This window comes from Macaca nemestrina, chromosome X, assembly GCF_043159975.1.
Source record: "Macaca nemestrina isolate mMacNem1 chromosome X, mMacNem.hap1, whole genome shotgun sequence".
Lineage (NCBI taxonomy): Eukaryota > Metazoa > Chordata > Mammalia > Primates > Cercopithecidae > Macaca > Macaca nemestrina.
This window is the reverse complement of record NC_092145.1, coordinates 37,227,905-37,372,083: the sequence shown is the minus strand read 5'-3', so window position 1 is coordinate 37,372,083 and position 144,179 is coordinate 37,227,905. Positions and strand designations below refer to the sequence as shown.

Here is a 144,179-nt window from a genome sequence, read left to right as displayed (position 1 = left end):
CAAAACATGTATTTGACAATGTACAATTTAGTATATACATTTGATTGGGACCTCTTTTATGAGTAATCCAGATTACTTTTGTCAAAGTAGCCTATGGGTAATATGGGATCACAATCATAATGACAAAATTATATATCTCTGACTCTTCTCTGATCTGCTCTGCAGAAGTTATAAATAACCATTCTTATGTTTTTCCCAACTATTTATAGAAATAAGTTATTAGAGGCTATCTTACATGTGTTCTATAAATGAGTCAGTTTGGCTGCCATGTGGTGCCTGCCATTTTCCTCCAATAATGATGTCTCCTGTTCTTGTCATCACCAAGAGCAGCTAGTATGTCAACAATGCCCACAAAGGTTTCATGGGCTCATGTCTGAGCTAAAGGCGCCAATGCTGTTTGTCAAAGTTACTGAGGATACTATTGCCATCAGAGCTACTCCCCTCAACAATGCCACTACAATACTGCTGCCACCATCACCATCATCTTGGTACCTCTTTTCCCTTACCCCCACATCCAATTTATCTAAAAGTCCTATGGATTCGACCTCCAAAATATACCTCAAATATGCCAACTTCTTTCCAAGTCCACTATTACCTCCTTGGCTCAAGCCACCACCATATCTTATTTGAGCTACTGCAATTATTCTATTAATTGATCTCCTTGTTTCTACTATTGCAGTAATCCAATACATTTTCCACAATAGTCGTATGAACGATCCTTTAAAATATAAATTAGGGCCTGGTGCGGTGCCTCACACCGGTAGTCCCATCACTTTGGGAGACCGAGGTGGGCAGGTTTCTCAAGCTCGGGAGTTCAAGACCAGACTGGGCAACATGGTCTCTACAAAAAATACAAAAATTAGCTGAGCATGGTGGTACATGTCTATAGTCTCAGCTAATTGGGAGGCTGAGGTGGGAGGATTGCTTGAGCCTGGGAGGTCAAGGCTGCAGTGAGCCATGGTTGCACCACTGCACTTCAGACCAGGTGACAGAGTGAGACCCTATCTCTCTCTATATATACACATATATATATATTGAGCAGGGAAATTATAAGACCTAGACATATATATATATACACACAAACACACACACATATATATACACACACACCCGTGTCTAGGTAACACACACATATATATGTCATATAGGTTTTATACATATATATGTGTTACCTAGACACATAGATATGTGTGTGTGTGTGTGTGTGTGTATGTGTGTATGTATATGTCTAGGTCTTATATATATAGGTTATGTATATATGTTAAATATATGTTATATTTTTATATATATATATGGTCTTAACATTTCCCTACTCAAAACAATTCAGTGGCTCTCCATCATACTTATATTAAAATTTAGACTCCTTATCATGATTTCCTTGGTTGTATATGATCTGCCCTGACTACATCTAGAATCTCATCTTGTGCCATTCTCTCCTCAATCAATTTGGTCCAGCCACACTGGCCTCCTTTCTATTCCTCAGACATGCCAAGCTTTCTTCTGTCTTGGGGTTGTTGTATTTGATGTTTCTTTGCCTAGAAATTTCCTCGCCCTATTCTTCATATGGTTGACTCCTTCTTGTCATTCATATCTTAACTCAAATGTTACCTCTGCAGAGAGTAACTTTCCCTGACTTACCAATCCACATAGGCACCCACTCATTCTACTACATCATTCTATTTCAAGTTCTGCACAGCACTTAGCACTGGCTGACCTTGTTTTTGTTTATTTGTCCATGTCTATCAACAGAATCACTAGAATCTATGATCCAAGAAAGCAAGAATCTTGTTTATCCTGTTTTCCCTCTATCCTCAGCACCTATGTGCCTGGTGGATAGCATAGGTTCTCAATAAAATTTTGCTAGATGAAGGGGTCATCATCACTGTGATGGTTAATACTGAGTGTCAACTTAAGTGGATTGAAGGATGCAAAGTGTTGTTCCTGGGTGTGTCTGTGATGGTGTTGCCAAAGGAGATTAACATTTGAGTCGGTGGACTAGGAGAGGCAGACCCACCCTCAATCTGGATGGCCACAATCTAATCAGCTTCCAGCGCAGCTAGAACAAAAGCAGGCAGAAGAACATGGAAGGACCAGACTAGCTGAGTCTTCCAGTCTTCATCTTTCTCCTGTGCTAGATGATTCCTACCCTAGAATATCAGACTCCAAGTTCTTCAGCTTTTGGACTCTTAGACTTACACCAGTGATTTCCAGAGGCTCTCGGGCCTTCAACCACAGACCAAGGGCTGCCACACTGTCGAAAACTTGTGAGGTTTTGGGAGTCGGACTGGCTTCCTTGCTCTTCAGCTTGCGGACAGCCTATTGTGGGACTTCACCTTGTGATGGTGTGAGTCAATACTCCTTAATAAACTCCCTTTCATATAAACATCTATCCTATTAGTCCTGTCCCTCTAGAGAACCCTGACTAATACAATCAATCACCAATACTGCCAGTGTTTTGTCAATGTCAAGCTTGGCTGCACATAGAATTACCTGAGGAAATTTAATAAATATTAATGCCTTACCTAGTCCCACCCTAAGAGGTTCTCATTAATTGCTATGGGATGCATCCTGGGCGTCAGGATTCTTTAAAGTTCTCCAGGTGATTCTGATGTGTAGCCAAGGTTGACAACCACTGGTTAAGAATAAAATCTGTCACAGGGGACTCTGATTCCTCATATAAATAGATTCCTGGTAGAGCAATGTTAAGTCCTCTTGACTCTTCTTGAATTACAACGAATAATAACTCTAGGCTCAAGCTGGAACCCTTGGTGCATAGATGTACCACCACTCGCTAATACTGAAATTATTAATACATTAATATTTTTACCAAATCCAGGGTCTTGAATATCCATTTCATGATGACATTAACTGAGACAGGGCACTTTTAAGAAATGTAGTGTGTACTTGTTATCACTAGAGGGCTGTCAGGTAAGGTAAGCAAAAGTGCAAGAAAAGAAAGTTTTCAAATTTGCTAAGAATTCATTTCCCCCCCCTCAGTTCCTATCACTTTGATGAGTATAAATCTAAATTTCCCCTATCCAGCTCTGTCCCTCATTTAAATCTATAGTGCTGTATATTCAAGTGCATCCTAGTGATGTCTTCCTGATTGTCCATCACTCGCATTTAACCAAACACAAAAATCAAACACAAGCCTCCCAAAACTGACTTCCCTTTCTGAGTTCTATTTCTGTCCATGTTTTTATTCTTCCAGTCACTTAAATGACAAACTCCACATTCCCGTGCCTCTTTTCCCCATGTGCTTCCTCCCTCCATGCTTCAAGCTGATTTTACTTCCCAAGTATTTCTCACATCCATTTCTTCCCCTTTATCCCTATTGCCATGGCCTCAGTCCAGACCCCCAGCACTTTTCACCTGGATTATTGTAATAACCTCCTGAGTCTGTCTGACTCAATTTGGGGTCATCTACTCCTTCCTTAATACTGCCACCAGAGTGAGATTTTAAAACCAAAAAGTTGGCCATGCATAATGACTCACACCTGTAATCCCAGCACTTTGGGAGGCTGAGGCGGGTGGATCACCCGAGGTCAGGAGTTCGAGACCAGCCTTGCCAACATGGTGAAACCCCATCTCTACTAAAATACAAAAATTAGCCAGGAATGGTGGTGTGTGCCTGTAATCCAAGCTACTCCAGAGGCTGAGGCAGGAGAATCACTTGAACCCGGGAGACAGAGGTTGCAGTGAGCCAACATAGTGACACTGCACTCCAGCCTTGGCGACAGAGTGAGACTCTGTCTCAAATAAACAAATAAACAAATAAAACCAAAAAGTTGATCATGCCATGAAACTAAAGATAAAATTAAATTAAACTAAATTTAAAATCTGATCATGATTATGGCAGTTCACTGCTTAAAACCCTTCACTGGCTCCATAAAAAATATAAAAAGTACAAATGTCTCTTCAGGGCCTTTTAAGATCTGGCTCCTGCCTACTTCTCCAAACACATCTTTCACAGCCCCTTCTCTCGCATGCCAAGATCTGACACTTCTGAAATTCCAGTTCCTCCATCTATGCATTCGCAAGTGCTATTTCCTCTGCCTATAATGCCCTTCCTCCTCTTTTTAGTCTGGTGAGCTACTCAGCATTCAAGATTCAGCTAAGAGGTTTCCTTCTCTTTCCAAGCAAAAATAGTCACTTTGAAGGCCGGGCGCCGTGGCTCACGTCTGTAATCCCAGCACTTCGGGAGGCCGAAGCAGGCAGATCACAAGGTCAGGAGATCGAGACCATCCTGGCTAACACAGTGAAACCCTGTCTCTATTAAAAATGCAAAAAAAAAAAAAAAAATTAGCCGGGCGTGGTGGCGGGAGCCTGTAGTCCCAGCTACTTGGGAGGCTGAGGCAGGAGAATGGTGTGAACCCGGGAGGCAGAGCTTGTAGTGAGCCGAGATGGTGCCACTGTACTCCAGCCTGGGCGACCGAGCCAGACTCTGTCTCAAAAAAAAAAAAAGTCACTTCGGTGCTGCCTGGGCATCAATATTTTTAAAAGCCCTCTGGGTGATTCTGATGTGCATCCCAAGTTGAGAACCACAGTCACCATATATCGTTAACACTATACTGCATTTCAGCTAGTTTTTAGCCTATCTGTGCTCCCTTCTAGACTATAAGGTGTTTGAGGGAAACCATGTCATATTCAATTTTGCAATCCCAGTTCCTGTTGAATGAGTGCATAAATTCTACCAGTAATATAAAAGCACAAATTTCCACTAATATTCTTGTTGTATCATAAACATATATAATTCGCTTTTGTAAAATATAATGTAGCATTACCTTATAAGAGTATAAGAACTGTCTTGCTGGCTGGGCGCGGTGGCCCACGCCTGTAATCCCAGCACTTTGGGAGGCCGAGGCGGGCGGATCACAAGGTCAGGAGATCGAGACCACGGTGAAACCCCGTCTCTACTAAAAATACAAAAAATTAGCCGGGCGCGGTTGTGGGCGCCTGTAGTCCCAGCTACTCGGGAGGCTGAGGCAGGAGAATGGCGTGAACCCGGGAGGCGGAGCTTGCAGTGAGCCGAGATCGCGCCACTGCACTCCAGCCTGGGCTGGGCGACAGAGCGAGACTCCGTCTCAAAAAAAAAAAAAAAAAAAAAAAAAAGAACTGTCTTGCTGATTTAGACTAAATATTGTTATCAATAGTGTAAAAGAACATGGTTTTTCTCACTGACATCAACCTCAACCTGCTCAGAAATATACCCATAATAATTCTAACTTCCTGTAATAATTTATTATAAAACCATTATAAGTGAATTAATATATCTATTCAGAAGCTATTTATAATTTCAGTTAGTCCTACTTCCCGGGGATAAATTTACTATTGGCATGCAGCAACATTCCAGGGCCTGGTAACAGACTCAGAGTGCAATGAAGCCGCCTAAAATTTTCTTTTTTAGATAGAACTCAATCCTGGCACCAAGGACAATTTATCCCAAGAGCAGTTTCCCTAGATGGCTTCATTACACCATCACATTCTTATCAACAGCTGCTTAGCTAAAAAGTCCTGGGGACAGTTCAGCCAGCCCAGCTCAAAAAACTTGAAGATATTTCTGGAATTACAAGACAGATAGGAGGCCATGGAAATAGAGGACACCTGTTGTTGTCATTTTACAACAAAAAAAAGACACTAGAAAACTCGAGCCTTTATCCTAGGTAGGAGTGCCTAACCATAGTTTGGAGGTCTTTGACAATGGGGAAATGTGAAGACCTAACCTGAGTTGGGTCTAGGACATGTATTCTTCAAACCTGCACCCTGCTTTGGCAGGGGTGTCCTGTTAAAGGGCCCTCTCAACTCCTTTCAACTCACTTACCTAGACGCATATAGTGTATATGTGGGCCAGGACCATTACCTCTTTCCAAAAGAACAGGGACCTGAATATTTTCTAGGGCCATGAGCTGGCAGCAAGACAGTGCTTTGTTCACCTGTATTCAGTTCAAGAAGGCCAGGGTTCAAAAGCCGGGTGCGGTGGCTCATGCCTGTAATCCCAGCATTTTGGGTGGCTGAGGCGGGTGGACCACCTGAGGTCAGGAGTTCAAGACCAGTCTAGCCAACATGGTGAACCCCGTCTCTACTAAAAATACAAAAAAAAGTAGCCAGGCGTGGTGGCACACGCCTGTAGTCCCAGCTACTTGGGAGGCTGAGGCAGGAGAATTGCTTGAGCCTGGGAAGCAGAGGTTGCAGTGAGCCGAAATCGCGCCACTGCATTCCAGCCTGGGCAACAGAGTGAGACTCCGTCTCAAAAAAAAAAAAAAAATGTAGTTGAAATACATATCAACAAACTTTTATGTAGCAACATAGTCTTAAGGTACAGACACAAGGTAGCTAGATGTTGCCTCAACCATAGTCTGAGGAGGACTCTTTGGGATAAAAATGACAAATATTCTTCCTATTTTCAATACTTAAGGGGTGAACATCTTTGTTCCTAAACTGAAAGCTTGATTAGGGTTGCAGATGCAGTGAAATGGACCTGGACACCCTATAGCTGACTCCAACTGGCTCCCTCAGTCTATTCCAGAACGCAACCAAACTGAAAGCCATGAAAGGAGAATTTGGGGAAGGGCTACTTGTACTTGTAGTGATGGCAAATGATTGCTTAACTTTGCACAGGTGAGACTACTAACAAAGTCCTTCCAATATTCACTGTTAACACTCCCTCTATATAGTCACTCGCCCCTGAATTTGAAGTCTTAGTTTTTCAAATTAATCTTCCCTACTTCCAATTTTCAGTTCCAGATTACAATACAGGCTTTTACTTCCTTTTTGGTCTCTCAAGAGGCAAAGTCCTTTGTTATCCGGTCTTCAACAGACACAGTTTTTTTGGCTTCTGATTGAAAGAGCACTAACTTCCTGACTACCTCTCATCACCCACTTGACTAGTTTCCCTCTGGGTTCTCCTAGGATGTCCTGTTTCTCCCTATCTCCTCCTCCCTGCTTGTGACAGAGGCTCTGCTTCCAGACTATTCCTGATCGCTGTCCACAGGGTTATAACATACTGAATAGTCTGCAACTGTCCCTGGATCCTGCACTTTGCAGCCACCATCATATATTCTGTACCCAGCTCTCATAAGCTTCTTCCTGACCCTGACACTGATCATCTCACGTTTTTTTGTCTCTTTTTCCCAAAAACACTCTTGAATTTGGGGTTTGATTTTTTTTTTTTTTTTTTTTGACAGAGTCTCAGTCTGTCACCCAGGCTGGAGTGCAGTGGCGTGATCTCAGCTCACTGCAACATCTGCCTCCCAGGTTCAAGCAATTCTCTTGCCTCAGCCTCCCAAGTAGCTGGGATCACAGGCTTGTGCCACCACGACCGCCTATTTTTAGTAGAGATGAGGTTTCACCATGTTGGCCAGGTTGGTCTCGAACTCCTAACCTCAGGCGATCCACCTGCCACAGTCTCCCAAAGTGCTGGGATTACAGGCATGAGCCACAGCGCCCGGCCTTGGATTTGCTTTTTACAAGTCTACACCTACAAATCACTCACCTACCATGTTGGGCTGCATGTGCTTACCTTCTTCCAGTTTATACTTTCCTCCCATTCAAAAATTAACAATACACATCTTCAAAAGCATGCCCACCACCACTAATTGCCACAAGCATTTACAGATACTTAAGATTCTTACGTTTATATTTTAACACTCCCATTTTCTGAACTCTCCTCTCCAAATTTCACAGTCACTTGGAGGAAGGCAGGCATTTGTCCATAGACGTCTCCGAGTATTTATGGCTGGAATCCTCAACCTGACAATGAAATGACAAGTCTTCACAACACGAAAATATAATGCATTGCTCCCTCAGATAAACATTGTTTAAAGGGTTACCTAAGGACTACCTGCATCAGTCATTTTGGGGAAGCTTCTTAAAATGCTGATTTTGGCCGGGCGCAGTGGCTCACACCTGTAATCCCAGCACTTTGGGAGGCCGAGGCAGGTGGATCACAAGGTCAGGAGATCGAGACCATCCTGGCTAACATGGTGAAACCCCGTCTCCACTAAAAATACAAAAAATTATCCAGGTGTGGTGGCAGGCGCCTGTAGTCCCAGCTACTCAGGAGGCCGAGGCAGGAGAATGGCATAAACCCAGGAGGCAGAGCTTGCAGTGAGCCAAGATCGTGCCACTGCACTCCAGCCTGGGCGACAGAGCAAGACTCCATCTCTAAATAAATAAATAAATAAATAAATGCTGATTTTGGGGATCTCCCAGAGATCAGAATTCAACAGATCTGGAGTGAAGTCCCAGAATGTGTATTCTAACAGGCTCTCCAGTTGAGTGTATAGTTTGAAAACCACTGCAATAAGAGATGCTGCTTAGGTAGCTTTGTTCACTTTAGGCATCAGGATCTTGACTGTGGTCAGCAGGCAATGCACCCATAACAGTGTGTGATGTATGGAAAATTCTTTAACTTGAGACTTTATGAAGTCAGCAGAGATATCTGTTAAAAGTAGCTGAAACTGGCTGGGCATGGTGGCACGCGACTGTAGTCCCAGCTACCAGGGAGGCTGAGGCAGGATAATTGCTTCAATCCAGGACGCAGTGGTTGCAGTGAGCCGAGATTGTGCCACAGTGCTCCAGGCTGGGCGACAGAGCAAGACTTCGTCTCAGAGAGAGAGAGAGAGAGTAACGGAAAGTGAACTCTAACAACAAGAACTATATACTTGTTCATGCACACACACAGATACACATTACTTGTTTACTTACTACATGTATTTTAATAAAGCAAACTATAAGGGTCTGTGGTGGGTTTTGATATCAATCTCCAGATCCTCTTTTCTCAGGAGCAGACTCTGCATACATTTTCCTCTCAGATTCTGGGAATCATTCCCTATGTCTCCCAAGTAGTCATCCCAATGCTGACTGATGTAGGGGAACCAATTCTTGCTTCAGGGTGCTTACTAGGAATCCCATGCACTTGCTCTAAGTATCAAAAATTAATTTATTCCTATGTTAACCTTTATTTTCTTCTGATGTGCTCTGCAAATGGCTGGCTACCTGTTGTACTAGTTAATAGGAATTTGCAATACTTTCAGGCAATGTCTAACCCAACAGTTCCAAAAGTGGGGGTTGGCTGGAAGGGAAGGGGATATATGAAAATTATCTGAGGAACTTTTTCAAGTGACATGTGCTTTCTGCTCAGGATACATGAGATTTTGTCAAGACCCAAGTTTGTGGATGGGGGATGGGGGTCGAGAATCCCTGGTCTAGCCAGCAATCTGTGTTCTCTGAAGCTGTTGTATTCTATCATTTTTAACATCAGCATTCTTCAAGGTGAGACAATGGGAGGTGCATTTTAAATCCCTTCTGCTTTTTTTTTTTTTTTTTTTTAAAGCCACTCCTGGTTTGGAGTCTAAGCTGAAAACAAATTTTCCCATTTCCTTCACTACACAGGTCCATAACAAAACACTTCCTGAATAAAACCATGAACATTCCTCCACTACCATCCCAACCCTTACTCCTGGGGGAGCACCGGCTCAGGGTATTACTAGTTAATCACTTCTTGCCTTCAACCCCCTAATATACAGAATGACTTTTGGATTCACAATGGGCATCCTCAGAGATTGATAGAGTCGAAAGTCTTTCCCAGGGCTGATATGATACATGGTCTAGACTTCAGGTTTCCTACCTATGATATATGACAAGGGGAAACTGGTTTCTGTTACTGGCCTCATTGACTTTCATCCCTCATTGAATGGCTGTCCACTAACAAATGTAGACTCAAAGGAAGAAAACTTAGATTTCAATCAAAGAAATCAATGACCCCTTTTAAAAATGTATTTATTTATTTATTTAAGACAACATAATTCATAGGTTCAGACTCCTTTTTAGACAAAAGTTGTGGATCCTCAATCATAAAGTAGCTCAGTTCAAATGGATTGAAACTCTATCCTTCCTGGGCAGACTAGATAGCCTCACACTCTCTTGGAAAAAAATGAACTCTCGCCTTTTACCCAAACAGTGTTTGATCCACTTTCTGCAGTTATCCAGCCCAGAAAGTAACTGGCCTCTTCAAGGACTTGCTGCTAGTAGAAGTAGCTATGGCACACTATCTGATCCAGGACTTCAAATACCATTATTTTCAAAGATACTTGATATAGTTTGGATCTGTGTCCCCACTCAAATCTCATGTTGAAATGTTATCCTCAGTCCTGGAAGTGTTGCCTGGTGGGAGGTGATTGGATCATGGGGGTGGTTTCTCATGAATGGTTTAGCACTGTCCTCCTAGTGCTATTCTCGTGATAGAGTTCTCAAGAGATCTGGTTATTTAAAAGTGTGTAGCATCTCCCCCCACTCTCACTCTTCCTCTTGCTCCAGCCATGTGAAGTGCTGGCTGTCCCTTCACCTTCCACCATCATGGTAAGTTTCCTGAAGCCTCCCCAGAAGCTGCTGGCCAGCATGTTTCCTGTACAGCCCGTGGAATTGTGAGCCAATTAAACTTCTTTTCTTTATAAATTACCCAGTCTCGGATATTTCTTTATAGCAGTGTGAGAACGGACTAATACAACACTATAACAACATATCCACTGCAACAACTATGTAATAGCCTAATCAATACAGCCCCAAAAGCAGAACTTGTATACAGTTTTACTTTCTGCCTAAAAGACTGCCTCCACGACAACTCCATCAGAGCTTAATCCAACCTATCCAAATCCCCATCTTTCTGTGGAATAGAATTTAACTGAGGTTATATGGCAGAAGAGATAGCCAAAGAAATATCACCCAGTATAGCACATCTTAAAATGATGATAAATTATAGATGGTAGATAGATGGATAGACAGAATATATCCTTTTAAATGCATGACTGATAATTGAGATGGCGAGAATAAGAGCCAGTAAAGATATGTTAGGATTAATCCAGAAGGAAAAGGAAGCTATGAATCTGGCATTTCCCTTTGGATAGCTACTGGTTCCTAGCAACCCTAGAGAGCAGGGTTTTTTTGTATGTTTGTTCTTTGTTTTTTGTTTTTTTTGGTTTTTTTTTTTTTTTGAGATGGAGTCTCACTCACTCTGTCACCCAGGCTGGAGTGCAGTGGCGTGATCTCAGCTCACTGCAACCTCCACCTCCCAGGTTCAAGCAATTCTCTTGTCTCTGCCTCCCGAGTAGCTGGAATTATAGGCACGCCCCACCACGCCTGGCTAATTTTTGTATTTTTAGTAGAGACGAGGTTTCACGATGTTGGCCAGGCTGGTCTCGAACTCCTGATCTCAGGTGATCCACCTGCCTCGGCCTCCCAAAGTGCTGGGATTACGGGCATGAGCCACCATGCCTGGCCCCTAGAAAGTAGTTTTAATGGATCACTTAAGTGCATGGGGCAAAGGAGACAACTCCCAGGGCCCAAGCAAGATTATAAATTGGATCAGACACACACCATCCCCTTTCTTCTCTGGTTAAAGTCAGACCCCCAAATGGTAATGGATGAACAGGGGGTAAAACTACCACTCAGAGGCAGATGGTAGAGGTATGGGCCTGCCTCAGTTTTAGCTCTGTGAAGTATAGGAAAAAAAATGGGGGAAAAAAAAAAGTCCTTGAAAGCTTCATAACCCCAAACTTGTACTCAGGTAGGTCTAGGTTCAACTTCCACATTATCTGTATGATCAATACATTTCACACTGGAAATTAGGCCTAAAATCATTCTGGATTGATAGTATTCACCAGTTACTAGCAGGGTTAAGTGCAACTATTCTCTGGAAGAATACACTTTAAACCTAGGCCTCAAAGAATTTCCAAAGAGAAAGTTCCAATGAATATATGTTCACAAATGAAGATCATAGCACACATTTTAAAAATACAAAACAGCCGGGCCCGGTGGCTCATGCCTGTAATCCCAGCACTTTGGGAGGCCAAGGCGGGTGGATCACGAGGTCAGATCGAGACCATCCTGGCTAACACGTTGAAACCCCGTCTCCACTAAAAATACAAAAAAAAATAGCCAGGCGTGGTGGCAGGCGCCTGTAGTCCCAGCTGCTGGGGAGGCTGAGGCAGGAGAATGGCGTGAACCTGGGAGGCGGAGCTTGCAGTGAGCCGAGTTCATGCCACTGCACTCCAGCCTGGGAGACAGAGCAAGACTCCGTCTCTAAATAAATAAATAAATAAATACATACATACATACATACAAAAGACAGGTTAAAGCATATGGGGGCTATAAGAAGAAGGAGCACTGTGCATCTAATGTGAGCTCTAGAAGAAAATATTAAGCAGAATAGGAGAAAGGCAATATTGAACAGTTAATGGCTGACAGTTCTCCAAAATTAGCGAAATATACAAATCTTCAGATTCAGGCCACATTTAATTATCATCTTCACTCTGTCTACTGAATTAATTAGGCTAATGCCAACCCTTCATTAGCTCACACGAGAATCCTGGACTGACCACAGTCAAGGTACCCAGTCATGATGTCAGCCTTTAAAAGAGCAAGGGATAATGAGTTAATTGCTTGAATAAGCCTCATGGGTTGTTTCAGAATACTAGAACTGAAATTATGTATGGTCAATGCAGACTTTTTTTCAGAATCGGAAGCAGCATCCAGTAGGTGAGCTCTGTTAATTCTAACTCCTAGCTCAGCCATTCTGCAATTTCCAAAAGGAAAAATAGAGATAAAGGTGTGCATTTGGTGTGGAATACCAGGAAAAGCATGCACTTAAGGCTCAGGACTCACGTAAGTCAAATTTTGACCCTGCCACTGTGCTTTAGATTCCTACCTACACAATGAAAATAAAAATACAGTGGAGAAAGGTTTGAGAATTAAATTGAGAGGCGACAATGTGCTAGCAGCCCTCGTTCTCCACGCCTCCTCAGCCTTGGGGTCCACTCTGGCTGCGCTTGAGGAGTGCTTCGGCTCACCGCTGCACTGTGGGAACCCCTCTCTGGGCTGGCCAAGGCTGGAGCTGGCTCCCTCTGCTTGCAGGGAGGTGTGGAGGGAGAGGCGCTGGCGGGAACCAGGGCTTGGCAGGGGGCTCACAGGCCAGCGTGAGTTCCAGCAGGCGCGGGCGTGGGCTCAGTGGGCCCAGCACTCAGAGCAGCAGGCCGGCACCACTGGCCCTGGGCAGTGCCGGGCTTAGCACCTGGGCCAGCAGCTGCAGAGGGTGAGTGTGCTGGGTTCCCCGGCAGTGCCGGCCTGCCAGCACTGCCCTCCAGTTCTTGCCAGGCCTCAGCCGCCTCCCCATGGGGCAGGGCTCAGGACCTGCAGTCTGCCATGCCCCAACCCCACCCCCCCACCCCCCCACCCCCCCACCCCCCCACCCCCCCCACCCCCCCACGCCCCCACCCCCCCCACCCCCCCACCCCCCCCACGCCCCCACGCGGCCTGAGCCTCCCTGACGAGTGCTGCTCCCTGCTCTGCCACACCCGGTCTGGTCAACTGCCCGCGGGCTGAGGAGTGCGGGTGCATGGCATGGGACTGGCAGGCAGTTCCACCCAGGGCCCTGGCACGGAATCCACTAGGTGAAGCCAGCTGGGCTCCTGAGTCTAGTGGGGACTTGGAGAACATTTATGTCTAGCTAAGGGATTGCAAATGCACCAATCAGTACTCTGTGTCTAGCTCTGGGTTTGTAAATACACCAATCAGTACTCCCTATCTAGCTAACCTAGTGGGGACTTGGAGAACTTTTGTCTAGCTAGAGGATTGTAAATACACCAATCAGCACTCTGTGTCTAGCTCAGGGATTGTAAATGCACCAATCAGCACTCTGTCAAAACGGACCAATCAGCTCTCTGTAAACTGGACCAATCAGCTCTCCGTAAAATGAACCAATCAGCAGGATGTGGGTGGGGTCAGATAAGGGAACAAAAGCACGCTGTGGGAACCAGTCAGTGGTAACTGGCTTGGGTCCCCTTCCAGCTTTGTTCTTTTGCTCTTTGCAATAAATCTTGCTGCTGCTCACTCTTTGGGTCCACCCTGTAACATTCACTGCGAAGGTCTGCAGCTTCAGTCCTGAAGCCAGCAAGACCATGAACCTACTGGGAAGAACCAACAATCTCCAGCCACGCTGCCTTTAAGAGCTGTAACACTCACCGGTAAGGTCTGCAGCTTCACTCCTGAGGCCAGCAAGACCACGAATCCACCGGGAGGAATGAACAACTCCAGACGTGTGGCCCTAAGAGTTGTAACACTCACCGCGAAGGTCTGCAGCTTCACTCCTGAAGCCAGTGAGACTATGAACCCACCAGAAGGAAGAAACTCCAAACACCTCCGAACATCAAAAGGGAACAAACTCTGGACACACCATCTTTAAGAACTGTAACACTCACCGGGAGGGTCCGCGGCTTCATTCTTGAAGTCAGTGAGACCAAGAACCTGCCAATTCTGGACACAAAATGACTGAGATAACTTGTAAAATACAAGGTAGATCATAGGTACAGACTAAATTATTATTCCCCTTTTACTCCTATCCCTCTTCTTAGGTCATGACTTTCAGACTTTTGCCCAAGACTGAGGCCAGATCCATGGTTCATTTTTAAACAAGTTGTCTGCTCTTTTGTTGTGTTGTGTTGTGTTTTGAAATGGAGTCTTGCTCTGTTGCCCAGGCTGGAGTACAGTGGTGCGATCTCAGCTCACTGCAACCATTACCTCCCGAGTTCAAGTGATTCTCCTGCGTCAGCCTCCCAAGTAGCTAGAAGCTGGAACTAGAGGTGTGTGCCACCATGCCTGGTTATTTTTTGTATTTTTAGTAGAGACAGGGTTTCAGCATATTGGCCAGGCTGGTCTCGAACTCAAGTGATCTGCCTGCCTTGGCCTCCCAAAGTACTGGGATTACTGGCATGAATCACCGCACCTGGCCACAAGTTGTTTACTCTTCAAAAAAATGATCATTTTAGGTATAAAACTTTGTCAGAAAATCTGAAAAACTAAAATTATGTCTACTATTTCCCAACTTGAAGAGGTATATGGCAGGTCTAAAGGAATAGATATTCCCAACCATACCAGCCAGCCACTGTGACTTAGGTGGGCAGTGTGTAAAGGTGGACAGGATGACAGAAGAAGGCAAAAAGTCCAGCAGGGCAAGCTAGGTTTCAAGTCCAGACTCAGTACTGGCCAGGAAACGAGGAAGACTATAGTCACAGCAGGCTGATATGCTGGAGATTTGGCTTCAAAGGTGAGGAACATAGGCAAAAAACCATAAGTGAAAAGTTAGGGATTTCGTTTTTCAGGGACTGGCCAATGACTAATGGGAGCCCCATCCCCAGATGATATGGATCATGTGTCAGATTCCAGGCTTAGACAATGGAGATGAAAAGCTCAGTCAAGGACTGGGCCATACCACTGTTAACCCAATATGTAGTACAATACCTGGCATGTAGTAAGCCCTTAATCTGTTGTTAATTCTGTTGAAGTGATTAATGATCATGCAACCATAGTGACACCAGACAATGACACTGGAAGATCAGTAGTAAGATTAACACTGAGGAATACTATTCAGCCTTTAAAAAGAAGGAAATACAGTCATTTGTGACAACACAGATGAACCTGGAGTACATTATGCTAAGTTAAATAAGTCAGGCACAGAAAGCAACTACTGCATGATATCACTTACATGTGAAATCTAAAATGTCAAACTCATAGAGACAGAGAGTAGAGTGGCGGTTGCCAGGGCCTAGGGGAAGTAAGGGGCCACAGCCAGGAAATGGGAAGATATTGGTCAAAAGATAAAAAGTTTTAGTTAGACAGGAGAAATAAGTTCTGGAAATCTATTGCACAGCATGGAGACTATGGTTAATAATAATGTATTATATACTTGAAAATTGCTTGCAGCCATAAAAAATTAATGAGATCATGTCCTTTGCAGGGACACAGATGGAGTTGGAGGCCATTATCCTTAGCAAACTAAGGAACAGAAAACCAAATACCACATGTTCTCACCTATAAGTGGGAGCTAAATGATGAGGACACATGGACACAAAGGTGAACAACACACACTGGGACCTATTGGAGGGAGAAGGTTTGGAGGAAGGAGAGGATCAGAAAAAACAACTAGTGGGTACTAGGCTTAATACCTGGATGATGAAAAAATCTGTACAACAAACCCCTATGACACAAGTTTACCTATGTAACAAACCCACACTTGTACCCCTGAGCTTAAAGTTAAAAAAAGAAAAAGTGAAAATAAACATGGAAAATGAGACCCATGCCTAATATAAGTTACAGAAAAGAGAACAGAGAAAAAATAGGAAGCAGGAAATTAGCAAACAAATGATGGAGAATTTGCCTGATTTGAAAGGTGTGAGTTTTCAGTCTGAAAGAGTTCAGCAAGTGTTCGGCATAATAACACACACACACACACGAATACATCATTTGAAAGTCTAAGGTATGAAAAAAGAAAATTGCTAAAAGTAGATTTTAAATGTTCTCACCACAAAATAGTGATACATATGTGAGGTAATGGATGTGTTAATTACCTTGATTTAATCATTTCACAATGTGTGTATATATATTTAAAACATCAGATTGTATACCATAAATATATACAATTTTTATTTGGCAATTATACCTTAAAATCTAAAAGTATTTGGAATGAAAAAAATAAAGATTGACATTGGAACTGAGCGCAAGTTCTAAAGGCAAGCAGATTCACCCAATGGGAAAGACCACAGAAGCAGGGATCAGGCAGTCCCTAACATCACATGTGTAGGAGGATTGCTGGGGTTCTGGGGAACATTTTGTAAATGGGGTTGGATTTGGGGTACAGTGTATGTGTAGTGTATATGATGCTAAACATTTCTTTCATATCTTAAATGCATGTTAGGTTATTTTTTTGGAATTTGATGTTTTTCTCTTAAGAGAAACACACTGTAATGTTCACTCCAGTGTTACATTTATTCCTAAGGGCACTCAAGGACTTCAGAAAGCAAACAGTCCATGTTGATGTATTTACATGTGCTTTTATCATGACCTACCTAGATCTGTGGTTCTTAACCAGGAGAGAGGATAAAGATATTTATCCCTGTAGTAGTTTTCTATTGCTTCATAACAAATTACCACAAGGTTAGTGGCTTAAAACAATGCCAGTTTATTAGCTCACAGTTCTGTAAGCCAGAAATCTGAGGACAGTGTGACTGGGCTCTCTGCTCAGGGTCTCACAAGGCTGAAACCAAGGTGTCAGCCAGGCTGCATTCACATCTGGATCTTGGGGTCCTCTCCCAAGCTCCTGCTGGCTGTTGGCAGACTTCAGTTCCCTGCAGCCACAGGACTGAGGTTCCCATTTCCTTGCTGACTATTAGCTGTAGATTCACTCTCAGCTCTTAGAGGCCACCCACAATCCACACCGCATGGCCCTCAGAGGCAGTGCACAGTATAGATGTTTGTTTTCATCTAGGCCACCCAGAGTGCATTTTTCTGACTTCCTCTTCCCCATCAGCCAGAAAAAAAAATCTCTCTGCTTCTAAAGAACTCATGTAATTAGGCCAGATCCACCTATATAATCTGCCTAATCTTTTTTTCTTTCTTTCTTTTTTTGAGACAGAGTCTCACTCTGTCACCCAGGTTGGAGTGCGATCTCGGCTCACTGCAACCTCTGCCTCCCATGTTCAAGCGATTCTCCTGCCTCAGCCTCCTGAGTAGCTGGGATTACAGGCATGCGCCATGATGCCCGGCTAATTTTTGTATTTTTAGTAGAGACAGGGTTTCACCATGTTGGTCAGGCTGGTCTCGAACTCCTGACCTCGTGATCCGCCTGCCTCAGCCTCCCAAAGTGCTGGGATTACAGGCGTGAGCCACCATGCCCAGCCTAATCTACCTAATCTTAAAGTCAACTGATTTGGAACTTGAATCACATCTGACAAATCTCTTCACAACAGCATCTAGATTAGTTTGGGACTGAATAACTGGGAGATGTGTGTACACCAGGGGCTGAGAATCCTGGGGGCCATCCTAGAATAATGCCTACCACAACCCCCCAATGTTGAGATGTACCCAGTTAGATAAAGCATACCATAAAAAATGAAAAAAAAATCAAACAATTGCTTTTTTACTTGTTGCAATATTATTATTTTAGATACTTCACTCATTAACATGCTTCATTTGTTGCAGGCTAATAAAACTCCAAACTCTGGAAAAGTAATGAAAAAATAAAATAATCAAATCAAATCAAAGTGTAACCTGAGGCATGTCACCACTTTCAACATCTCAGTTTTCACGTTTGTAAAGTAAAGGTGATAATATGATCTTTCCTACCCTTAAAGTGCTTAAGAGTTCAGGCTCTGAATTCAGCAGGCCTTGGGCTCAAATCCTAACCACTAAAAACTAGCTGTGAAACACAGGGCAAATTACTTAACTCTTCTAAACCTGAATTTCCCTACCCGTAAAATGAGGATAATAGTAGCATCTTCTTCATATAGTGTATGAATTAAGTGAAATAATATATGCAGAGTACTTAATGTGGTTCCTGTTACCTAGTAAGCACTAATTTAATGATAGTGATTATATTATCATTAAATAATAGATGAAAGTGTCTTAGAAAGTATGAAGAACTATTGTTATGTAACATATAATTGGCCGGGCATGGTGGCTCACGCCTGTAATCCCAGCACTTTGGGAGGCTGAGGTGGGCAGATCACGAGGTCAGGAGTTCGAGACCAGCCTGGCCAACATGGTGAAACCCCCTCTCTACTAATAATACAAAAATTAGGCAGGCATGGTGGCGCATGCCTGTAATCCCAGCTACTCGGGAGGCTGACGCAGGAGAATCGCTTGAACCTGGGCAGTGAAGGTTGCGGTGAGCCAAGATCGCACCATTGCACTCCAGCCTGGGCAACAAGAGCGAAACTCCATCTTAAAAAACAACAACAACAAAAGAAACAAACAAACAAAAATTATTACTAGCTACACATAGAGAAGATACCATTAAACAGAAACTGTACACATATGGTGGACATGTATAGTATCTACACATATTATTGCATATTTATTTAATGCACCACCTTAATTGTGTAGTCAAAATTCCCATTTATCTGTCTCTGAACACATTCAGGTAAACGTATCAGTATATATTCCCAAGATAAACATACTACAGAGAATTGATAACCATGTTTGAAAAGATGAAAGGTTTTTGTATGGACTTAGTAACCAGAATCATAACCAGTGGATGAAAATTATAGAAATGTAGATTTGGGCCAAAGGAAATGAAGAAATCTGCTAACATTAGAGGTTACCAAAAAATTGATTGGATAAATACTAAACTCCATGTCCTTGAATGACCATTTATTGGTGAAGTTTGTAGAAGGAATTCATCTATGAGATATGAGGCTTGAACTAATGACCTTTAAAGTTCCTTCCCACTTCCAGATACCATCACATTGGGGATTAGATTTCAACATATGAATGAATTTTGAGATAACACAAACTGTCTATAGCACCAGAAAATTCTAGTTGTTACTGTTGAGTGTGTGTGTGTATGTGTATATTAGCCTGGTGATTGATATTTCTATATAAATATTTGCTGTTAGATTGAGTTTCAAACATTTAAAAAAAATAAAGATGCCATGGGTGGTGGACAAAAGACATCTTCTCAAGTTTGTGACCCAGAATAATTTTTTGAAGGATAAAGTTCATTATGTCCTTATTTATTTCTCTTTAGATCATGCCATATATACTTAATGTTTTGAAAAATAAAATTATGCTTAGTCCATATTGTTAGAAGTATACCTCCAACCTTGCTCCAAAAACTCCACATCTGTTTCACAGATTCCCCATTTCTAGTTGCTTTAGAAATTGCCATTACTTATTCTCTTTATGTGTCAGGCTTGCAGTGCAGAAAATATGACTTTCTACTGGTAGACTAATTGCATTTCAAGATTTGCTTTGTGGGTATTTTTCAAAGTTCAGCTTCTTGGTGGTATTTATTGAAGTGTTCCAGAAACTGTTTTAACTACATTAGGCCCAGGACTCATAGTTATGCACTATGTTGGAAATGAATTTTAGATCTTAATTTTGTATGTAAATCTACCTTGTATATGATAGGTTATATGTTTTCTTTTAATAATTCCCTCTTATTTAAACAAAGTAATACATATTCGTTGTAGAAAATCATTACACAAAGGCACAAATAAGGCACAAACCTCTTATTATTGTTATTATTTTAGTCAGCAACAAAAGATGCTCGCTGTAAATCCTTTGTGAATATTTTTCCAGAATTCTCCATACACAGAGGTATACACATGTGCATAGATAAATGATTGACATGAATGGGATTATTCTATACACAGTATTCTGTAACATCTGTTTTCATTTAACACTTTATGAGCTCTTTTCATGTCAATGTATATAGACTTACCCCTTAATAACTTATATAAACATGTTGCTACTGTCTGCTAGTATCCTTTTGCTTGTTTGTTTTGCTAGTATCCTTTCCTTGAAAGCACATCCACTGAATATTCTATGCAGTCCTAGTAAGGAAGATAACCACAGTAGTCTCTCCTGATTTGGCGAGTGGCAAGGAATCAGCTGACCCAGGCCTGAACAAAGGAGAGTTCTGTATGCTCCTAGCTAAATGGGCCTCCTAAGACCAATCAACATCCTCTCTGAGATTTAATATATAAACACTGACAGAGAAAGTCTCACTTCCTTTGGGACTGAGAGTTATTAAGACATTATAAGCTAAAGTTCCTTGCAGCCATCTTCACTAACTACAAGAAGGAAGTTGTTTGCAGTAGGAAAATTGAAGCCAAAGCACAAGAAGAGGCAGATGGACAGAAAGAGAGAGCATATTGATATATCTTGGGCCCTGGATCCAGCCATGCCTGAAGCTACCACATCTGGACTACAGTCAGTTCTGCTATAAAGGGGCATGGGCATTCCTAAAAATCACTCTGCTATGCAAAATTGTTCAATAAAAACCACAAGGCTTATGGGGAAAATGGGGTAGGGGCACAACATTCAAAAATTTCATCAGTGATATATACACAAAAAGATATGAACCTAATAAAAATGGCAGTACAGTTTTACACATGTAAAATGATTAGGAAATACATAAATGCTACAATAAAGATGGCACTTTATTTTGAAAAAGACCTGAAATTTGCTTGTGGAAGTAGGTATCAGAAGGGTTGCAGGTTGTAGACCAGGTACAGTGGCTCATGCCTGTAATCCCAACACTTTGGGAGGCCAAGGCAAGAGGATCACTTGAGGCTAAGAGTTCAAGACCAGCCTGGGCAACATAGTGAGTAATATTAAATCCTTTGCTGTCAACATTATGTCTCATATCACCTAACACTGTAAATAAAAAAATATTTTTCCTGAGTTATCACTTTAGCTCGTTTGTAACAAAAGGCTACATGCATTAGGATGTACTTGGAACACTGATGTTCTGAGTGACTTGTTACCCTTGGGGTTGAGGCAAAATTGGCCTCAAGGATGTTGCCAGTTTGTATTATTCTTGCCAAGAGGAGAGAATGAACATCTCACAGATAAGTTGTTCCATACAGTGGCTGTGACATCTAGTCTTTGGAGAGTAGAGTACTTGCTATGCAGATAAGCAATTTAGTTAAGCATAAAAATTTTCCTTAAACCCACCTTACCCTTAGATCTATGAAATTTTAATAGTCATTGGGAATGAGCTAGGGAGGAAAGGTTTTATTCTTATCTACACACATGATTTTGCAGCATCATATGATCTGCTGAAACCATTTAATTTGAGGGTATTTTTAGTTCTGAGGTATCCTAGAAAATAGTATCTTATGAACCAAGGATCTGCAAATTTTTCTGTAAAAAAGGCCTGATAGTAAATATTTTAGGCTTTGTGGGTCACACAGTCTCTGTCCCAGCTACTCAACTCTGCCATGATAGCGGCCATACGCAATACACAAACAAATAGTCCTGGCTGTGTTCCAACAACATGCTATTTACAAAAACAGAGAGTGGGACAGATTTGTCCAGTGGACCATAATTTGCCAACCTCTGCTTTGGACCAATAGTTTTTCATTTGTTCTTTTTTTTTTTTTTTTAATCGGGCCTTAGGACAGTCTCTGGAGATTCAAGGAAGGTCAAACAGACAGTGACCTCAACTTTGAAACCCTGTTTCAAATACAGCAGTTTTTATTTTGTATACTACATGGACTTTTGCATAAAATTAAGTTCGATTAAGGTTCCATTTCTAATACAGAGAAAAGCTTCAAAACCACTGCCTTGGATGATACTTAAAATCTGCTGCTTTAAAACTCAAGAACTGATATTTCAGGCGAAATAAACACATCTTTTACATTTTTAAAAGTGATGATGGGCAGTATTTATATGTGTTTTAACGTTTCCAGCAATTCATTCTAGCAATTGGCTTTCTCATGCAATTGATAAAAGCATTTAAACAGACAACTTTAAAAGCTCTAAAAATGTTACCAGTTTATCATTCCTATTCGTTTTACCTTTTTCTAAGTATAATGTTTAAGGCAGCTTAAAATGTCCAAGATATGGTATATTGAAAAAAAAAACCAAAAAACAAAAAAAACCACCAAACTAGGACTCCGTATTTGTCTCCACTGCTAGATTATTAGCTCCTTGTAGGTAGAAACTTAAGTTATCTTTTTCTGTTTTGTGTTTGTTACTGTTGCTGTTGTTTTTGAGACAGGGTCTCACTCTGTCGCCCAGACTGGAATGCAGTGGCGCCATCTCAGCTCACTGCAACCTCCGCCTCCCGGGTTCAAGCGATTCTCCTACCTCAGCCTCCCGAGTAGCTGGGACAACAGGCAAGTGCCACCATGTCTGGCTAACTTTTGTATTTTTAGTAGAGACAGGATTTTGCCAGGTTGGCCAGGCTGGTCTCAAACTCCTGACCTCAAGTGATCCACGCATGTCCACGCATCTCGGCCTCCCAAAGTGCTGGGATTACAGGTGTGAGCCACCGCGCCAGATCTAGTTGTCTTTTTAATCTATGAATTGTCCTTAGCATCTAGAACACCGCATGACACCAAATTGTGTATGTTTACTGGACTGAGTGACGGGTTTCCATACACGGATTTTTTTCTTTTCTTTTTTTTTTTTTTTTTTTTTTTGTGAGACAGGGTGTGGCTCTGTTGCCCAGTCTGGAGTGCAGTGGTGTTATCTCAGCTCACTGCAGCCTTAACCTCCTGGGCTCAAGCGATTCTCCCACCTCAGCTTCCACAGTAGTTGGGACCATAGGCACATGCCAGCACACCCAGCTAAATTTTGAAGTTTTTGTAGAGACGGGGTTTCACCATGTTGCCCAGGCTGGTCTGAAACTCTTGGGCTCAAGAAATCCGCCTGCCTTGGCCTCCCAATGTGCAGGGGTTACGGGCGTGAGCCACCGCGCCTGGAACTAACACCTCTATCATATAGAGAAAACTAACTTTTTTTTTGGAAGCCATAAATTCACTATTAGATAACTAGGAAGAGAATACATTCAGGTAGTTACATCTTTCCATAAATATATCTTTCCCTACCTTATATCTTGCATCTTTCCATAATCCAAAAAGAAAACAAAAAAAAACCTATCTTAGCAAAACGTTTTTAAAAGTTAGTACTTTGAGTTACATTTTTATATCTAGAAAGTTAATTAACATGTTTAAGACACATAAAACCTAATAATTTTTAGGTTTGACAAAAGTCATACCCTCACAACGATCCACAAATCCCTTGTCTCCAATTCTGAAGCCCCAAAAGCTCTGGAAACCAAGTTTCTGGGGTTTTATAAGTAATTTATTTGACAGTCAAATAAGTCTGTCCTAAACTTATCTGGCAGAAGCGTCTGACTCAAACTGAATGAGGTTATTTACTTGTATTTATTTATCCTGTACGAACAATCATGTATCTTGCTGCAAAAATATTAATATATTTGATTATGCAGTGTTTTCCCTAAACTCCCTGGGGTATTACAGAATATACAGTATATGACATTTGGTTTTTACCGAAGTCCACCAGACCACAGCAGACCTTGCCCTGATTGCTTGACAAAGTCTAGAGCCCCTTTCCAGCCTCTCTGAGGCCATACCCCTGGCTCCAATCCAGCCTTTTCTTGAGTAGTAACTGAGGCTGCTCGAACAGCTCAAAATGCCTATCATGACGTCAGTTGGAGAAACAAATATGCTGTGTGATCATATTGAAAGTCAATGTTATCACCTTGATGGTCAATGACCCGTGGTTTAAGAACATTTCGGTTTTTTAAAAAGTACCTTTCTATTTTTATCACCGGACGCTGGGCAGTTGAGGATCAGAATTAAGCCATTAGCTCGTAGGCTTGCAATGATATCTGCTCAATAAATATTTACCATTTAGCTGACGCACATCTTGGGCAGTAAGAACTTCTCTCACATCGTGTCGGCAGCGACAGACATGTGCGGAGAAAAAGTAACCGGAGGCCTTATACTGGCTCAGCTCCAGCAATAAATCCATCATTACTCCATGGAATTGGCACACTCCCCGGGTATATCTCAAGGACCCCACCCTCTGGCCGGCAGGATCGTATCTAGGGATCTCAATTAAAGATCTCGTAGTCAATAAGGGCGAGTTGTTCTAGTAACGCCAGAGGTGGTGGACCTGCCGACGCCCTAGGGTGGGACATTCCGGGCTTGGATAGTAAGACATCGTAAATATACGCCAAAATGTCCACACCAACGTTTCCCGAGAGCACTTCTTTACAAGAAAAAGACCGACCCAAAATCATCCCTCTCAAAACGCGTCTCTTTGGAACTGCAGTTACGGAGTAAGGCGTTCTGACTGACCCCACCTACGTCGGGCGCGCGCTCTCAAATCCCGGGCACCACGGTGCTAGACTCCTCCCTTCGGGAGGCTCAACCCCTCCCTTCTCGGCTACTTCCGGTCCTCACCGAACGCCCTCAACGCGCTTGCGCCGTTTTGATGGGCTTACCAGGCAGAAGTAATCAGAGCGCTGCCTCTCTGGAACCGCCCCCGCCACCTCTTCGCCCCGCCCACGTGTTACCGCCCCTCCCGAAATCTCGCGAGGGTAGGTGCGCGTCGGTATTTTGCGGGCAACTAGCTCTTCCAGCTGCTGTAAATTGCTGCTGCGGGAGAAACTGGAGCCGCTGTCGCCGGCGCGCCCTTCCTCCCCCACTGCGAAGAGCCACCGCCTCTTTTGCGCTCCTTATACACCTATCACTGGGAGCGGTGGCAGCAACAGTCCGTGGACCCACCGCCGCCTCTTCAGGCGGGCGCTTTGCCGGTCATTCCCGAAGCCCGGCAACTGAGGGCGGCCACCTTTCCTTAACAGTCTCCTCTCTTCAGATCGTCTGCTCCCTCAGCCTCGCCCGGGACCCACTTCCCCAGTCTCGCCCGGGTGGAGGTCGACGAGGAGGAGACAAGAGTCACCCTTCCTCCAGGCGGCGCCGGCCCCCTCACCCGCGGGTGTGTCCTATAAATGGCGTCGGAAAGCGACACCGAGGAATTCTATGATGCCCCTGAAGATGTGCACTTAGGGGGCGGCTACCCCGTGGGGTAAGTAACTGCAGCTGTGGCCAGGAAGCCGGGCATCCCAGGCCCCCCGCATCTCCTGTGCCTTCCCCCTACACCCCTCCCAGGTCCCGCTGTGTCCGCCACCGCTGTTCCTCTCCGTTTCACTGGAGCACTTCAGAACCCAGACCTGGGGCTTCTTAGGGTGGGGTGACGCGGAGAAGGGGGAGTCGCCCACCTCGGGCCGCCTCCCGGCCGTTTCCCTACTGAACGGTCCCAGGGTCTCTCTCGGAGCCCGTTTCTCTTCTGATCCAGCCTTCTGTGAGGGGGAACAGCTTACGTGCCTGAGAGTCGGAGATTTGTATCTGTGGGGTTCTGAGCTTACCTTTCAAACATCCGTTTTGGCCTCGGAGACCGTAGATTAAAGGAGCAGTAACAGGAGAAATGTAACTTGTAGTTTTTTATCCTCCCGTTTACCGCTAACTTACCTATTCACTTCAGAGGTGGCTGTAACTCTCCCCTATTTGCCGTCGTCTTTTTCTTGCACACAGCGAAAATGAGCGGGGGGGGAAGGTTGGGTATTTGCTTAAGAAAGTCCTCTAGCGAATGTACTCTAGATCAACAGTGTTTTATTAAAATAACACCTTGTCATGAGTTAAAGGAAATCGAATACACGGTCCCTATTAGGAAGAATGCGGTCTAAAAGGATGGCCAGACAGAAGAAATGTGCACAACTGACTGCAGAGGGACAAACAAGTGCTGAGTAATCTGGTGATTGGAAGGAGAGCCCCAGCTTTGTGTTCTTTATCTAATTCTGCACGATGTTTTAGTGGTGATTAATATGGGTGATTCTGAATAGGAAGTACAGTAGTTGGAATGCTCGCTTGACTAGGACTTGTATTTACTTACCCACTTCTCCACTTTTCAAAGTTGGAGTAGTGCTTTAAAGCAATTTCGCCGAACTCCCCTATGAATGTACGTGGAAGTAGAGGCAGTGAAATATATTTTCATGCTGTACGAACTTGATGATTGGTAAAATTTGTATGTTAGTATAAAGGACTAATATGGTTCCAGAAGTTCACTGCCTTCAATTCTCATACTTACTCCGTGGGAGAAATACCCCCTGTGATGCAAGTATAGTTAGCCATGCATGCTAGAAGTCATTCTAAAAACTAATGTGTGTTTATACACAATATACACCAAAAAGTTACAGTAATAAAATCAGAAAGCAATGTACTTTGGTAGATTTCAGATATGTGTCTTTCCAACAACCTTCATGTCACTGTTGTGGGATTTTGGGGTGGCAATGGCCAATCTTGAGATGGCACCGAATCTCCTTCAAGTTCAATATCTGAGACAAGTTTAGAGCTAAGTGCAGAGGATAGGAAATACATTTGGGTTTTGAAATGTATTGGATTTCCGTGAAATTTAATTTTTTGTGTGTGTGGTTTTCCCTTCACAGTAATGAACTGACAATTCAGATTAAATGAGAGACCAAGTCCTTTGGTACTTTTGTGTGTGTGTATTGGGGTGGGGGAGGGAAATCATCAGTTTATGAGATGGTCAGTTTAGAACTACTCTGTGGATATTGTTTCTTTCCATTGAGTAAGTTTAATTTCAAAGGACGCAAGTTATGTCAGGACCTGTGTAAACTGTCTAGTCCAGTACCTGGGCACAGAGAAAGCATTCAAAGTGTTCGTGCTCGTCTCCTTCCTTTCTTGGCATTGGCATATTTGTTAACTTTACACAGAGCTTACTTTGGGAGATATATAGAACTTGGAGCTATTTTACTTATCTAAACCGGATGAGTCATTTTGACAGAATTGATAGAGTCACTTCTTCCCTCATGAGATAATATAGCTTCTCAAGCACTTTGATCCTCTGATATTAGGTGAAGACTAAAAAAGTTTCTCGGAACTCAGCTTTCTAATTTAACTTTAACCTGCCCAATTACTAAGTGTGTTGAGCTCTATGGATAAAACTACAGGGTCAGTTTGTGGATTTCAGGGCTCCTTTCTGTATTAGAGGATTGGAAAGAGAATAGACTAATCTGGAGAATTGCATCTGAAAAGAACTGGCAGCACTGAGAGGGCAGAAAAAGGTTAGCATCATTTACATGTTCCTCTGTCCTTTGTGAAAGGTTGTATCATTTGCATAAGACACTATGAGGAGATCTGGGTGGGCAACTTACAACCTGGAAATGTAGTGAGAAATCTTGATTTGTGGAGACAGATTGCGTAACTAGATACTGGTCATCAGAAATATGTTCTGTTCCTTGATATGATCTGTAGTGGCAAACTATACAATTTCTAAGGTTAATAGACTGAATTTGGGCACTTCAGAAATGTTCCTTGCTGTTGTATGTTTGGGAGTACACAGACTATGTCAACAAATTGTAGTAAACTGAATAGGCAGTGGAGACTTATCTTGTGTTTTGTTAATTAGCACATTCCTAATACACAGGCTGTTTCCTAAAATTAATTTATGTCTTGCATTTTCCTTCCAATGATGTCTTCGGCTTTATTAATCTACTCTTTGAAAGCAAATTTAATAAGAATCAGCCCGGTTTTTTTAGACTTTTAATTCCAATATAGCCTACTTTTCCACAGTGGCAGATCATCTTCACTTGCCCAGCTTTGCAATATATACCATATTTATAATGCTTTTTTATTGATATTTTAGGTCAGGGTTTCTTTATTATTTTCTTTTTTCTTTTTCTTTTTTTTTTTTTTCTTTTTCAAGACAGGGTCTCACTCTGTTGCCCAGGATGGAGAGGTGGCGAGATCATGGCTCACTGCTGCCTCAAACTCCTAAGCTCAAGTTATCTTCCCACAGGTGCATATCACCCTGCTCAGCTAAAGGCTTTTTTAGAGATGGGGTCTTGCTATGTTGCCCAGGCTGGTCTCAAACTCCTGGCTTCAAGCAGTCCTCCCACCTCAGCCTTCCACGGTGCTGGGATTACTATCAGGCATGAGCCTTCTCGCCAGGCCCAGGTTTTCTCATTTTTATCTCCATTTTTACCTTCATTTTTACGTATGAGGAACTTTTTTTTTTTTTTTTTTTGAGATGGAGTCTCGCTCTGTCACCCAGGCTGGAGTGCAGTGGCGTGATCTCTGCTCACTGCAACCTTCACTTCCCAGGTTCCAGAGATTCTCCTGCCTCAGCCTCCTGAGTAGCTGGGATTACAGGTTGTGTGCCACCACGCCCAGCTAATTTTTGGTAGAGACAGGGTTTCACCATGTTGTTCAGGCTGGTCTTGAACTCCTGACTTCGTGATCTGCCCGCCTCAGCCTCCCGGTACTGTGCTGCCCCTGGCCTAGGAACCTTAGACTCAGAGACGGTTAAGTGAATTGTCCTAGGAGAGAGCTTTTAAGTGGCAGAACTGGGATTTGAAACCAGCTCTTCAGACTCCTAGTCCAGTATTTTTTTTTTTGTTTCTGTGGAGGGCAGTGAGAGCAGGGACAGAGAGGTGGAGAGAGATCCTCCCCTGGTAGATTCTGGAGTAAAATGCTTTAGTACCAAGTTGCTGAATTTAACTGATACATCTTTAAAACCAGCAGCCCAAACTTTTTTGTTCTCTTGGCAAGAAATTCCACTTTCTTTCAGCAAAGTGTGTTTTCGTTTTGTCAGATAGGAATTTTGCAAGATCATACTCTGTTGCAGCTAGAAGGGACATCTATCTAGTTAAACTCCTTCGTGTAAAATGTTGTGAAAACTGAAACCTAGAGAGAGAAAGGAACTTGTAAAAGCTGCCACAGCAAATTAATGGTGGAGCTAGGTCTAGAACCTGATCAGTTTGACTGTCTGGCGTTCTTTCTGCTACCGGGCTGTCTTTTGATAGAGCAGGAAAGAGAGGAGGAACTGTGTGGTATACTAGAAAAGAGCGCTGGACTGTGAGTCATTTATTTCCTCGTCTTTAAATTGAGGGGATTACACTCTTGAGAACCCTTCCAACTCTAAATGTCTTTATATTGAGGTTTAATAGTGTGCTTGTATTGATAAGCTTTTATTGTTGCTAAATCTTTCTGTGATTTTTTTTTTTAACCTTTTAGTTTAACTTAATGGTGTTTGGTACATAGTTCAAGACCCATAAATTTGAAATTAAGTATTCACTGGGTAAATTATATATGAGATGAATGCCCCTGCTAGCTCATGTGGTTTATACTTACACATACTAGAGGCTGGCACTGAGAACATGTTGTAAAAATAAATGTAACATTTTCAGCACTCTTTTTTTTTTTAGTGGCAGCCAAAATATTTTTGAGGCCTTGGAAGAAGGATAGAATCATAACATTTTTAGAGTAGGAAGGGACTGGAGATCATTTTAGCCCAGCCTTCCCTTTTAACTGAAAGTGAAATTTAGATCTGAGAGGGGAAGTGACACATTGCTAATAAGGGCAGACTTGGAACTAGCGCCCAGGTCTCTTGATGCCTCACTTATACCATGCTACCATGCCTGTGGACGGAGGGAAAGTATTGCTGGGTATTCCTGCCATCGGTTTCTGGCACTTACCCTATTAGCTGGGCTCTTAAGATGATTTACTTGACTGTTTCTTCATACCTTGCCTATCAGAGGCCTTGAACTGTTGTAGAATCCTAAGTTTTGCCCACTAGTTTTCTCCAAGCCAGGGTGAAAAACAATGGCAAAATAGCTTGTCTAAGAACAGTGATTATTTGTATTATTTTATTCTTAGGCATTTAGTTAGTATTAACTGCAGTCTATCACATTCAGGTTGGAATAATGATAAAATGTTAAGTCATGGGAACTGAGACCAAACTGTCCTGAATAATTGTTAGGTCTGAAAAACAAAAAGGTGTGTAGCTGCCTTTGTTGAAAACTCAGCTTCTCACTTTACTTAGGTGTCAGAAACACTGAATTGAAAATTGATACAAATTTTAATTTTAAAAATATCTGTGCAATATTTATTACTTTAGGAAAATTTCCTTAAAAATGGCTGTTTGTTGATGAGTTGACATTTGATCACAAATTTGATTACTGAAGGTTTTGTGAAGTGATAGAAATATATTTACCAATGCTGTTTTATCACACTCATGTAACATCATATTGAAGTGAGAAAAAAAAAAACCCTCTACATATTAATTAGTAAATTCAAGTTCTAAATTTAGTGACATACGGCCAGGCACCATTTTTCACGCCTGTAATCTCAGCACTTTGGGAGGCTGAGGTAGATGGATCACCTTAGGTTAGGAGTTCGAGACCAGCCTGGCCAACGTGGTCAGACCCCATCTCTACTAAAAATACAAAAATTAGCTGAGCATGGTAGCACACACCCAGCTACTTGGGAGGCTGATTCAGGAGAATCGCTTGAACCCGGGAGGCGGAGGTTGCAGTGAGCCGTGGTTGTGCCGCTGCACTCCAGCCTGGGCAACAGAGCAAGACTCCGTCTCAAAAAAATAAAATAAATAAATAAATAAATAAATAAACAAACAAGTTATATTTAGTGACTTCCAACTGTCAATTGATAACTCATGGGGGTAGGATAGTCCATAGTGGCATGGCAATTTGGGGGCTCAAGTTGAATCTGTATGAACTCCTGTAAATTGAAAATTTTATTCTCTTCTTGTGATAATCTACTTCATAAGATAGGGCAGATAAAATTTGTTTTCTTTTTTTGCTTTTTGAGACGGGTCTCACTCTGTCACCCAGGCTAGAGTGCAATGGTGCAATCTCAGCTTACTGCAGCCTCAACCTCCCCAGGCTCAGGTGATCCTCCCACCTCAACCTCCCAAGTAGCTGGGACCACAGATGTGCACCACCACGCCTGGCTAATTATATATATATATATATATATATATATATTTTTTTTTTTTTTTTTTTTTTTTTGTAGAGATGAGGTTTCACCATGTTGCCCAGGCTAGTCTCAAACTCCTGGGCTCAACTGATTGACCCAGCCTCGACCTCCCAAAGTGCTGAGATTACAGGTATGCACCACCGCGCCTGGCCTTTGATTTTAAAAAATATTAAAAACCTAAATAGTTTTAGGATGTGAAGTACAGTGGTGGTCTTAAACAGAAAATAATTTCTAATTACTGGTATTTTAGACTTACTGTATAACCTTTACATTACCAAAGACATGTGTTTGTACTCTTCAGTTCATTAAGACTTTGACAAAATCAGGTGAATTTGCCAGGGAAGCACCTTTAAGAGGCTGTTTGTTTCTTCCTCATACTCTGCAATTTTGGTAGTTACTTCCTGGGGTAGTATTAGAGGTGAAGGAAGGGAGTATAAAGAGATCATGCAGGTTGTGGTGATGGAGGTGGAGGAGGTAAAGGTAGCCCCAGCAGTAGGTATAGAGACCAAGTTACAGTGCTGCTTCCTGGGGCATGGATAACTGAGGTACGACAAATCCCATCATTTTGATAAACATGTTCACAGCATGAATTAAATAACCCCTTCTCTAAGAGATTAATAACCTATAAGAAATACCTCAAATCAAAGTTAAAGTAACAAAAATTGTAGGTACTTTATGATGTCCTACTGATATTTAGCTTGAATTGATAAATAACCTATGTTTCTCATTTCTATCCATAGTTAGGCTAATATCTACAAACTTTCACAAGGTCTGTTCCCCTCTCACTGTTGGATATTATTCAGCTAACCAGCTACTCTTCAGAGTGAAACTCTTTCTATTCCCTTATTTCAAACTCAGCAGTCTTTGTGTTAGTCTGTCATCTCATGATTCAAAACCGAGGAAAAAGCACCTACGACATAATGTGGGCCTCATACCTGATGGCAACCCCAGTGTTTTTCCTCAGTCAGTATACAAATTTATCTTGGTTACTATAGCAACCACTCTATCAGTTATTCTTCTAGCTCTTTTGCCTTCTCTCAGATACTAGGATTACCATATAATCAGGTTCTGCCAGAGCGCTTCAGGTCTTAGAGTTCTATTACCAGCGGCAACTGTCTGGCAGTTCACAATTTGGCATTCCATCAGAGTCAGTTGTTTTTTAAGTCCACAAAACCTTTTTGTCTCCAAACCTTTTTAAACATTTTCAACATATACAGTTTAACAAAAACATGTTTAGGCAGCAATTTCCTCATACTAATTTTCTCAATCCAGTGTTAGTCATTGCCCTGAAGATTGAATGCATTGCATCACTGCATCCAGTAGCCATCCCTTTATAATAACAGGTAGAATTGATTTCCAGATCGAGGGTGACCATTTACGAAATATATTTGCAAATGTGATTTTAGACTCAGTATCATCACAAACTAGCTAAAATGACTTAAAAGCATCTTGATCATTAGCAGCTACCAAATAACCCAGCTTTTAACAAAAATGATTTCTGTAGGTTGTAGAAAGAATGTTTAGCCTTTAGATTAATTCATTTTAATTTGAGAAAGCTGTTTAGAAAACTAATAGGAAGTGTTATCTTGCTTTTGTAGCCCTTGAATAAACAGGAAGAGAACAGTAAAGACTGAATAGTTGTATGGGTCTTTATTTTTTAAAAGCCATATGTCTTTCATTTTTTAAATATTTATTTGACATACTTTTTTAACTCTTAAAAACCTCAGAATTCATGTAACTAAAATAGTTTTAAATTATAAATATGTTTACCTGTTTTGCTCAAAATAAGGATTGGCCAGGTACAGAAGCTCATGGCTGTAATCCCAGTGCCATGAGAGGCTGAGGTGGAGGGATCACTTGAAGCCAGGAGTTTGAGACCAGCCTGGGCAATGTAGCAAGACCTCATCTCTACAAAGTTTTTAAAAGTTGTAGTAGGGCATGATGGTGCATGGCTGTAGTCCTAGCTGTTTGGGAGATTGAGGCAGGAGGATTGCTTGAGCCCGAGAGGTCAAGGTTGCAGTGAGCTACAATCACGCTACTGTACTCTGGCCTGGGCAACAGAGCCAGACTCTGTCTCTTTAAAATAAAAGCAAAAACAATAAAACTATAAATTATGATAATGCTTCAAGGAAATCTTTAATTGTACAAATAGACTTTAGAGCGGTTTCACTTTCTCCAGAGTCCTGATCTTTAAACTTTTTCAAAGGAGGAGTCAGTTTTTAAAAAACTCTGAGGATGAAATACAAGATTTTTTGAAACTTCTAAGGGAAAACTTGAATGGTTTTTTTTTTATTATTATACTTTAAGTTCTGGGGTACATGTGCAGAACGTGCAGTTTTGCTACATAGGTATACATTGAATGGTATTTTCTAATAGGTATCCTATACAGAACAAGCCATACCTGTAATAAGCTATCTATATCTGTATAAAACCTACTTGGCCGCTACTAATTGTAATAGACTATTCCAGTACAAAACTCATTGAATCGTGGGCATTCTTATGAACCACAAATCAAACTTTCTAGAGAACATATAAACAGTATGCAGTGCTATATGCAAACTCACTGTCTCAGAAGCAAGCATCCTGATTACTAAGCAAGCTCAAGGGAAGAGGTGAGAGTATTCTTTCTGACATTGTTCTTGAACTGGTAAGAATAGCTGTGGATGAACTTAATATCCACAGTCCTCTTAATTCTGTGCCTGAAAGTATTCATCGAAATTGGAAGACTGAGGGAATCATCTTTCTGGTTATTAGCAGTACTGTTAAAAATTGAATTTTTTTTTAAATCTGTCTTTTAAAATATATTACCTATCCATGCCAAACTAAAATGGCAGGTGGATTGAACATTTCACTCAGCCCCAACTCCACCCCTTTCACTGCCAGCTTTTTCTTTCCTAGCTTACTTAACGTCATTAGTACAGAAATTTCCTAGTATAACTACTTCTTGTCCCTTAAAACTGAGAAGGGCAGTGATGGAAGAAATATAAAGGGTGGGAAACTTTTGGAAGGAGTAAGGAAAAAATTGGTTACATTGGATATGGTGGACAAGTTGATAAAGATTGTTTAGTGTTACAGGTGGGGCTTAGTCTTTGGATTAGTTAAAGATAGGTGAGCAAAATGAACAGGTAGCTTGATAAAACTAGTAGCTTTGTGAGTGAAAGCAAGTAGGTTTGTCTGTATTTTGCAATCGGTATTTTATCTTTATTAGCTTGGCTTAAGGGTTAAGGTTAATGATTGAGATCAGTTCTTTTTCCTTTAAGTGCATGTTACTGTGCCTATTATGTCCCAGATCATAGCCCTTAGCTGTTGACTTTTAACCTTTGCCTTATTTCCCAGCATAGTCCACAGTTATGTGTACTAGCGCACACAAGGTTTAGTTGGGGAACAGGGTGGTGAGTAAGCATGCTCTGTGGTATCTACTGCTCTTCACAACTTCTTCTGCTTTTGAACTTCCTGGTTCTCTCCAATCTGCAGTTACCCCTAACCACACACAGGTACCAGTTCCTATAAGAGGAGGTAGGTAAGGAAGCTGAGGCAAGGAGAGTGCTTTGGATGTATAGGATCTTCATAACTTGGGGACATCCTATACCCAGTAAATATTAAATGTTAACAAGTGAAACCTTGGGAGGTGTTGCCAGTTATCCTGCATTCCTATCAGTTCCTTGTTACCAACTTTTTTTCAGGAATTAATGTGTTCACAGTAAGAAAGAAATATTATAGTGCTACATGTTACATGCAAAGAACGATAACGCCATAACGCTAACTAACGGTGGGTGTCTGTTTTCAAAGTTCTTTTAAAAAGTTACTGTTTCAAACAATAAAAAGCAGTATTTTTATGCCCTTCATTTTAAGCTTTGACATAATTGATTACGGTATGGTAGCCAGGTCAGAAAATGACCTTGCTTCTGAAAGAGCTGGAATCCCAGGCACTGTTCACTGCATTTCAAAGGGTTATGTTCTTTGTTCCTAAGGGAAACCCCCTCAGGATGTGAGCCATTGCTGATTTGGGTTTCTTTGCCATGTCAAAAAGTCTTAATCCCAGATTTTTTTTTTTTTTTAACTATAATTGTTTTATAGATTGTTGTCAGTTGCTTAGTTAGGCCACAGTACTGTATTGTGTTTTGTTTTTATTTTAGTGTAACTGATTCATTTTTTGGCCGCAAGCCTCTAACTAGAAACACAAATGTTTCTTTTTCCCTTTCCCTTCAAATGTGTTTTGTAGTAGTCACAAAGAGTGTAGTTATTAACATTTTCTACCTAATCAAACCTCTATTGGCTTTCAAACTAATGGGAAAAATGTATTCCTAATAGCTGGGTAATTACAAAAAAATTAAATGATTAGTAATTACTATTTAAGATATAAATAAGATTGAATAATTTTTAATAATAAATAGTAAAGGGCTTGAACTTGACCTACGTAGTGTGTTCTGTAGGTAAGCATTCTAGATAATTGAAGATTTTTGTAGAATATATATATCAAGTAATTGATATATATTTCTTTCTTTTTTTTTTTTTTTTTTTTTGAGACAGAGTCTCGCTCTGTTGCCAGGCTGGAGTGCAGTGGCATGATCTTGGCTCACTGCAACCTCCGCCTCCCGGGTTCAAGTGATTCTCCTGCCTCAGCCTCCCGAGTAGCTGGTGTGCCACCATGCCCAGCTAATTTTTGTATTTTTAGTAGAGACGGTGTTTCACCATGTTGGCCAGGATGGTCTCGATCTCTTGACCTCGTGATCCTCCCTCCTCGGCCTCCCGAAGTGCTGGGATTACAGGCATGAGCCACTGCACCTGGCCTGATATACATTTCATTAGAAAAAGAATATAGAAGTAGAAATTCAAGTACATAAAGCATAGAAATTAAATTTAGAAAATACTTAATAGCAAATTTTACTGAAATATATTTGAGTTTCTGTTATTCATGGTATTGCAGGAAAACACGAATAATTAAAAGCTACCAGTTACACGACAGTCTCAGTTCTGTCATTAGTTTACAACTTTCCCATCAAAACTTTTATCAAAGATAATAACAGTAAGTTTTCTTTAATTTAAAAAAATAAATAGTTTGGTTTGAGTTTTGTTCCTCTGCTCATTTTTGGTGATGAGCAGTGAACTCAGAAGAAGAAAAACAAGAAATCTTGAAGTCTGTGTAATCAGTTCACTAATAGAATTTATCAATTTAAATTTTTAAAAAGCGGGGCTCGTGATAGGTGCTTTAGAATGCTAATTTTTATTTAGAAGTTACTGGCATTTACTTTTTAAAATAAGTACCCCACCAGGTGTGGTGGCTCATGCGTGTAATCCCAGCTACCCAGGAGGCTGAGGCAGGAAGACTCCTTAAGGCCAGGTACTTGAGACCACGCTGGCCAACATAGTGAGACCCTGTCTCTAACATTTTTTTTTTTTTAACTTAACCAGGCATGGTGGTATTTGCCTGTAGTCCCAGCTAGGTGGGCATAGAGAGGGGTTACTTGAGCCCAAGAATTCAAGGCTATAGTGAGCCATAATCGTGCCACTGCATTCCAGCCTGGGCAACAGAGTGAGACCCTGACTCTTAAAACACACACGGCCAGGCACGGTGGCTCATGCCTGTAATTCCAGCACTTTGGGAGGCCGAGGCGGGCAGATCATGAGGTCAGGAGATCAAGACCATTGTAGCCAACATGGTGAAACCTAAAAATACAAAATTTAGCTGGGCATGGGGGTGAACACCTGTAGTCAGAAACTAGCTAAAATGACTTAAAAGTATCTTAATCATCAGCAGCTACCAAATAAGCAAGCTTTTAACAACAATGATGTCTATAGTTTATAGAAAGAATGGACTTTAGATTAATTCATTTTGAGAAAGCTGTTTAGAAAACTAATAGGAAGTGTTATCTTGCTTTTGTAGCCCTTGAATAAACAGGAAGAGAACAGTAAAGACTGAATAGTTTTATGGGTCTTTATTTTTTAAAAGCCATATGTCTTTCTTTTTTTATATTTATTTGACGTACTTTTTTAACTCTTAAAAACCTCAGAATTCGTATAACTAAAATAGTTTTAAATTATAAATATGTTTACCTGTTTTGCTCAAAATAAGGATTGGCCAGGTACAGAAGCTCATGGCTGTAATCCCAGTGCCATGAGAGGCTGTGGTGGAGGGATCACTTGAAGCCAGGAGTTTGAGACCAGCCTGGGCAATGTAGCAAGACCTCATCTCTACAAAAAGTTTTTTAAAATTAGCTGGACATAATGGTGCATGGCTGTAGTCCTAGCTATTTGGGAAGCTGAGGCAGGGGAATCACTTGAACCCGGGAGGTAGAGATTGCAGTGAGCCTCGATCGCGCCACTGCACTCCAGCCTGGCTACAGAGCAAGACTCCATCTAAAACAAACAAACAAAAAAGGAAAAACCACCACACCACACAGATTAGTACTCCATTTAATGTTTTAGGTAACTTACAAAATCATATTAATATGGCCAGTCATGGTGTATCATGCCTGTAATCCCAGCACTTTGGGAGACCGAGGCAGGTGGATCACTTGAGGTTAGGAATTCCAGATCAGCCTGGCCAACATGGTGAAATTCTGTCTCAACTAAAAATACAAAAAGCCGGGGATGGTGGCACAGAGGAGCTCCTCCAGCTACTCGGTAGACTGAGGCAGGAGAATCCCTTGAACCCGGGAGGCAGAGGTTGCAGTGAGCCAAGATCACACCACTGCACTCCAGCCTGTGCGACAGAGTGAGACTCTGTCTCAAAACAAAACAAAAAAAAATTTTAGCACTTTAACTTGATAAAGCTTCTATAATACAGCCTGTAGCCCAACATCTCGTTTACTTTTTCAAAAGTAACAGTGATCTAGCATGATTGAATTAGATATTGATTTTTCTAGGCAGGCATAAATTTAGTTATCTGTTTCTGTCTCGATTTTACTGGAAATTACTTTAAGTCATTAATAGATTTATTCTAACCTACTTTAACAAATTGGGACATTGTGATATAACTGCCTTACCTTGGTGTTATTGTTTTAATGTAGGTATTTATTGAATGGTTGTGAATGTGCAGAATAGAATGTTTTTATTTTGGAATTCTTGAGTAGGCCCAGGAAAATGGTTTTCTCTTTATGTCAGTAAATACATTATCAAGCTGTTCCTTTAGGAATATGGCATAAATCTGCCCTACATATATCATTTTTGAAAAATCAGGTTGTCATTTTAGATAAGATATAGTTGTGAAAAGGTCCACTTGAAGTTTTGTAATTACCTTGTATGTAAAGAGATGTATATTTCACAACAAAGTTTCCTTTGATTTCATTAAAGATCATTTACAAATATTGCCACAAAACCTTTCAAAAAACATAGGGCCATTGTGCCAAATTTTCTATCTGTTTCTATTAATATCATTGATAAAATAATTATTAGTTAATTTTAGATATATTCTACGCTTTCATAGTATTTAAAATTTAAATGTCCTTTCAAAAGGTAATAAAAGTAACAATTCACATCTTGAAGATTCAGTTAATTTTCTATTAGATAATTGTCATAACTATATTCTCAGCTTTTTGTGAATGTTGTCAATAAACCAGTATTGCTTTGTATCCAAGAAAATTCGAGTGATTTCTATTTTCTACTGCCTAGTTACATGACATTTTGGGATGTACTAGGAAAATCAGACTAATTTATGATTGCCTAGCACTTATTTTTTTACTGCTGTTTTTAGACTTTTCAGGTTTAGTTGGGATTATCACTTTTGGTAATAGTCAACTTAAAATATTAGTCAACTTAAAATAGGACTGTGAGAATGAGAGTGATACTGTTACAAATGATTTGGGTTTGAAAAGCCAGCAGATGATTTTTCTCTTAGATGCCATTTCTTCAGTTTGAGTAGTACTGTCTTTAGGTTGAAGGTGCTTATATACATTTCAACTCCAGCGTACAGTATTACATACCAAAATTTAAAAGCTGTGCACTTAGAGCAAGATTTAAGAACAAAGCAGAACAGTCTCTTGTTCTCTAAACTTGAAGTGTTTTTAATTTTTGGTTCAACCTAGGGTTAGTTTTGTTTGTTTTTATTTTTGTTTTTTGCTTCATTTTTTGTTGTCGTCCTTTTTCTGCCTGGCCTCAGTGGGCCCAAGAAAGAGTTCTTGTTAAATGTTTTCTGAGCACCAGATACCCGATTCCCTGTTCAGACTTAGCACTTCAGTGTTGATCTTAGTTTGCTATCAAATCTTACTGTTTCAACTTGCTGGGCTTTAGAAATCAAAACTCTTTAATTAGTTGCTTACTTTAATGACTGGCTAAGTCCTTATCTATGCTCATACCCTGTTCACCTCAAGGACCTTAGAATCCTAGCACCTTCTTTGTACAGGCAAGCTATTCTTTGCTCTGCTTGATTCAGTTCCTTGGTGCACTGCTTAAGCTCATCTTACTTTTGTGTTTCCCTTATAACAAAGGATAGAGGGGGATAAAAACAAAATCAAGCTGTAGGGTAATTTCCTGGTGAACCTTTTGTAGTCACTTTCATGTAAGAAAAGTGTTTCCCAAGCAACCAGCTTTATTCTAGCTGACTCACTTTATACTCCCTCCTTCCATGTCATTGCTCCTTTTTACCTCTTTAGGAGTCTGTTAGGAATTTTGCAACCTGACAAAAGGCTTCTGCAGAGCCAACCACCTTTTTTTCCTCAGGGCCTGAAGAAAAAGTGAGTCTTCTTACTGACAGGAAAAGAAAAGGAGACCTTGTTAGTCAATTTTTTTCTGTATGTTCAATTGTTCTGGTATATTCTTTTCATTGAGTATAATGAAAAGTCTGAAAATAATGGTAAGTGTGAGATTGCTCTCATATTTCCTTTTTGTACTTTAGGAGGTGGTTCTTTGAGTTCCTAGTTGTTTAGTTGAATATGAAGCAGGTGGCAAATGTAGGTTTAGTCTACACACTGATTCCTTCCTATTCGCAGAATGGTTTGTGTGTTTGTTTTTAGATAATCTTCAGGTAGGGAATAAAAAAACACCAAGCCCAAGAGGCAGAAGAATCTGTCTATAGCTAATGAGTGAGAAACTAACTGTAGGATGGTTTATGGTCTCTGGTTCTTTGAAACCACAGAAATTTAAAGTTATTTTTAAAAAGCCAACTTGGCTGGGCACAATGGCTCATGCATGTAATCCGAGTCAGGCAGGGAGGCCAAGGTAGACAGATTTCTTGAGCCCAAGAGTTCAAGAACAGCCTGGGCACTGTGGCGAAACCCCATCTCTTCAAAAAAAGAAATAATAATAAAAATTAGCCATATGTGGTGGTGCACACCTGTAGTCCCAGCTACTCTGGAGGCTGAGGTGGGAGGATCACTTGAGCCTGAGAGGCGAAGGTTGCAATGACCTGAGATCATGCCACACTGCGCTACAGTCTGGGCAACAGAGACCTTGTCTCAAAAAAAAAAAAAAAAAAAAAAAAAAAAAAAAACTACGCCTAAGCACTTACACCATTATTTTAAGTCCTGATTACCTTAAGGCCATACCACATGAGGGCTGAAGATCTGAGTTTAAAATTGGAAAAGGTGTTCCTATAATTGCCTGGAGAAAAACCAGTAATTGCCCAGAGAAAAACCACTTGCAGAAGCTATGAAAAACCAAGTTAGATTCCTACTATAGTCGGCCATGTCAGTAGCTGATTTCAAAATATGAGTTTTGCAGTAAGCCAGGCAAGACAGTGCAAGTAGCTTCTGTTTGGGGAATCTAATCTATATGGGTTCTTAATACATACTTGTATTGATTGCCATTCAAATCTAGGAGTTATTAGTGCTTCAGTTGTGGGAAAATTGTGAGATTATGCATTGACAGAATTGAGAAGCAAATTCTACTTCGTGTTACAGAAGACTCATCAGATTTTAGATTGATATAGAAATAATATAACTGAAATATTTCTACTACCCTTTTTGTAAAGTGAGGAGACCGTTCTAAAGTGACTTTGTATATGTAATAACAATCCCTTTTTAATGACAAAATAATTTTAATATTTATCTAGAAAGTTGGCTGTTGATGGTTATTTGACATGTACAGGTTGACCTCATTTTGAACATGTTGACTGAGAACAGTTTCAGTGATTATAAGTCAATTCACGTATCTAGAGATTTTGTCAATGTGTTACAGTAGCCATCTTGGTTTTGTGGGGCAATCTAAGCCAAAAATAATGAAGCTGTTTATACACCTTCCTGCTTTTTGCTGAGCATTTTTGATAAATGTACATAATACCATACATACAGTATTTGCATTTAAGCCTATTCAGTGCATGCACAGTCTGGAAGAGCTCTGACTGAATAGACACATGTGCAAATTTTTTCCCCATTCAGTGAACACTATTAAAAAATCAGATGAATATTTATACAATGGCATTGGCCATGCAATTCTTCCTGCTTTGTCCCTTTATCACACACTAACAGAATGTAGGATTAATTATCCACCTAATTCACTTGGGGGTGGGGTAGAGTTGCTGGATAAAAGTACAAGACACTCAGTTCAATTCCAATTTCAGATAAACATACTAAAAATATGTTCATTGTTTATCTGAAATTGGAATTAAACTGGGCATCCTATATTTTTAATTGCTAAATCTGGCAACCCTAGGTGGGGAAGAGGGAGGAGACTAGTAGATATAGGCACAGTTGTGAGATTTAAATACACCATGCGATGACAAGAGTAACCTTTACTGTCACGGGAATACTAAGGTTTTTTTTGGTGCAATGGTGTTTATTTTAGTGTCTAACACTTTTTTTTTTTTTTTTGGAAAATGCGTCAGTGCTCAAAGCTCAAAAATAGTAAAATGTGGCTCGCACCTATAATCCCCGCACTTTCGGAGGCAGAGAGGCAGACAGATCACCTGAAGTCAGGAGTTCAAGACCAGTCTGGTCAGCATGGCGAAACCCCATCTCTACTAAAAAATACAGAAGTTAGCCGGGCGTGGTGGCAGGCACCTGCAATCCCAGCTGCTTGGGAGGCTGAGGCATGAGAATCGCTTGAACCCAGGAGGTGGAGGTTGCAGTGAGCCAAGATCACGCCATTGTACTCCAGCCTGGGCAATAAGAGTGAAACTCCATCTCAAAAAAAAAAGGGAAAAAAGAAAAAAATAGAAAAATGTAACAATATATTGTTTAGGGATACGTGCATGTATGATGAAACTATTTTTGAAAACAAAAAATTAAGGGAACAATAAGTGAAATCTGGGATAGTGGTTACCTCTAAGGGAGCAGCAGGCAGATGGAATAAAGCACATAGTAGCTGCACTGGTATTAATGCTAATTCTCAGTTAATGTGGTGAGTGACAAGATGTATTTTTTTATGCTAAATAATTACATGTACACATTGCACATATCAAATATAGAATAACATTTTAAAAGATAAGTTAAAACAGAGACTTCAATGAGAAAATTAGCCTGTGTGCAACATTTAACTGTATATACTTTCTAAAATAAATCCAAAATCCAAAAAGTAAGGTCAAAAGGCATTCTGAAATTTTACCAGTTGGCTAAAGATTATATCAAGCAATTAATAGATTCTAGAATGATTACTTGTCTGCTGTAATACATCTAACATAATTAAACTCTTTGGTTTGTGAAAATTTCATTTTTATTATTTGATGTCTACAGTGGTGAATCTTCAGTTTTTGTCTTTACTTGGAAAGATTACTGATTGTTCAGATATATTATACACCAAATTAAAGGAAAGAAAAACACCAGCTAGAGCATGCATTAAGTGATTAATTCAAATGAGCTAGGCATAAACTTTAGGATTTCTAGAACAAAAAATCAGAAATCTGGTTTTTTTTAATTTATTTTTAAAAGTTAGATTTCTAACTCCTCCTTTGTAAAAATTATTACAGCAGTCTACAATATCCATCAGTAAGCAGAAAAATTCATCTTTAGCAAGTGCCAGTTGAGAGCAATAAGCTGAAGTTAGTGTTTAGTGTAAATTTATTTAGTGTTTTAAAGAACTTCTATAGTCTTATATAATTTTGTCTTGTAGAAATAGCTGGAGGGTCTATTCCAGAAAGCCTATCCAAATATGTCCTCTTCCCCCACTTACATACACACTTAGGTGCCCCTCCTCTGTATTTCAAGGTTATCATGTGCTTGTGTCTCTCATTGCAATTGTTACCTTATATTGAAATTATCTGTTATATTTTCCTCAGCTTATCAGATTATGACCTTTCTGTGGGCAAGGGCTGGATCTTTCTCACCCTTTATATTTCAATGCCCGAAAGTGCCTGGCACATGGTAGATAACCAATAAGGATTTGTTGACTGAATGAAGGGACCTAAAGGCTCAACTAATACAACTCCTTCATTTTACAGGTGTGGAAACTGAGGTTTAAAGAGATTGTGACTTTAGAAATAGAAACAAGACCACAGAGATTGTCTGTTCCAGCCTTCTGCAATATCCCTATTGAGACATCATTGAGTTTCTGTTTTAATACTTTATCAAGGAGGCAGCTCATTGCTTTTTGTAAACTCAAGTTGGTACTAAGATTGTTAGGTTGAACAAAAGCCTATCTCTTTGTAATTTCTGCCCTTAGTCCTAGTTCTGCTGCATGATGCTTCAAACATTTGAAAACAACTACTTTTCTTCCTTATCTTCTTCTGGTTAGCCATCCTTAGTTCTTTATATCATTCCACTCAGTTTCTAGATAGTTCTTTATATCATTCCACTCAGTTTCTAGAACATTCACCAAATCGATTTCTCTTTTGAATATGTTCTATTTCATCAGTGTTCCTTTTAAAATGAATCTCAAAAAGTATATGATGTTCCTAAGTGTGCTTTTATCAGTAAGAAGTAGAATAGAATTTACCATTCCCCTTGCTCTGGACATGATAGTTCTGATAATTCAGCCTAAAAACATAGTAGTTTTGGCAGCCATATCACAGTCTTTGTCTGAGCAATCAACCAAAATACCCAAGTGTTTTCACATGATTTGCTGTTAAGCCATGTGTCTCCCATCATGCATTTTACATTTATCCCTACTGCATTTCATACTGTTAAGATGTGACCCATTGTTCTAGCCCATTGAAATATTTTGGTTGCTGGTTGCAGTGGCTCATACCTGTAATCCCAGCACTTTGGGAGGCTGAGGCGGAAGGACTACTTGAGCCTGGGAGGTCGAGGCTGCAGTGAACCATGATCGTGCCACTGCACTCCAGCCTGGGCAGCAGAGCAAGACCCTGTCTCCAAAAAAAAAGGAAGTATTTTGGGGTCCTGTCAGCCAGTATATTACCTGTCTCTCTCAACTTTGTGTTATCTGTAAATTTAGTAGATATGCCGTCAGTGTTCTCATCCAAGACATTAGTAAGAACATCAGGTAGGGTAGAAAATTTAGTGCTTAAAACCAGATTTTTGTGTGTATACAATATTCCCTTTTATTCTAGGCTGGTAACCCTATCAAAAAAGGAAATTAGGTTAATCTTGCATGATTGGCTTCCGTGAATGCTTGCTGACTCTTAATGAGTATCTTTTCCCCTTGCATAGGGCTCTTAAACAATTAAACAGTGCTTAAGAAATTTGTTTGGAATTGACATCAAATCAATCTGTCTGTAGTTGGTGGCATCTAGGCATCTACCTGCTTTACAGAGTTGACTGTTAGTGTTTTCTTTACATCATCCCCTTCCATTCCCCTGATTCTTCAAAGATTTTAGATGGAAATTGAGCTCTGTAAATTCTCAGATACACTCGGACATAATTTGGGAGAGTAGAATGGAAGTCACCTATAATATTAATAGTTAGGTACTTTTATTTCCTTGAATGCTTTGGGATTCAGTTTCCTCATTCTACAATTTGTTTTTCCCTTTCTGGTTTGACTATCAGTAATCTTAATAGAATAAAAAAGTGGAGATAGCCTTTTACATTATAATAATGTATACTTATCAATATATAAGTAGACCTGCACTTTATATTTGTTGTGCTTGTTCTGAGTATAAATTAAAGAAAATCTTTGTCTCCAGTATTTTTTTAAATCTTAGCACATTCTGAGTGCCAGCCTTTCTGATAATGTTCTTACAGGTTTTTGCAATTTTTCTTGGATTTCTGCCCATTCCATCCTTCCAATCTCTCATGCATGTTTTAAAAAAATATATTTCTTCTGACATGTCACCATGGAGATGTAATCAACAAAATTCAGACATGAGAAATTCTACAGGATGAACAACCTACTTTCTTTAACACATGAATTGCAAGAAATAAGAGAGATTGAAGGGGAACCTGCTGATTTATTGAAAGAGACATATCAACTGATTGTAATATACGGATCTTATTTGATTGACATAAGCCAAATGTAAAAAAATTTGAGCAGTCTGGGAAGTCTGAATGTTATATAACAGCGTGTTATATATAATATATATAATCTCTTAATATAATATATTGTATATAATAAGGAATTGTTAAATTTTATAATAGTGTTGTGGTTATGTTTTAAAAAGAAATCTTTGTCCTTTTTAGATGCGTACTGAAATATTTATGGTTAAAAATGAAATGGTTTCTGGGATTTGCTTCAAAATAATCTGGCTGAGGGGTGGAAGAGGAGTACTGATATTGATCATTGTTGAACATGATCAACATGTACATTTGGGTTTATAATATTATTCTTTCAATTTTGTATATATTTGAAATAGCCATACGTAAATGTTGGAAAAACTCCCCCTAAATATTTATTGTCACATAGATTTGTACTGGCAGATTTGGGACTAAAACTCAGGTCTCCTGTTTCCGCTCTTTTGTTTTATTGTGTAGCTAAAATTATAGCTCTTGTACTTTCAGATTGATGTCATGTTGTCCTTTCAGTCTCTGGGACCCCCAGGCTTTCCCTGAGAAATTTGTGGTGGTACTTCTAGATAAATTAAGGCCTTACTAAAGGGCCATAGTTTCACTTGACTGGCTACCTACCTATGTGAAACCATAAGGGACATTAGACTTACTAGTGTAGAGAGGCTGCATGGGTTATTAGAAGCAGCAAAGAAACTTGGGTCCTAGTCTTCACTAGGTCTTAGCATAAGTTCTAAGATGGCAGGGACCATGTCTGTTTTGTTCACTACTTTATACCCAATACCTGGGACCATGCCTGGTACATGGAAACAATCAGTAAATGTTGAATTAATGGATTAATTTAACCCATGGCATCATTTCCCTCACATGTAAAATGAGATAGTTGGTCTAAATGATTCTTAAGTTTCCTTCAGATACCAAAAAAAAAAAGTACTCTTGCCTTCTGACTGATTTTTTTAAAATCCTTTTAGGATTTTAAAAAGGATTACTGTGAATTTCTTTAACACTAGGTAACATCAGTAGGTAATGTGCTCACTTTGAATAACTGTGATAGAAAAACCACAGTTGTTATATTGTATCGAAATCTTTTTAAAAATAGACTGCTGTAATATATTTTCTGTCAAATTGGTATTTATTTCTATAAAGTACATGGATACCATTCTCAACATACTAAATTAGAGAGTCAGGTTTAGCAAGTTCCAAAGTGTAGCCATCTAAGAGGGTTACTAAAATGTTCCCTTTGTTTGCATACTTGTACTTTTTGCTTCAGTTGTATTGAATGCAGTACTATTATGTCAGAGTTTATAAAGAATTTGACATTTTGCTTCCCATGGAAAAATCAGTGGGCAACTTTTGGTTAAGTTGTAGTTATTGTCATCTTATCAATGACTAGGCTCCTATCATTGGGAATAATGACCTTATTATGAAATTTTGCTTCACGTATCTGAAGGTTATCACTCAATCAGGTCAGAGTTTATTAAAGAAAACTAATTCCTATACCGTTTTATAAAATCACCAGAACAGTGTTTTGAAGTCATGTACATTTTTTGAAAGAGTGACTTTATATATATATAATATATCTAATTTTTTTTTTTTTTTTGAGATGGAGTCTTGCTCTGTTGCCCAGGCTGGAATGCAGTGGCGTGATCTCAGCTCATTGCAACCTCTGCCTCCCGGTTCAAGTGATTCTTCTGCCTCAACCTCCTGAGTATGCTGGGACTACAGGTGTGCACCACCACGCCTGGCTAATTTTTTTTTTTTTTTTTTTTTTTGGCAGAGATGGAATTTTGCCACATTGCCCAGGCTGGTCTCAAACTCCTGACCTCAGATGATCCGCCCGCCTCGGCCTCCCGAAGTGCTGGGATTACAGGCATGAGCCACCATGCCTGGCCAAAAAAATTTCTATAATTAAAATGCTAAATGAATAGGGACTGGAGAAAGCATGTGATAAACTATTTCATATTCAGACATGAGCTTTGTTAATATAAACTAAATGTTAGCTAGTGTATGAAAATAATTTTCTTTCTTTCTTTTTTTTTTTTTTTTTTGAGACAGAGTCTTGCTCTGTCGCCCAGGCTGGAGTGCAGTGGTGCGATCTCGGCTCACTGCAAGCTCTGCCTCCCAGGTTCACGCCATTCTCCTGCCTCAGCCTCCCGAGTAGCTGGGACTACGTGCACCCACCACCACGCGCGGCTAATTTTTTGTATTTTTAGTGGAGACGGGGTTTCACCATGTTAGCCAGGATGGTCTCGATCTGACCTCGTGATCCGCCCACCTCGGCCTCCCAAAGTGCTGGGATTACAGGCGTGAGCCACTGCGCCCGGCCGAAAATAACTTTCTAATAGAAAACAGGATATAATACATTAAAATGTTCTATTTATATTGAAAGTTGCTGAAGTACTAATCTTAAAATTATCTTTATATTCAAAACCTAAGTGGAAAACACACTAAATTTTAGTATTTGATCTGTAAGCCATGTGGATTTTTTAGTAGAATATCAGTACTTATTTGAATCAGAATTTATTTTGAAGCTGTTTCAGTGCTGCTTTTTATGTTTAAATTCAGTTCCTGCATTGATAGACACTGTCTTCAATTTCAGAAACTATGTTGCAAAATCAAAAATTTGCTGTTTTTGACATTAGACAATGATTTTTTAGATTTAACCCCAAAAGCATAGGCAACAAAAGCAAAAATACACAAATGAGATTGTGTCAGACTAAAATTGGTCTGATAAAATTGCACAGCAAAGGAAACAACAGTGAAAAGACAACCTACAGATTGGGAGAAAATATTTGCAAAGCATATGATATGGTTTAGATGTTTTGTCCCCTCCAATTCTCATGTTGAAATGTGACCTTCAGTATTGGAGGTGGGCCTGGTGGGAGGTGTTTCAGTCATAGGGCAGATCCCTCATGAATGTCTTGGTGCTGTCCTCACAATGAATGACTTCTTGGCCTGAGTTCACGCAAGATCTGGTTGTTTAAAAGTGTGTGGCATCTCCTCCTCCACTTTCTTCCTGTCTTGCTGTGTGATGCACCCCTTTGCATACCACGATTGGAAGCTTCCTGAGGCCCTCACCAGGAGCAGATGCTGGTACCACTCTTCTTGTACAGCCTGCAAAACCATGAGTTAAAATAATAAACCTCTTTTTTTTTTTTTTTTAGACGGAGTCTCGCTCTGTCGCCAGGCTGGAGTGCGGGGGTGCAATCTCGGCTCACTTAAACCTCCAACTTCCTGGTTCAAGGGATTCTCCTGCCTCAGCCTTCCCGAGTAGCTGGGATTACAGGCATGCAGCACCATACCCAGCTAATTTTTGTATTTTTAGTAGAGACGAGTTTTCACCATATTGGCCAGGATGGTCTTGATCTCCTGACCTCGTGATCCACCCGCCCCAGCCTCCCAAAGTGCTGGGATTACAGGCATGAGCCACTGTGCCCGGCCTAAACCTCTTTTTTTTTTTTTTTAATAAATTACTCAGCCTTAGGTATTTATTTATAGCAATGCAAATGGACTAACACACATACATCTGATAAGGGATTAATACCCACAGAATGTAAGGAATTCAGATAACTCAGTAGCCAGAAAACAACCCAATTTAAAAATGGGCAGAGGACCTGAACAGACATTTCTCAAAGGAAGACATACAGACAAATGGCCAACATAAGAACGGAATCGTGTCATATGTGGCAATATGGATAAACCTAGAAGACATTATGTTAAGTGAAATAAACCAGGCATAGGAAGACTGCTACTGTATAATCTCACTTATATATGGAATGTAAAAATGATGAACTCATAGAAGCAGAGAGTAGAATGGTGGTTGCCAGGGGTTGGGGGAGTAGGGAGCAGCTGGGGAATGGGAAAATATTGGTCAAAGGGTACAAAGTTTTAGACAGACAGGAGGAATAAGTTCTGGAGAACTATTGCACAGCATGATGACTATAATAATTATGTTTCAAAATTGCTGAGAGAGTAAAATTTGAATGTTCTCACCACAAAAAAAGATCAGTATGTAAAGTGAAAAATATATTAATTTGCTTGATTTAAAGATTTACCATATTTGTAATTAGTATTAATATGTTGGAAGTTTGAGTTTTGTTTTGTGTCTGCTGTTAGGTGAGCAAGGAAGCCTAGCCCTTGAAAGTTATATTTTTGTTCAACTTTGTAAGAAGCATATTTATTTTTTAAATATTTATTGATCAGATAGTAAATGCATGAGAAATATTTGATTTAAAGGTGCCCTATGATGAAAGCTTTGGAAAGGAAAAGTGAACTTTTGAAGCTCTCATTTTGGTTTGTCAGGTTTTCTTTAAAGTGGTACATACCACCAGTACTCAAATATGTCTACATGTAACTTCAGAGTTTTCTGAAAAATTTTCCATGTATGTGTGGTTTAATAATGTTATTTTATGTAGATATTTGAACTTTCTCTGGGAAAAATTACCGTAATATGTAAAAAGGATAAATCTCATTTACCCCATTTAGTATCTACAGAATATTTTGAAGAAATATTTTTCTATTTCTCTTTTTTTTAGCTCCCTACTATCACTGGAGAAAAAAAATATTTTTCTAGTTAACTAGATGTAGCATTTCTGGGTATGTACATGTATGTCAGATTATATCCATGTTTTATATATTTCAACTTTAAGGGAAATTAGAGGATATAATATTTAGATCATTAATCATGGTACAAATTATATCTTCACTCTCAAACTAATGAAGGGTCTTAAGACAAAATTCCCTGAAATTATAGGAACTCTAAAATCCCTTGCTTAAGATATTTCTGCTAGTTAATGAGAGAGCTAAGAGTAGAACTTAATTTTCTTGACATCTAGTTCCCCATTTCTGCTTCCCATCCCCAAACTTGAACATGAATAGTTGTTTTCTTTAGGCACATAAACACTGAAATAGTCTACTGTTATTGTCTCTACTTTGACATTAGAGACTTATTTACAGAGAATTATTGAGTTGTCTAAGGATACTGAAGATTAATAACACCTCACTTATCTGGTGGCCACCTCTGTGGTAATGACAGTTCTCAAGATACAGCTGAAAACAAGAAGTAAGCATTTTAAAAGCCTCTGAACAGTTCAATTAAAAAACAGTGCCACACAAAATAAGGTTATGTATATAAAGTCTCATGGGGAGACCCTTAGGATCCCTAGATTCTCCCTTCACCATACAATTTCATGTTAAGGAAATCTGATTTCCCAGCTCAATGCAGATTAGAAGCACAAGTGAGAAGGATGTTGGGAAGAAAGCTTTTAAATGCAGGCGCATGGTTGACTGTAATAAGCAACTGTTTATTGGCTGGGTGCGGTGGCTCATGCCTGTAATCCCAGCACTTGGAGAGGCTGAGGAAGGCAGATCGTCTGAGGTCAGGAGTTTGAGACCAGCCTGACCAACATGGAGAAACCCCGTCTCTACTAAAAATACAAAATTAGCCGGGGTGGTGGCGCATGCCTGTAATCCCAGCTACCTGGAAGTCTGAGGCAGGAGAATAGCTTGAACCTGGGAGGTGGGGGTTGCAGTGAGCCTAGATCATGCCGCTGCACTCCAGCCTGGGCAACAAGAGCAAAACTCTGTCTCAAAAAACAAAACAACAACAAAAGAAGTTACCACTTAAAGTGAGGAAGGAAATATAAAACTATAAAACACAGACATTCCGGGCATGGTAACCTAGGGTCCTTGAAGGCAAATAAATCTGCACTTTAGTGTCCCTAAAGTGTATCAAAATATATAGTGTAGTATTTGAGTGTGATAATTAAGAAGGAAAATTGTATATCCTTTGTTTAAGAAGATATTTTCAGGGAAAGAGTACTGAAACTATAAGGTTTAGCCTACTCATGTACTTATTTACAAGCTGCTTTTGAGATTTTAAATTCAAAAATAGTTATATTATCAAAAATTTGGCACTCAAAAGCTTCATCTCTCTGGAAATTTTACATGTGGAACATTTCATTATTTCATTCCCTAACAGTGCCAAGGCAATTAGGTGTTAATTGTAGTTGTTAAAGGCAGGTCAGGATTCAGAGCCTTTGACTTAATCAGTTTAGTTCAATTCAAGAAGCAGCGCTAATTGCCTTTACTTTGGTGCTCATACACAGCTCCAGTTACAGTGTTTTCATAATTATCTTCTTCTAAGTCCTTACCCAGAAAGGAGGCAATATTGTAAAGTGGTTGAGAGAATGGGCTCTGGAGTCAGGCTACCTAGGGTCAAATTCTGGCCCTACTGTTTACTAGCTGTACAATGTAAATGACCTAATCTGACTCAAGCCAGTTTTTTGTTCTGTAAGATAGAGAAAGTAATATAACCACCTAATAGGAGGACTGTGAGGACCAAAGAAGCTAAAACACGTCAAGTGTTACAGTTTTTGGCAAATGCTTAATAAATGATGGCCATTATTTTATTATTATTATTTTTTCATTATACTTTAAGTTCTGGGATACATGTGCAGAACGTGCAGGTTTGTTACGTAGATATACATGTGCCATGGTGGTTTGCTGCATCCATCAATCCATCACCTACATTAGGTATTTCTCCTAATGCTATCCCTCCCCTTGCCCCCCACCCCCCGACAGGCCCCAGTGTGTGATGTTCCCCTCCCTATGCCCATATGTTCTCATTGTTCAGCTCCCACTTATGAGTGAGAATATGCGGTGCTTTATTATTTTTACAAGGCCCCTATTAGGGAAGTTTTGTGTGGTAATACTAATGTTTTTTATTGCTTCTTAGGGTGAAATGAATTGGTTTTTTTTCATCTTGGCACATGATACAAATCATTTTAGCCAACTTTACAAGTTATAAATATGCCTTCACTTTTTACTAGGCATTAATGTTTTATAAATGGATTTAGAAATTTGTCACAAAAGAATTCTACTCTCACAGACTACCCTGTTAAAGACAGTTTTAGGCTTAATAGACTTGAAATTGTAGTAGTTTGAAATGTTCCTACCTACCAAGGTCTTAACAACTTTGTAACATTTTAAATATACCTCAAACATGAGTGTCTTTTGTTACTAGTTTTTTATTTAGTGATGTCACCCAGTTGCAAGCAGGATCCCATTTTAATCACCAGCTCAATATGATATGGCTTTTTCATGTTCCCTGTTGTTAAATGTGCCAGAACTTGACAGGCTGTGGGGGACCTTTGCTGTATTCCAGAAATTGGTTTCAGGCTCCCCACTACTGACAGACTGCCAAAGTGCCTTTGAGAAACTTGGAGCATTTCAGAGCTGCTGAAGAGACTACACTATCATGTGTGCCCCATGTACTCACTCACTTCATCCTCATAGCAGTTCTATGAAATAAATGGTTTTACCCCCTTTTGCAGAGGATGAGATCGAGGCTTGGAGAAATGATTTGATCACACATAGGATAAATAGTAGAAACAATATTGAAGCAAGGTTCATCTGCTCAAAAGTCTATATTTTACTGTCTCCTTGTCTCTCAAAAGGAAATAATAAGTAACTCTGTATAGTTTGTACACAGTTATATGTAAAGCCCTACCAGAACCAATCCAGAGTATTTCCATGTGTGTCAGTAATTAACCAATAACTTTGATCCTTTGAATCAACAGCCAGAGAGTACTGTTTTTGAAACCAGTGACACACAAGAAATAAATGTGGCTTCCTGGTTTTTTTTTTTTTTTTTTTGACAGACAGCTAAAAAACCTGTTCAGATATCTCAAGGTGTGAGGGTTGCTGGAAAGGTCAAGTTTCTTCCCTTCTCTACCTCATATGGGGCTTAATTTTAAAATATCTTACCCTTCTTGCCTTTATGCCTTTGTTGCAGGTGATTGGCATTCTGAATTTGTACCACATGGAAATTTGTGCCCCTTAAAGGTTTTTCAGGCTAGGTGCAGTAGCTCACCCCTGTTATCCCAGCACTTTGGGAGGCTGAGGTGGGAGGATCGCTTGAAGCTAGGAATTCAAGACCAGCCTGGGCAACAAAGTGAGATCCCGTCTTAAAAAAAAAAAAAACGGTTTTTCATTTTTGCTTTTTAATTGTTGTTTTGATTGCACTAGTGTTATTTAAGACATCAATTTGTATGGAATCTTCTTTCTTTTTTTGAGTATGGATTAGCTTCAGTCCTAACTAATCAACTCTAGATAAATAGGATTTTGATACATTGCAGTGTAAGTTTGTCAGGGGACCCAAATAATTAGCAATATATGTTTTCATTTCTGAAAATTGTTCTTTGTTAACACATATTTATATTGACCAGACATTGTAATTAAATGGGTGCTATTTTATGACAACTACTTTTTTTGTTTTCTAAACAAATTTAACCCCCTCCCCCAAACTAGAATTGTATCTCATTTATCTTTGTATCTCTAGTCTTGGTACATAGTAGGTAACTCATAAATGTCAGCTTTGGGTGTCTGGTTTTGTTTTTTGTTTTGAGACAAGGTCTCTCTCTCACCCAGGGTAGAGTGCAGTAGCACAATCATGGCTCATGGCTTCTGGGCTCAAGTGATCCTCCTACATCAGCCTCCCAAGTAGCTAAGAGTACAGGTGTGCAACCCCATGCCTGACTGGTTTATTTTTATTTTGTAGAGATGGGGTGTCACTATATTGAAACTAGGCCTCATAAAACTTAGAAACTAGGCCTCATATTAAAAAAATTAACACCAGGTGGCTCTGGATAGGGTCCCACCCTGCCTCAATAGGGTCCCACCCTGATAGGGTCCCACCCTGCCAATTCCGGGAAACAACCTCATGGGGTCCCACCCTGCCAATTCCGGGGGTCCCACCCTGCCTCGAAGTTCCCGGAATCAACAACTCCAGGGAAAAAAAAAAAAAAAAAAAACCTCATAAGGTCCTGCTCTAACCAATTAGCATAAGACACCTTGCTCAGGCCATAGACAGACCCAATTACCACGCGCCTAAAGCTTTGTTTGAATTTCGCGCCCTAAGCTGTGTTTGAACTTGTATTTGCCTATATAAACAGCCTGTAACAAGCAGTCGGGGTCCCAGGGCCAACTTAGAGCTTGGGACCCTAGCGCGCTAGTAATAAATAACTCTCTGCTGTGAATCTCGTGTCGGTGATCCTTCGCGGCGACCCCTGCCCAGGAGGGAATCGACAGTTCGGTTCCAACATTTGGTGCGTTGGCCGGGAAGTGGGGTCGTCCGAGGACCCCCGACCCATCCGGCGGAGACCCATCTGGCCCGGGCCACGGACTGCTGACTGAACGGACCTACCAGGTACTTTCGTTTTGTTCTGTCTGTCTTGCCGGCTAACTCTGAACTCTGGGGAGTACTCCTTCTGAATTAAGTGGGGAAGGGGGACAGACGTGTCCGGCACCTTCCCACTCACGCCCTGGGGGACGCCCTGGCGGTAGTCTGGGAGAAGGCTGATGACTCGGTCAGCCTCCTCAAATCTGTAGGCAGGTCGCCCCTGCCGTCTGAATATTTTGTAATCTTGTGGCGCTACTCTCTGGCCGCGTGGCTTCTCCTTACTTGTCTGGTCTTTGTTTTTGTTTCTTTTGTTTTGTCCTTGTTATACGTGGACGAAATAAGACAGACGTTGACGACTCCTTTGTCTCTGACCCTGACTCACTTCCCTGACGTTCGGGCTCGAGCCCACAACCTCTCCATAGAAGTCCGTAAGGGACGATGGCGAAAATTCTGCTCGTCCAAGTGGCCTACCCTCCATGTTGGGTGGCCCCGGGACGGAACATTTGACCTCCCAATTATCTTACAGGTTAAAGCAACAGTGATGGATCCTGGGCCACTCGGACACCCGGACCAGGTGGCCTACATAATTATTTGGGAGGATCTGGTCCGAAATCCTCCCTCTTGGGTGAAACCCTTCCTCCATTCCCCTTCCCCATCCCAATCTACCCTCCTTGCCTTAGAAGCCCCAAAGAATCGGAATCCGGACCCGCATAAGCCAGTCCTCCCAGATGAACCCCAGAGGGACCTCCTCCTTCTCGACCCCCTGCCTCCTCCACCTCAAAACCCCCTTCGGGGACCTCCACCTTACGCTTCACCCTTGCCCCCTGTCTTGTCCCCAGCTCTTTCCTCTACCGCCTGGACCCCTACCCTTTCTCCAACTTCTCCCTCGGCCCCTCCCTCCACCCCGTCTCCTCCTCCAGCCCCGCCCAAACTCACCCCTCGGACGCTGCCGCCGACACCTCCTCGTCTCCGCTTGCGGCGGACTGAGGACCCAGAAGGCCCTTCCACTTAGCAATCCTCCCTTTTTCCGCTCCGTACTGTCAGTCACACAGTCCAGTACTGGCCCTTCTCTGCCTCTGACCTCTATAACTGGAAGACCCATAACCCTTCCTTTTCCCAAGACTCTCAGGCCCTAACCTCCTTAATAGAATCCATTCTCCTCACTCACCAGCCCACCTAGGATAATTGCCAGCAACTCCTGCAGGTCCTCTTAACCACTGAAAAAGGCAGCGAGTCCTCTTGGAGGCCCGGAAAAATGTGCCAGGACCAGGAGGCCTCCCAACCCAACTTCCCAATAAAATAGACGAGGGATTTCCCCTCACCCGCCCGGACTAGGACTATGAAACGGCACCAGGTAAGGAGAGTCTCCGAATCTATCGCCAGGCTCTGTTGGCGGGTCTCAAAGGGGCAGGAAAACGCCCCACAAATTTGGCCAAGATAAGAAAGAAACCCCTAAGGAAAAGGAAGCCAGGTTAGTGAAGGAACAGATAGAGCGAGAGGATCGTAAGAACCAAGTAAAGGATAAGCATTTAACAAAAATCCTGGCGGCAGTTGTGAGAAAGGACCAGGGAGAGAGGGAAAGAAGCGGAGGCGGCCAAAAGTGGAAAAAGACCAGTGTGCCTACTGCAAAGAACAGGGGACTCGCGGAGGCGTTAAGGACGAAAGAGGGCGCGGCCAACTCCCGGGGGGACGGCAGGCCGAGAGCGCGGCGCCCGGGCCTGGCGCCAAGCCTGAGCCCGCCAGACAGGAGGCGGCCCCGCCGCGGGCTCGGCTCCGGCCCCAGCCCCGCCAGCATGGCCAGCCGGACCGTACGGGCCGAGACCCGGAGCCGGGCCGAAGATAACATCAAGAAGGTAATGGCGACCATCGAGAAGGTCCGGAAATGGAAGAAGCAATGAGTGACTGTAGGCGACACTTCCCTTCGTATCTTCAAGTGAGTGCCAGTGGTGGACCCCCAGGAGGAGGAGCGAAGGCGGGCAGGTGGCGGGGCAAAGAGATCCCGTGGCCGGGAACGTCGGGGCAGGGGCGCCAGTCCCCGAGGGGGTGGCCCTCTCATCCTGCTGGATCTCAATGATGAGAACAGCAACCAGAGTTTCCATTTGGAAAGTTCCCTGCAAAAAGGCACAGAGCCCAGTCCTGAGGGCAGCCCCCAGCCCAGCCGCCCTGTGTCACCTGCCGGACCCCCAGAAGGGGTCCCTGAAGAGGCTCAGCCCCCACGGCTGGGCCAAGAGAAAAATCCCGGGGGCATAACTGCTGGCAGCACTGACGAACCCCCAATGCTGACCAAGGAGGCCCTGGCAATGATCCAGCAGATGCATGCCTGGACACACTTAAGTAATTGAAAGCTAAAATTACTGATTAAAAAAACTGACTTTCTAATCCCAAAGACAAGTACCCTCGTAGAACAAGTGACATCTGCCTGTAAGGTCTGTCAGCAGGTAAACGCTGGGGCTACCCGAGTGCCAGAAAGGAAACGAACTCATGATAACCGCCCAGGAGTCTATTAGGAAATAGACTTCACTGAAGTAAAACCTCACTATGCTGGATATAAGTACTTACTGGTGTTTGTAGATACCTTTTCAGGATGGGTAGAAGCCTACCCCACCCGGCAAGAAACGGCACACATAGTAGCTAAGAAAATTTTGGAAGAAATCTTTCCTAGATTCGGACTTCCCAAGGTAATTAGGTCAGATAACGGGCCGGCCTTCGTTTCTCAGGTAAGTCAGGGGCTCGCCAGGATATTGGGGATTAATTGGAAATTACATTGTGCCTATAGACCCCAGAGCTCAGGACAGGTAAAAAAAATAAATAGAACAATAAAAGAGACCCTTACTAAATTGACCTTAGAGACTGGTTTAAAAGATTGGAGACGCCTCCTATCCTTAGCTCTGTTAAAGGCCCGGAATACACCTAACCGTTTTGGGCTCACTCCATATGAAATCCTCTACGGAGGACCCCCCGCTTTGTCAACCTTGCTTAATTCCTTCTCCCCCTCCGATCCTAAGACTGACCTACAGGCCCGGCTAAAAGGACTCCAAGCAGTACAGGCCCAAATCTGGGCCCCCTTGGCAGAACTGTACCAACCAGGACATCCACAGACCAGTCACCCCTTCCAGGTGGGAGACTCTGTCTACGTTAGACGGCATCGCACTCAAGGACTAGAGCCTCGGTGGAAAGGACCCTACATTGTTCTCCTGACCACACCCACAGCCATAAAGGTTGACGGAATCTCCACTTGGATCCACGCATCCCACGCCAAGGCTGCCCCAGGGACGCCCGGACCAACACCACCTGAGACATGGAAACTCCGACGCTCCGCGGACCCGCTCAAGATAAGACTCTCTCGTATCTAACTCCTTGCTTATTGTTTGCCCTTCTTCCCTGCGCCGTCTCTAGTATAGTTTTTGACGCTAACCCCCCACTGGCCATTTAGCCTGACCTGACAGATAATTAATTTTAGTAATCAAGAGGTCTTAAATAAGACCTCCGAGAATACTCCTATAAAGACTTAGTTTCCAGACCTCTATTTCAACCTAAAAAAAAAAAAAAAAAATAGCAGGAAAGATAAAAAACACAGGCCCCCGGTTTACTGGTCCCACAGGAGTCCTATTAAGGACTCCTCAGGATAGACAAGAATAAAAAGGACAGGCTAGAAAAATGTCCATCAGCCGGAACAGGTTTTATGCCTGTCCCGGATGCAAGACAGAACCAATAAAAAACTTGTAGAAATCTGACTCACTTGTATTGCAAAAACTGGTCCTGTGTAGCTACTAATAATAAAAAGTAAAAATAAGCCACAAAACCTTAGTATATAACTATGCCCTTTGTCCAGCCCTGTACCACAACCCGATATTCAGAAAATTGCAACCTGGTTCGCATCAAGTTTAAAGATGCGGCAAAATCTGATAACAGATAGATAACAACAAAATTAATATAAGGTCTCTATTTATACCAGCACAACCCGCCTAAAATTCCCCTCCAAATCAGACTATTAGTCAATCCAGACACTGCCCCTGTTGCAGTAAAGCCAAACCAAGTTTTATTAAAAGCTAGAAAGCCCCCGGTTTCCATATCGGAGAAGCCCCAACTAAAAGCTCCTCAAAGCACTTCCCCGCCCTTAATCTCCCTCACCCTCGCCGACATATTAAGAATTAAGGTAGCGGCTAAAGTTAAGACCGGGACAGCAGCCCTAGTGCATAGTAACCATCATCTGCAACAACTTAAAGTAGCCATAGATAAAAACCTTAAAGCCATAGAACAATCTGCCACAAAACTTAAAGAGTCCTTGACTTCTCTGTCTGAAATTATATTACAAAACCGACAAGGACTAAAAATTGTCTTTCTAAAAAAGGCAGGCTCTGTGCAGCCCTAAAAGAGCAATGTTGTTTTTATGCAGATCATTCAAGAATAGTTAAAAATTCTATGGCAAAACTAAAAAAGATTAGACAAGAAAAAAAAAAAAGAGAAAAAATCTCAACAAAGTTAGTTTAAAAATTAGTACAACCAATCCCCTTGGCTGACCCAACAATACCAGACCCTCAGGACTGAAAAAGAGGCTCAAGATTGAGCCTCTGACACAAAAAGAGGAGGGAATGAAACTAGGCCTCATAAAACTTAGAAACTAGGCCTCATATAAAAAAAATTAACACCAGGTGGCTCTGGATAGGGTCCCCTGCCTCAATAGGGTCCCACCCTGATAGGGTCCCACCCTGCCAATTCCGGGAAACAACCTCATGGGGTCCCACCCTGCCAATTCCGGGGGTCCCACCCTGCCTCGAAGTTCCCGGAATCAACAACTCCAGGAAAAAAAAAAAAAACCTCATAAGGTCCTGCTCTGACCAATTAGCATAAGACACCTTGCTCAGGCCATAGACAGACCCAATTACCACGCGCCTAAAGCTTTGTTTGAATTTCGCGCCCTAAGCTGTGTTTGAACTTGTATTTGCCTATATAAACAGCCTGTAACAAGCAGTCGGGGTCCCAGGGCCAACTTAGAGCTTGGGACCCTAGCGCGCTAGTAATAAATAACTCTCTGCTGTGAATCTCGTGTCGGTGATCCTTCGCGGCGACCCCTGCCCAGGAGGGAATCGACAGTTCGGTTCCAACAATATTGCCCAGGCTGGTCTCAAACTCCTGAGATCAAGCGATTCTCCCGCCTTGGCCTCCCAAAGTGCTGGGATTACAGGTATGAGCCACTGCACCTAGCCTGTAAATGTTTGTTGAATAAAGGGATTAATTTTTTGTTACTCAAAAGTAATTTTTTTAACAAACTTAAGTTTTTATTTTTATTTTTTTATTTTATTTTTTTTTTTTTTTGAGACGGAGTCTCACGCTATTGCCCAGGCTGGAGTGCAGTGGCGCGATCTCGGCTCACTGCAAGCTCCGCCTCCCGGGTTCACGCCATTCTCCTGCCTCAGCCTCCTGAGTAGCTGGGACTACAGGCGCCCGCCACCGCGCCCGGCTAATTTTTTGTATTTTTAGTAGAGACGGGGTTTCACTGTGGTCTCGATCTCCTGACCTTGTGATCCGCCCACCTCGGCCTCCCAAAGTGCTGGGATTACAGGCTTGAGCCACCGCGCCCGGCCTACAAACTTAAGTTTTTATTAGAGGTCAAGGATTTCTCTACCAAATGTCATTACCCAATTTGGCATATAAAAACATGTTAGTAGGACTCATTGCTTCTCTTGCTTGTGCTACAAAATATGACTTTCAGGAAAAGTCACTTAATCTCTTGGAATCTCAGTTTCTTGATCTGTAAAAAGAGGCTGTGTGATTAGATCATCTTGAAGGTGCCTTTCAATTCAAATTTGCATCATGTAATCATTAGATTTTACCAAAAAAATTAGGAACGGCATATTAATTATTTAAAACTTTCTTATTGCATAACCCCAAGGTATAACTAAGTAGCCTTATGCTTTGAAGCAGATATCAGACTGTTCCTATTCAAAAAAATAATGTGGGGGAAGGGGTGAAATGGTGAAAAGTTACTTTTAAAAATTATTACATCCAGGCTGGGCATGGTGGCTCCCTCCTGTAATCTCAGCAATTTGGGAGGCTGAGGCGGGTGGATTGCTTGAGCCCAGGAGTTCGAGACCACTCTGAGCAATATGGCAAACCCCGTCTCTATACAAAAGTGGAGAAATCAGCTGGGCATGGTGGCACATGCTTGTAGTCCCAGTACTTGGGAGACTGAGGTGGGAGGATTGCTTGAGCCCAGGAGGTTGAGGCTGCAGTGAGCCGTGATGGTGTCACTGCACTCAAGCCTGAGTAACAGAGTGAGACCCTGTCTCAAAAAAATATACATTACATCCAGAGTAGTCTGTTTAAGAACAGTCTTGCTCCAGTAGAAAAATGAGCAGAGAGCAGTACACAGTGGTTCGTTCCTGTAATCTCAGTACTTGAGAGACTGAAATGAGAGGATTGCTTGAGCCCAGGAGTTCAAGACCAGCCTGGGCAACATAGTGAGACACGTCTCTACAAAAAAAAAAAAATACAAAATATTAGCTGGGTGTGGTGGCACATGCCTGTAGTCCCAGCTACTCAGAAAACTGAGGCTGGAGGATCGCTTGAGACCTGGAGGTCGAGGCTGCAATGAGCCAAGATCACACCACTGCACTCTAGTCTGGGCAACAGCGAGACTCTGTCTTTAAAAAAAAAGAAAAAGTAAAAACTGAGAACAAAAATGGGTATCTGTCTTCAAAAGCGATATAAATGTCTAATACATATGAAAATTTTCATCCACACTGGAAATCAAAGTACACATTAAAACACCAATGAGATATACTTTTGCCTGTCAACTTGGTAAGAAAAAGTTTAAAACAACATTCATTTTTGGCGAGGGTATTAAGAAATAGGCATTCATAGAGCAGTAGGGGTGTAAACAGGTACAACTGTTACAGTTGGCAGTTTGAAAGTTTCTCAAATTTCTGGAAAGTTTGTATACTTCTGACCTCTAATCCCACTGCTAGATAAACTTATTTTAAGGAAATGTATTATGGAGGTGCACAAATTTTCGTTTATAAAGGTATTTGTTGTAGTGTTATGTCATATACAAGTATATATACATATGAAGACAAAAGATACTGAAATCTCTAGGTGATAAGATTATGTATGAATCACGGTAATTTTCTTCTCTTTTTTTTTTTTTTTTTTTTTTTAAAGAGATGGGATCTTGCCCTCTCCCCCAAGCTGGAGTGCAGTGGCACAATCATGGCTCACTGCATTCTTGAACTCCTGGGCTACAGCAATCCTCGTGCCTTAGCCTCCCACGTAGCTGGGTCTACAGGCAGTAGCCACCACACCTGGATAATTTTTAAATTATTTGTAGAGACAGGGTCTCATTCGGTTGACCAGACTGGTCTTCTCCACTTTTTTTTTCTTTTTCTTTTTGAGATGGAGTCTCGCTCTGTCACCAGGACTGGGGTGCAGTGGCATGATCTCGGCTCACTGAAACCTCCACCTCCCGGTTCAAGTGATTCTCCTGCCTCAGCCTCCCAAGTAGCTGGGATTATAGGCACGTACCACCACGCCTGGCTAATTTTTGTATTTTTTGTGGAGGTGGGGTTTTGCCATATTCAGGCTGATCTTGAACTCCTGACCTCAGGTGATCCGCCCGGCTCAGCCTCCCAAAGTGCTGGGATTACAGGCATGAGCCACCGCGCCCAGCCTCTTCTCCACTTTTTGTTTTCCACATTTTCTGTATGCACATAAGACTTTTCAATCACAAAATATATACACACTTTTTAAATGTGGACTTGTCTGTAATAAGTGTGTAGAAGTATTTCTCTTCTCATCTCCTCTATTCAACACCTCCTTACTTTTATTTCTGAACAGGTCTCCAGGAAAAGTTGGGCTTTCAACATTCAAGGTAAGTTGTGCTTTCTGAAAGTTATGTTTTTAGAAATTGTATACTTTTTATTTGTGTTTTTATGTAATTCTTCATTTTCTTGCTTTTGCTTTTTTTTTTACTTATTTTTTGTTCAGTAATATTGTCATTATGTCCTACTTGGTATAAATAGGTACTCTAGAAATACCTAACTAAATATTATGCTGTAAGGAAGGAACTGTGAGTATTTTTTAGATTTCTACTAATTTTTACTTGTTTTATGATGTCTAGAATAAAAGAACGTGTGAGAGAGAGTGTGTGTGTGTGTGTGTGTGTGTGTGTGTGTGTGTGTGTGTGTGTGTGTTGAAAAAGTAATACTCGGCCAGGCATGGTGGTTCACACCTGTAATCTCAACACATTGGGAGGCTTGAGGTGGGCAGATCAGTTGAGGTCAGGAGTTTGACACCAGCCTGGCCAACATGGTGAAACCCCATCTCTACTAAAAAAACAAATGCAAAAATTATCCAGGTGTGGTGGCGCAGACCTGTAGTCCCAGCTACTTGGGAGACTGAGGCAGGAGAATTGCTTGAACCCAGGAGATGGAGGCTGCAGTGAGCTGAGATCATGCCACTGCACTCCAGTCTGGGCGACAGAGCGAGACTCCACCTCACAAAAAAGCAAAACATTAATACTTGCGTGACAAAAAATGTACAGTAACTGAAATACATGTATACTTCTTGTGGGCCCATGCACCATCACTATACATAAAAATCAATCTCAGCTTATATTCAGGCAGAGGAGTTTGGTATTGAGATATTATGCCACTCAGAGCCATTTTAAGTATAAGATATCATGAAACAGAATTATTTATATCAGATAGAGTATATATTTTTTATGTATATGTGTATTTGTATGTATGTGTAATCCCAAACATGCTGTAGTTTTTTCAGTTCCAGTATACCGACCTTCTATTTATACACATTGGATACCAGTCTCTTTGATAAATTATGATATATTTATATGAAATATTCTACAGTAGTAGAAATGAATGAATTAGTTATATACAATGACATGGATGAATTTCAGCACTAGAGTGTTGAGTGGGGGGTAACTACTTATAGAAAAACATATATAGTAACTTTCCATTTATATTAAGTTCAAAAGCATGCCAAACTAAAGAATATATTGTTTAGAGAATAGATTGTTTAGATATAAAAACATGGTAAAACTGTGAAAAATTACCAGGGAATGAGAAATACAGTATTTAGGGTATTGGTCATTCTCTGAGGGGGAGACATTGTAATGGAAATGGAGAAGGATACACAAGAGACTTAAAAACTAATAATAATGTTCTTAAATTGAGTGCTTAAGAAAGGTTATATCATAACGCTTTTCTTATGTTAAATAAAAATTATTTTGTATTTACTTAATATTTAATAAAAACAGTCTTTAAAAGTAATAACATGTGTAGGGTTGAAATTTACTCAGGACAAAAGGTATATGGTTGAAAATGTAGCTTTCCCCACCTCTCAGACTTCATATCCAGAAGCAATTACTGTTTCTGCTTGTAGGTCTTAAAAGCCATTTAGCTCTAAGATATTTTTATATTATAACAAATAGATTTGGAGAATTTACTTTAACCCAGTAATTATAGATTGTCCTTAACTTGAATGAAATTAGATAACAAGTATACATATTTAGTAAATAAATATGAAGTTGGATATTCATTTTTTTAACTTTTTATTTTGAAATAATTATAGATTCACAGGAAGCTTTAAAGATAATGCAGAAAGGTCCTGTATATTCTTCACCATTTTGCCAGTGGTTATAGCTTAATTATAGTACAATTTTAAAATGAGGAATTTAACATTGGTGCAATGTGAGTGTATAGTTCTGCGCCAATTTATGATATGTGTATGTTTGTATAACCAACACAATGAAGATGCAGAACTATTTCATCATCACAAAAATCTCCCTTGTACTACCCCTTTGTAACCACATCCACCACCTTCCCCATATCATCCCTAAATCTGTTTTCCGTCTCTATAATTTTGTCACTTGAGGAATGTTCCATAAATGGAATTGTATACTATGTAACCTTATGGGATTGGTTGAAAGGGTCACGATCCATCCAAGTTGTTGTCTGTATCAATGGTTTGTTTCTTTTTATTGCCGAGTAGTATTGTATGATAAACATGTACTGAGGCTATTGAGTGCATATTATGAATAACAATACATTTATTAATACCATAATATAAAAGAAGGCTTGATATAGTTCTGATTGTTGGTGATTTTACAGTCTGATGGAAGAGACATTTATACAAAAGGGCAATTTATGAGGTCTTGATGTTTGTAAAATAGAATAGATGTGTTAACTGCCACAAGGGGTTTGGAGGAACGAGAGGAAGATAGAATTGACGTGAGAGCACTGTTACCTGGAATAGCAGAGAAAAGTTTCAGGGAGGAAATAGAACTTTCGCTGAGCTTTGAAAATTGGGAGAGGTTTGCATAGGTAGATAGAGAAAAATTGGGAAAGCATTGTAGTTAGGAAATAGTAGGGACTAATTAATATGCAAAAGCATGGGATTTACTAGGAGCATTGAAAGACTAGTGTGACCAGTGTAAAAGTTTTAGCAGTAGAGTATTGGAAAAGTAAATTGAGGCCAGATTGTGATGAGCCTTGAATGTCAGTTTACCTGATTTGATCATAATACTATGTATACATGCATTGAAACATCACATTGTACCCTGTAAATATGTATCATATAATGTGTCAATTAAAAATTAAATTATAATTTAGGAAAGAGGCCGGGCGCAGTGGCTCACACTTGTAATCCCAGCACTTTGGGAGGCTGAGACGGGCAGATCACCTGAGGTCAGGAGTTAGAGACCACCTGGCCAACATGGTGAAACTCCATCTTTACTAAAAATACAAAAATTAGCCACGCGTGGTGCCACACGCCTGTAATCCCAGCTACTTGGGAGACTGAGGCAGGAGAATCACTTGGACCTGAGAGGCTGAGGTTGCAGTGAGTCAAGATTGCGCCACTGTACTCCACCCTGGGTGATAGAGTGAGACTCTGTCTCAAGTTAAAAAAAAATTTAGAAAAGAACTCTGATCTTTACAATTTTGAAGCAGGATATTTTTGGGTTTCTTTCTTTTCTTTCTTTTTTTTTTTTTTTTTTGATGGAGTCTCACTCTGTCACCCAGGCTGGAGTACAGTGATGGAGTCTTGGCTCACTGCAACCTCTGCCTCCTGGGTTCGATCAGTTCTCCTGCCTCAGCTTCCCGAGTAGCTGGGATTATAGGTGCCAGCCACCACGCCCAGCCAATTTTTGTATTTTTGGTAGAGACGGAATTTCGCCATGTTGGCCACACTGGTCTCAAACGACCTCAAGTGATCTGCCCATCTCGACATCCCAAAGTGCTGGGATTACAGGCGTGAGCCACTGGGCCTGACTAGGATATTTTTGGTTTTTGAAGGTCTCACTCTGTCACCCAGGCTAGAATGCAGTGGCACAATCACAGCTCACTATAACCTTGAACTCCTGGTCTCAATGACTCCTCCCACCTGAGATTCCCAAGTAGTTAGGACTACAGACTCAAACCCCACACCCAGCTATTTTATTTTATTTTTATTTTTTAGAGACAGGGTCCTGCTAGGTTGTCCAGACTGGTCTGAAACTCCTGGCCTCAAGCCATCCCCCTCCCTTGGCCTCCCAAAGCATTGGGATTACATGAATGAGTCACTGTGCCAGGCCTGAAGTGGGATATTTAAAAAGTCAATTTTTATATGTCTTACAGCTGTGCTGCCCAAGGTTTTTTGTTGTTGTTGTTTTGTTTGTTTTGTTTTGTTTGGCTGGGGAATTAAGAAAACTGGTGGAAGGGTAGAAGAAAGTTTGGAGGAAAAAGACTTCGGTGCAAAGAAAGCTGTCAAGAGGCAGTTAAAATGTCAAGACATGAGACTCCGACAAAGGAAAGGAATGGATGTATGGATATGACAGTGATTTAAGGGTTACTTTTTAAAACAATTTTCTCAGCAAAAAAAGAGTGGAAGTCACATTTCTAAGTTTTTCTTCTTTAAAACAAATTTCACTTTAGTAGCTTCCCTTCCCTTACTACTAAAAATTACAAGTTACCTGAATTTTTCTATAATTAATGTTTTTAGCTTAATGTTCTTTAGTAGGTAATAAGATTTCTGTGAGTGTAGATCACTTTCATACAAATAGTTTGTTGGGTGTGCTTATTAAAATTAAAAAGCTGAAATCTTATAACCAAATACTGCAGGGGGGTTATAGACAGCTCTATAATATCCAACACAGATGGAGGTAACTGTGATGTGAATTGCTGAAAATTGAATAAGCTACCATACCTTTTAAGGAAGCAAATTTTTGATACTGTGATAGATAGGAGTTAGAGAAATTGCCTAATAGTGGGGAAGCTGGGATTTAGTAAGTACTGCATTTAATAATGGGTCAGAACATCACCAGAAGTAGGTAATGGACTGTCTCAAGTATAGCTAAGTTGGCGTTGGTTGTCTGTGGACACATGCTTGGCTTGCATTCCTTTGTCCCAAAAGCCTGATCAAGGTGTTAGAAGGACCTGGACCTTATACATCACTGAGAGAGAATCATAGTTGACTATATATCCTAAGTCTGATTTTATTAAGAAGTCTTCTCTGGAGATCAGGCCCTCTGGTAGGTGCCATATCACTCCTTTAAACTTGTGACTTAAAACAGCAGAGTACCTTAGGAGTTACTATCTTTTAAAAGTTCAGACTCCAAGAGAGTTTTGTTAAAGCCAAATAAAATAGAAGTCTAATCACTGCTTGGCAGTTTTGGCTAGTGTAGGAATGTTAATCTTTTTAAGTAAATAATTGAAACAAATTAGGCCGAGTGCAGTGACACATAGGCCGAGTGCAGTGACTCACGCCTGTAATCCCAACACTTTGGGATGCTAAGGTGGGAGGATCGCTACATTCTAGCCTGGGCAACTGCGAGACCCTGCCTCTAAAAATCAATCAGTTAATCAAATTGACGTCCAAAGATTATTAATGTGTAATTTTATGTAGCTTAATTTAGGGAAAATATCCACAGAATTATGTCGTACAATGCTTCTGATTTTCCTACTGATAAACAGTTATTAGAAAATAATTGGATAAAAATAGTGGGACAGTTGAAGGTTATTTTGCATCAACTGTTACTTATTTTTTATTTTTTCCTGTGGACCCTGTTCTGCTGAGAGCATCAACTATTCTTAATGGTGATCAGCTTCCAAGTATTTCTTTTTTTTTTTTTTTTTTTTTTTTTTTTTTGAGACAGAGTCTTGCTCTGTCCCAGGCTGGACCAAGTATTCTCTTAATAGTGATCAGCTTCCAAGTATTCTCTCTCCACCTTGTCAAGGTCATCTTACCAGTTGGTCTTGGTTAGATTTTTTTTTTTTTCTTTTTCTTTCTTTTTTTTTTTTGTTTTTTTTTGTTTGTTTGTTTGTTTATTTTTTTAGAGACAGGGTCTCGCTCTCTTGCCCAGGCTGGAATGCAGTGGCATTATCATAGCTCACTGCAGCCTCAGGCTTCTAGGCTCAAGTAATCCTCCCACAACAACCTCCAGAGTAGCTGGGACTGCAGGCACATACCACCATGCTTGGCTAATTATTTTTTTTTTTAAAGGCGAAGTCTCACTAAGTTGCCCAGGCTGGTCTTAAACTCCAGGTCTCAGCCTGTGCCTGGCCTTCTTTCACATAAAACCAGGATCCAATTAAAGCCTATGTAAACTTAAGATGTATGTATTAACTGAAGAAAAAACAGAGCATGCATCATTCAACATTTATGCAGCAAATGATTATTTAGTGTTGGACACTGTTTTAGGTACTGAACAAACTGTAGATAGAACAAACAAGGTCCATGCTCTCATGGAACTTACATTCTAGGGGGACAGGGAAGAGACAGAAAATAAGCAAGTAAATAAGGTCATTTTGAATGAGAAGTGCAGTGAAGGAATATAGGATGATGTTTTCCCAGCACCATTTATTGAATAGGGAAGCCTTTCCCCATTCTTTGTTTTCATCAGGTTTGTCGAAGGTCAGATAGTTGTAGATCTGCAGTCTTATTTCTGTATTCTCTATTCTGTTCTACTGGTCTATGTGTCTGTTTTTGTACCAGTACGATGCTGTTTGGTAACTGTAGCCCTGTAGCATAGTTTGAAGTCGGGTAGCGTGATGCCTCGAGCTTTGTTCTTTTTGCTTAGGATTTGCCTTGGCTATTCAGGCTCTTTTTTGGTTCCCTATGAATTTTAAAATAAAATTTTCTAGTTCTGTGAAGAATCTCAATGGTGGTTTAATAGTAATGGCATTAAATCTATAAATTGCCTCGGGCAGTGTGGCCATTTTAACGATATTGATTCTTCCTGTCCATGAGCATGGAATGTTTTTCCATTTGTTTGTGTCATCTCTAGTTTCTTTGAGCAGTGGTTTGTAGTTCTTTCACCTCCCTAGTTAGCTGTATTCCTAGGTATTTTATTCTTTTTGTGGCAATTGTGAATGGTGGGAGTTTATTCCTGATTTGGCTCTCGGCTTGACTGTTATTAGTGTATAGTAATGCTAGTGATTTTTGCACATTGATTTTGTATCCTGAGACTTTGTTGAAGTTGTTTATCAGCTTAAGAATCTTTTGGGCTGAGACTATAGGTTATCTAGATATAAGATCATGTTGTCTGCCAACAGGGATAGTTTGATATCCTCTCTTCAATCCAATTACTGGGTATATACCCAAAGGAATATACATCATTCTATTATAAAGACACATGCACACAAATGTTCATTGCAGCACTATTCACAATAGCAAAGACATGGAATCAACCTAAATGCCCATCAATGATAGACTGGGTAAAGAAAATGTGGTACATATACACTATGGAATACTATGCAGCCATAAAAAAGAATGAGATCATGTCCTTTGCAGGGACATGGATGGAGCTGGAGGCCATCATCCTTAGCAAACTAATGCAGGAACAGAAAACCAAATACTGCCTGTTCTCACTTATAAGTGGGAGCAAAATGATGTGGACACATGAACACATAGAGGGGAACAACACATGTTGGGGCCTATCAGGGTGAAGGGTGGAAGGAGAGAGGGGATCAGGAAAAATGACCAATGAGTACTAGGCTTAATACCTGGGTGATGAAATAATCTGTACAACAAAACCCCATGACACAAGTTTACCTATGTAACAAATCTGCACATGTACCCCTGAACTTAAAGGTTTTTTTTTTTTTAAAAAAAAAAAAAAAAAAAGGAAAAAATAGGATAATGTGATAGAAAGTTAAGGGGTCAGATAAGGCTATTTTGAGATGGTCAGGAAAGTATTTTCTGATAAAATAGCACTTGAGCTGTGACCCTAATGGCAAGGAACCATCCTATTGGCCAGAGTGTAATTGTGAGGGAGTGGTATGAGAGGGAGATGAGTGTAGAAGATATCAAAAATGTAGGCAGAGGCTATGTCATGTTTAGGCCTTCATGGGCCTTCGTACTGTTTGGATTTTATCTAACACTTAAGAGTCCATGAAACAATTTTTTTCTAGAAGAATCTGTGTAACATTGGTAGTATTCCCCAAATTCTGGGGGAGGAATTCAATGCTCGAAGATATTGCAGGTCCTACAGAAATTTCACTGGCACGTTAAATCTTTAACATTTTAATAATCTCTGGAGTAATTTTATTATTGAGCCTATTGTGATCATATCCTGATACGTGTATAAGTGCCACCTAAATAATTAGTGTGCCTTGAGTCCCTTATCTAAAATGGTTATAGTGACCTTCGTCTAACAAACTCTGTGATGTACACAAATAATTATGATTTTTTTTCTCAGTATCGAGTAGCATTCAAATTGCTGTACTTAAGATTGAGAGGAGTATTGTATTGAGATTTGCAAATATGTGATTGTCTTATTTTACCCTAATTTTTTCCAGCAGAAATGCAGTATCCATTTCTAACCTCCCAAATATATATATATATGTACGTATGTGTATATAAATGTATACGTAGATATATATGTATTTTTGGTGGGTTTAATTTTTTTCATCTTTTTTCATACTTAGGGGCTTCGTTTAACTTCTGGTTAAGTCTTTATTTCTTTTATCTAAAGCATGTAGAATTTTAAGAAAACTATTCCCTGAATGTGGTTTTCTGTGTTATATACTTTTGTATTTGTGCATATTTATGGAGCAATGCTTTGGGAAAAATAACAATTTTTATTCAACCCCTTGCTTAAATCCTTAATCCTTTTTAGCTATAAAAGTACTTAGAAGTTCTTATCTTCCATTACAGTTTTTTAATGTTAAAAAGTTGAGCAAATTTTCACATTTAAAGGTAAATCCTATTGCAGAATAATAGAATATTGCTGATAGGTAACTTTCTTATGCAAATTACATTGTACCATGGCATAAAATTTCTGGGCATCTATCAGTATTCGGAAATCTAAGCCCTTTAGGCTGGGCACAGTGGCTCACACCTGTAATCCCAGCACTTTGGGAGACTGAGGCGGGTAGATCACATGAAGTTAGGAGTTCGAGACCAGCCAGGCCAACAAGGTGAAACTCTGTCTCTACTAAAAATACAAAAATTAGCCAAGTGTGGTGGCACGCGCCTATAATCCCAGCTACTCAGGAGGCTAAGGCAGGAGAATCACTTGAACCTGGGAAGCAGAGGTTGCAGTGAGCCAAGATTGTGCCGCTGCACTCCAGCCTGGGCAACAGAGTGAAGCTCTGTCTCAAAAAAAAAAAAAAAAGAGGAAGAAGAAATCTAAGCCCTTTAAGGACCTTTGAAGCCCTTTAAGGACCTTTGATTTATTAATGCTACATTTTCTCATTTGTATCCCTTTAAAGCATATTTTTAAAAAAAATATCATCATTTGGTCTCTATTTCTTTTCTTTTTCAAACAGGAAACAGAGAACACTGCATGCAAAGTTGGAAATGAGTCCCCTGTACAAGAATTGAAACAAGATGTGTCTAAAAAGGTTGGAAAGATACAATGTCAATATTAGTTTATAACAGACATCATATTTATATGGTATATTTCAAACAGTTTTTATATTCTTTTAGGACAGCGCTCTGTACATGATTGATGTTCAGTAAATGTTTCATGAATCTGTCACATTTGTGGTTGAAGACATTTCAGTCTTTTTAGAAGTCCTTTTCATATTCTAATTGGTAATTTATCCTTGAAACAGTATTTTATAAAATGCTTTTATTTTTTATTCTTGTATTTTTATCAGAATAAGTCCTAACTATTCTTGAGGTTACTACCAGGAGTTACAGGTATTGAAAAGCTCAGTGCAGCAACATTCTGATGTCTTTAGTAATCAGAAGTTATGAGAAGTCCTTACTCTGATAGTACCTTTGATACCTTTTAAAAAACTGATGCTATGAAGCTTCAAAGGTTGGTTTACTAGAAGAGACTGAGCACAAGATCAATCTTTTGAAAATGTGCAGTTCACAGTATCAACATAAAACTCAAAGAGAAAGACAGGATGGTGTGTTTTTATTCATTTATACAAGTTTTAAGTGTTTTCTGTGCCCTAGGCAATCTTCTAGCCAGTGGGTTTCCAGAGGCTAACAAAATGACACATTCTTCACCCCAGAGTTTCTCCAGTAGTGGCACTCGACATTTTGGGCTAATAGAGGGTAGGGGAGGGCCTGTTGTGTGCATTGTAAGATGTTTTAGCAATATCCCTAACTTCTATTTACTAGATGCCAATAGCATCCCCAATTCCCAATTATGACAACCAAATATATCTTCAGATGTCTGGGAGGGGTATGGAACAAAATAACCCCTAATGGAAAACCACTCTTCTATCCTTATGGAATTTAGAAATTTAATGGACTACATTTTTTGGGGTTTTTTTGTTTGTTTGTTTTTTGTTTTGTTTGTTTCTTTTTTTGTTCTGTCGCCCAAGCTAGAGTGCAGTGGCACGATCATGGCTCACTGTAGCCTCCACCTCCCGGGCTCAAGTGATCCTCCCACCTCGGCCTTTCGAGTAGCTGGGACCACAGGTGTGTGCCACCACGCCTGGATAATTTTTGTATATTTTGTAGAGACAAGGTTTTGCCATGTTACCCAGGCTGGTCTCGAAATTCTGAGCTCACGCAATCCACCCACCTCAGCCTCCCAAAGTGCTGGAATTATAGGTGTGCAACACTGTGCCCAGCTGGACCACATATTTTAATATTGATCATACTTTTTTCTTTAAAGGAAAAATGTTCCCTTTTGGGACAAATGGTGGATTGCATAGCAGTGTACATAATAGGAATTGAACCATTTTTTTAAAAAAGGAAATTGCCTACAATTCTATACTATAACACACAGGTGTCTTGATTTTTCAGCATTTCCTTCTGGTTCTCACCCATTAGCGTACATTTTTTCTGCCTAATTGTAGTGTAGGTAGAATTTTATATTCTGTCTTTTACCATTTTTAGATTTTCCTCATACTTCTATATTATTTCTGTACTCAGATGCATCAGTTTCCATCAAGTAAATGGATTACAATGTATCTAGCCATTTTTATTGTTGAAACTTAAAATATTCCTGTTTTTTCCACTATTGCTTTTCTTATCTTTTTAAAGAATGTTTTTCTTAGGATAAATTACAAATGCGTAACTATCTATAGTTAATGGGGAAAAAGATGATTTTAAGGAGAGTTTAGAAGATTAATTCAAGTTGTTTAGCTCTGAACTCAAGCTTATGACCCAAAAACCAGCAGATGCAGGGAGATTAACATTCTTAAACAGACTACACCTAAACTCTACTGTTTGGACTGATGGCAAGATCATGGAAAGAGTTCACCTTGTCTTTTCCCTTCCTTTCTTTCTTTTTCTTTTTTGAAATGGAGTCTCACTCTGTCACCCAGGCTGGAGTGCAGTGGCACGATCTCGGCTCACTGCAACCTCCGCCTCACAGGTTCAAGCAATTCTCCTGCCTCAGCCTCCCTAGAAGCTGAGATTACAGGTGTGTGCCCCATGCTGGGCTAGTTGTTGTATTTTTAGTAGAGACAGGGTTTCACCATGTTGGCCAGGCTGGTCTTGAACTCCTGACCTCATGAGATCCACCCGCCTCGGCCTCCCAATTACAGGCATGAGTCACTGCACCTGGGCCCCTTTCTTTCTTATATGTAGCTTAAAATATAAACAGGCTTTCTATTGTCTTCTACCAACATTTAGAAGAACAGAAAATATATTTTCTCCCCAGTCCTGTCATTACTAACATTAAATCTCCCAGATCAGTTATCCTGCTCCGTCTCAAAAAAAAAACATTTGGACTGGCTAAGATAGGAGAGAAAAGGCATTACTGAAGGCATGGAGGTGGGGAATGTGCAGAACTTTTGAGGATGAGCCTAGAGAGCAAAGTTAGGGCCAGGTTATAGGAATGCCTTATGTCATACTAAACTGCTTTTTATTTTTTTTGAGACTTGAGTCTCGCTCTGTTGCCCAGGTTGGAGTGCAGTGGTGTGATCTCAGCTCACTGCAACCTCCACCTCCTGGATTCAAGCAATTCTTCTGCCTCAGCCTCCCGAGTAGCTGGGATTACAGCCACACACCACCATGCCAGGCTAATTTTTAATTTTTATTTATTTATTTATTTATTTATTTTGTATTTTTAGTAGAGACGGGGTTTCACCATATTGGCCAGGCTGATTTCGAACTCCTGACCTCAGGTGATCCACCCACCTCAGCCTCCCAAAGTGCTGGGTTTACAAGCTTAAACCACTGTGCCTGGACACAGTGAGCTTTTTGAAGCAAACAATGCTTTAGCATAATCATCTCTGTGTATGTCTTGGTTCTCACTGTTCTCTTAGTCTTTCTCTTTTCACTATTTCCTAAAATCCAGAAAAGAAATGCCAGGGCTAGGCACCATAAGAAGGTGTCATGAGGCATATCAAGAGGCAGAAAACACGGACCTTGCTCTCCAGGTACTAATTATCTGGTGTAGAGAAAATAAATAGAGCTAGCCCATATACAGCTCTGTATTTGTATTATAGTTCATACTATACTGAACAGTAAGAATAGTAATAGAAGTGCAGAGGAGGGAGAGATTATTCTCAGATAAGGGATTGGGGAAGACAGGGGTTTCAACCTCATTTTGACCCCTCTTGTGACACAGACATTTCCATTATGCGTAATGATTATTTCAAACCTTTATACTCACCTCATGCTCACTGTACCCACTCACATCCCCCTCATTTTCAGGAGATAACCTTGTTTCCTACTCTACGTAAATATTAGAGGCTAAAAAGCCTGAATCCATTCCTTTGTATCATCTTTCACTTCTTTTACCTACATATTTATTGTCATTTCTTACCTCTTTTTCATGTCATCCATCACTGATGATCTAGTATTCTTGTTTTCTGTCCAAAGTAGTGTGGTATAATACAAAGATCACTGGACGTTTAAGAAAGATCTGGATTTCAGTTTTGGCTTTGTAGCTTACTAATTGTGGGATTGGCAAATTTCTTAAAGCCTTTACCTCAGAGTCCTGCTTTTCTAGGAGGGAGGTAATCCAGCTACCTAACCCAAAGGTCTATATGGCAATTAAATGAGAATTTGTATACTAGGTCTAATACACAGTAGGCCTTCATTCCTTTCTTTTCCAGAACATTGCTCTGTTATCTTCTTTTCCAGTGGTTCCTTCCCTTCAGGTTATAAAAGTGCTGGGACACTTTATTGAAATCTTTTTGCATTTATAGCTAAGCTTTTTGAAAACTCAGACCGTGCTAATGTCTCTATATCTTCACCTCTTATTCATTCTCAAATCCACTGGAATATGACTTCTGTTATCACTGTTATCATTGAGGTTCTCCGCGCTCAGTAACCACCTAATTGACAAATTGGTTGGACTCTGGTTAGTTCTGGTGAAAGCAAGGTAATTTCTAAGGTTAACAATTTGAAGATTGAGAAAAACTAACATATAGAACATGCTAAGAAATCCGGGATGAATATTACTGAGCAGCAGTAATATCCAGTTCAAGTTAGCATGAAATTGTAGTAAACCAGATTAGGATGGTTCTGTGATACATTCCATTAACTTTCTGAAGCCAAGGAATTGAGAAAGCAGAAGTTGTTCATGGTTGGGCATGGTGGTGGGATAACTGATCTGGGAGATTTAATGTTAGTAATGACAGGACTGGGGAGAAAATATATTTTCTTTTCTTCTAAATGTTGGTAGAAGATAATAGAAAGCCTGTTTATATTTTAAGCTACATATAAGAAAGAAAGGGGCCCGGGTGCAGTGACTCATGCCTGTAATCGGGAGGCCGAGGCGGGTGGATCTCATGAGGTCAGGAGTTCAAGACCAGCCTGGCCAACATGGTGAAACCCTGTCTCTACTAAAAGTACAACAACTAGCCCAGCATGGGGCACACACCTGTAATCTCAGCTTCTAGGGAGGCTGAGGCAGGAGAATTGCTTGAACCTGTGAGGCGGAGGTTGCAGTGAGCCGAGATCGTGCCACTGCACTCCAGCCTGGGTGACAGAGTGAGACTCCATTTCAAAAAAGAAAAAGAAAGAAAGGAAGGGAAAAGACAAGGTGAACTCTTTCCATGATCTTGCCATCAGTCCAAATAGTAGAGTTTAGGTGTAGTCTGTTTAAGAATGTTAATCTCCCTGCATCTGCTGGTTTTTGGGTCATAAGCTTGAGTTCAGAGCTAAACAACTTGAATTCTTCTCCTGGGAATTTGGATTATCATGGTTTTGCTAAGTGGGCTCAAACCAGTAGGCTGGTATTACAACAAGTTTGGCATAAATATGTAAATGAATCAGGATATTGAGTCTTAATGTAAGTTTAGGATTGAGCTTTATTAAAATCACCCTTGATTAAAATCAATCACAACTTGATTAAAATAACCCTATAAATAGGGTTATTTGACCTTTTGTACCTAAGTGTTAACACAAATTCCCTATTATGAGGGTTAAGAGTATAGATGCTGGAATCAAACTCCCTGGGTTTATACCTGCTTTATCACTTACTAGCTTTGTGACCTTGGACAAATCATTTGATTAGTTCCCTCATTTATAAAAGGGTGACAGTAGAAGTAGAATCTCTTAAGATTGTCGTAAAGATTAAAATATGTAAAGTATTAAGAACATTGCCTGGCACTTACTAAGTACTGTGTAAATGATTAGCTGTTATTATGTTCTTATAAATAGCTTCATTTTAAAAAACTACTTTTAACCCTTTCATCAGATTATTGAAAGTATTATTGAGGAGAGTCAGAAAGTACTACAGCTTGAAGATGACTCTTTGGATTCCAAAGGAAAAGAACTCTCTGATCAAGCTACTGCCAGTCCTGTTGTGGCTAGAACAGATCTGAGCAATATACCCGGACTGTTAGCCATAGATCAAGTACTGCAGGAAGAATCCCAAAAGGCAGAGAGTCAGAATACATTTGAAGAGACTGAATTAGAATTTAAAAAATGCTTTCCTTCGGATGAAACCTGTGAGAAACCAGTAGATGAAACCACAAAGTTAACTCAAACAAGTTCAACTGAGCAGCTTAATGTGCTTGAAACTGAAGCAGAAGTATTGAACAAGGAAGCAGTGGAAGTCAAAGGAAGTGATGTTCTAGGACCTGTGTCCTCAGACTCCTTATCTACTAAAGATTTTGCTGCTGTGGAAGAAGTGGCCCCTGCCAAACCCCCGAGACACCTTACTCCAGAGCCTGATATAGTGGCTAGTACAAAGAAGCCTGTTCCAGCACGCCCACCTCCTCCAACTAATTTCCCACCTCCTAGACCCCCACCTCCATCTCGACCTGCTCCACCACCAAGAAAAAGGAAAAGCGAATTGGAATTTGAGACTTTGAAAACTCCTGATCTAGATGGCAAGTATTAATTGAGAAATCACCCTGTTGGTTGGGCACAGTGGCTCACGCCTGTAATCCCAGCACTTTGGGAGGCCGAGGCGGGCGGATCACTTGAGCTCAGTTCAAGACCAGCCTGGGCAACATGGCGAAACCCCATCTGAACAACAACAAAAATAATACAAAAATTAGCTGGCCATGGTGGCACGCGCCTGTAATCCCAGCTACTTGGGAGGCTGAGGCAGGAGAATTGCTTGGGCCTGGGAGGCAAAGACTGCAGAGAGCCAGGGTCATGCCATTGCACTGCAGCCTGGGTGATCAGAGTGAAATCTTGTCTCAAAAAAAGAGAGAGAGCAATAACCCTTTGTGGTGAAATTTTGGAGTTGAAACTGTTTACCTTTCTGCTTTTATTTCACTTTATAAAACTCACTGGCAACCAAGTTATTAAAATTATTTCTTTAGTAATAGACAAAATGTAAAAATGTTTACATTGGTGAAAGTTACTTTACTATAATTGAACACTTCAGCAGACTTCAAACTTTCGAATCTGTTGCCATCTGAGAGAGAGTGGCATGTGAAAAAAACATGGGATTTGGAGACCTAAAGTCTGAATTCAAGTCCTGCATCTTTTTTTTTTGTATGAGCTGTATAGTCTTGAGGAAATTAAATAACTTGTTTGAACCATGGTTTCCCTGTATAGGAAATGAGAGTAATCAAACCACTTTCCTCACAGGGTTGTTATAAGAATCAAACAAAAAGGGTTGTTATTGTTATTATTATCATTGCAGTTCCCAAAGAGAATATTACGTCTGATTCTCTCCTAACTACAAGCATGGCTTCAGAGAGTACGGTCAAGGATTCTCAGCCTTCTCTTGATTTGGCAAGTGCTACCAGTGGAGATAAAATAGTTACTGCCCAGGTTGGTGAATTAGTGTTCTATTTCATATAGACTTTATCAGCTGCCTGCAAGTGGCTGGTTTGTTGATTATGGAGCGTTCTATATTCTGCAGGCCAAATATTTCTTTGTCCTCCAAACCTGACCCCCTTACTTCCCTTGATCAGCTCTGCTACACACTAACTGGGTGAGCCTACCAAGCTGTTTGGCATCTGGATCTCAGATGCCCCATCAATAAAATGGAGGAAAAATCCTTCCTTGAGGGTTTGAAATGAGCTAAAATATGCCAAGTATCTAGCAGGTAATAGGTGTTCAAAAAACGACAGATGCTAGCAGGTAATAGGTATTTGAAAAACGACGATGCTACTATTTGTAATATTGTTGGTACTAATAAACACCAACTATAGTCTATATTTGTCCTGTATTGGTCAGAATTGAAGACTTTTTTTTATAATTTCCTTTTCCTAATCATAAAAAAACTTTATATGCTAGGAAGTGGGCTACACAAAAGACTTGATAACGTTAATTTTACCACAGCCAGATTCTGGGACTCAGAGCTACTTACATGGTAGCTATGGTGGGCCGGGCTACCAGACTACAACATATGACACTATAGTCTTGTTGTAGCCTTAGAGCAGGGGTCAGCAGTGGCCTGCTTTGGTAGGATCCCCAAGCTAAGAATGTTCTTTACATTTTTAAAGGTTGTTTAAGAAGAAGAATATGCAACAGAGACTCTATATGAACAAAAATGCCTTAAATATTTATAATATGGCTCTTTATAGAGAGAAGTTTTCTGACCCCTACCTTTGAGGTAGCCACATACAGTCCAGATTAATAGCAGTCTTAGTAGAGAAATGCTTTTTGGCTAGGTTCAAATAGAACATTTATTTGTTTTCAAGAATACTAAGACATTATTTCATGAGCAGCAATAGTTTTGGTTCCTAATGTTTTTCAGCATGCTGGGAAAAATGAAGGACTGAAATGTAATGTTCCATTTAGATTTTCTGCAGACTCCATTATTTGAATTATGAAATTCTTTAGAATTATGTGTGGTAATAATTGAACATTTATAGAAATTGATTCAGTCTAATTTCTGTTTATAAAATTATATTTCCAGGAAAATGGAAAAGCACCTGATGAGCAGACTGTAGCAGGTGAAGTGATGGGCCCTCAGAGACCTAGATCCAACTCTGGGAGAGAGCTTACTGATGAGGTAGAAATAGATTTTTTTGTTCTTGTTCTTAAAACATAAAGTACAAAAAACATAATGGGAAGATGAAAACCTTCTGGAGATGGATGGTAATGATGGGTGCATAACAATGTGAATGTACTTAATGACCCAGAACTGTACATTTAAAAATGGTTAAAATTGTAAATTTTATGTTATGTGTAATTTACCACAATTTATTTTTTTTTAAGTTTATTGCTGTTACACAAAAAAAAAAAAAAAAAAAAGGAAAAACTGAAAATTGAAGATTGTCTTTGTTTTGTTGATATGCTGGATGTTGCATCTCTGATTTAAACTTCCCCTTTCACTCAATTGCATAGTGGAATAAATATATTGAAAGCAAGGTTTATATTTTATAGAAAGTGGGCTTTAAAAGAACTTGATGTTGAGGCCAGGTGTGGTGGCTCACTCCTGTAATCGCAGCACTTTGGGAGGCCAAGGCGGGTGGGTCACTTGAGGTCAGGAGTTCGAGACCCAGCCTGGCCAACATGGCAAAACCCCATCTCTACTAAAAATACAAAAATTAGACAGGCATGGTGGTGCGCATCTGTAATCCCAGTTACCCAGAGGCTGAGGCAGGAGAATCACTTGAACCCAGGAGGCAGAGGTTGCAGTGAGCCGAGATCGCACCACTGCACGCCAGCCTGGGCAACAGAGCAAGACTCGGTCTCAAGAAAAAAAATTTTTAATGATAATAATAATAAAAGAACTTGATATTATAAATACATGTTATACCAACATAAATTTTATTATTTTAATGGTTTCTTACAATTAAAACTTAGTATGCATCTATTAGCCAACTTATTCAGAATTAAATTTTACAGCAAAATCTTAGTTTATGTTTCTTTAAAACAATACATTTTTTAAAATATTGCACTTTGGAAGACAGTTTGGCAGTTCCTCAAAATGTTAAACATAGTGTTACCATGACCCAGCAGTTCCATTCCTTTGTATATACCAATGAGAAACGAAAACATATGTTCACACAAAAAATGTACACAAATATTCACAGCATCCTTATTCATAACAGCCAAAAACTGGAAACAACCCAAATGTTCATCACTGATTGGATGGATAAATAAAATGTGGTATATTCATACCATGTTGTATTTTTTAGCAATTAAAAGGAATGAAGGAATAAAGTACTGATACATGCTACAACATGGATAAACCTTGAAAACATCATGTTTAGTTAAAGAAACCAGATGTAAAAGGCCATATATTACAGGATTTGATTTATATGAAATGTCCAGAATAGGCAAATCTATAGAGACAGAAAGTAGATTAGTATTTGCCAGGGGCTAGGAAGAAAGGGAAATGAGGTGTGACTGCTAATGGGTAGGGAATTTCCTTTTGGGGTGCAGAAAATATTCTGACTTAGTGGCGATAGCTGTACAACTCTGTGAATATACTAAAAACCATTGAATTATATGCTTTAAATGAGTGCATTTTGTGGCATGTGAATTGTATCTCAATAAAAATGTTAGAAATTATTGTGTGCAGTATTGAATGTATCTAAAAAGCCTTTAGCTTAAATTTTAGGGGATTTTGTAGACTCAAAAAGATAATTAAATTGCAGGTCATCTTGGTGTGATTGTTCTTTTTAACCTCAGGAAATTTTAGCCAGTGTAATGATTAAGAACCTGGATACTGGAGAAGAAATACCTTTGAGTCTTGCAGAAGAGAAACTACCAACAGGCATTAATCCTCTCACTCTACACATCATGAGAAGGACAAAAGAATATGTAAGGTGTGGCCTAACGTTGTTATTTGTCATTAATAGTATTTCAGAGTTGTTAAGATTTCTCTGTTAATGAACTATGACAATCCCTAATTTGGTTTCATTCAGTGTTTTTCTTTACTCTGGAGTTAAAATAGAGTTAGATAAGGTAGGTATTCTTTAACTTTGCTCTTCATTATGACTGTACAGTTACTTGGGGGAATAGTATAAATATTAAATCCCATAGCACTTAGTTTCTCTTTTTTAATTATTTAAATTATACTTGGGACAATATAAAAACAGTGAGGGATTACATGCCTGTAATCCCAGCACTTTGGGAGGCTGAGGCAGCACTTGAATTCAGGAGTTAGAGGGGCCTGGGCAACATAGTGAGACCTCATCTCCACAAAAATAAATAAATAAAAATAACAAAAAAAAAATTGAGGCTAAAAAACTATGTAGAATGAACACTTAGTCTTCTGAAACTTTGCTTTAAGGGTCATAAAATGGTTTAAATATTTGTACTGTTTTTGTAGGATCAGAAAATGGCTTTAAAGTGAGATGAGTGACTTTACTGCGAGATGTATGTAGATCTAAGGAATCATTTCTGTAAAAGCAGGAGCTATTTTATTAAATGTAATGCAGGATGTACTTAATGAGTGGGGAGGAAGATACCTACAAGTTACTTTATTATTTCACTACAGCACATTTTGCCAAGCAAAAAGCCTTGTTTGTAGTAGGTTTTTCACAAATTGCTAAATTGTATTCATTTATATGTTATACATTGCACCTTGCTTAAAGATTCTTTTCTTCAATTTCTGAAGCCTGTAAGTTGTCAGGTCCATCATTTAAATTAAATTATATGGGCTGAGCACAGTGGCTCACACCTGTAATTCTAGCACTTTAGGAGGCCAAGGCAGGTGGATTGCCTGAGCTCAGGAGTTCAACACCAGCCTGGGCAACATGGTGAAACCCTGTCTCTACTAAAATACAAAAAATTAACTAGACATGGCAGTGTGCACATATAGTCCCAAGTACTCAGGAGGTTGAGGCAGGCGAATTACTTGAACCGGGGAGGCGGAGGTTGCAGTGAGCCAAGATTGTGCCACTGCACTCCAGCCTGAGCGACAGAGCGAGACTCCCATCTCCTAAATAAATAAAGAAATTTATGTAAAGCTTATTAGCATAGTTTTTCTTATTCTGATTAACTGGTTATATAGTAAGTATAAACAGAGATTTTTAAGAAGAATAGAAGAAATGGTTTATTTTAAAACAACTTCCCCTTCTTACAGTAATGACGCGGCACAGTCAGATGATGAAGAGAAGTTACAGTCTCAGCCAACAGATACTGATGGTGGAAGGTTAAAACAGAAAACGTGAGTTACAGTACATCCCTTTTCTTCATTTCAAGTTTTTATTTAAAAAAATATGAGAACTACCATACTATTTTAAATTGTACTCCATATTGTTTTTATGTCTACCCACCACCACTCCTCCCTGTCCCTCGCTGGTAATAATAATAAAGCATCTGACACACAGAAAATGACCAGTAAGTGTTGCACCATACCTGTGTTTTTCTACTGGTAGGTAGGTACCAAAAGTGTTAGTAGAAGAACATGATTGTCCTTGAAGTTGTCTTTTCCCTTTCTCTTCATCTCTGCAATCCTATTTGTCTTTCTAAACCCAACTATAATGAGATTCTTCCTGACTACTACAGTCTATAGCAATTTTCTTTCTTTTCTCAATTTTGGGAATACCTGTAGTCTATAACTTACTTTTTCCCTTTACAATATATTGTCTTAAACTGTTTTCAGTTAAACTGTTTTCAGACAAATACACGTTAAACAATCAAAGAGTATGTTGCAAAAGGATTCTGATTATGCCATCCTTCTGTTTCCCCTACAAACTTCTAGATCAATGGTGGGCCTATACATTTTGTTTGATTATACACAAGTCTCTAAATTGATGATAATTAACTCTAAGGTCCAAAGGGAATTCTCCACTTGAGTCCTTTTCCTAGTGTGTATCAAAGCATTTTCCTAGTGTGTATCAAATAAAGAATTTTTAGGAAACATGTACCTAAAATGCAGGCATATGGTAGCACCTTAGATATTTGGAACTTGGCCATCTAGTAGTTGCAGTTATCAGGAACCTGAGAATAAGGAATTACTACAATTATTCAGAGACAGATAAACATCCAGAAGAGATGTCACATAGTCCATGCACTAAAGCTCATTATTTTTCTAAGAGAAAAGTTCCTCAGGTTTATTCAAAGCCATTATGCTTATTTCTTACATCATTTTTTAAAAACTCTGGTCAAGTGTCTGAGCTTACTGCAAAATAGAAGCATCGAACTGTGACAACAGGTAAGTTGACACATAAGAATGTCAGATAATCAGAAAAATGATTAAATAACTCATAATATAGGTGGGTGCCGTGGCTCATGCCTGTAATCCCAGCATTTTGGGATACCACAGTAGGAAGATCACTTGAACCCAGGAGTTTGAGAGCAGCCTGAGCAACATTGGTGGACTCACTCTTTACAAAAAAATTTTAAAAATTAGCCGGGCATGGTGGCACACACATGTGGTCTCAGCTACTCAGGAGGCTGAGATGGGAGAATTGCTTGAGCCTGAGGGGTCGAGGCTGCAGTGAGCCGTGATCACACCACTGCACTTCAGCCTGGGTGACAGAGCAAGACCTTGCCCCCCCCAACAAAGAAAGAACTCATAATATAGCACAATCATCATATCACAGTGCTTTTCAACCTTTTATCATGCCATGACACACAAAGAACATAATAGTATTTGCACTGAATGCTGGGGTAAGCTGATAAGGTAGCTGATGGCCAGAGAAGATTGGCCCAGGCTTCCCTCGGCCCTGCCCTGTTGCCTTGAAGGCTGAGTGGGGAACCAATAGTATGGCCCACCTGCAATGCATTAGAAAGGCTCTGAATGTATTAAAGAACCAAAATGATGGTAGCAATGATCTTATCCATCAAGGAATGAAATTTAGGGAACATAAAGTGCCATTTAAGAAGGCATAAAAGTAGATATTTTAGAACTATTCTCATCTGAAAAAATATTAAAATGTCTGTTTTCTTGGCTTTTAAAGTGGTAGTAAACTTATCCAGAAAATACAGCTTCAGAGTTACAGGTAGCAGAGACCTTATAATGGTTTTAAAAATGGTTTATCATCTATGTTTTCTGGTTATCAAAAGAAATACAGAAATATGTAAAATAGAAAATGAAAGTTTCTGATAATCTCAGACCCAGAAATCAGTTTTAATAGCATAGTGTATTCTCCATAGAATTTTTTGTTTCTCATAAAAGCAGGGCTACTACTCTATGTCTATAATTTGTCAACTTGCTGTTTTGTTTTGTTTTGTTAAGAAAATCAGGTATATCATAGACATGTCTTTATATCAGCACTAATAATATATATATTGCAGTCTTTCTGAGAGCCAGATATGAGAGTTAAGTGCTTGGGATATAACAGTTAAGACATTAAGAGGCCGGGCATGGTGGCTCACACCTGTAATCCAGAACTTTGGGAGGCCGAGGTGGGTGGATCACCTGAGGTCAGAAGTTCAAGACTAGCCTGGCCAACGTGGTGAAAGCCAGTCTCTACTAAAAATACAAAAAAATAGCTGGGTGTGGTGGTGGGCACCTGTAATCCTAGCTACTCAGGAGGCCGAGGCAGAAGCATTGCTTAAACCCAGGAGGCAGAGATTGCAGTGAGCTGAGATCATACCATTGCACTCCAGCCTGGGCAACAAGAGTGAAATTCTGTCTCAAAAAAAAAAAAGACATTCAGGATGGGTGCAATGGCTCATGCTTGTTATCCCAGCACTTTGGGAGGCCGAGGCGGGTGGATCATTTGAGTCCAGGAGTTCAAGACCAGCCTGGGCAACACGGCAAGACCCCGTCTCTATAAAAAATACAAAAATTAGCCAGGCATGGTGGTATGCACCTGTAGTCCCAGCAACTCAGGAGGCAGAGGCAGATGGGTCCATTGAACCTGGGAGGTCGAGGCTGCAATGAGCCGAAATCATACCACTGCACTGTAGCCTGGGCAGCAGAGCAAGACTCTGTCTCAATTTAAAAAATTTGAAAGAAAAAGACATTCGTGGTCTCTGCCTTCATAGAACTTCTGTTAAATGGGAGAAATAGGCATTAAACATATAATTGCACAGATAAATCTAGATACATTTGTAGTGACTGCTATAAAAGTAAAGCTCCAGGTCCTGTAGAAGTATTACAGTAGTTCCCTCTTATCCATGGGGTATATGTTCCAAGATCCCCAGTGGATACCTGAAATCACAGATAGTACCAGACTTTGCTACTATGTTTTTTCGATCTGATAACCAGGAAGGCTGCTAAGTAATGAGTGGGTATCGTCTACAGCGTGGAAACACTGGACAGAGGGATGATTCACATCCCAGGTAGGATGGAGCAGGATGGTGTGAGATTTCATCATGCTACTCAGAATAGCACACAATTTAAAACTTACAAATGGTTTTATTTCTGGGATTTTCCATTTAATATTTTTGGACCATGGTTGACTGGGGTAACCGAAACCATGTAAAGTGAAACTTTGGATTAACGGGGACTATATAACAAAAACTCCGTCTAAAGTTAAAAAGACCATTTTGAGAGAGCTGTTTGATCTGAGACCTAAAAAGTGAGTGGGTATTAGCCAAGGGAGAGGTGTTCCAGGCGGAAATAACCACACATGCAAAGCCCCTGAGGTTACTATAAGAGCTTGGCACATTTAAAAAGCTGAGGTTTGCTCATTCATTTTCTTGTATTTCCTACCAGCACTTATTTATCTATTCCTCGATTGACAGAAAATTTAGTTTATTTCCACTTTTTGACTATTCTAAACAGGGTTACATTGAACTTCTCTCTGTATATAACTTAACAACTTTTAAAAATACTGTCCCTCATGTACTGTGCTCTGCTTTTTATAATCTTAATATATGAAACCTGAGACTTAGCTAATTGAAAATGCAATAAATAAATTCTATTTATGGAAGCTTGAGATGCATACTTACATTACCTCATGTTTGGGAATACCTACCAGGAAAGCTCAGCCTAATTTTATTACATACACTTACCCAAACTGAAAGAGACCATCTTCAGCTACCAAAGCATTCTATTTTGTAAGGAAATATCTCTTTACTCTTTACTAGTAAAATGTGTTTTTAAGAACAGCTCGCTAAAACAGTCTTCTCAAAGCAGTTCTCACCTCAGATTCATGGCCTCACCCCCAGACTCTCTAAATTGGATTATCTGGGGATGGAGCCCAGGTACCTACACTTTAAACACTCCCCTCTCCACACTACCTCTGCCAATCAATTTTATTCACCATTGAAAACCAAAGCTCTAGAATATATGAATATGGTAAATTGGGGGAAAGGGTGTATGTTTCCTTTGCCATATTGACTTGAATATGTTTATTCCATAGAATAAGGCATTTGGAACTCAAACACCTATTATTTATGTTTAAAAAAGGTTATTTCAAAGTAGTGTACTTTATCAGTCACAGCTAATACATTTGTCTGCAAATTGTTGAACTTTTACAGTTAACTGAGTTGATACTTTTTTCATTTTTGTTAAGGACTCAACTAAAGAAGTTTCTTGGAAAATCAGTAAAGAGAGCAAAGCACCTTGCTGAGGAATATGGTGAACGTGCTATAAATAAAGTTAAAAGTGTTAGAGATGAAGGTGAGTTAAAACAGAACATTTCAACTGAACATTCAATTAATTTGTAATCGTCTAAATTTAGCCTGTAGTTTATAAGAAGCATTCTATTTAAAATAGTAAACCTTTATAGCTGACATCTTAGTATTTCAATAAATAAGGTACTCTATCACTTAATTTTATGAGTTTGAAGAAAAATGAATTTATACATATTTTGTGACTTTGACAGTCTGAAAGGGTTGAGTGTTAAATAATCAGTTATAAATTAGGGTTTTTTTGGTTTTTTTTTGTTTTTTTTTTTGTTTTTTGAGATGGAGTCTCACTCTTTCGCCCAGGCTGGAGCGCAGTGGCATGATCTCAGCTCACTGCAAGCTCCGCCTCCCAGGTTCACACCATTCTCCTGCCTCAGCCTCCCAAGTAGCTGGGAGTACAGGTGCCCGCCACCATGCCCAGCTAATTTTTTGTGTTTTTAGTAGAGATGGGGTTTCACCGTGTTAGCCAGGATGGTCTCCATCTCATGACCTCGTGATCTGCCCACCTTGGCCTCCCAAAATGTTGGGATTACAGGCGTGAGCCACTGCGCCCAGCCATAAGTTAGTTTTTTAAGGCTATTTGGTTTTGGGTTTTTTTTTTTTTTGAAACAGTCTCGCTCTGTCACCCAGACTGGAGTGGAATGGCATGATCTTGGCTCACTGCAACCTCTGTCTCCTGGGTTTAAGCCATTTTCCTGCCTCAGCTTACCAAGTAGCTGGGATTATAGGCACACACCACCACACCTGGCTGATTTTTGTATTTTTAGCAGAGACAGGGTTTCGCCATGTTGACCAGGCTGGTTTCGAACTCCTGACCTCAGGTGATCCGCCCACTTCTACCTCCCAACGTGCTGGAATTACAGGCATGAGCCACCACGCCCGGCCAATGCTAATTTTTTCTTTTTTTTTTTTTTTGGAGATGGAGTCTCGCTCTGTCACCCAGGCTGGAGTGCAGTGGCATGATCTCGGCTCACTTCAAACTCTGCCTCCTGGGTTCAAGCAATTCTCCTGCCTCAGCCTCTTGAGTAGCTGGGATTACTGGCACCTGCCACCACACCTGGCTAATTTTTGTATTTTTAGTAGAGACAGGGTTTTACCATATTGCCCAAGCTGGTCTTGAACTCATGACCTCAGGTGATCTGCCTGCCTCAGCCTCTCAAAGCTCTGGGATTACAAGCGTGAGCCACCGCAGTTGGCCAACTATTTGGTTTTTACAAATACTGCCAGTTCTTTGTATCCATGGGTTCCACATGGAGGGATTCAAACAACCACAGATAGAAAAATATTAAAAAACATAAAAAATAACAATACAAAATAAATAAATAAATAATAAATAAAAATTTATTAAAATAAAATATAAAAAATATTTAAAATATTTTTATTTTTAAAATAAAAATATATATAAAATAAAAATAAATAAATAAAACATAAAAAATAAAACAATAGAAAAAATAACAACTATTTATATAGCATTTATGTTGCAGTAGATATTATAAGTAATCTAGAGATTAAAGTATACAGTAGGGCGAGGCCTGGTGGCTCATGCCTATAATCCCAGTACTTTGAGAGGCCAAGACAGGAGAACTGCTTGAGGCCAGGAGTTTGAGACTAGCCTGGTCAAACATAGTGAGACCCTGTCTCTACTAAAAAATAAAAATTAGCTTGGTGTAGTGAAGTGTGCCTACAGTCCCAGCTACTCAGAAGGCTGAGGAATAGGATTGCTTGAGCCCAAGAGTTCAGGGCTGTAGTGACCTATGATTGCACCACTGCGCTCCAACGTGAAACCCTGTCTTTAAAAAAGAAAGAAAGTACATGAAAGGATGTGCATAGGTTATATGCAAATACCGTGCCATTTTATGTTAAGGGATTTGAGCATTCGCAGATTTTGATACCCATAGCAGGTCTTGCCATGGATACTGGGGAATAACTGTATTTTCAAAATTAGGTAGGTCTGGGTATGGTGGCTCATATCTGTAATCCCAACACTTTGGAAGGCTAAGGCAGGAGGATCACTTAAGCCCAGGAGTTGGAGACCAGCTTGGGCAACATAGTGAGACCCCCGTCTGTATAAAAATAAATAAATAAATTTTTTTTAATTAGGTAAATTTTCTAAATTTGCAAATATCTTGACCTCCTATGCCTTTGTCATTATTGTACTCATTTGTTTTATTTAATGAAACTTACATAGTACTTATTCAGTGCCTGGGACTGTACTAAGCACTTTTACCTGTATTAATTCATTTAATCCCATAGAAACCCTATGAGGTAAGTACCATCATATCCCCATTTGATAGATGAGAAAACTAAGAGGCATCCAAAGTTGAGTAACTTGCCTGTGGTCACACAGATAATAAATGACAGAGCTGGATTTGAACCTGGCAGTCTGGCATTAGACTCCATGTTTTTAACCAGTATGTTACATAATAAATAAATTTTGCTCTTCCATTTAATGAATTTTCTTGGTATGCAGGAAATATGAAACTATGATAGTAGCAATATCTATATTAGCTAGTAGTGATTTCTATTGCTTTTCTGTTCAGTGTTTCATACTGATCAAGATGATCCTTCATCAAGTGATGATGAAGGAATGCCATACACAAGACCAGTTAAATTCAAAGCAGCACACGGTTTCAAAGGACCTTATGATTTTGATCAGATCAAAGTGGTGCAAGATCTTAGTGGTGAACATATGGTAAGCAACTTTTTCATTTTTTAGGATTGATACTGTTTTTGTTAAGAGAAATACTTTGGCTTCTACAAAACTATCTCTATGTATGTAACTTTGCTAGCCTGACTCAAGAACGGTGAATTTATGTTAACATGATTTAATGAATAGGTAATACAGAGTCTGTCTCTGAAGTATTCCAGAAGTGACTTATCGGCCAGGTGTGGTGGCTCACGCCTGTAATCCCAGCACTTTGGGAGGCCAAGACAGGCGAATCACTTGAGTTCAGGAGTTCGAGACAGCCTGACCAATATGACGAAACCCTGTCTCTATGAAAAATATAAAAATTAGCCGAGCATGGTGGTGGGTGCCTGTAATCCCAGCTACTTGAGAGGCTGAGGCAGGAGAATTGCTTGAATCCGGGAGGCAGAGGTTGTGGTGAGTCGAGATCGTACCACTGCACTGCAGCCTGGGCTACAGAGTAAAAGACTCCGTCTCGAAAAAAAAAGAAAAAAGAAAAGAAAAAGAAAAAAATGAGTTATTGAATAAGTAAACTCTCAGCCTGTATCACTAAGAAACCTATGCAAAGGCACCAAACTTTAAAGCAGTTAAATTAGAGGGTGGTCTGTAACTTTGAAAAATGTTTAAAATGTTCCCAACCATATTTTAAATAATTTACAAAATACATCAGAAGCTCAATATATGTTGTAAAGTGAGATATTCAGCTAAAACAAGGAGAGAGGTAAAAGTTCAAGTGCTCCTTTAGAGTTCAAAAGTACCAATGTAGATGCAATTGCACAAACTGTATTGCAGTTAACCCCTGAAAATGCTAGGAACACAAGGAAGGCAGTGATAAAATTTAGAACTGAATAATGTTGTACCCTTGATTAGGGAATCTGTTTACATTTTAAGTCTAAAAGTTGGCTTAACTGGAAGGAAGCAACCATAAATATATTGGATGGCAACCAAATTCAAATTTAAATTTTGATGCTTACAATCTACAGATAAAATGTTTGAGTTGATTTTAGTATTTTCCTTAAGGAAATTGATAAATTTCCTAGTACTGTATTGACTCGTTGTTTCCTGTTTTAAATAAAATCTCATTGTAGTAGGCTCCAAATGACTCATTTTTAATACACTTGAATTTTGTAGAAGTGAATGGTTATTTCAATAAATGGGCTGTGGCATAATCTTTTTGATACATCTGAATGTGTATATAATAGTATTTCTTGTAATAATATTTGGTCTTTCCAACTTAAGAGGTTCGTGTTCTTTCTCCCTTCTCCTCTACCCCCACCACACACACATACTTTCCTACTGTTTTCAGTGTCTAGAGATTCTGGCCGTATACTTTGAAACCTTGTTTCTAGAGAAAAAAGTAGGATGCACCATTCTAATACTACTACCTTTTTTTTTTCCTTTTTGTGGCAAAGTCTTGCTCTGTCACCCAGCTGGAGTGCAGGGGCGGGATCTCTGCTCACTGCAGCCTCTGCCTCCTGAGCTCAAGCAGTCCTCCCTCCTCAGCCTCCTGAGTAGCTGGGACCACAGGTGCGCACCACCATGCCTGGCTAATTTTTTGTGGTTTTTGTAGAGATGGGGTTTCACCATGTTGCCCAGGCTAGTCTCGAACTCCTGAACTCAAGTGATCCACCCACCTGGACCTCCCAGAGTGCTGGGATTGCAAGCACGTGCCACCATGCCCAGCCCATTCCAAAACTGTAATACTTCTAAGTACCTGGTGCTATGAGGGTCACTGCCAAGGTGGGCTTTAGTCTTCCTCAATCCTGCTCAGTTGTTAGTGCTATGCTGAGGGCTCTGCCACCCGTCTTTACGTTCAGCTAGGGGACTGAGATCCCCAACTAGGATTTGTGCTTTTCCAATGAAGATTTCTGACCACTTTAGAACTCCCATTTCTGTTAATATGTGGACAGGGTTTGAGTTCTTGAAGTTGTTAGTTTGGATTATGGAACACCACAACTATCTTACCCTACCTTTCTTCTGAAAGTCTACTTTTGTGGTATTAAAGCACCATTGAACTTTTGGACTTAAGTAGTGTTAGCAATGTGAGGATTATTTTAGTATACATTATTTGGCATAATTTTAAACTTTGGCTTTAAAGTCTTGTCTCTAAATTTTATTTTATTTATTATTATTTTTAGATGGAGTTGCGCTTTTGTTGCCCAGGCTGGAGTGCAATGGCACGGTCTCAGCTCACTGCACCCTTCACCTCCCAGGTTCAAGTGAGCCTCCTGCCTTAGCCTCCCAAGTGGCTGGGATTATAGGCGCCCACCACATGCCTAGCTAATTTTTGTATTTTTAGTAGAGATGGGGTTTTACCATGTTGGCCAGAATGGTCTCGAACTCCTGACCTTAGGTGATCCACCTGCCTCAGCCTCCCAAAGTGCTGAGATTACAGATGTGAGCCACTGTGCCCGGCCAAAAGTAAAGTCTCTAAAGTTGTAAAGTATTAACTTTGAACCTTCTTTTGTTTTCATAGGGAGCTGTTTGGACCATGAAATTTTCTCACTGTGGCCGGTTACTTGCCTCAGCTGGACAAGACAATGTAGTGAGAATATGGGCTTTAAAAAATGCTTTTGACTATTTCAACAATATGCGAATGAAATACAATACTGAAGGTATTTTTCATGTATTTAAAAATCTACAGAAACCTGAAGTTTTTACATTTTAGGTATACTGATGCCCTACTTTTCTGGCAGTCATTTGCAGCAACCACTATTTATGATAATAGCCAAAAACTTGAAAGTAAGACAGACGTCAGTGGTAAAAAGTCTCTAAACCCAATGAAAAGAGCTGCCACAAAGCTTTTGATTTATCCCTTTCCAGGTGTAGTGTGTAGTTAATTTCATCAACTATTGAGAACATGTTATTTGGTTTCCTCTGGCAACCTTCAGTTCTATCCTAGGTTAAAATAGAATTGCTAATTAACTAGAAAAAGAATGAAAATCATATATATCTCTCTCTCTCCAGTAAGTAAAAAAGATTAAGGAAAGAGTCATGGAAAATGAATGTGAATTGTCAATACATCAAGGGATATATGAAAAAAATGTTGAAAAGAGAAGCCTCAGAACATTATGTTCACACTGATTTCAACTATGTACATGTATGTAGAGTTGATGTAAATTTGGGCTTTTAAGTTTATGGGATTCTTCTCTAATAACTATTTAACTGTGTAATAAGTTTTTTCCACACCCTCCCTGCCATCAAGTAAGGCTGCAAACAAGAAGTAAAGCATAGGAGGAAGGAGAAAAAAGGTGGCCGTGGGTGAGAGTGAATAGTCAAAGCACCAATTTGAGGAACATAGAAGTCTAGGGAGATTCACTAAACTGGCAAGCTAGGCCTCATATACTTGAGTACATCCTGTGAGTATTGCTTGCATTATGTTTCAATACTTAGTTGAAGATGACAATAATTTGACAAGAAATTAAACTGTGTTTACTATATGGTGAGTTTTTCTATTCCTCGCTGTTTGTCATTTCTTTTACTGCCCTGCCTTAAGCGAAAAGACTATTTTCAGTGGCCCTTGAGACTAACTGCAGCCCTGACCCTTTCTGCTCCTTTATTGTTCCTCTTGCTACTTGTCATGATTAATAAGAATGTGTTCTATTTGAATACTGAGGATTTAATGGTATTTTGTTTACTAAAGTAGGGAAATGGTTAAGCCATTTTATGAAGTTTTTATGTAAAAATGATTAAAACAAATATTTTGGCTCTTATGGGGTTATGCCTCAATTGTTAGTGTTTTTCTAGAATACTATATTCTCTAACTATTAGACATTGCTGTGTCATTACTTCTGAATGTTGTATTTTGGTGGGTCTGTGTGTGTACATACATCCCTTTTTTATAATTATTATGTTGTTTTTAGGACGTGTGTCTCCATCACCCTCTCAGGAAAGTCTAAGTTCATCAAAATCGGATACAGATACAGGGGTATGCTTATTGTTTTATGGCTACTATGTGAAATGGTATGATTTAATTTGTTTACCATAAAGTATTTTTATGTATCAGAAATTACAGTTGCATGAAGACACTTAATTAAAATTAAGATGTATCATTACAAACAGGAGTTTCTTCAATTAGAAGCAATTAGCAAATGAAAATTTTTGATGTTTAAATGTTGCCAGACAGTGAATACTATTCCTCAGGGTACTATACCACTAATGTAAACTTAAATAATACAAAAGCCCCTCCCCTCAAATCCATGTTAGATATTTTTTAAATAATGATAGTAGATACCCAAATAAGAGATAATTAAGGAAAGAAAAAAGATATTTAAGTATTTTAATTTTCTAATCTCCTTAGTTTAATAAACACTTTATAACAGTTTCAGATAAGGTATCTTAATGATTTTCATTTGGTTTTAGAGCTGGAAGGTTAAATATAACCAATTTTAAACCTAAAAAAGCAGAATATACAATATTGTACTAAGTTGTCACCTGTGCTTTTTGTGTATTGCATTAGGTAAGGGTGATATAAACAAGAGAACCTAAAATGTCTACCTGCGCAACAGTATTTTCCTGAGATTTCATTGGCTCCAATATTTGACACTACCTTTTCCCCTTCTCCTGGCTTTCCATGGTTCTGTTTTCCCTTATTCTTTTATACTCCCACTGTTTATTCTTCCACCTCCTTACATTTACTGTTTATCAGGGTCTGTTCTTGGCCATTTTCAATAGACATATTTATGCACTTCTAGTTCTGAACTGACTTTAGATCTGTAATTCTTTGTTTACTTTCAGTAACTTTATGATTTTTAAACAAGAACATTATTGTGCTTGCTGCCTTTTCACATAGCAATATATAGGATCTCTCCACCTACATGTAATTCAGCCACATCAACTAATAGGTCCAAAACTAAACTCCTTCGACAAATGTCTTCTGAGTGCCTGCCATATGTGGCAGACACTGCTACATGCTATAAAATCAAATGAGACATATTCTGTCCTCAGGGATCTTGTGGACTAGTGAAATGGGTAAACTCACAATTACAGTATTAGATGGTGATATTCTACAGAAGGTACTACACAAGAATAGGTTAGCCTTATAAATCACAGTATTAGGAATAGTTTCCTGGAAGCTTGTTATTTGAGCTAGGATTTAGCTATATGAGAGAAGAAAGGAAGGAGCATATCAGACACAGGGAATAGCAAGTACAAAGGCATGGAGGCTAGTATGTTAAAGGTACTACAAGGAATTACACATGGCTGGGAAAGGTGCATGTGTGAGATTGGTGGGAGAGGTAGGCAGGAGTGGGATTTTAAATGACTTTCTGTGTTAAACGAAGACATTGGAATTTTATCCTGCAAACTACTGGGAGCAGGGTGGGGTTTGGAAGGATTTCACTTAGAGGCGTAATTACCATGTTCAGATTTTTGTTTTAGAAAGAGTATTCTGGTAGTAATGTGAAGGATAGACTAGGCGGGGGCTTCAGGTTAGAGACAGGGAGACCATGTAAGAGGCTGTTAACCCAGAGAAATGGTTACTTCCAAATATGATGATTATGATAGCAGAAGATCTAGAAACTGTAAAGATAAGCTGAATTGAGAGATGTAAAATAAGTCTAATTTGTAGGACTTGGTGACTGACTAGCTGGGGTAGTAAAAGTGAGTAGCCTAGGATAAATCACAGGTATCTGGCTTGAGTAGTTAGCTAGATGGTAATGGTCATTCATAGAAATATTTTTTTATTTTAATTTTTCCATAAGTTATTGGGATACAGGTGGTATTCAGTTACATAAGTTCTTTAGTGATTTTGGTGCACCCATCACCCAAGCAGTATATGCTGCACCTATTTGTAGTCTTTTATTCCTCGCCCCCCTCCCACTCTTCCTCCCAAGTCCCCAAAGTCCGTTGTATCATTCTTACCTCTTTGCGTCCTCATAGTTTAGCTCCCACATATCAGTGAGAACATACGATGTTTGGTTTTCCATTCCTGAGTTACTTCTCTCAGAATCGTAGTCTCCAGTCTAATCCAGGTTGCTGCAAATTCTGTTAATTCATTCCTTTTTATGCCTGAGTAGTATTCCATCATGTATATATACCAGTTTCTTTATCCGCTCGTTGATTGATGGGCATTTGGGTTGGTTCGATGTTTTTGCAGTTGCGAATTGTACTGCTATAAAGGTGTGTGTGCAAGTATCTTTTTTCCAATAATGACTTATTTTCCTCTGGGTAGATACCCAATAGTGGGATTGATGGATCAAATGGTAGTTCTACTTTTAATTCTTTAAGGAATCTCCACACTGTTTTCCATAGTGGCTGTACTAGTTTACATTCCCACAGGCAGTGTAGAAGTGTTCCCTGACCACTGCATCCGCACCAACATCTGTTTTTGATTTTTTATTATGGTCATTCTTGCAGGAGTAAGGTGGTATCACATTGTGGTTTTGATTTGCATTTCCCTGATTATTAGTGATATTGAGCATTTTTTCATATGTTTGTTGGCCATTTGTATATATTTTTTTTGAGAATTGTCTATTTATGTCCATAGCCCACTTTTTGATGGACTGTTTTTTTCTTACTGATTTGTTTGAGTTTGTTGTTGATTCTGGTTATTAGTTAGTCCTTAGCTGGATGTATAGATTGTGAAGATTTTCTCCCACTCTGTGGGTTGTCTGTTTACTCTGTTGACTGTTCCTTTTGCTGTCCAAAAGCTCTTTAGTTTAATTAAGTCCCAACTATTTATTTTTATTGCATTTCCTTTTGGGTTCTTGGTCATGAAATCCTTGCCTAAGCCAATGTCTAGAAGGATTTTTCCAATGTTATCTTCTAGAATTTTTATGCTTTCAGGTCTTAGATTTGAGTCCTTAATCCCTCTTGAGTTGATTTTTGTATAAGGTGAGAGATGAGGATCCAGTTTCATTATCATACACGTGGCTAGTGGCTAGCCAATTATCCCAGCACCATTTGTTGAAAAGGGTGTCCTTTCCCCACTTTTTATTTTTTTTGTTTGCTTTGTCAAAGATCAGTTGGCTGTAAGTATTTGGGTTTATTTCTGGGTTCTCTATTGTTTTCCATTGGTCTATGTGCCTATGTTTATACCAGTACCATGCTGTCTTGGTGACTATGGCCTTATATTATAGTTTGAAATCAGGAAGTGTGACACCTCCATATTTGTTATTTTGCTTAGTCTTGGTTTGGCTATGTGGGCTCTTTTTTGGTTCCATATGAATTTTAGAATTGTTTTTTCTAATTCTGTGAAGAATGATGTTGGTATTTTGATGGGGATTGCATTGAACTTGTAGATTGCTTTCTGAAGTATGGTCATTTTCACAATATTGACTCTAACCATCCATGAGCATGGGATGTGCTTCCATTTGTTTGTGTCATCTATGATTTCTTTTAGCAGCCTTTTGTAGTTTTCCTTGTAGATGTCTTTCACCTCCTTGGTTAGGTATATTCTTTTTTTTTTTTTTTTTTTTGCAGCTATTGTAAAAGTGATTGAGTTATTGATTTGATTCTTCATTTGGTTGCTGTTGGTGTATACTACTGATTTGTGTACATTAATCTTGTATCTGGAAACTTTGTTGAATTCTTTTATCAGTTCTAGGAGCTTTCTGGAGGAGTCTTTAGGGTTTTCGAGGTAAACTATCATATCGTCAGCAAACAGTGACAGTTTGACTTTCTCTTTACCGATTTGGATGCCCTGTATTTCTTTCTCTTCTCTGATTGCTCTGGCTAGGACTTCCAACACTATGTTGAGGAGGAGTGGTAAGAGTGGGCATCCTTGTCTTGTTCCAGTTCTCAGAGGGAATGCTTTCAATTTTTCCCCATTCAGTATTATGTTGGCTGTGGGTTTGTCATAGATGGCTTTTATTACACTGAGGTATGTCCCCTGTATGCTGATTTTGCTGAGAGTTTTAATCATAAAGGATGCTGGATTTTGTTGAATGCTTTTTCTGCATCTATTGAGATGATAGTGTGATTTTTGTTTTTAATTCTGTTTATGTGGTGTATCACATTTATTGACTTGCATATGTTAAACCATCCCTGCATCCCTGCTGTAAAACCCACTTGATCTTGGTGGACTATCTTTTCAATATGTTGTTGGTTTGGGTTAGCTAGTGTGTTGTTAAGGATTTTAGCATCTTTGTTCATCAGGGATATTGGTCTGTAGTTTTCTTTTTTGGTTGTGTCCTTTCCTGGTTTGGTATTAGTGGGTGATGCTGGCTTCATAGAATAAATTAGGGAGGATTCCCTCTTTTTCTGTCTTGTGGAATAGTGTCAAAATAATTGTTACCAATTCTTCTTTGAATGTCTGGTAGAATTCTGCTGTGAATCCATCTGGTCCTGGACTTTTTTGAGATGGAGTCTCACTCTGTCGCCCAGGCTGGAGTGCAGTGGCGCGATCTCGGCTCACTGCAGCCTGTGCCTCCTGGGTTCCAGCGATTCTCCTGCCTCAGCCTTCCTGGTAGCTGGGATTACAGGCGCACACCCCCATGTCCGGCTAATTTTTGTATTTTTAGTAGAGATGCGGTTTCAACATGTTGGCCATGCTAGTCTTGAATTCCTGGCCTCAGGTGATCTGCCTGCCTTGGCCTCCCAAAGTGCTGGGATTACAGGCGTGATCCACTGCACCCGGCCAGTCCTGGACTTTTTTTTTGTTGATAATTTTTAAATTACCATTTCAGTCTTGCTGCTTGTCATTGGTCTGTTCAGGGTATCTAATTCTTCCTCATTTAAGCTGGGAGGGTTGTGTTTTTCCAGGAATTTATCCATCTCTTCTAGGTTTTCTAGTTTATGTGCATAAAGGTGTTCATAGTAGCCTTGAATGATCTTTTGTATTTCAGTGATGTCAGTTATAATATCTCCTGTTTCTCTTCTTAATGAGGTTATTTGTATTTTCTCTCTTATTTTCTTGGTTAATCTTGCTAACAGTCTGTCAATTTTATTTATTTTTTCAAAGAACCCGCTTTGTGTTTCATTTATCTTTTGTATTTTTTGTTTGTTTGTTTCAATTTCATTTAATTCTGCTCTGATCTTGGTAATTTCCTTTCTTCTGCTGGCTTTGGGTTTGGTTTGTTCTTGTTTCTCTAGTTCCTTGAGGTGTGACCTTAGAATGTCAGTTTGTGCTCTTTGAGTCTTTTTGATGTAAGCATTTATAGGGCTATGAACTTTCCTCTTAGCACCACCTTTGCTGTATCCCAAAGGTTTTGATAGGTTGTTTCATTATTGTCATTCAGTTCAAAGAATTTTTAAATTTCCATCTTGATTTCATTTTTGACCCAGTGGTCATTCAGGAGTAGGTTATTTTATTTCCGTGTATTTGCATGGTTTCGAAGGTTCCTTTCGGAGTTGATTTCCAGTTGTATTCCACTGTAGTCTGAGTGCTTGATATAATTTCAGTTTTCTTAAATTTATTGAGGCTCATTTTATGGCCTGTCATATGGTCTGTCTTGGAGAAAGTTCCATGTGCTGTTGAATAGAATGTGTATTCTGCAGTTGGATGGAATGTTCTGTATATATATCTGTTAAGTCTATTTGTTCCAAGGTATAGTTTAAATTCACTGTTTCTTTGTTGACTTTCTGCCTTGATGACCTGTCTAGTGCTGTCAGTGGAGTATTGAATTCCCCCACTATTATTGTGTTGCTGTCTATCTCATTTCTTGGGTCTGTTAGTAATTGGTTTATAAATTTGGGAGCTCCAGTCTTAGGTGCATAAATGTTTAGGATTGTGATATTTTCCTGTTGGACAAGGCCTTTTACCGTTATATCATGTTCCTCTTTGTCTCTTTTAAATGCTGTTGCTTTAAAGTTTGTTTTGTCTGATATAAGAATAGCTACCCTTGCTCGTTTTTGGTGTCCATTTGCATGAAGCGCCTTTTACCACCCCTTTACTTTAAGTTTATTTGAGTCCTTATGTCTCCTGAAGACAGCAGATGGTTGGTGAGTTCTTATCCATTCTGTGTCTCTGTATCTTTTAAGTGGAGCATTTAGACCACTTACATTCAATGTTAGTATTGAGATGTGAGATACCTCATAGTATTATTTGTTTCCTGTGTACCTTGTTTTTTTGTTTTGTTTTGTTTTTGCTTTTTAACTTACATTTTTGTTTTATAGGTTCTGTGTGATTTACATTTTAAAGAGATTCTGTTTTGATGTGTTTCCAGGATTTGTTTCAAGATTTAGAGCTCCTTTTAGCAGTTCTTTTAGTGGTGGCTTGGTAGTGGCAAATTCTCTCAGCATTTGTTTGTCTGAAAACGACTGTATCTTTCCTTCACATATGATACTTAGTTTTACTGGATACAGAATTCTTAGCTGATAATTGTTTTGTCTGAGGAGGCTGAAGACAGGGCCCCAATCCCTTCTAGATTGTAGGGTTTCTGCTGAGAAATCTGCTGTTAATCTGATAGGTTTTCCTTTATACATTACCTGGTGCTTTTGTCTCACAGCTCTTAAGATTCTTTCCTTTGTCTTAACTTTAGATAACCTGATGACAGTGTGCCTAGGCGATGATCGTTTTGTGATGAATTTCCCAGGTGTTCTTTGTGCTTCTTGTATTTGAATGTCTACGTCTCGAGCAAGGCCGGGGAAATTTCCCTTGATTATTCCCCCAAATATGTTTTTCAAACTTTCAGACATCTCTTCTTCCTCAGAAACATCAATTATTCTTAGGTTTGGTTGTTTAACATAATCCCAGACCTCGTAGAGGCTTTGTTCATATTCTCTTATTCTTTTTTCTGTCTTTGTTGTATTGGGTTAATTTGAAGACCTTGTCTTCGAGCTCTGAATTCCTTTCTTCTACTTGTTCAATTCTATTGCTGAAACTTTCCAGAGCATTTTGCATTTCTATAAGTGTATACAGTGTTTCCTGAAGTTCTTATTGTTTTTTTCTTTATGCTGTCCATTTCTTTGAATACTTCTCCCTTCACTTCTTGTATTGTTTTTTGGATTTCCCTGCATTGGGCTATGCCTTTCTCTGGTGCCTCCCTGATTAACTTAATAACTAACCTCCTGAATTCTTTTTCAGTTAAATCAGGGATTTCTTATTGGTTTGGATCCATTGCTGATGAACTAGTGTGATTTTTTGGGGGGTGTTAAAGAGCCTTGTTTTGTCATATTACCAGAGTTGGTTTTCCGGTTCCTTCTCATTTGGGTAGGCTCTGTCAGAGTCTAGGGCTGAAGGCTGTTGTTCACATTCTTTTGTCCCACAGGGTGTTCCCTTGATGCAGTACTCTCCCCCTTTTCCTATGGATGTGGCTTCCTGTGAGCCGAGCTGCAGTTATTGTTATGTCTCTTCTGGGTCTAACCACCCAGCAAGTCTACACAGCTCTGAGCTGGTACTGGAGGTTGTCTGCAGAGAGTCCTGTGATGTTTACTGTCTATGGGTCTCTCAGCCATGGACACCAGCACCTGTACTGGTGAAAGTGGCAGGGGGGTGAAATGGACTCTGTGAGGGTTCTTAGCTTTGATGGTTTAATGTTCTATTTTTGTGCTGGTTGGCCTCCTGCTGGGAGGTGGCGCTTTCCAAAGAGCATCAAGCTATGGTAGCATGGAGTGGAAATGGCGGGGGGTGGGGCCCTAGAACTCTCAAGAGTATATGCCCTTTGTCTTCAGCTACCAGGGTGGATAAGGAAGGCCCATCAGGTGGGGACAGGGCTAGGTGTGTCTGAGCTCAGAATCTCCTTGGTTGGGTTTTGCTGAGGCTGCTGTGGGGGATGGATGTGATGTTCCCAGGTCAATGAAGTTGCGTACCTAGAAGGATTATGGCCACCTCTGCTGAGTCATGCAGGTTGTCAGGGAAGTGGGGGAAAGCTGGCAGTCACAGGCCTCACCCAGCCCCCATGCAAACCGAAGGGCCAGTCTTACTCCCAGCATGCTTCCTCAACAGCCCCAAGTCTGTTTCCAGGCAGTGTGGGATCCGGCCTGAGAACTTGCCCCAGGCTACCCACTTCCCAGCTGCTAAAGAAAAGGGCTTGGTTCTTCCCCCACCTATGGAGTCTGCACACCGGATTTGTGCCCTCCCCCTTCTGGCCAGGAGGCTTCTTGCCAGTTCAAATTGTTACAGAGTTCAGCTGGAGACTTCCTTCTCCCTATAGTGTTTCCCCTCCCTGCTCCTCTGGTGCCCTCCCGAAGGAACCCTGTGGTGCCAGACAGGAATGGCCTGCTTGAAGACCCGGCGAGCTCCCAGGGCTTTCCTGCTGCTTCCTCTACTTCTATATTTCGCTGGGCTCTCTAAATTGACTCAGCTCCAGGTAAGGTCAAAAACTTCTGCAAACAGCCCTTCAGTTTCCCCAGTGGGGGTGTGTGTTCAGGAGAGGAGGATCTCCCTTTCCTAGTTATGCAGTTTGGGCACTCACAGTATTCGGGGTATCTCCTGGGTCCTGCAGGAGCATTCTGCTTCCTTCAGAGGGTCTGTGGGTTCTCTTGGGATTCCTGGTTCTTTCTTGCAGTCGATCTGCAGCTAAAATTCATGGTGTGAGCCTCCACATGCTGCTCTGTCCATCTGAGTAGGAGCTGCAATCTAGTCCTGCCTCCTGTCTGCCATGATGGCATCCCATTATGTTTAAAATGTTTCTTATAGATAGCATATAGTTAGATCATGTTTTTTTACCCACTCTGCCAGTTTCTGTTTTTTAATTGGTACATTTATACCATTTAAACTTAATATAATTATTGCTACTTTAAACAAATCTGTCATCTTTATGATCATTCATTGAAATATTTTCATCATTCACCCACAAACCTGCTTCTCCTCACTTCTGAACCTTATTTAGTGGCATCAACATCTATCTACAAGTTACCTTTTCAACTCAATCAAAAATACTCCATTACTTTTTCTTCCTTACCCACATATCAGATTAGTAACAAATTCCTAGCCACTCTACCCCCACTCACAAATACCTGTGGAACTTACCCCCTCATACCTAATTGTCACACCTATCATCTAGGACTTTAACGCTCATTTAAATGCTTGCCATAGTCTCCTAATTGTTTTTTCTGCCTCTGGTCTCTACCCAATTCAGTTTCTACACTGCCACCAGCCAGCCAGGTTTTTCGAAACAAATTAACTGTGCCATTTTGTGGTTTAATTTTTTTTTTTCTTTTTTTTGAGACAAAGTCTCGCTCTGTTGCCAAGGCTGGAGTGCAGTGGCATGATCTCGGCTCACTTGCAACCTCTGCCTCCCGGGTTCAAGGGGTTCTCCTGCCTCAGCCTCCCAAGTAACTGGGATTACAGGCACTCACCACCACACCCAGCTAATTTTTGTGTTTTTAGTAGAGATAGGGTTTCACCATGTTGGCCAGGCTGGTCTTAAACTCCTGACCTCAAGTGATCCTCCCACCTCGGCCCCCCAAAGTGCTGGGATTACAGGCGTGAGCCACCACGCCCGGCTTTGTGGTTTAAAATCTTTTGACGGCCCTTTATCGCCTTCACAATAAGATTCTTCCCTATATTGCCTAATCTTAACTTTTGACTCAGTTCCAATTCCCTAGTGCCTGTACATCCTACCAGCCATGCCTGATACAGGTCTGTACACTAAACACTTTCACCTTCATGTCTCTGTCCCTGCTTTTTGCTTTGCCACAGATGCCCTCTGTTTCCTTCACAGGGCAAAGCCCTACTTATCCTTCAAGATTCAGCTCAAATATCTTCTTATTTTCCCTGAATCCAGCAGGTAAAATTGTTCTTCATTTGTATTCTAATAGTACCTCATAGGTACTTTTATACCGATATTACCACATCTTTCTTATTAGTCTCCCTGGGTAGGCTCTGGGCTGATTGAAGGCAAAGAACTGTACTTCACAGATTTTAGTATCCTTGGAATCTAATTCCGTTCCTGACTCTAGTAGGCCTGTAATCATGTTGAATTCCTGCCTGTGGACCTTTATTCCTATTGTTCCCCTTATTTGGATGCCTTGATCGTCTTTCTATTCAAAGCATGCCCATTCTTCATGGCCCACTTCCTCCATAAAGCCTCACTGACTAATGTGGCAGTGATAATTTTAACTGCTTTGCTTTAGGGAAAAAGACTTGCTTTTATTAGTTTAATTTACCATACAGTTTCCAGGCATTGATTACTATTAAAAATAGAGACTATCTGTAGTATCTTTTATTGTGCTTATTTCAGCAATCCTACTTATAGATCCTTAAGTACATCCATCTAACCCCAAACAAACCTTAGTAACTCAAATTTTATTGAATACAAAGCCTTTTTACATGAGAAATAACATTTATATCCATTGTTTTCGGGAAGAGATCATTTGGGGTTTGTTTCCCTTCTGTCATTTTATTTGGGGACAGTTAAAAGAGGCTTCTATTTCACATGCCATTAGAGTTTGACACCAGGAATTATCTTTTAACCTAGTGCTAGCCACAGTGAGGCACAGTAAACACAATGGAATTTATGTTCCTGATGTGTGTATTCTTTTTTTTCTTATGATGGTGATATCTTTTTCATCTCTTTTGAAGTACTTTTTCAGTCTTTTGTCTTAGCATCTGTGTGAAATATAATATATAAAAGTATTGTACAGTTGAACATACAGAGGGATGTACCCAAGATCGCTCACCTATGCATTGGTAATGCCAAGCCTAGAATTCTGGCTATTTTCTGTTTCTGTTGATTTTCAAAATTAGCTCAACAAATGTAAGAAAGTCAGGAAGAGGTAGAGGTACATGTTTAATATACTCCATTATCTTAGAGATTTATAAAGTAGGGATTTTTTTAGTAGTTGGCTTTTGCAGAGACTGTTAGACCTCATGGTTTCTAAGAATTGATAATTGCGTCAGATTGCAAATATGAATATACTGTATCCATTTTAATAAGTATAAAATTTCTTTTTGATACTAGAAGCTGCAAGTATGCTATTTACCTAGAAATTAATGTTTTTCTTGCAAATTTATGTTTAATGTGCATGATTAGGGGAACATTAGCATAGGTGTTATAGCATTTAACTGCTGCTTAAAATTTTTGAGAATAGGCCAGGTGCAGTGGCTCATGCTTATAATCCCAGCACTTTGGGAGGCCCAGGAGGAGGATCGCTTGAGTCCAGGAGTTTGAGACTAGCCTGGGTAACGTAACAAGACTATGTCTCCATTAAAAAAAAAAAAAAAAAAAGCCAAGCGTGGTGGCATGTACCTGTAGTCCCAGCTACTTGGGAGGCTGAGGCAGGAGGATCACCTGAGCTCAGGAGTTTGAGGTTATAGTGAGCTGTGATCACCACTGCAGTCCAGCCTGGGCAACAGAGCAAGACCCTGTCTCAAATAAATTTTTTGGGGCCAGGCACAGTGGCTCATGCCTGTAATCCTAGCACTTTGAGAGGCTGAGGTAGGCGGATCACCTGAGGGCAAGTATTCAAGACCAGCTTGGCCAACATGGTGAAACCCCGTCTCTACTAAAAATGCAAAAATTAGCTGGGCATGGTGGTATGTACCTATAATCCCAGCTACTCAGGAGACTGGGGCAGGAGAATCGCTTGAACCCGGGAGGCGGAGGTTGCAGTGAGCCAAGATCGTGCCATTGCACTCCAGCGTGGGTGACAAGAGCAAAACTCTGTCTCAAAAAAAAAAAAAAATTCTGAGAGTATATCATTAGAATCTAGAACTTGGGTAAAGAAAGTTAACTATAAGGGAGTGAGAGAGAATTTTTGTGAAATGTAGGTACGCAGCATTTGATACAGATTTTTCTTGGTACTATTCATAACCTCACTTTACAAATGAAGGTTTAGAGCTGTTAAGTAACTCAACAATTTCACACAGTCATAGCATCAGAATTAGAACCCTGCTCTGTCTCTAGAGCTTATGTTTTTAACCATTATGCTCCAGTAGTTGACATCTTGAGGTCTGGGACTATGTCTTCATTCAGTCTACAGATGTTTATTAAGTGCCTACTATTTTTATTAATCACTGTTCTAGGAGCTAGAGATATAGTAAGTGAACAAAAGAGACAAAAATATCTGTGAACAAGAGACAAAAATAGAATGGAGCATGCATTCTAGTGAAATAAGACAGAAAATTAAAATAAGTAAATTTTATAAGGTTTTTTTTGTTTGTTTTTTTGAGCAGAGTTTCACTCTTGTTGCCTGGACTGGAATGCAGTGGCACAATCTTGGCTCGCTGCAACCTCTGCCTCCTGGGTTCAAGCGATTCTCCTGTCTCAGCCTCCCAAGTAGCTGGGATTACAGGCACACACCACCACTCCCAGCTAATTTTTTGTATTTAGTAGAGACGGGGTTTCACCATGTTGGCCAGGCTGGTCTCAAACTCCTGACCTCAGGTGATCCATCCACCTTGGCCTCCCGAAGTGTTGGGATTACAGGCATGAGCCACTGCACCAGGCTATAAGTTAATTTTTTAAACCACTTTATTAAGGTATTATTGGTATACGAAAAGCTGTATATATTTATTATATAGAACTTAATGAGTTTGGAGATAAGTATGTAAGCATGAAACCATCACCACAATCTGTGCCATAACCCAAGCATCACCTATAAAAGTTTATTCTCATCCTCTTATTTATTAAGTATACGATACGGTATTGTGAACTGTAGGCACTGTGCTATATAATAGATCTCTCGAACTTATCATTCTGAAAGTGAAACTTTGTACCTTTTGACTAATACCACCTGTTTCCCCAGCCCCAGGGCCTCGCAATCACTGTTCTACTCTGCTTCTATGAGTTTGATGTTTCTAGGTTCATCATATAAGTGGCATTACGTAGTATTTGTCCAAAAAGTATCTGGCTTAATTTCACTTAGCATAATGTCTTCCAGTTTCATTCATGTATCACAAATGCCAGGATTTTCTTTTTATGACTGAATAGTATTCTGTTGTGTGTATATGCCACATTTTCTTTATCCATTCATCTGTCAATGAACATTTAGGTTGTTTCCATGTCTAGGCTATTGTGAATAATGCTGCAGTGAACATGGGAGTTCAGAAACCTCTCTGACATACTGATTTTATTTACTTTAAATATATACCCAGAAGTGGAATTGCAGGATCATATGGTAGTTCTATTTTAAATTTTTTCAGGAACTTTCATACTGGTTTTCATAGTACGTGCACCAATTTACATTCCCGTCAACAGTGTGCAGGGTTCCATTTTATCCACATCTTCACTAGTGCTTGTTATCTTTTTTTATATATATATATAATGGTCATCCTAATAGGTGTGAGGTGATATATCATTGTGGTTTTGATTTGGAAGTCAAATCACCTGATTAATTGGTGATGTTGAGCACCTTTTCATATACTCATTGGCCATTTGTATGTCTTCTTTGGAGAAATGTCTATTTAGGTCCTTTGCCTATTTTAAAAATTGGGTTGTTTGAATTTTGGGGTTTTTGACATTCAGTTGTAGGAGTTTCTTATATATTTTAGATATTAACCATTCATTAGATATGGTTTGCAAATATTTTCTCCCATTCTGTAAGTTGCCTTTTCATGTTGTTGGTTGTTTCTTTTATTGTGCAGAAGCTTTTTAGTTTGATACAGTCCCCTTTGTCTATTTTTACTTTTGTTGCTGGTGCTTGTGGTGTCATATCCAAGAAATCATTGCCAAGGCCAATGTCAAGAAGCTTTTTTCCTGTTTTCTTCTAGGAGTTTTACAGCTTCAGGCCTTACATTTAAGTATTTAATACATTTTGAGTTTATTTTTGTATATGGTGTAATATAAGAGCCCAATTTCATGGGGTTATTTTGCATGTGTATCTCCAAAGGTAATCAGTATTGTGAAGAAAAGTAAAACAGGCAAAGTGGGATGTCAGGGAGTAAATAAGGTGGGTGAGCAAAGCTTCACTGAAAAGTTGTTGTTCAAGCAAAATACGAAGGAGGTAAGGAAATGATCATATGATAAGACCATTCCAGGTACAGAGAGCAGCAAGTGAAGCTGCTATAAGGCAGGAGTTCTGGTGTGCTCAAGAAACAGCAGCAAGGCCTGGTCAGCTGGAGCCAGTGAGTGAGGAGGAGAGGAAAATAGAAAAGGAAAACATAGAGGTGTGGATGCGGGGATCAGAACATACAGGCCGTTGCAAGGACTTTGGCTTTTGCTCTGAGTAAGATGGGAATTAGTGGGTTTTCAAACAGAGAATGACATAATCTGATATATTTTAAAAGGATCATTCTGACTTCTATACTGAGAAAAAACTATAAGAAGATGAGGGCCAGGCATGGTGGCTTATGCCTGTAATCCCAGCACTTTGGGAGGCCAAGGTGGGCAGATCACCTGAGGTCAGGAGTTCGAGACCAGCCTGACCAACAAGGTGAAACCCCCGTCTCTACTAAAAATACAAAAATTAGCCGGGTGTGGTGGCAGGCACCTGTATTCCCAGCTCCTCGGGAGGCTGAGACAGGAGAACCACTTGAACCTGGGAGGTGGAGGTTGCAGTGAGCCAAGATCGTGCCACTGCACTCCAACCTAGACAACAGAGCAAGACTCCATCTCAAAAAAAAAAGTTAAGAAATGTCTTGTTCATTCTGGTGTTCCAAATAAGCAATACAATATATCTGCTACATATTGTATGTGCTAATGAATGTCAAAAGCCTTATAATTTTCCATAGCAACCCAACTTTATAATATCTTTAGATAGGCCAGGTGTGGTGGCCCACGCCTGTAATCCCAGCACTTTGGGAGGCCGAGGCAGATGGATCACCTCAGGTCAGGAGTTAGAGACCAGCCTGGCCAACATGGTGAAACCCCGTCTCTACTAAAAATACAAAAAAATTAGCTGGGAGTGGTGGCGTGTGCCTGTAGACCCAGCTACTCCAGAGGCTGAGGCAGGAGAATCACTTGAACCCGGGAGGCGGAGGTTGCAGTGAGCTGAGATGGCGCCACTGCACTCCATCCAGCCTGGGCAACAGAGCGAGACTGTCTCAAAAAGAAAATCTTCAGATAATTAGAAAATTTGAGTATGGATTAGATACTAGATGATATAAATGGTATTTTTTAGGCCTCAGAATGGCATGGTAATCATATTTAAAAGAAGGGTTATCATTTGGCGGTATATATAGAAGTGTCTACTGATAAAATTATTAGTGTCTAGATCTTGCTTTCAATGCTGCAGCAAAACTAAACAAAAATGGGAAGATTGATAAAGTAGGTAAAATTTTGATAATTATCAAAGCAGGTGATGGATGCATGGGGTTCATTATATTATATGGAGTTCATTATACTCTTCCATCTACTTTTGTATATATTTAAAATGCCCATAATAAAAAATAGACAATGGCCGGGCATGGTGGCTCATCCCTGTAATCCCAGCACTTTGAGAGGCAAAGGCAGGAGGATCACTTGAGCCCAGGAGTTCAAGACCAGCCCATGCAACAAAGAGAGACCCTGTCTCTACAAACAAACACAAAAAATTAGCTGAGTGTGGTGGCACATGCCTGTGGTCCCAGCTACTCAGGAGGCTGGGGTGAAAGGATCGCTGGAGCCCAGGAGGCGGAGGTTACAGTGAGCCGAAGCCATGCCACTGCACTCTAGCCTGGGCAACAGAACAAGACCCTATCTCAAAAAAAAAAAAGAAAGAAAGAAAACTAGAAAAATATATGTATATAACATTTTACTTGGTAATTCTACCTTTAATAATTTATCATAAAGGAATAATCAAGAAAAAATAAATACCAAAAAATGGAACAAAAAACAAAAAGAAACCAAAAAATTATTAGATATTCTGAAAGATAAGTAAAAAGATTCTCATCTCATAATAGCTAAAATTTGAACAACTTTAATTTCTTTCTTTCTTGAGACAGAGTTTCACTGTTTTTGCCCAGGCTGGAGTGCAATGGCGCTATCTCGGCTCACCGCAACCTCCGCCTCCCGGGTTCAAGCAATTCTCCTGCCTCAGCCTCCCGAGTAGCTGGGATTACAGGCATGCGCCACCACCCTGGCTAATTTTGTATTTTTAGTAGAGACGGGGTTTCTCCATGTTGGTCAGGCTGGTCTTGAACTCCCGACCTCAGGTGATCCACCTGCCTCGGCCTCCCAAAGTGCTGGGACTGCAGGCGTGAGCCACCACACCCGGCAACAACTTTAATTTCTAACAGTTGGAAAATAAAAACTGGTATAACCCATGCAGTAAAATACATGCAGTCCTTAAATTGTTTTCAAAGACTATTTAATGATGTTAAAAATGGTCACAATAAAACATAAAGTGAAAAAAGCAGAATGTAAAATTGGATACAATATTATCACAATTTTGACTAAAAAGCACCTATAAATATACATATATTTTTTAAGGGGTAAGAATCTCCCTCTGTCACCCATGCTGGAGTGCTGTGGTACCGTCATAGCACATTGTGACCTCGAACTTCTGGGTTCAAGCAATCCTCGCACCTCCCACCTCAGTCTCCTGGGTAGCTTGTGCTATAGGCAAGCACCACCATGCCTGACTTTTTTTTTTTTTTTTTGAGACGGGGTCTCTCTCTGTCCCCCAGGCTGGAGTGCAGTGACGCTACAAGCTCCACCTCCCGGGTTCACGCCATTCTCCTGCTTCAGCCTCCTGAGTAGCTGGGACTACAGGCGCCTGCCACCACGCCCGGCTAATTTTTTGTATTTTTAGTAGAGACAGGATTTCACCTTGTTAGCCAGGATGCTCTCGATCTCCTGACCTCGTGATCCGCCCGCCTCGGCCTCCCAAGTGCTGGAATTACAGGCATAAGCCACCACGCCTGGCAAAATGGGCAGACATCTGTAACTAACTCATTAGTTCATATTATTGACAGAAACTGCTCGAGCCATCTCAGTACATCCTCTCCACCATGAAGTAAGCTCCAGGAGGGCAGGAAGCTTTTTTTTTTTTTTTCTTTTTTTGAGATGGAGTCTTGCTTTGTCACCCAGGCTGACGTGCAGTGGCGCGATCTTGGCTCACTGCAAGCTCCGCCTCCCGGGTTCAGGTCATTCTCCCGCCTCAGCCTCCTGAGTAGCTGGGACTACAGGCGCCCGCCACCACGCCCGGCTAATTTTTTTGTATTTTTAGTAGAGACGGGGTTTCACCATGTTAGCCAGGATGGTCTCCCTCTCCTGACTTCGTGATCCACCCACCTCGGCCTCCCAAAGTGCCGGGATTACAAGCGTGAGCCACCGTGCCTGGCCTATTTTTTTATTAAAAAATAATTTTTGGGCTAGGCACGGTGGCTTACACTTGTAATCCTAGCACTTCGGAAGTCGAGGTGGGTGGATCACTTGAGATCAGGAGTTCAAGACCAGCCTGGCCAACATCGTGAAACCCCGTCTCTACTAAAAATACAAAATGTAGCCAGGTATGGTGACAGCCACCTGTAATCTCAGCTGCTTAGGAGACTGAGGGATGAGAATTGCTTGAACCCAGGAGGCAGAGGTTGCAGAGAGCCAAGATTGTACCACTGCACTCCAGCCTGAGTGACAGAGCAAGACTCCATCTCAAAAAAAAAATTATTATTATTATTATTTTTGTAGAGACAGTCTCACTGTGTTGTCCAGGCTGGTCTCAAACTCCTGGCCTCAAGCAATGCTCCTGCCTCAGCCTCCCAAAGCACTGGGATTACAGGGACAAACTACCATGCCTGGCCCTATAAATATTCATAGATAAAAGACTTTAAGGAAATACGCTAAACATTAAAAAAAAAAACAGAGACTATAAAAGTTTCAGGTTTGAACTTTATGACCCAGTAATAACCCTAATATAAAGATAAAGAAATAGGCCAGGAGCACTGGCTCATGCCTGTAATCCCAGCACTTTGGGAGGCTGAGGCAGGTGGATCACTTGAGATCAGGAGTTCAAGACCAGCCTGGCCAACATAGTGAAACCCTGTCTCTACTAAAAATACAAAAATTAGACAGACGTGGTGCCGTGTGCCTATAATCCCAGATTCTTGGGAGGCTGAGGCAGGAGGATTGCTTGAACCCAGGAGGCGGAGGTTGCAATGAGCCAAGATCGTGCCACTGCACTCCAGCCTGGGCAACAGAGCAAGACTCAGTCTCAAAATAATAATAATAATAATGATAATAATAAGGAAATAGTCAAATATGGATAAAGATTCATGTTCCAGGGCATTCATTGAATTGCTGGGTTTTATTTGTTTGTTTGTTTTCTGTTTTTGAGGTGGAGTCTGGCTCGGGTTCTAGTGATTCTCTTGCCTCAGCCTCCCTAGTAGCTGGGATTACAGGTGCACACCACGCCCGGCTAATTTTTGTATTTTTAGTGGAGATGGAGTTTCACCATGTTGGCCAGGCTGGTCTCCAACTCCTGACCTCAGGTGATCTGGCTGCCTCAGCCTCCCAAAGTGCTGGGATTATCCCAGGCATGAGCCACCACGCCTGGCCAAATTACTGTTTTTACTAGCAGAAAAGTTGGAAATATCTAAGTGACCAACAAAGGAAGAATAATTAATCGTGATGCATCCATATTATGCAGCTACTAAATGTTTTCAAAGCATGAAATACAGAAAATGCTCATGGTATAATGGGAAGGTTGGTAAATTTCATGTTTAATATGATTTCAAATACATTTTTTAAAAAAATGAAAAGTTGAAGAGAGAGACAAAATGTTGGCAGGTTTGGGGTGATTTTAATTTTTCTGTTTTTTGTTTTCCAAATTGTCTACGCTGATCATGTATTACTTTATAATTTAAAAAATTTAGGCCGGGTGCGGTGGCTCACTCCTGTAATCCCAGCACTTTGGGAGGCCGAGGCGGGTGGATCATGAGGTCAGGAGTTCGAGACCAGCCTGGCCAAGATGGTGAAACCCCGTCTCTACTAAAAATACAAAAATTAGCCGGGCACGGTGGTGGGCTCCTGTAGTCCCAGCTACTCGGGAGGCTGAGACAGGAGAATCGCTTGAACCCAGGGGTGAGGAGGTTCAGTTAGCCAAGATCGCACCGCTGCACTCCAGCCTGGGCCTGGGCGACAGAGTGAGACCCCGTCTGGAAAAAAAAAAAAAAAAAACTTTAGTCTGGTCGTGGTGGCTCACACCTGTAATCCCAGCACTTTGGGAGGCCGAGGCGGGTGGATCACCTGAGGTCAGGAGTTCAAGACCAGCCTGGCCAACATGGTGAAACCCTGTGTCTACCAAAAATATAAAAAATTAGCCAGGCGTGGTGGCATGTGCCTGTTACCTCAGCTACTTGGGAAGCTGAGGCGGTAGAATGGCTTGAACCTGGGAGGCAGAGGTTGCATTGAGCCAAGATCATGCCATTGCTCGCCAGCCTGGGCAACAAGAGTGAAACTCCAAAGCTGATTTGTATGTAATGAGGGAAGCCTATTTAGCTGTATGTCTCCCGCAGTGCTCACTAGTCTGGTAGCAAAATTGAGGGGGGCGGGGATGGTAGTCATCTAGCATTAGAAGTGCTTGGCAAAGGTTACAGGAGTCTGTGTTGGTGGTCTGCCTCCATGGTTGATGTGAAGATTTTTATAAACTATAAAGTTCTACATGAATAATAGTGGTAGTTTTTAATCTATCCCCATGCCACTGTCCTAATTCAGGCCCTCATTATTCTTACTTAAACTTATTCACTACTTTTCCTGCCTCCATGCTCTCTCCAAACCATCTTTTACATTACTGCCCAGAGTTCTTTTTCTGAAGCACCAGTAAGATGGTGGTGTTTTTTTTCCTTTCAGAAACCTGTGTTGGCTCTCCATGTCTGAACTTTTAAGCCACAAATTTGAGGCCTTTTTATTATTTTATTTATTTATCTATTTATTTATTTTTGGAGACAGAGTTTCGTTCTTGTTGCCCATGCTGGAGTGCAATGGCGTAATCTCAGCTCACAGCAACCTCCGCCTCCCAGGTTCAAGCGATTCTCGTGCTTTAGCCTCCCAAGTGGCTGGGATTACAGGCATGTGCCACCATACCCGGCTAATATTGTGTTTTCAGTAGAGACGGGGTTTCTCCATGTTGGTCAGGCTGGTCTCAAACTACCAACCTCAGGTGATCTGCCTGCCTCGGCCTCCCAAAATGCTGGGATTACAGGCCTGAGCCACCGTGCCTGGCCGAGGCCTTTTTTTTTTTTTTTTTTTTTGAGACGGAGTCTCGCTCTGTTGCCCAGGCTGGAGTGCAGTGGCCGGATCTCGGCTCACTACAAGCTCCGCCTCCCGGGTTTACGCCATTCTCCTGCCTCAGCCTCCCGAGTAGCTGGGACTACAGGCGCCCGCCACCTCGCCCGGCTAGTTTTTTTGTATTTTTTAGTAGAGACGGGGTTTCACCGTGTTAGCCAGGATGGTCTCGAATCTCCTGACCTCGTGATCCGCCCGTCTCGGCCTCCCAAAGTGCTGGGATTACAGGCTTGAGCCACCGCGCCCGGCCACCGAGGCCTTTTTAAACGTGATCTCAAAGTACCTTTCTACCCTAATTTCCAACTACATCTCCATATACTGTTTTCTCTGTCCTCATCATCCTAACTACCTTTCCCTAAATATGCAAGGCTTAGCTAACCCTCTGTTCTTGCTCATGCTACGTCATGTAAAACATTTGAAGGACAAACTTTGGACATACAGTTAGATGACTTATATTACTGCTTTGGTTCTGCTGTTCACAGGTGGCTGTGTGGCCTTTAAAATATTATTTTAACCTCTTTGATCCTCAGGGGGTTTTTTTGTGTTTTGTTTGTTTGTTTATACTAATTTCTTTATCTTTATAATGTTAACACCTACCTCACAGAGTTGTTAGAATTTATTCAGATAATGAATATGAAAGCATGTTGTAACTAGATGCACAGTACACATGTATAGCATTATTTTCTACCTACCTCTGTCAGTATGCTTTTGACTTCAAATAACAGAAATCCAACTGAAAATGGCTTAAACAATGAGGAAGCAACTCTGGAGGTAAGGCGGTTCCAGGGTTGGTTAATTCAGCAGCTCAGTAGCATCATCCTACTATCTCCTTGCTTTGTACTCTTTGTTTTGTTCCATTCGGCTTTTTATGCTCATGGTCTTAAGATGGCTACTACAGTCTTAGTTGTCACATGAAGACAGCAATGTTCAGATGCAGGAAAGGAGGAGTCCTATTAGTATGCCCCTTTTTAAGGGTGAGAAAATATCTCTAGAAGCCTCCCCTCATCCCCGCCCCATAAACTTTGCCCAATGTCTAATTAATGGAAATTGTACCACAGGCCTAACAAGTCATCACTGGGAACGGAAATCAGCTAATCTTCATTAACTTAGACCAATCATGATTCACCCCGGTACTGGCCCTCACCTCTCCTGAAGGAACAGTTGCTTAGAAAAAGGACAAAGTGGGGGCTCTGTTAAGGAGGGAAAAGATTGTGATAGCACAATGTCTTCAGGGATGACCCTGGTTTGTTAGGGCAAGAAGATGAAGAGGTACTAAGTAGTAAATCAGCGTAAAGGGGAGCTTGCTTTTGGTGACTCAAGATTTCAAGCAGGCATCATACAAAATGGTGAGAGAACAGATGGGGTGGGAAGAATGTGAAACTAATTTTACATTGCAGTTTCAGAGTTTATCTTTATATCCGAATAGGTATGCAGTGGAACTGATGAAGACCCTGATGATAAAAACGCACCCTTTCGGCAACGGCCATTTTGCAAATATAAAGGGCATACTGCTGATCTCCTTGATCTTTCATGGTCTAAAGTAAGAAATTCTTATTTGAATCATATATTAATTCTGTGTGTAAGGAGCTGATACTATAGTCTTAAAGCAGAATTTCTTCTCTGGGAAACCTCAACTGATTGGATGAGGCCCACCCACATAGTCAAGGGTGATCTCCTTTACTTAAAATCAACTGAGTGTGGATTAATTACATGTGCAGAATACCTTCACAGCAACAACGAGATTGGTGTTTGATTAAATAATTGAGTACTAGCTTAATAATTAAATAATTTAGTACTAGCTAAGTTGATACATAAAATTAACTGTTATAACCACCTTCTTACCAGAATTAATACCTTTTCTTTGAACTCATTCTCCTTAACCTTTCTCTGGCATTTGATGATTTGATGCTATTGATCTTTCTTGAACTACTTGATTTTGGAGCACTGTATGTTCTAGATTCACTTCCTATCTCACTGACTATTCCCTTGTTTGCTTCATGGAGGAAATATTTAATAGTTTAAAAAAAATTGAGAACCTGTGCAACTATACCTGCTATGTACCAAGTACTTTTCATTCACTCAAAACATATCCGTTGATCATTTTACCACCTGGTTAAGAAATGACCTCTGGAGCCAGACTCCCAAGGTATATATTCTTCCTAGTCTGCCCCTTATGTTGTGTGACCTTGGGCAAGTTATTTAACCTCACCATGCCTCATCTGCAAAATAGACATAATAAAAATATAAAAATATATAATATAAAAAAATATAAAATATATTTTTGAAAAACCCTCATAGGGTTATAATAGGGAAAGATTAACTGAGCTAGTAAATATAAAACACTTGCCTAGAACATAATAAGTGCTCAATTAATATTAGCAATGATGATAATGATTAACTGAGTAAATATAAAACGCTTGCCTAGAACATAATAATGCCCAATTAATATTAGCAGTCATCATCATTATCATCATCACTATCTGCCAAGTAGCATTTTAGCCACTGGGGACACAGACAAAACTTAAGTACTTTACATGTGCTCTGTTCATACCCTCAAAACAACCTTATGAGATTGTTGACATTTCTTTATCAAGGATTTTAAAAAACAAGGGTCATATGTGTTAAAGAACATGCCTAAAGGCGTATAGCTAGGGAGTTACGGGAGTTTAGGTTCAAACCCCATGACTTTGGAGCATTACTCTCTAGCCCATTCCAGTGTCACAATAGCTAATCACTACAAGGAAACAGGATGACAAAAATAACAAATGTTGGACACATTGAAAGATTTAAGAAATCATAAATTTTTTATACTTTCTTTCCATTTTATACTTTATTTCCATTCTATCTCTTAGGAGGCAGCAGTAATATGATTTAGTATCTATCCAGCTACCTAATTGTCTCAAGTGAGTAATGTGCATTTTTAAGGACTAGTGCTAGCCTATAAACCACCTGGTCTTCCTGGTCCCTGACAATATGAATATAGAATATCAGTCTGTGAAGAGATAAGTGCAGAAACCAAGAGTAAACTATTTAGAAGTGTTTATGGCAGTTTTCACATTAAGTTTGTACCTGTTTAGTCTTTTAAAACCTGGGCTTCTATTTTGTATAATAATACAAAATGGGGCTTATATTTTATATGCCTTTTATTTTTATTTCATTTTTCTAGTAAATGTTTTCTGTGTTTTAAAATAGTTTCAGTCCACAACTCACTGGAAATTTAAAAAACAAAAACAGTCCTTCACCAGAAATAGTCTGAGAAGCACTAGTCTCTAGATGAGTTATTTCAGTGAGGTGCTGCCCCATACAGGAATGGTTCCTAAAGGTCTATCCTCATACCCCAATCCCTCCACCCCACCTCCATCCAGAGGAAAGCAACAAAATTTCTGCAACAAGATTCTAAGCCTCTCCAGGGTAGGAACCAGATATTATTAACACCAACTCAAACCAGATATTGTTTCTCTTTAATGTCTTTCACAGTGCGTATAGTGAGTTTTCTATTTGTTGAAGATGTATTTTGTGCCAGTAACAAGAATTACCCTGTTAATTCTTACAATAACAACCCTGTGAGGTAGACAATCTGATTTTGTCTCGATGAAGAGATTGAGCCCCTGTGACCTATCTAAAATCACAAAATTAGTTATGGGTAGAACTTAGATTTTAATCTAATTTATCTGACTTCCAAGATCAGTGCTTAGTTTAAGAAAGTTACTTAATTTCATTTATTTAATAATAAGTACTTATTAAATACTTATAAAAGAACAAGCCTTTCTTAAAGAATACTTATTTGGAAGAAATCTTAACATGTCTTCAGCACCTTCACTTAATATTTTAGGGATGTCTTCATACCTCTTTCATATGCTCAAAGCAAAGAACTATTGCAGGAATTGAATACAGTCAGTTTCTGTTTTTTGGGGTTTTTTTGTTTTGTTTTGCTTTGTGATTTTTTGAGACGGAGTATTTCTCTGTCCCAAGGCTGGAGTGCAGTGGCATGATCTCAGCTCACTGCAACATCCATCTCCCAGGTTCAAGCGATTCTCTGGCCTCAGCCTCCCAGAGTAGCTGGGATTACAGGCATGGGCCACCACGCCCAGCTAATTTTTTTGTATTTTTAATAGAGACGGGATTTCACCATGGTGGCCAGGCTGATCTCGAACTCCTGACCTCAAATGATCCACCTGCCTCAGCCTCCCAAAGTGCTGGAATTACAGACATGGGCCACTGTGCCCAGCCAAATAAAGTCAGTTTTAATGAACATAGGTTCATGGTGTGCCATAGGTTAAGTTTTTATACAGTAGTTATTAATCAACAGGAAATTATAATGCAAACTGCATGTACTCTTCAAAACTTTTCTGGAACTGAGTGGATCTTGAAAATAAAAATGATTGTTGTTAGATATTTCAAAGATTATTGTAAATCTTCCAAATTCTGTTTTTTAATTCTTTACTTTTAATCATAAAGTATACCATCTATTTGAAAACAGGTATACCGCAGTGTACCTACCTCATAGTGTTGCTATATTATGCAAAGAACAATGCTTAACACATAGAAGTATGCGATAAATATCATCATTGCCTTGATTTGTTTAGCACCTTTAGGCACACCAAAGAATACAGAGGTGTCATTTGAGTTTTCTCCTTCAGTATAACTCATAGTTCTCCTCCTTAAATAGATTATGTTTAGGAATTAATGAGCTTCTGCCAGCTGAAAGCTTTTGACAGAAATGTTTGGTTCCTGGGCGATGGGGCCATCACAGTGCCTAAGTCAGTTACACTACCATGTTCTAGCCTTGAACATTCTGTGGTCTATTCTGAAAGATTTGACAATTTTTGTTCTCTAATTTTCTTGCCTAGAGTATGACAGGTGCACAATAACTTTTCATTTCCATGCTGCATTATAGGGTAATCTTTTTGAAGACATTTTAAATGACAATTAGAGATCTATGTGAGTTAAAATTCACCAGTGTTATCAGTGTGAAAATAACTGAAGTGACAATAAAATGAATAAATACCTTATACTGATAGCTAAGTTCCCATATGTGCAGGTGATAACAACCAAGGCACACGTTAGTTCTCTGCTGGTGCCTGGCAGATTTCTTTAGACATTGATAAGATTCATCCGAATTTCAGAACAGGTAATGTCAAAAAGTTTTAGAATCAATGAAATACGGTATTTAACTGTTTAGGGGAAAATAGGATCTTCCAAGTGAATTTGATAATCTTTTGTTCTTTCCAGTGCTGCATTTAACAATAACAAAACTGTTGGAATACAAAAACCAAAAGTTCACTTTTATTGTATAAATAGGGTTCTTTTTCTTATGGTGATAACATAGTCAATGTCATTTTCTCCGTAGAACTACTTTCTTCTTTCTTCTTCAATGGATAAAACAGTCAGATTATGGCACATTTCTCGAAGAGAATGCCTTTGCTGTTTTCAACATATAGATTTTGTCACTGCCATAGCTTTTCATCCAAGAGTAAGTAACTATTTATACATGTTTTTGTTAACCTCTAAGGAAGGTGAGAGAACCTGGTTTCTCTGGAGGGCAATTGGACTACAGGAAAAAAGTTATTAACAGCTACATAGTTATGAGCAATTTAATTTTGTGTTTCATTTTGCTTTAGAAATGAGAAAGGAAATATTCTGCTGATCTGCATTAGAAAAACTGGGGATGTTATATCTCAAATCTTTATTAAGACATGCAAGGTATAAATAAATGAAATAAACTATCCTATTAAAGATGACAGATATTGGAGATGGAGGAAGAAGAGGAAGCAGATGGATAAATGAGAAAGGGAAGTACCTAGACAGAAATAGTGAGATTGGGGGGGGAAGAGACAGAGAAAAAGACTGAAAGAGGCAAAGATGAAAATTCATTACAAGATATACTGAATTTGTATTGTTAGTCTTGATATCCCTTCTTTATTCCTTTTCAGTATAGAAAATCCTTTCATATCTTTCCCCCAGAAAGAAAGTATTTCATATGATTTCAGCCAAATGAGAAAAATCTGCTATCATAGAATTGCAGACCTATTGTATGCCCCTAGAGGATAGGGCCACCAAATGCTTAAGGCTAAATTAGTTACAGATTTTTACAACTGTAAGCAAAAGGGAAATCACATGTCGGTGCTGACTGCACTAGCTCAATTAAGCAGAGGACTTGAGCTGACCCTAGCAACAAGTTTCCCTTACCTATGTTGGTGTTATAATTACATTTCCAGTGGTGTCCTCATCTTTATATGTTTAACACCCATTATCTTTTTAATGTAACATTTTAATCATATTCACATTTCTTCATCTCCCCCAAATTAAGGAGAAGACTGACTTGTTTTCAATATACTTTCCTTTCCTGAGCAGGCTTATAACATAAAGCAGTGATAATTCCAAACCGTTGAAGACTTGGTTAAGGGCCAGGCGCGGTGGCTCATGCCTATAATCCCAGCAGTTTGGGATGCCAGGGCAGGCAGATCATGAGGTCAACAGATGGAGACCAACCTGGCCAACATGGTGAAACATTGTTTCTACTAAAAATACAAACATTAGACAGGTGTGGTGGCAGGTGCCTGTAGTCCCAGCTACTCGGGAGGCTGAGACAGGAGAATCACTTGAACCCAGGAGGCAGAGGCTGCAGTGAGCCGAGATTGCACCAGCCTGGGCAATAGAGCGAGACTGTCTCAAAAAAAAAAAAAAAAAGAAGAAGACCTGGTTAAGAATTTTGGTGGCTCACGCCTATAATCCCAGCACTTTGGGAGGCTAAGTGGGAGGATGGCTTGAGGCTAGGAGTTCAAGACCAGCCTGGGCAACACAGTGAGACTCCACCTCTATCACAAACAGTAAAACTATGTTAATTCTTACCAGTTTTGATGATCAAGTCATTAGAGTCTTCTTTCTGAATAACACCCCCACCCCTGTCCCCTATACACACAACAAAAGGATGGATTTACCCCATCAGCAACTGTGAGCAAAATCTTTCCATACATGAATCTTTCCATAACTCTGTTTTAGCTATAAAGTATCAGGTTGGAAAGAGATATTTAGTTGTGATTGTTTTCTTTCTCATTGTTTTTCTTTTCTTTTCTTTCTTTTTTTGTTTTTTGTTTTTTGTTTTTTGTTTTTGAGACAGGATCTCACTTTGTCACCCAGGCTGTAGTGCAGTAGTGCAGTCTCGGCTTACTGCAGCCTCAACTTCCCTGGCTCAGGTGATTCTCCTGCCTCAGCTCCCCAGGTAGCTGGGACTACAGGCATGCACCACTGTGCCTGCACTATTCCTGGCTAATTTTTGTATTTTTAGTAGAGACAGGGTATTGCCATGTTGCCCAGGCTGGTCTCAAACTCCTGGGCTCAAAGTGATCTGCCCACCTCGGCCTCCCAAAGTGCTGGGATTAAAAGCATGAGCCACTGCACCCATCCGATTGTTTTCCATGTGGTATTTTATTATTTATTAAACTTTCTGTTCAGCCATGAATTTTTTTTTCTTTTTTTTTTTTTTTTTTTTTGAGACAGTCTCCAGGCTGGAGTGCAGTGGCACAATCTCAGCTCACTGCAACCTCCACCTCCCAGGTTCAAGTAATTCTGCCTCAGCCTCCCAAATAGCTGGGATTACAGACATGTACCACCACATCCAGCTAATTTTCGTATTTTTAGTAGAGATGGAGTTTCACCATGTTGGCCAGGCTGGTCTCTAACTCCTGACCTCAAGTGATCTGCCTGCCTTGGCCTCACAAAGTGCTGGAATTACAGACGTGAGCTACTGCGCCTGGCCCAGCCAATGATTTTTTTATAGTGCTTTTATTTGGTTTTATTTTGGAAACTATAAAGCCCTATTTCTAAAAATCGTACTGACCTGGAGTGTTTTTAAGGGGCTAGGAAAGAATAGGGTCGTGATGACTTGGGTTTTTTTGTTTTTTTTTTTTTTTTTTAGGAAATATGACTTTTATTATAATGTTAAAGGAAGAAAGGTAGCAGAGTTAGAAAAGAAATAGTAAAATGGGCCGGGCTTGGTGGCTCATGTCTGTAATCCCAGCACTTTGGGAGGCCAAGGTGGGTAGATCACCTGAGGTCAGGAGTTCAAGACCAGCCTGGCCAACATGGTGAAAACCCATCTCTAATAAAAATGCAAAAATTAGCCGGCCGTCGTGGTGCATGCCTATAATCCCAGCTACTCAGGAAGCTGAGGCAGGATAATTGCTTGAGCCCGGGAGGTGGAGGTTGCAGTGAACCAAGATTGTGCCACTGTACCCTAGCCTGGGTGACAGTGAGATTCCATCTCAAAAATAAAAAATAAAAATAACAACAAAATGGAGATACACACACATAGATGTACGTATGTGACAATTACTAAGTTTTTACTTGTTCAGCTCTTCTACTGGTACACATTGAGTGACCCTACTATACCATAGCCATGAAGATGTCCATCATTTGTAGATTGTCTTTGACAGGTTTCAGAGATGGGTAAGAATAATAATTTTTGGCAAGGAACAGAAACCCTTAGGGCGGGGGCGGGGGGGTGGGGAAGGAAAAAAAAAAAAAAGAATCATCATCATCTTGGCTGGGTATGGTGGCTCCCTCCTATAATCCCAGCACTTTGGGAGTTTGAGGCAGGAGAATCACTTGAGGCCAGGAGTTCAAGACCAGCCTGGGCAACATAGGGAGACCCCATTTTTATAAAAAATTTTAAAGTTAGCCAGGTATGGTGGTGTGCTTCTGTGATCCCAACTACTTGGGAGGCTGAGGTGAGAGGATCACTTGAGCCCAGGAGATCAAGGCTGCAGTAAGCTGTGATCGAACGTCTGTACTCCAGCCTGGGCAACAAACTGAGACCCCATCACCAAAAAATAAAAATAAAGAAAGAAAAATTCTTATGTTGCCAAAAACAAAACCAGCTTAGTGGTAGGACTGATTTAGTTTAAGGCAGGTTTCTCAAGCCTAGTACTGTTGATATTCTTTGTTACACGGGGGAGAGAAGGCTGTGCATTATAGGATATTTAGCAGCATCCCTGGCCTCTCCCCACTAGATAGTGGTAGCATCCTGATCCTCCCACCAGTTTTGACAACCAAAATGTCTCCAGATAATGCTAGATGTCCCCTTTGGGGTCAAATTGCTGCAGGTTGAGAATCCCTGATCTGAGAGCAGAATTTGAATAATGAAGTAATTCTCTGTTGGCATGGTGCTAGGGTTCCAAAAATGACTGGTTTGGGGGGCCACTAACTGATATTTCTCTTTATCCAAGTGTTACATGTATCCCAGAGGAAGGTATGATACAGGATAGTGTTTCTCATAGCATGTTCCTGAAAGGTCTAGCATCTCCCCTAAACACGCCCCCCCAAAAAAGTCTGTGGTTAAATATGTTGAAAAATGCTACCTGTTTTATCCTCTCTTTGGAGATTCAAAATGCAGGTTAACTGAGAATCGAGTTTAACTTTCTGTAACCCAGAATTTCTCAAACTTACTTGACCACAGAACCTTCTTCCATTCAATACACACTCAAACACGTTATCTATTAACATCCCTATCTTGCAAAAGGGCAGTTTAAGGATATGATAATTAGAATTTTATTTCTCAAAGTGAATAGTGAGGTTTCTAATTGTTGTTACTGCTTTCAGTGCATAAAATAATGCTTGCTTAAAGAATAAAAATTTTTAAATGAAATCTTTTTTTTTTTTTTTGAGACGGAGTCTCACTCTGTCGCCAGGCTGGAGTACAGTGGTGCGATCTTGGCTCACTGCAACCTCCGCCTACCGGGTTCAAGCGATTCTCCTGCTTCAGCCTTCCGAGTAGCTGGGACTACAGCCGCACACCACCATGCCCAGCTAATTTTTATGTTTTTACTAGAGACAGGATTTCACCATGTTGGCCAGGATAGTGTCGATCTCTTGACCTTGTGATCCACTGCCTTGGCCTCCCAAAGTGCTAGGACTACAGGTGTGAGCCACTGCGCCCAGCCCTGAAATCTACATTTTTAAACTATTCTAATAGACTTACTGATTTGATTTGCTAATGAGTTTTTTCTTGATGTGGTAAAATGAAAGCTTTCTCTTTTGCCACCTTTTTAGGATGACAGGTATTTTCTAAGTGGGTCTTTGGATGGAAAGCTCCGCCTTTGGAACATACCTGACAAAAAAGTGGCTTTGTGGAATGAAGTAGATGGTCAGACGAAATTGATCACAGCTGCAAACTTCTGTCAGAATGGCAAATATGCAGTGATTGGGACATATGATGGCAGATGTATTTTCTATGATACAGAGGTAAATGATTGTTTTTTGTAAATTATATAATTATATACTTAGTAAACACTTTCATGGTTTTGGACAAGTTGTTTATCCCCTCTGGGCTTTAACTGCATTTTCTCTAAATAGGGACAAATAATACCATGTCTGTCTTAAGAGTTGGAACAGATGCAGATGACTTTTAAGATGTCTTCTCATTCTAATTTTTTAAAAAATTTTTTTGAGATGGAGTCTCACTCTGTTGCCCAGGATGGCGTGCAGTGGAGTGATCTCGGCTCACTACAACCTCCGCCTCCTGGATTCAAGTGATTCTTGTGCCTCAGCCTCCTGAGTAGCTGGGACTACAGGCATGTGCCACCACACTCGGCTAATTTTTGTATTTTTTGGTAGAGATGGGATTTTACCATGTTGGCCAGGCTGGTCTCTAACTCCTGACTTCAAGTGATTCACCTGCCTCAGCCTCCCAACGTGCTGGGATTACAGGCGTGAGCCACCATGCCCAAGCAAAAAGAATTTTTTTATAGAGACAAAGTCTCACTCTGTCACCCAAGTTAGAGCATAGTGGTACAATTATTGTTGCTCACTACAGCCTCGAACTCTTGGGCTCAAGCAATCCTCCTGCCTCAGCTGCCGGAGTAGCTAGAATTACAGATACAAGCCACCACACATGCTCCTAATTCTAATATGTTAAATGTATGATTTATTTTTAGCATTTGAAATACCATACACAAATACATGTACGATCTACTAGAGGGCGTAACAAGGTTGGAAGAAAAATTACTGGCATTGAGCCTTTACCTGGAGAAAATAAGGTACTACAGTATTCAAAACCATCTCTCTCCATACTATATGTAGATTCTTGGAAGTTCTTAATATCTTGGCAAAAAAAAATGTATTCTCTTTCTTGTGGAATACCACTTTTCTTCTGGTTTTGAGGTATATTTGTTTGTATGTGTGTAGCACCCTTTTTGGGTTGTAACTTAGCTTGTACTAAAACATGATATTTTTAACTTTTCATTTGATCTGCTTTTAGATATTGGTAACCTCAAATGACTCCAGAATCAGACTATATGATTTGAGAGATTTGTCACTGTCCATGAAGTATAAGGGTTACGTCAATAGCAGCAGCCAGATCAAAGCAAGTTTCAGGTAAATTGGCAATGAGATATTCCCAAAAGAGATCAGAACATTTCTCCCCTACTTCCATTTTTCCATTGGTCTATGCCTTATGTTTAATGGGGTTCTTTTCACTTTTGCAACTAGTATTTTATCATGCGATACTTACCTTGTCCACCTATCTAGTATATAGAATTCGAATTGCCCCTATTCTGCAGATGAAGAAACCAAGACTCAGAAAGTTAAGTGATTGGCCTAAAGTCATAGTTGTAGAGCTGGGATTAGAAGACTCTCATCTCTAGAGTTTTTGCTTTTGTACCTTTGTTTACCCTTTTAAGAAGGGGCTTATGGCTCATCCCACCACCCCCATCCCCGCCCCATTGCCTTGAACCTTTTAGGAAAGGAAGGAACCTTTTAGGACTCTTAAGAAAGCATTTTAACACCCCACAGCACAGTGTCTTATATTCAAAACTTTACATATCATTATTATTTAAATTTCTAATTTGGGTTCCGGACACTCTCCTGAAGGTTAGCTACCTTTTCTTCCTTCTAGCCCTCTTCTTTCAGTCCTTTTCTTACCAGTTCTTTTTTCTTGAATTATACAGTAATTAACTCAATTGGTAAAGTATTCTGCTCCTGTCTTTCACACCTTAAATCATCATTCCTCCCAACATGGATTAACTAATGTCACAGTTACTTAGAGCTTTGATGCAAATACAAGTGCCAGGCCACTACATCACACCTACACATTTAGAACATCTAGAGTGAGACTTTGAGTCTACATATTCAACAAGCTCCTTCAGGTGTTATTTTAGGTATCACAAAGTAGGAAGCACTGATAAAGGAAACCGTTAAACATATACACACACATTTTATTTGCTTTTCCTTTCTTCCCCAAATTCAGCCATGATTTTACTTACCTCGTTAGTGGTTCAGAAGATAAGTATGTTTATATCTGGAGTACTTACCATGACCTAAGCAAGTTTACTTCAGTCAGGAGAGATCGTAATGACTTCTGGGAAGGTATTAAAGGTAAGTAAATACTTGCTTTTGTGTGTCTTATAAGAGAATCAAGTTAAAGTGGGTATGTGCTAGAAGTAAATTCATAGCCGGGCACAGTGGCTCACGCCTGTAATCCTGGCACTTTGGGAGGCCGAGACTGGCGTATCACGAGGTCAGGAGATCGAGACCATCCTGGCTAACACGGTGAAACCCTGTCTCTACTAAAAATACAAAAAAAAAGTAACTGGACGTGGTGGCACGCACCTGTAGTCCCAGCTACTCAGGAGGCTGAGGCAGTAGAATTGCTGGAACCCAGGAGGCGAAGGTTGCAGTGATCCGAGATCGCGCCACTGCACTCCAGCCTGGGTGGTAGAGTGAGACTCCGTCTAAAAAAAAAGAAGAAGTAAATTCATGTAGGCATTATTTTAAGAGAGGCAGTTTGACACTGATAAACTGCTTTGCATTTGGCTTTACTTGTTTTATCTATACTAAGGAAGAACTTTGGTCTAAAATTTGAGAAGTCAGGGAATTTCAGAACTTATATGTAATGTTTCTTAGAAAAATTTTTGGGTTTTAAATCACTCTTAGTTACTTCTGTGTTAGTTTTTAAGGATATTTGGCATATAACATACACTATTGTGTTTGTCTTGGTATCCAATTTGTCAGTTATCCTGAAGTAAATTTTTTCTGCAGCCCACAATGCAGTTGTTACATCAGCCATCTTTGCACCAAACCCAAGTTTGATGTTATCTTTGGATGTGCCATCTGAAAACTCAGAAGGGAACGAGAAAAGTGAAGATGCTGACTTTTTGGATCTCACACATTCTGGTAAATCTTTATTTGTCCTATATTTTTTTCTAGTCAGTATTTAGTAACCTCATTTGTCTCATATGAGTATAATGAGGTTTTCACTAGTATAAAGAATATTTCTTTTTTCTTTTTTCTTAAGACAGAGTCTTGCTCTGTCACCCAGGCTGGAATGCAATGATGCAGTCACAGCTCACTGCAGCCTCAACCACCCTGGACTCAGGTGATCCTTCCACCTCAGCCTCCTGAGTAGCTGGGACTACAGGCCTACACCACCATGCCCAGCTAATTTTTTTTTTTCTTTTGTGACGGAGTCTCGCTCTGTCGCCCAGGCTGGAGTGCAGTGGTACGATCTTGTCTCACTGCAAGCTCCGCCTCCTGGGTTCACGCCATTCTCCTGCCTCAGCCTCCTGAGTAGCTGGGACTACAGGCACCCGCCACCATGCCAGGCTAATTTTTTGAACTTTTATAGAGATGGAATTTCACCATGTTGCCCAGGCTGGTCTCAAACTTCTAGGCTCAAGCAATCCACCCACCTCAGCCTCCCAAAGCACTGGGATTACAGGCGTGAGCCACCAAAGAATATTTCTTGTTTGCAACTTAATGGTTGTCAGATACCCATTTCTGAACTTTTCAGTAATATATTTCCTCAAAGTTTTACCTGTTTTAAATTCACCTGAGAATTAAAAATGAGAAATTTGGGCCAGGCGCGGTGGCTCACGCCTGTAATCCCAGCACTTTGGAAGGCCAAGGCGGGCAGATCACGAGGTCAGGAGATCGAGACCATCCTGGCTAACACGGTGAAACCCCATCTCTACTAAAAATACAAAAATTAGCCGGATGTGGTGGCAGTCGCCTGTAATCCCAGCTACTCGGGAGGCTGAGACAGGAGAATGGCATGAACCCGGGAGGCGGAGGTTGCAGTGAGCCAAGATCGCGCCACTGCACTCCAGCCTGGGTGACAGAGCGAGACTCCATCTCAAAAAAAAAAAAAAAAAAGAGAAATTTAGATGTTCATAACTATAGGTAACCATTCTCTTTAGAGAAGTGCAAACAATATATACAAATATAAAACTTCTTTATTATCTGTCTCTCTCCTACTAGTCTGTAATCTCTAGAAGACAGAGACTTTTCATGTCTTATTTATTGCTGTATTGCCAGTGTCTCACACAGCGCTTACCTTCATATAGTAGGCGCTTAATGAACATTTGCCGACTGAATGAATTAAACCCAAATGAAGCAGAGCTAATTTTTCTAGTTGCCACAAGTTAACAGCTTCTTGAGATAGATGGCTATTTACAAGTTTGTAATTTCTTGCCATTTGTAGCATATATGCTTTGAGAATGAGTATTAATTCCGGTTATATAAAGTGCTCATATTAGGAAGGGAGAACAAACTGTCAACAAGTAATATCGAGTGCCAATCAGTTATATAAAAATCTGGGCCAGCTGTGGTGGCTCACGCCTGAAATCCCAGCACTTTGGGAGACCAAGGCGGGCGGATCATGAGGTCAAGAGTTCGAGATCATCCTAGCCAACGTAGTGAAACCCCATCTCTACTAAACTGCACAAATTAGCTGGGCATGGTGGTGCGCACCTGTAGTCCCAGCTACTCAGGAGGCTGAGGCAGAATCGCTTGAACCAGGGAGGCGGAGGTTGCAGTGAGCTGCGATCGTGCCACTGCACTCCTGCCTAGCAACAGGGTGAGATTCCATCTCAAAAAAAAAAAAAAATCTGTAACTAGTCCTGCTCGTCCTTAAGAGTATGGTAAGACCATGCAGATTTGGATCAATTATTAGTGAAAACAAGTTTGTATTATTAAAACCAGTTGTGGCTGAGTGTGGTGGCTCACACCTATAATCCTAGCACTTTGGAAGACCAAGGTGAGCAGATTGCTTGAGGTCAGGAGTTCAAGACCAGCCTGGCCAACATGTTGAAACCCTGTCTCTACTAAAAATACAAAACGTAGCCAGGTATGGTGGTGCATGCCTGTAATCCTGGGAGGCTGAGGCAGGAGAAGTGCTTGAACTCGGGAAGGTGGAGGTTTCAGTGGATGGAGATCGCGCCACTGCACTCCAGTCCGGGTGACACAGCAAGACTCTGTCTAAAAAAAAAATAGATATGCCAGGCGTTGTGGTGTGTACCTGTAATCCCGGGTACTTGGGAGGCTGAGGCAGGAGGATTGTTTGAACTCAGGAGCTCAAGACCAGCCCAGACAACATAGAAGGACACCCAACTCAAAAAAAATATATATATATATATTTTTTTTTAATTTTTAAATTGATTGCATAATAGTTTATTGACTGTATTGTCTCATGCTACAGATTACAAACAGGTCATAAAGCCACAGGAATAGATACAATGTACAAAGAGTGCTTCTAACGTATTTGAATGCTAAAAAGTTATCAATAGTTTAATCTCAAGTAATTTTTTGTACTATTATTTGCACTATCTACTCCACTCACTACACACTATTCCTTCTGTCTGTGAAGAAAAATTTTGATAACAAAGATGAACTTGAGTCTAGCATTTCTTTCAGTACAAGATACAAAAATAAACCAAGTTAGAATGATTAAACCTTTACTAAATGCCTGTTTAACTGTTTTCTGTTTTCTTTTTCTTTCCTTCTCAGAATCAAATCCAGCTTCTCTCTTCTAACTTAGGTCATTTACGTTTTTTCTTTTTTTTTTTTTTTTTTTTTTTACTTATGAATGAATGAATGAATGAATGACATGGTGTCACTCTGTTTCCCTGGCTGGAGTGCGGTGGTACAGTCATAGCTCACTGCAACCTTGAACTCTGTGCTCAAGCAATCTTCCTGCCTCAGCATCCCAAGTAGCTAGTACTACACGTACTACCATGCCTGGCTAATTTTTTTTCTTTTTTTCTTTTTGGTAGAAATGAGTTCTCCTTATGTTTCGCAGGCTGGTCTCAAACTTCTGGCCTCAAAAAGGTTAGTCCTTCTACTTTGGCCCAAGTGCTGGGATTACAGGCATGAGACATCACACCTGGCCTTTTTTTTTTTTTCTTTTCTTTTTTCCCCAGTACTACCTTTTTACATTCTATATACTTCCCCTGCATATTCCACAGGAAATTCTAGCTTTTAAAACAATTTGAGGAAAAGCAAAAGGTACAGGGGTTTTTTTTTAACTTCTCAAAAATGTACCACATTAACAAGGCTCACTTAACTAACTGGGTCCTTTTTTAAGAGGCACAAATTTTAGTGGGTTGTACTCAGATTTGTGTTTGTCATTTTGTACCCATGTAGGTGTAGTCTAAGAATAAACTCTCTTAAACCCGAAGTGGAGGATCACAAAATATATCCAATTGCCCTCTCTCTTTGTTCCTGACGTGTTTGGCAGTTTGAGCCTCAATTTTCCTTATGCGTAAAATAATCATGATAACCTAGTTTATAGAGTTTCAATAAGAATTAGATATGACATGTATAGGCTGGGCATGGTGGCTCATGACTGTAACCCCAACATTTTGGGAGGCCAGGGCGGGAGGATCACTTGAGGCCAGGAGTTTGAAACCAGCCTGGACAACATAGCAAGACCCTGTTTCCACAAAATATTAAATAATTAGCCGGGCACAGTGGCACATGCCTGTAGGGAGGCTGAGGTGGAAGGATCCTTTGAGCCCAGGAGTGTGAGGTTCCAAGTGAGCTACGATGGTGCCACTGCATTCCTGCCTGCACAACAGAGTGAGGCTCTATCTAAATATATATATATACTTGTATGCGTAAAAGTGCTTAGCAAAATGCCTCGCATGTAGTAGGCATTATTGTTATCATTTTCATTATTATTATTTTCATTATTATTGTGTCTTACAAAGCATTTTATATGTATGGTGAATTCTTCTCTATCCTTTCTCATATTCCTAAGTCCTTTGCTGCTGCTGCTACTACCACTGCACAGTACTGCTATGAGATATGCCAAAAGGGTGGTAAAGGAATGTTCAAAGACTTAGGATATGTTTTTAGCACATCTAAGGGAAACCATTTTGTGTGACTCATCCTGTCCACAACTTTCCAGTTAAAGTTTGGATTATTTTCTTCTTTTTTAAATCTCAAAATCTCAATTTTCACCTATGTATAATAGAGTTAGTTAACACTGAATTTTTTTATTAAATGCTTTTATGCAACTGGCAAATGTAAGAGGTAGGCATTTATGCCATTCAGCATAGTTATATAGCTTTTCAGTAAGGACCATATGGCAAAAGGTGCTGTCAGCATTCACACAGCGAATGTGTACTTCATTTCATGGCACTTTCAGTATGTCTGCTATACAATAACCCTTACTGGCAACCTCGCTAGATACCCCTGTTAGCAACAGACTTGCCCAGATGATCCCATTCTGCCAGCACTGCAGTCCTGAGGTTGAATGACACACTAGCTTCTTGCCATGCAATGAAGCATTAGATGACTTAGATGCCTGGGCTGCCTAGGAATAAGTCCAAGCATCCAGGCCCCAGGAGACTGTAATATCCTCAAGCCAGGGAAAGACCAGCCAAGACAAGGTAAGTGGAAGTGAGTCTCAGAGCAGAGGAGAGATTCAGCAGAATGAAAGAATTACAGGAGCCAGCCAGAAAAGGAGACTGAAAAGGTCGGGAGATGATATCTCCCCTGAAGGTGGAGGGTCATGGGCATGTGATAATTGTGGCAGCAGGCTTCATATTCCTTTAAAAATCAACTTAAAACTATTTTTTATGCTTTTAAGGTATTATGAAGACAGATAACACAGAAGTTCTTCTCTCTGCTGACTTCACTGGAGCAATCAAAGTGTTTGTTAATAAAAGAAAAAATGTATCTTAATTTGAAATGGCATTTAAAATAAACATATCAATAAGTTTCTATATGTATCAGAACTGAAAAAATATAGTGTTCCAAGCTAACATACTTTTTAAATTTTTATTGAAAGTTGTTCAAATATAATATATTTTTTGAGAGGCAGTGTTAATGATCTAGGAAACCCCAGGCCGATAGAGTAGAAAGGAATATGGCTAGAATAACATTGCCAAACATTAGGCTTTATTGTTTTGTTATGTTTGTGTTTTCGTTGTATAATTATGAACATGCACAAGTTTCTGCATGAAAATATATTAATATATTAATCACATGTATGTGCCTTTTGGTTACATGCATTAAATCTAACAGAGTTAAATTATTTCAGTGGCTCTTTTGGCCTCTTACTAGGGGGAATAGTCTTGTTTCTAGCTTAAACAATTTTTTTTTGCACAAGATTTCATTTTTAAGAAAAGTATCTTTTGACTGAGTTATTGTTTTGAAAATGTTATATAGGTTTCCAATAGGTCAATAACCATGTGTAAATGGTTTTTATAAATTTCTCAATTTGGGGACAAGATTTTTTTGTGGTCTAAATTGTGGGCTTAAGATTCTTTTCTTTATATATGTACATATAATTTTTTTTTCTTTGCCACACTGGAGCACAATGTTTCTATGTAAAGAATTATTTTCATTCTTTATCCATGAGCACCAGGCTTTGCTCACTTAAAAAAAAATTAAGCCACATTAAGGAGTGAGTCTTCTTTTTTACAATAATGTAAAAATGAAACTGTTTACATTTTTTTAAAGCATTGTAGTTTTTAAAAATTAAGCTGTTTTGTTTTGTGTTGTTGAATTTGAAAGCCTTTGTAAATATCAATATAATGTACCAATGAAATAACATCTGGGGCAATGAAACCCTGATCATGTTGTTGATGGTTAGCATATGTTTCTGAAATTAAATATGTATTATTAAAAGTTGGTCTCCAACATTTGTTTAAACATGGCTTTATTTTTAATTGACTTCAGTAAATCAAGGAATGCAAGAAAAATAAACTCTTGTTTTAATCATTTAAATTTTAGCAACAGAAGACCAGATTTTAGATCCCTAAATTATAATGCATTAGTTACATGCCTTTAAAATTGTTTTAATTCTAGCTTTAAATTGAACACTGCTAATAATTCATCTGTATGCTTATGTGTTCTTTACTGCATTTGTTTTCAGCATGTAAGTGAGAAGTTGGGGAGCCACGGACATATCCTTGTTGATTAGCATGGTCTTAGAGTGTTCTAGGCTTTCTAGTAAATTACATATTGTTTGTTGCTTTCTTCTTGCCAGTACTGTGCTCTCTCCCTCTCCCTTTCCCCCTCCCCTCTCCTCATCTCTCTTTGGTTACTTTGGCCCCCTCACTCTCTTGTACTCTCCCTTACTGAATTGTTACGCTATTGGCTTTCTAAAAACCAGGCACAGTTTGTTTAGTCTCAAGGTCTGGGTGGCATTGTGATTGATCCAGTGTTTCTTTTTTAAACTTGATGTCTTCAGCTCTTTGAGGCAGCTTGGCTTTCACTAACTTCTGCCTGAGAACTTGTAGTCAGCTGTGGTGTTGATTGTTTTAACTGCATATAATCAGGGTATTATTATATGACTTATCTCCTGATAGGTTTTGTATGGTTACTTGACCAAAAAGATAAAACGAGTTGGGTTGCAAGCTTAAAAGCATAATGCTGGCTGGACATGGTGGCTCATGCCTATAATCCCAGCACTTTGGGAGGCCGAGGCAGGTAGATCACCTGAGGTCAGGAGTTCAAGACCAGCCTGGCCAACATGGTGAAACCCCATCTCTACTAAGAATACAAAAAATTAGCTGGGCGTGGTGGCGAGCAGCTGTAATCCCAGCTACTCGGGAGGCTGAGGCAGGACAATCGCTTGGACCCAGGAGGCGGAGGTTGCGGTGAGTCAAGATCGCGCCATTGCACTCCAGCCTGGGCAACAAGAGCGAAACTCTGTCTCAAAAAAAAAAAAAGCATAATACCGACACTTGTTATTGCTATATGAATACACTGAATTTGAAAAGGTAGCATCAAAGTATATACAAAAAAGTTGAACACTATTTCTCTTTAAAATGAGCATTAGATATTCTCTATAATAAGTGATATGGTATTATAAAAAAAAAAGGAGCACAGGTTCTAGAGTCAGGTAAACTTGGATTTGCTTCCTTCCCGTTAGCACATTCCTTGGGCAAGTTATTTATCCTACATTACTACTACTTCCTTATCTGTAATATGGGAATACCTAACTTAAAGTGCAAAGATTTGCTAAGAAATCATGTATGTGTAAAGCTTGGTGCCTAACCAGTAGGTAAACTCAACAGATGTACATTTCTTACTGCCTGTCACAAATCCCTGAGTACTCTCCCAGACCAAAAAAAAAACATAATATGATATATGGAAACGTTTTCTTTTTGAGATGGAGTTTCGCTCTTGTTGCCCAGGCTAGGATGTAATGGCGTGATCTCGGCTCACCACAACCTCTGCCTCCCGGGTTCAAGTGATTCTCCTGCCTCAGCCTCCCGAGTAGCTGGGATTACAGGTATGCGCCACTATGCCCAGCTAATTTTGTATTTTTAGTAGAGGTGGGGTTTCTCCATGTTGGTCAGGCTAGTCTGGAACTCCCGACCTCAGGTGATCCACCTGCCTCAGCCTCCCAAAGTGCTGGGATTACAGGCGTGAGCCACTGCACCCGGCAAGAAACACTTTCTAGACATAGGGATTTCATGGACACACAGAATTTTAGGGATTGACATAGGGCATCGACATTTTTTAACATTTTTAACAGACATCATCTACTATCCCCAATAAAAGAGAAGACATTTTAATGCTAAAAACGTAGGCCAAGCACTATCATATAATCTTAGAGCAACCAATAGTCTATTAAAGTGAATAAACTTAACTTTTGAAACAAGTAGTTATATTCCCTTATTTTTCTTACGATACCATGTTATATTTTTCAATTAAAGAACCAATATTGGTATATTATTATTAACTCCACACTTTGAATCAGATTTCACTAGTTTTTACCCATATTTGGTCGTCATGTGTCCTCAGACCCCTCTTAGCTATGACAACTTCTCAGACTTTCCATGCTTTTGATGACCCTGATAGTTTTGAGGAGTACTGGTCAAGTATTTTGTTGAATGTACCTCACGTTGGGTTTGTCTAATGTTTTTCTTATGATTCAACTGGGGTTGTGGACTTTCAGGAAGTGAATTGCTCTTTTCATTACATCACATCGAGGGTACGTTCTTACACCTGGCTGAGGTAGTGTCCATCCTATGGGCACAATTTAAGCAATCCATCAAACATTCAGGTTGTACCTGTTATTTATTACTGTGAATAACAATAGGAGATAGAGAAATATATATCTTGTCAGAATTTCCAATTATTGATCGAAGGTGGTCCTTAAAATGAAAGTACAAAGCATGAACTCTTAACAGTAAGCACCAGCCTGGGCAACATGGTGAGACTCCGTCTCTACAAAAAAAGAAAAAAAAAATAACCAGACATGGTGATACATGCCTGTGGTCCCAGCAAATTGGGAGGCTGAAGCAGGAGAATGGCTTGAGCCCAGGGGGTCAAGGCTGCAGTGAGCCATGTTCACGCCACTGTGCTCTAGCCTGAACAACAGAGTGAGACCCTGTCTCAAAAAAAAAAAGAAAAAAAGAATAAACAATGTATGAATTACAAGAAGTTCCTGCATAGAAATTGGGAACCCCAATTTGTAATCCTGGTTGTGGTGGCCTTGTGACTTCAGGAAATATAAGTAGTTCTCTGCAAGTCTATTAAAATGAAGTCTTTGGACTAAGATTTCTAACTCTGATGGTCTATGTGCTTGCCGGCAGTCCTTCAGAAACAGTGCAGCTGAGGATTTCCTCACTTTCTCATTCATTTATTCAAATTCCTGCTGACATTATAACTTGTGATCTTCTGTGGCATCAGAATGGCACAATCAGTGACTTGAGTTCTACTACAGTATCTAATTACAAGATCAGTATATTGAGAAGCATTTTTCCTGATTTTTTTTTTTCTCAAAATATGTTCATCAATTGGATCAGTATACACTGTCTCCTCTAGATGGTACCCAACATTTAAAATATTGCAGTGTGTATTATTTGGATAAGAAGACCAAAGGCATAATTTAAAATTGCTAGGAGAAATGCCTTAGATTTTCACCATCCCTACTTGGAGAGGGGGAAGAACATTGCAACAGATGTCAGTGCTTTGCTTCTCTTAGGACCAGAACCAAACAGAAAAGGGACCAAGAAGCAACAAAGAATTATACTATTCTATTGAACCTCTGAGCAGATTTCAAATATTAAGTTTTCAGTGAACCATTAAACTAACCTAAGTCGTTTACAAAACAAAGTGAAGCAGTGCAAACTAGAACTGAATCTGTTTTCTAAGCCTGTTGAACATTAGTAAAACTCAACTATTGGCTGGACACTGTGGCTTACACCCGTAATCCCAGCACTTTGGGAGGCTGAGGCAGGTGGATCACCTGAAGTCATGAGTTCGAGACCAGTCTGGCTGTTGGCCATGGTCCAACATGGTGAAACCCGTCTCTACTAAAAATACAAAAATCAGCTGGGCATGGTGGCATGCGCCTGCAATCCCAGCTTCTCAGGAGGCTGAGGCAGGAGAATTGCTTGAACCCAGGAGGCCTCTGGAGGGTGCAGTGAGCCGAGATGGTGCCACTGCACTCCAGCCTGGGCGACAGAGTGAGACTCTGTCTCTGGGGGGAAAAAAACTCAACTATTTTAAGTATGGCCAAAGTGAACTTAAATTGAACCTACCCTTGTTAAGTCAGAGTCCTTAATTAGGACAGTCTTCTCTAGAGTGAGTTTTGCATGAGGCAAAAAAGAAAGGCACACTTGGTCATAATGAAGCTCTGTGTGTGGCAAGAGCAGGAATGGTGAAGTGGTATGGTGGCGAGAGGTACAGACCACTGGAGAGGCAGCAGCAGCTGGGACAGACAGAGGTGGCAATGAGTGGAAGGTGGTGGGAAGCCTCAAAACTCACAGGGGATGAAGTTGAAGCAGATGCAGAAGAGAATCATTCCACTTTATTGATTATTATGGTTGATTTCACCCATAGAATATGTATGAAAGTCAATCACAGGTCCTTGTAAGTAATGTTCAACAAATATTTGATCTGAATTGAGTCTACTGCAGTGCATACAACAATATGTAAAAGAGTAATTGAAGAGATGTTGGAAACTGACTTCCTTGGGTCAGTTTTTGCCTTAACATAGTCATTCACTTATCAGTGGAATAAACCGTTTGATAAACCATTGAGTCAGCCAAGCTTCCATGCATCTTCATTAGGGAAATGAGTTATTTTAAGCTTATAAGCAATTCTATGAAAGCTTTCACTCTTGTGCACTAATGTCAAGAGCAGGATATTTCGTTTTTCCTCTTTCCAGGTCATCTCCTTTCAACCCCATGGGGACTTCTAAAATTGTGGTCTGCTATGCCTTCCTCAGAAGCACCTGGGAATTAGTTTAACGTGCACTGAATCATAGTCTGTTGGAGAAGGGATGCAGGAATCTGTTTTCAACAACTAAGAATCCCTGAACTAGGAATAGAAGTTTAAGCAGCTAACTCATTCAGGTAAAGGCCAAGAGACAGACAGTAGGGACATGAATTGCCCAAGGCCTATAGCCAGTGGTGTACTAGTAAATGTTTCACAGTCCACCCTCCAAAAAAAAAAACAAATTTGTAATATTTGCTAATTTCCATGGTATAAATACTCCCACGGTGGCCAATTTTTAAGCTAACAATGTGACATCACCTAACATGGTGCACTGTAGCACTGTTACATAGTATTTGCACCATAAAGATAACAATAAATAATCTCAAGATCATAAATGGTAGTACAACATAGTATGATAATCAGGAAGTGATGACTTTTTAGTAATTTTTACCTGTATCTTTATTATAACTTCATTGTAATACTGATTTTAATTATGGATGTGTTTAACAAATGGCTTGCAAATTTTATTGATCACCTCTCACCATTACCTGAAAACATTCTTGAAAAAGACACACATCCCTCCTTTGGCCTGTGGACTCATCATAGCACCCACGTGAGCAAGCTTAGAGAACCTGCCATGTATCAAGTGAGGAAGGAGAAGTGTTAGGGGAGGCATTGTTTAGGGATGGATTTGGCCAGTAATCAACAATCAGGAAGAGCTGTTATTGTGTTCATTCCCCTGGGGCCTGTGTGGCCACACAGAACCAAGTAGGCAGCTTAGCCTCCTCATTCAGAGGCTTGCCCTAGAGTCACGCCTGCAATCCCAGCACTTTGAGAGGCTGAGGTGGGCGGATCATGAGGTCAGGAGATTGAGACCATCCTGAGTAACATGGTGAAACCCTGTCTCTACTAAAAATACAAAAAATTAGCCGGGCGTGGTGGCGGGCACCTGTAGTCCCAGCTACTCGGGAGGCTGAGGCAGGAGAATGGTGTGAACCCGGGAGGCAGAGGTTGCAATGAACCGAGATTGCGCCACTGCACTCCAGCCTGGGTGACAGAGCGAGACTCCGTCTCAAAAAAAAAAAAAATCCCGTCTTTACTAAAAATACAAAAAATTAGCTGGACGTGGTGGCACGTGCCTGTAGTCCCTGCTACTCAGGAGACTGAGGCAGGAGAATCACTTGAATCTGTGGGGTGGAGGTTGCAGTGAGCCAAGATCGCGCCACTGCCCTCCAGCGTGAGCGACAGAGCAAGGCTATGTCTCAAAAAAAAAAAAAAGTCTCGGGCCCCACCCCAGACCTCCGGAATCAGAATGTCTGGGAGCCTGATCTGGAATTTGCATATTTAGAAACACACCAAGCAAGTCTGATGAGCACTAAAATTCAAGAACTCCTGGGTTGAAGCAGCTGTAGTTAAAGATAAGTAAGTATACGTACCCCTGAGGGTGTATGAAGATTTTTCAAGGCATATGTAGGCACAGATAGTTTTAAAGGAATCAATTTCCAGATCATTCACTTTCATATGTACTCAGATTCCCAAAATCCATCTGCCTGACGAAGTGGCAACCTGCAGAATCTTTCCCACCTCCCCTTTCATGATTGCCTATCTCTACCGTCAATAAAGAAAACCATACTTCTCGCCCATCCCAAAAGTTAGTATGGAGCATTGCCACAGGGTGTGAGAACCTCCAGAGATATAAATAGAAGGACAATCCAACATATTGGTGTTGATGCTGAGAAAATTAGTGATACTCTGATAATGGGATAGCATGTCTTTTTCCCAGTCAAGTGGTTTCTAATTCATTGCTTTCAGTAACATTGAAGGAGGACTTAATTGCCAGCTAATCATTAAAAATAACTGATCATAGAATACTTTTTTATATGTAACTTGGAAAGGGTTCAAAGAAATGGGTGGCATTGCTATAAAAAAATTCCATTCTCATCTATTTAAATTTGTGAATGAGGTTCCTCAATGCTTATATCTATAAAAGAAAAGAAAAATAGGAACAAAGTTGATGTCGAACCCTGTCTTCCAGCAGTAAAAGTAATCCACAGAAACATGAACTAAAAATGGCCCCATACACTTTAGAGCTGTGTTTCCAATAAAAATGTACTCCTCATGCTTAATAATTATTGATTAAAATTGTTGTGGCCAGGTACAGTGGCTCATGCCTATAATCCCAGCACTTTGGGAGGCCAAGGCAGGCGGACCACTTGAGGTCAGCAGTTCGAGACCAGCCTGGCCAACATGGTGAAACCCTGTCTCTACTAAGAATACAAAAATTAGCCAGGTGTGGTGATATGCACCTGTAATCCCAGCTACTTGGGAGGCTAAAGCAGGAGATCGCTTGAACCTATGAGGCAGAGGTTGCGGTGAGCTGAGATCGCGTCACTGCACTCCAGCCTGGGCAACAGAGCGAGACTCCATCTCAAAAAAAAAAGTTACATTTTTGTTGATTGTCTAATAATATAACTTATAAACAAATCATCTGTAAAGCTATTTTAATTCAGAAGAAAAGTGTTAACATTTTAGAGCATTGTGGTGACAATTAAAAATCATTTCAAGTTTAACATGTGTATCTGATTATTTGCTGCAAGGAAGTATGACAAGATGATCTATATAATCACTTTCAGAATACAAAATATTAGAATAAAAATCTGTGGAGGAAGAGGAATGGACTTACATGTTCTAAAAGAAAAGGGAATGATGTATAGCCTCCAACTGTTAAGGAGCTTGTCTTCATGTTTTTTAGAGGAATTATGCTGTCAAATTGATATGATATGAGCCCTATGGTATGATAAATATATCTTAATGAAGTTGTTATTTTTAAAAAGAAAACTCCTAGGGCAGTAAGATTCCAAAAGTAATGTAGGATTTCTTCTAAAATATTTACAAAATGCCACAATTGCATTCTCTCCAGTATTTTAATTTATGATGTAAAAGTTTAGATGTCAATTTTAAAACATGTCAGGAATTATGTTGAGCAACAAACGTTGAAGACCACTGGGGTAGAATATGAAGGACGAGGAGGACTGGCATAAGGTAAGCTGGGTCTGGGTCCTTTGAGCTTTCACGCATTGTTCTCCTTTTTTTTTTTTTTTTTTTTTTTTTTTTTTTTTTTGAGAAGGAGTCTCGTTCTGTCACCTAGGCTGGAATGCAGTGGCACAATCTCGGCTCACTGCAACCTCCGCCTCCCAGGTTCAAGCGATTCTCCTGCCTCAGCCTCCCGTGTAGCTGGGATTACAGACTCCCGCCACCACACCCGGCTAATTTTTGTATTTTTAGTAGAGACGGGATTTCACCATGTTGGCCAGGCTGGTCTTGAACTCCTGACCTCAGGCGATCTGCCCGCCTTGGCCTCCCAAAGTGCAGGGATTATTACAGGCGTGAGCCACCACACTCAGCCTTCATGTATTGTTCTGAGAGCAATGGGCTGCTCTCATGTGAAGAGTGGGGTGGGCAGAGGGTGTCAAGAATGGGTAAGACCAGAGGCTGAGCAAGCAGCTAGGAAAATGGGCAGTAATCCACGCAAGAAATGATAGTGTCCTGGACCAGAGTGGTAGAAGTTGGAGGACAATTCCTTCCCAGGATTAGTTTGAGGATAAAATCTTGCGTATGAAAAGGATTGAGTGGGACACAACTGGAAATTGCTAGTGCTGTTATTAAATACAAACCTCATAAAGCAATATGACAGCTTATATTGCTAAACCAAATTGCAAATCAACAAGATAGCTGTCAGATACACTAACAACAATGCAGTACATCATTTGGAAGGTCGTCATTATTCATTAAAAAGGTACCGGCCGGCCCGGCATGGTGACCCACGCCTGTAATCCCAGCAGTTTGGGAGGCCGAGGCGGGAGGATCACGAGGTCAGGAGATCGAGACTATCCTGGCTAACATGGTGAAACCCCGTCTCCACTAAAAAAATACAAAAAAATTAGCTGGGCGTGGTGGCGGGCGCCTGTAGTCCCAGCTACTCGGAAGGCTGAGGCAAGAGAATGGCGTAAACCTGGGAGGCGGAGCTTGCAGTGAGCTGAGATTGTGCCACTGCACTCAAGCCTGGGCGACAGAGTGCGACTCTGTCTCACAAAAAAAAAGAAAAAAAAAAAAAAGGTACCAAAATCCTCCCAGCTCCATCACATCAGCAGGTAAAAAGACATTTCAGGTCTTTTTTTTTTTTTTTTTTTTTTGAGACGGAGTCTCACGCTGTTGCCCAGGCTGGAGTGCAGTGGCGCGATCTCCATTTCAGGTCTTTTATTTAAACTGGTGTACACTACTTAGGACAGTAACTTCTGAATTTACACCTAGAGGGCCGGTGTATTGTAGACCTTAAGCTGGGGCTCCCCAACTGCTGGGCCACGGACTGGTAATGTCCATGGCCCATTAGGAACCGACCGCACAGCAGGAGGTGAGCAGCAGGCTGGTGAGCATTTTACCGCCTGAGCGCTACCTCCTGTCAGATCAACAGTGGAATTAGGTTCTCATAGGGGCATTAACCCTATTGCGAACTGTGCATTTGAGGGACCTAGGTTGCACACTCCTTATGAGAATCTAATGCCTGATGATCTGAGGTGGAACAATTTCATCTCAAAATCATTCCCCACCCCACCCCAGCCCACCCTACCATCCATGGAAGAATTGTCTTCCACAAAACTGGTGCCTGGTGCCAAAAAGGTTAGGGACCACTGCGTTAAGCAATTATCTCTTATAACCCTGTCCCACATTCAGAACTGCATAAAAATTCATTTGAAGTCACAGAACCATCATTTGGATCAAGTCTATCCCCCTCAACTTCCATTTCTTTGGATGACAGTTTTTTGTTGATCACTTTTTCTTTCAACAATTTTGAAAATAATTGGGAATGGAGTGAGATGTATGATATTTTGAAATAACTACTAACTGTCCATCCCTATTCCTGAAAGTAAAGTTCTGAAATATATATATATATAATATATGTAAATATCTTTATATATAAAATATATATAAGGTGAAAAAATATTACAAAAATTAAGTCAATTCTTATGAATTAAAATGGGCTTTTTAATAGAAAAGTTTTTAAAAATTTTCTTTAAAATGATGCTGCATATCAGGGAGTAGAGTGTGTTCTGGCTGCTTTATGACTTTGGGCAAATAGCTTCCCCCTCCCTGGGCCTCAGTTTCCCTATCTGCAAAATAAGGGATTGGACACAAAGATATTTCAATCCCTCCAACTCTAACTGTGGTGATTTCACCACCTAATTTACCTATAGCTGTTTCTTTTTCCCTCTAGGCTTGCTGTGTGTAGGCCATTGTATAATTTCATTTCACCTCCACTAGAGGGTGGCCAGGGAAAGGAGATGAGGCTCAAACCAGCTATTTGTATTCTTTGCTGGCAAAACACAAAAAATAACGTTGGCAGAAGAAATTGATACTACATGGACAAGAATAAAACTGGGATTTCAGTTGGTTTCATTTGTCTTAGCTGTTATGCTCCTATGTTATACATAGGAATTATGAGAGAGGTGTTTTACAGAATTTTCTTTTTAATTAATATAAGGAGATCAAGCACAGTTGACCATCCATATCCTCAGGTTCTGCATCCATGGATTAAACCAACCTCAGATCAAAAACATTCTAAAATAAAAGGAAAAAATGACAATAAATAATAAAAAGTAATACAAATGTTTAACAATAGAGTGTATCTACATAGCATTTACATTGTATTAGGTATTATAAGTAGTGATGATTTTTTTTTTTTTTTTTTTTTTTTTTTTTTGAGACGGAGTCTCGCTGTGTCGCCCAGGCTGGAGTGCAGTGGCCGGATCTCAGCTCACTGCAAGCTCTGCCTCCCGGGTTTTTACGCCATTCTCCTGCCTCAGCCTCCCGAGTAGCCGGGACTACAGGCGCCCGCCACCTCGCCCGGCTAGTTTTTTGTATTTTTTAGCAGAGACGGGGTTTCACCGTGTTAGCCAGGATGGTCTCAAACTCCTGACCTCATGATCAGCCCGTCTCGGCCTCCCAAAGTGCTGGGATTACAGGCTTGAGCCACCGCGCCCGGCCAAGTAGTGATGATTTAAAGTATACAGGAAGGCCGGGCCCGGTGGCTCACGCCTGTAATCCCAGCACTCTGGGAGGCCAAGGTGGGCAGATCACTTGAAGCCAGGACTTTGAGACCAGCCTGGCCAACGTGTTGAAACCCTGTCTCTACTAAAAATACAAAAATTAGTCGGGCGTGGTGGTACGCACCTGTGATCCCAGCTACTTGGAAGGCTGAGGGAGGAGAAGTGCTTGAACCCGGAAGATAGAGGTTGCAGTGAGCTGAGATCATTCCACTGCACTCCAGCTTGGGTAATAGAATGAGACTGTGCCTCGGAAAAAATACATATACAGGAAGATGTACATACGTTATACAAATACTACACCATTTTATATACGAGACACGAGCATCCACGCATTTTGGTGCCCATGAGGGTCCTGGAAACAATTCCCTTTGGATACCGAGGGACAACTGTATATACTTGCCTCCTCCAGACTGTATGTCCCCAACTAATACATCCAGTCTCTACCAAATCAATCTTCGAGCACACCCTTTTCCCATTCTTTGTACTAGAATTTCCAGTCAAGAATTCTGATCAGGAACCTTCACTGATTCCGATTTGCTTGCCACAGAAAATTCTAGCTCTCTGGCCAACTTTCTGACCAATTTTGTTTCCCGTTACTTCCCAGAAAATATCCTGTACCCAAAAGACAGCTTTTCATGAAGATCCCACAAACGTAGCCTTGGTGTTTTCAGGGCTGACCTACCGTGTCGTGATACAGCTGTAAGCTGGAGTTGAAAGATCTTAGTGTACCAGAGCTTGTTAGAGAATGGCTGATTCCAGGGCTGGGCAAGGTAAGCACAAGGTGAGCCTGGAGCATATTTTTATGCCAGAAATTAAGGAAGTGCTCAAAATAAATGATGGTGGTATGTCACAAGGACAGGTACCACCTTGAAGGGACCATGGGCCAAATCTGGGAAAATTGAGATTCAAAATAATTAAATACAGTAATGAATTAGGACATGTTAAAAAAATAGTAAAAATATAAGTTCATACCAATAATAGATTAAAAAATAGCTAAATAAATAAAATGAAGAAGGGAGAGAACTTTACAGTAGAATTCAATTGTGAATGTGGAAGAAGCGCTAGAGTTGGAAAATCAATATTTTGCAACCATCATAGT

General features: G+C 40.3%; 1 protein-coding gene and 1 pseudogene across 1 annotated transcript; both read left to right on the top strand.

Annotated features, from left to right (window-relative positions):
- Nucleotides 1-24,915: 24,915 nt before the first annotated feature.
- LOC105468377 (WD repeat domain 44) lies at nt 24,916-132,437 on the top strand. Its single transcript, XM_011718491.3, has 20 exons — nt 24,916-25,395; nt 62,445-62,478; nt 71,375-71,449; nt 76,669-77,305; nt 78,073-78,203; nt 79,297-79,392; nt 81,021-81,157; nt 82,420-82,503; nt 86,750-86,856; nt 89,405-89,556; nt 92,027-92,165; nt 93,414-93,478; nt 114,943-115,056; nt 118,867-118,989; nt 123,567-123,758; nt 124,451-124,552; nt 124,774-124,889; nt 125,761-125,888; nt 126,552-126,686; nt 131,383-132,437. The coding sequence occupies exons 1-20, from the start codon at nt 25,319-25,321 to the stop codon at nt 131,475-131,477; spliced, it is 2,739 nt and encodes a 912-aa protein (XP_011716793.1). The 5' UTR covers nt 24,916-25,318; the 3' UTR covers nt 131,478-132,437.
- LOC139360613 (B-cell CLL/lymphoma 7 protein family member C pseudogene) lies at nt 56,173-59,653 on the top strand (annotated as a pseudogene).
- Nucleotides 132,438-144,179: the final 11,742 nt, after the last annotated feature.

What these genes read in the sequence shown, in the direction of transcription:
- LOC105468377 (XM_011718491.3), top strand. Translation starts at nt 25,319, where the DNA reads ATGGCGTCGGAAAGCGACACCGAGGAATTCTATGATGCCCCTGAAGAT. An exon ending in GGGGGCGGCTACCCCGTGGG is followed by an intron (nt 25,396 to 62,444) that starts GTAAGTAACTGC and finishes ATTTCTGAACAG; the next exon opens with GTCTCCAGGAAAAGTTGGGC. An exon ending in AATCGGATACAGATACAGGG is followed by an intron (nt 93,479 to 114,942) that starts GTATGCTTATTG and finishes ATATCCGAATAG; the next exon opens with GTATGCAGTGGAACTGATGA.